General features: G+C 50.5%; 6 protein-coding genes across 9 annotated transcripts; 3 read left to right on the top strand and 3 right to left on the bottom strand.

Moving 5' to 3' along the window:
* The first annotated feature begins 3,244 nt into the window (after positions 1–3,244).
* On the top strand, positions 3,245–65,224 carry MAN1C1 (mannosidase alpha class 1C member 1). The gene is made up of 13 exons (XM_061373620.1): positions 3,245–3,383; positions 4,063–5,025; positions 22,572–22,668; positions 43,775–43,890; positions 46,440–46,520; positions 48,543–48,637; positions 52,380–52,503; positions 54,880–54,973; positions 58,105–58,220; positions 58,409–58,628; positions 60,698–60,870; positions 61,671–61,786; positions 62,393–65,224. Exons 2-13 carry the CDS (start codon positions 4,474–4,476, stop codon positions 62,511–62,513), a joined length of 1,905 nt encoding a protein of 634 aa, XP_061229604.1. The 5' UTR covers positions 3,245–3,383; positions 4,063–4,473; the 3' UTR covers positions 62,514–65,224.
* A 5,230-nt stretch (positions 65,225–70,454) lies between these two features.
* SELENON (selenoprotein N) lies at positions 70,455–84,689 on the top strand. The gene is made up of 12 exons (XM_061373621.1): positions 70,455–70,631; positions 74,858–74,975; positions 75,746–75,876; positions 76,320–76,532; positions 77,030–77,154; positions 77,826–77,963; positions 79,315–79,396; positions 80,366–80,554; positions 81,572–81,677; positions 82,538–82,650; positions 83,333–83,434; positions 84,439–84,689. Exons 1-12 carry the CDS (start codon positions 70,524–70,526, stop codon positions 84,607–84,609), a joined length of 1,596 nt encoding a protein of 531 aa, XP_061229605.1. The 5' UTR covers positions 70,455–70,523; the 3' UTR covers positions 84,610–84,689.
* Positions 84,690–87,065: 2,376 nt separating this feature from the next.
* On the top strand, positions 87,066–97,110 carry MTFR1L (mitochondrial fission regulator 1 like). 4 transcript variants are annotated; one of them, XM_061373624.1, is made up of 7 exons: positions 87,066–87,172; positions 87,266–87,366; positions 88,054–88,158; positions 88,774–88,883; positions 89,689–89,900; positions 92,856–93,168; positions 96,074–97,110. In XM_061373624.1, the coding sequence occupies exons 2-7, from the start codon at positions 87,352–87,354 to the stop codon at positions 96,180–96,182; spliced, it is 864 nt and encodes a 287-aa protein (XP_061229608.1). In that variant the 5' UTR covers positions 87,066–87,172; positions 87,266–87,351; the 3' UTR covers positions 96,183–97,110. The 4 variants fall into 4 exon arrangements, with proteins under 4 accessions (XP_061229608.1, XP_061229609.1, XP_061229606.1 ...); XM_061373625.1 differs by having other exon boundaries at positions 96,077–97,110; XM_061373622.1 differs by lacking the exon at positions 87,266–87,366 and having other exon boundaries at positions 87,131–87,172.
* A 1,243-nt stretch (positions 97,111–98,353) lies between these two features.
* Positions 98,354–100,605, bottom strand: LOC133223204 (uncharacterized). The gene is made up of 2 exons (XM_061373704.1): positions 100,449–100,605; positions 98,354–99,234 (listed from the first exon to the last, which is right to left on the bottom strand). Exons 1-2 carry the CDS (start codon positions 100,486–100,488, stop codon positions 98,393–98,395), a joined length of 882 nt encoding a protein of 293 aa, XP_061229688.1. The 5' UTR covers positions 100,489–100,605; the 3' UTR covers positions 98,354–98,392.
* Positions 100,606–101,957: 1,352 nt separating this feature from the next.
* On the bottom strand, positions 101,958–105,309 carry PAQR7 (progestin and adipoQ receptor family member 7). Its single transcript, XM_061373627.1, has 2 exons — positions 105,270–105,309; positions 101,958–103,299 (listed from the first exon to the last, which is right to left on the bottom strand). The coding sequence occupies exon 2, from the start codon at positions 103,255–103,257 to the stop codon at positions 102,217–102,219; it is 1,041 nt and encodes a 346-aa protein (XP_061229611.1). The 5' UTR covers positions 103,258–103,299; positions 105,270–105,309; the 3' UTR covers positions 101,958–102,216.
* A 1,994-nt stretch (positions 105,310–107,303) lies between these two features.
* On the bottom strand, positions 107,304–111,463 carry STMN1 (stathmin 1). The gene is made up of 5 exons (XM_061373628.1): positions 111,384–111,463; positions 110,058–110,128; positions 109,144–109,316; positions 108,149–108,340; positions 107,304–107,810 (listed from the first exon to the last, which is right to left on the bottom strand). Exons 2-5 carry the CDS (start codon positions 110,068–110,070, stop codon positions 107,742–107,744), a joined length of 447 nt encoding a protein of 148 aa, XP_061229612.1. The 5' UTR covers positions 110,071–110,128; positions 111,384–111,463; the 3' UTR covers positions 107,304–107,741.
* Positions 111,464–116,448: the final 4,985 nt, after the last annotated feature.

Genomic DNA, 116,448 nt, shown 5'->3' on the forward strand with positions numbered 1-116,448 from the left:
CATAATGTATCAGCCGGTTTAAATGTATGGATTTACCCTTCTCTGATCACAACCAGATAAAACAAGGATCACAGCAGTGGGCCTGACAGCCTACACACATCTAAGCCTTTAAATGGTCATTAGACCTTGCTGCTTGCAGGGGAGGAAGAGCCTCCTTGGGGCTGCACAGAGCGGGAGGATGCCTTGGAAGCTCTGTCCTCCCCACACACGGGTGGGAGCACCCATCCCACATTGTGCAAGCCTGCAGGGACCCGGCAGCTCCTCAGATCAGGCTTCAGGAAGCAGAGCAGCAGAGGAGGCTCCGTGCTGCCAGGAAGCATCAGAAACCCCTTAACGGTGTGCGGAAAGCTGGCACCTTGTTCTGTCAACTGCCGAGCTTGTTCTCTTAGAGCTAAAGGATCCTTTCCTTTCCAAAGCTGGCAGTTTCGCCCGGTTCTGCTGTCACTGTCTACACTTTGTAGTAGCTATCAACAAAGTTTAGGTGTCTGGTTTACATGCTGAGCCTGCCCTGGTTTACAATGCAGTTCAATGTACTATCCCTTTCTTTATGCTTCCGTGAGACGAAGCGGGGTGGTTGGGTTTGGGTTTGAGTTTTCTTTCCTTCTGCAAAGCCAACTCTGTTAACTCTGAAACTGGGCCAGTAACAAAGAGGCTTCCCTCCATCTGCCTGCTCCATCCTTTCCCTGCCCTGATGCCTAAAAACCACAGCTTTCAATGGTTCTGAGAGTCAGTGAGGGCTTTCTGGCTACCATTGGAGCGCTGCTCGAGCGCCAGGAGACATCCCAGCCACTGCTGCAGCCTCAACAGGACCATTTCCTACTGTGAGAGGGGGAAAAATACAGCCTATTTTCAAAGATAGGCTGGAGGCTTGAGCGTAATTATCTTGCCAATCTCTTTTGCCTTCAGTATTATCTATCACCCTGTAGTTTCCTTCCTCCCAGAAAAGCAGATATTAAATTCTACTTTTCTTATGGCCATAAAAGTAATTTTCTCCAAATTATTTCTTCCAGTCCTGCTAAAAACAAGACTGATAATGCAGCAGGACCCCCATCCTCCCAGTAATTACACTCTGGCTCCTCACTCCTTCAATACCCATTTCTCAATTTATTTGGCTTCTGTCTGGAACTGCAGCCACACGCAGAGACGGGGCTCTCTGTCTTCTTATTACACAGACGAAATCGCTTCAAAAATGTAATTAAACATTTACCTTGAAGACAATGCTTTGTCTTCTTTAAGAAGCATGGTATCTTAATTTAACCTCATTTAGAAAACCTTGCTTTTCTAAGCTCCTACCTTCAAGACATTATGCTAAACACCAAGCAAAACAAAAAGAGTTCTTCATTTAACCTAATTAAAAGATAAGCCTTCAACTTTTCCATCAGTGCTGTGTGAAACAAAGAGCTTGGCACAGTCTTTCGGTTTGATCCAAACTGTCTATTTTATTATCCCTCTGCTTCGTTCTCAGCTGTCAATTTTATTATCCTCCTTGATGCCCACAAATCCTCTTAGAAAGCAGCATTCCCCAACCTTTTCAGTCCTGGGCCCATCTGTGAGAAGATCAAGGGACCGCTATCGCAACAGCGGAGGTTTTAGGTTTGGGGGGGTTTAATTGGGTTTTGGTGTTTTCTTTATGAGGCTGATACAAAACGGAGCTTGAGGTCCCCCTGGGGAAGAGGAGGGCTAAGGAGGGTGAAGGATTATTACATTGAGGCCAAGGCGATAGGGGATGGAACAAGGGATGAGGTCTGCTGCTGGTCCCTGGGGACCACTGTTAAACACCCAAGGCAGGGCAGCAGTGAAAGCGCTCCCAGGGCACCAGCGCTCCCAGTGATGGAAGCGGCAGCTGACTGTCGGGGTTCAGGACACATCATCACTGATCCTCAAACAGCTCCAAGTGAGGAGCTCCCTGACCCAGCAATCAGATCCGGCATTCCATCCCCGAGGTGATCCTTACAAAGGAGCACACTAAAGCACAGCGACTCAAGGAGCAGATGACTTCTTTCCTCGCAGCTCCAGCTCCTCACCAGCCTACCAAATGTTCTCTTATAGCTCTTATAGTTTAGTCACATCAGTGGCTGCAGCTCTAACTGCTACCAACCCTAATACTAACCCTAACCCTCAGCCTCATGCTCACGGCACCCAGACCCACCTCTAGTGACCTCCTCCACTCACCCAGCTCTGACCAGTTTCAGTTGCCTTTGGGTGTCCTTTTTTCTCTTCCCTCCTAAGATTTTGGTGGTGTTTGGGGGCTTTTGTGGGTTTTTTTAACATTTACAATCAGAAGTCCTTTGGTTCACCATCTTCCCCTCCAGTACAGCACACCTCAGAGGGAGACTGTCACATTTGGTTACGGCTTGTATGGCACATTGAAGATTAAGGTGTGTGATGAGGCTTTAAGCACTTGGGATCTAGGTGTGCCTCATGGCAGCTGGCTGCGGGCTCGTAAACCCCCAACAGGGCAGTTTTGTGTGCAGAAAGCCCATTCCCAAGCCATTTCCGGGCCCTCTCTGAGGCTCCCGCTCCTCACCTCATGTCAGGCCCCTATGGCCCCCTATGGCCCCCTATGGCCCCCTATGGCCCCCTATGGCCCCCTATGGCCCCCTATGGCCCCCTATGGCCCCCTATGGCCCCCTATGGCCCCCTATGGACACACCACCCCGGTACCCCGAGGGCTCTGACCCTCCGGCTCACGCTGGGCCCCGCGAACGCTCACAGCGAGCGACGAGAGGCAAGGACAGGACCCGCACCTGCGGCCCCGCGCCCCCCGCCCCTGTTTGAAGCCGCCGGACGCCCCCTCCGCCAATGGCAGCGGGACAAGGCGCCCCCGCAGCCAATGGAAGTCCTGCTGGAGGGAAGGGGCGGTGCGGGCGCGCCCCCGGCTGGAGCCGGGCAGCTGTGGTAAACAAGAGGGCGGGTCTCCCGCTTCTCTGGCGTTCAGAGAAGCCAATGGGCGAGCGGCTCGTCCGCCAGACAGCCAATAGCAAGCGAGGGCGGGGCGCGGCTCTGGCGCGAGCGTCACGGCGGGCATCACCCTGTCCACTGATTGGCTGGCGGCGCCCCCGCCACCTCCCCCGCGCGGCCGTTGGCAGGGGGCGTGGCGCGGCGAGGGGCGTGGCCGGGGCGGTGCTGCCGGCGCTGTCGCAGTGAGCGGCGGGTGCGGGCGGGCAGCGGGGCGCTGCGGCGAGGGAAGGCGGGGCGGGAGCCGAGCGGCTCCGTGCGTGCGGGGCTTTCCGGCGGTGCTGCATGGGCAGAGCGGGAGCCGTGCCCCGGGAGCGCGCAGCGCCGCCAGCATCGTCCTCTGGGGTTAGCGGGCACCCGCGGGGCGCGGGCAGCGCTGAGGTGTTACCGCTGCGGGACCCGGAGCGGCTGGGGCTTGCCGGCGGGTGAGTAACGGGGTGGGAGAGCATCGGGAGGGGGGTTTGGCGGCGCCTTCGGGGTCGTGCCCGCCCGGGCGAGCAGGGCTGGGCTGGGGCAGCGCTTTCGGACGCGCCCGGCTGTTTGAGCGTGGTCCCGCGCGCGTTCCTGGTCCGAAAGTTAAGCTCTGTCTCCTCCAGTGCTCATAAGGAAGGGATTGGAGGGGGGGACAGAGGCAGTGGAGAACTCTTTACAGCGAGGCAGAGGATTGGGAGAAGGGGGGAATTTGCCGGGATTTGTTTAGCAAAACCAAAATCCGTTGAATTTTTTTCCTCAAGAAACTTACCCCGAGCCCAGCTTTCTCGTGGCTTGTTATGAGCCGCCCGTCTCCAGCCCCTGACAGCCTGGAGAGCGGCGGAGGGGAGCCCCGCGTTCCCCTCGCTCTGGCCCCTCCGGGGGTTTCCTCGCCGGGTGCGGATCCTCCTCCCGGCTGCCCCTCCACAGGAGACCGGAGCCCTGGGGACGGTGCAGCGCTGGGAGCCGCTTGCAGGCTGCGGACTTGGTGGCAGGTCCGGATATAGGGAAGCCGGGCAGGAGGGTGGGTGAGCGGCTGGGGAGGCAGCAGCTCCTCCGGGACAGAGGCTTACACCGCCGGCTGCATCCGTCCTGGTGCTGAATGAACGCGCTCTTCTCTCCCCCGCCTCGCAGGGATGCTGCAGCATGAACCCACCGCTTAGAGAGCAGCGATCGCGCCGCCTCGGCACCGCTCCCTGAGCCAGCCCGACAGCAGCGTCCGGCGCGGAGCCTGCACGGGGACTGACGCCGGGAGCCGCTCCGCCGCCCGGCTCCGGCGGGATGCGCTCGCCGCCGCCTTCATGCCGGCAGGAGGGACTCTGAGCCGCCGCTCCGCGCCCTGCGAGCCCCTCGGGCAGGGACCCCGGGCAGCGGCGGGGCTCCGGACGGGAGCCGTGCACGCATCGCCCGCCGGCGGCCCCCGGTGAAGGCGCCCGCTGCAGCCGGCACTGAGAGGGGGGCACCCCTGAGCCTTTCGTCGCCGAGACAAGCGGCGCATCCCGGGGTGGCGGCGGGTCCCACCCGGCGGTCGCGATCCGGTGCCCCATGGTGCTGCTGCGGAAGCTGCCGGGCATGCCGGGGTGGCCAACGGCGCTGGGGCTGCGGCTGCCGCAGAAGTTCCTGTTCCTGCTCTTCCTCTCGGGCCTGCTCACGCTGTGCTTCGGAGCCCTCTTCCTCCTGCCCGATTCCTCCCGCTTCAAGCGCCTCTTCTTGCCCCGCCGCGCCACCGCCTCCACCTCCTCTTCTTCCTCCGCCTCCTCCTCCTCCGCCGCTGCCTCCTCCTCCACCCGCGACACCGACCTGCCCCGCAGCCCGCCCGCCGCCGCCGAGCCCCGCCACGCCAGCCCCGCCGCGCCGCGCCGCCTGCGGGAGAAGCTGCGCTCCGCCGCCCGCCCCGCGCCCCGCTCCCGACCGCAGGTGCAAGGCGACGGCGACGGCCGAGCCGAGCCCGCCACCGGCGCTGCCCCCGCGCGGGACACGCGAGCCCCGTTCCGCTTCGACTACGAGCGGTTCCGCCGCAGCCTCCGGCACCCGGTGCGGGGCAGGCGGCCCGGCGAGGACCCCGAGACCCGCGCCCGCAGGATGAAGATAAAGGAGGTGAGGAGCAACCGCGGCATCTCCGTTCTCCTCGCACCCCCCCCCTCGCTTCCCCAGCCGTGCCCCCACTTCCCACACGTCCCCTTTGCGCCCCTTTTCCCAAGGAAGGTGGTGGGAACTGGGGAGGGTCTTTTTCCGATGGGTGTCCCACAGCATCTCCTCGCTGGAAAGGAAAGGCCAGGACAGGCTGTGACCTGAATTTAAAGGGATGGAATTAGGCAAAGGGAAATCTCATCTTGGTTATTAGGGTAAAAAACCATGCTTGGTGGGAGGTGTCTGGGGTTGTGCAAGTGGCCGCCCTGGTGTCTTGTGTAAACCTGTCTGAGCTGCTCTCTGATGAACGTTGTGCTGGTCCATGGGGACGGCGGGATGGGATGTGCCCCTATGGCTGTCCCATAACCCGCTCCAGTGCTTGCTCTGGATGGAGCTGTCCTCGGGCTTGTAACCCACTAACAACAACCCTCCGAGCCCAGGGAATGTCACCAGCAGGGAGGCACAGGGGTGATGGCGGGGACAGGCTGGCCTGGTGCCTACAGCTTGTGCATAAAAGCCTGGCACAAGCAATGCAGAGCAATCTGTGACCCAGTTAACTGAGAGCTATAGATTCTGTGTAGTATTTGATTGTGTTTGTCGTATCTTTTGCTATGATGGATAACCAGCTTGGAGGGAATTCTGGTCTAGAAAGAGCTGCCAGTAAGTAAAATGCATGGATGTAATTAAGCAGAGTATAATATTCCTGGGTTTGCTCTCTCGTAGAGGTGTAGGCATTCACCAGAGTTGCTGCCCCAGGTTGAACAGAGAAGGAAGTCACAGGTAACATGCCGAGGGCTTTCATCCACCATACCCTGCATTCTAAAACCAGGGGCTTTTTAAAGCTCCCCTCCTGGTATCTCTGACCGTCATGAAAACAAAGGCTGCTCCGCTGGTAAAATCCAGCTTCTCTGCCAAACAGACCAGACACAACACACCCGAGGTGCTGGCTTTCTGCATGATCCCAAGCAGGATTGAGCCACCCTGTCCTTCTGCATCTTGGCAGCAGGGTATTCAGAATATTCCAGTCCCCATCCCTCATGTGCTTGGAGTTGTGCAGCGTGTGCTTGAATGTGCTGCATATTCCCACTGTCAAGGTATGGTGGGGTAGCACAGCACACCCATGTATAACCCAGCTTCTACTCTGGGCAAACAAATCGAATTGGAAATCACAGTTCTGAAAGCTAGCGGCACACAGTGCTTTAGTTGTAGTTAATTAGTTTTGAAATATAGGATTATTCCAAGTTGTATGGATTCAGCCCCATCTGTTTATAACAGCCATAATCAGTGCCGGGGAGCAGAGTTAGATTTTTTCAAGGATGAGAATCCATAAGTACTGGGTTTATGCTGACAGCTAATTACTCTTCAAACAGAGCCCTTATTCCTTAAAAGTGCCTCTGCTTCTATTTATGCAGAGCAAGAGAGAAACAAGCACCGTGCTGAGATAGGAGCCTGCATGCGCACAAGGGACGCAAGGTGCAGCCTGTGGGAGGGATAAGGTATGTTCTTTCTTCATGACTCAAAAAGACATGAAGAGAACAAACCAAGAGAGGTTGGAAGACAAACACTGTATAAAAAGAAACAGATGGATAGAAGAAAAACCACCAAGGAAGAAATAAGTCGTGATACAGCATTTGGGCTTAGCAGAGATTCTTCACGTGATGCGAGAGACGCCACCAGGGGCAGGCAGTGGGTTTGCTGCTGTTGGAAGGTGGTGTGTGCAGTAGCTTTTCTCTTCTAGAGCTCTAAGCCCTCGACTTTGATAGAATGTGTTCCAGACTGGCCTGGTACTTAAAGCTTTGCGTTCCCCACCTGCTCTCCTTTAGCCCATTCTTGCAGGTCAGCACCTCTGTAACAGGGAAGATGGATAGGGTTAGGATTTGTTTCCCTCCGTCTGTCTGCCAGAGCCTAGATGAAAGCCAGGAGAAAGAACTGGTGCAGGATCAAAGACTAGGGCTGATGTGCAACCTGGAGGCTTGGATCTTTCTATCTTCTGAGAGGACCCTTCCATCTGAGCAGGCGTCTGCTCTTTCCCACCCAGCCTCTAAGCTGTTTGATGCTTCAGCCAAAGAAGAGGATGTATCATTAGTTTCTTGGCTGTTATGTGTGGAAAGGGTTGGCTAATGTCCTGTTAGACATTTTCTGCTTAGAAGACAGTGCTGCCCAGAGTGGGAAACCCACCACTGTGGTGTCTCCCACTTTACTGCTGCCTGGGAACACTCTGAGCAGTGCTGGGGCATCAGAGCTGTGTGCAGATGGGTCTGGCTGAGGGGTATCTGCCTCACTGGCCATGTGCTTTGACTGCTGTGTTTCCTACTAATGCAGCAAGGAAGAGAGGTGAATTAGGAGGTTGAAATGACTCCTAGAAGCCTGTTACAAGAAGTAAGTGCTGCACTGAGCTGAGCTGTTGTGTGCATGCAGGTATACTGGTTTGCGCTGGTGGCTGACTTCACAGAGTGGCTGACCGCTTAGGTTTGACTTAAAACAATTCCAGAGTCAATGAGCAGTTCTTTTCCTGAGAAGGAAAGAAGAGATGCCCTGTACTGCACAGGCTGCTCACTGCAAAAGGTCATTGGTCACCTGGAGAATTGCCTGGGATGTGCTGCTCCGTGTTCCTGTGGGCAGCCGAGTATCGGCGGCATGCTGACCTTTCAAAGAAAGCTGCAGTGAAACCAGATGACAATCTCCCTATGCTGCAGGTTGGGAAATGTAAAAGGGCCTGGGATTATTCATCCCTTAAAGTGACCTCAGACATGTTTCAGTTGTGCAGTTGATCAGTCAGGCTTGGCTTTGGGAATAGCTGTTGTTTTACACATGCCAAATGGTAATCACTGATGCTCAAGAAAGGATAAAAAGAGAAGGGAAGCGGCTGCAGAAACGCCACAGTGGGATTCCAGAGTTATTTGCTCTCAACAATTTCCAGCTCAGATTGGCTCAGTGAAAAGTCACAATGATTTCCCCTCCAAGTGCCACTGCTCAGAGCTGGGAAAATCCATGTGGTTTCTGCCTTTTGCATCATAATCACTAAAAAAGGTGTTGCTCTTGGAGCTGAGCTGACAGCTTTGCTGATGCTGGGCAAAGCAGAACAGAGTGCTCCGTGCTGTTGCTGTGTTGGCTTCATGGGTCTCACAGGTAGGGAAGTGGTGGGGAGAGAGAGCAGCACTTCCCTGAAGTATTTTTACACCAGCTCTGTTAATGCCACCCGGTGCTTAAGGACAACGGCTGTGACAGGCTGGACCAGAAAGTGTTCATCAGTGGAATTAAGCTTGCGATCTGTCTTCTGGTCATGGGATGATGTGGAGGATGGGAACAGTGAAAGAGATTTACTTTTTTTTTTCTTTCCCTCTTTGGGTGCAAAAAGCAAGTTTCCTTTCCTGGTGTCTCAGAATACCCAATTCCTGATGGTGTCCTTTGTCCCTTTCAAATAAGGGAATATGTCAAATTCAGGCAGGCTTTTAGTCCTCTGCTGGGATAGTAACCTTGGGTTTGACACATGCATTCATTTCCTCCAGACTACTAACACTGAAGCCTATTCATTTTACAATATGGTTCTCTTCATCCTGGCTTTTCTCCTGTCTCCACCTTCCTCTCCCTCTCCTTGCTGTCTCCTGGCCTCTTTTAACACAGCTCTAAAGATGGATTAGCTTTTGAAAACCAGGCCCCAAGGGGAAGAAGTCCATCAGAGGCTGTGCACGCAGCTACCCTGCATCACTCTCCTGTTAAGATTAGCAGCTCCTGGTAAGGTAGATCAGTCTTTCAAACACAAACATATCGACAGTTTGTCACGGAAAGATAATTGGGAAGAAGCAGGAATGTTATCAGGAGCTCAGCTTTTCCGGACAGTTTCTTGGGGCTGACTGCTGCTCCCATTGTGGGGTTTCACAGCCCTGAGCATCCATCCGGGAACATGCTCCTGGTCTTGGGAAACTCTGCTTGTTCTCCTGAGCCTGAGATGCTGCCCTGGTGGGAGAAGTGCCTGGTGGAGTGGGGCTTAGAACAGCTCTCCGGTGAGTTACAAGGGGCCTGTTCGCACACCCTGTGAATCCCATTATTGGTTGTCCTGAGCCATTTCATACCTGAAGCCAGCAGGAGAAAGATTTCAGACCTCTCCCTTCCCCTGCCCTGTGCTACTTGTGTTCCTGGAGATAAAGCCTTTTCGGTCCGTAATCTGGGGATGAGCAGTACTGCAAGCAAATGATGCAGTCCCCCAGTGGCTTCCATCTGTGATTAACACCACAGCACCTCCCCATGCACACCTTTCTCACTGAGATCCATGGAAAACTTTTCTCTGAGAGCATTTCTCTGCACTTCGAGCCCTGGGTGCCTCCAGGCTTGCTGCAATTTTCCTTTGCTCCCTCTTCCTTCTCATGCATTTATTTACTGAACCTTCGCAAAAGGGTTTTCTATACTGCACATCCCTCAGGCTGTGCATCCAGTGTGGGTTTTGCTTCCCCACCAACAAAGTTTAGACCTCGCCTGTCTGAGACTCTTTTGGCTGTAGAGGATGCAGGTAGTGGATGAAAAAACTTATCTGTCCTATCAGCATGATGCACAAGTATAGACAATAGTTCCCATGCTGTGATCGGTGCTGCAGTGCTGTTTGCCTTAGAGGTGCCAATGGCACCTTAGTGCATTTTGGAGTACTGTGAAGACGTTTGTTCTTACCTACAGAATGCAGCAGGAAAGGACTTGTTCCACAACAGCCGAGTTTGGTGCAAGGCTGGTTTATAAACTGACACTTCTAGACAAATGCAGTGTTCACCACACAACGAACTGGCTGGAGTGTGGACCTCTCCGGGCAGGTTCCAGGTAATGCCTGACTGCGTGTGCTGGCTGTGAGGAAACGGGTGTCCAGGACACACACGTGTTGTGCAGAAGGATTTACACCTTGTGAATGCATACAGGCTCTTTGAAAGTTCTCAGCTCTAAAGACAAGGGGTTTGGGCAGCAGGGCTGGAGCCTGGGTACCATCCCATACCCTGGGGGGCAAGACCAGATGTGGCTGTGTCTGAAACAGGGGGTGCATGGGGTGAGGTGCCCCATTGCTAGGACCAGTACTAGTATGGGCCAAGCTTCCCATCACCCCTTCAGGCATCAGGCTGAGGATTGTGTATGTGCACTTATGCAAATATTTACTACAAAGCAGTCGCCTGGGTTAAGATTCCGTCTTTCCAGCCAAAATATTTATAGACTACTGATTAACTTTTTAATCAACAATTAAATCTGCCCCTTAATGGAGAAAGATTTTTGCGTCCAGTGTTGTTTCCTTTGGATCTGTATGCAGGGCTTTACCAGATGATGTTAATCAGTCATTTTTGGTTTACTCTATCAGCCTGTTATTGTTTAGCTTGTTTATCATCTTGTTTTGATGTTTTTCAGTACTTAAAGCAATTCAGATTTTAGATGGGAGACAGAGGGGGAAAGGGGAACGTATCTTGGATCAGTCTGTCCTTGGGTTCTGAATATGAGACTTAGATGAAGCTGCCAGAAGGGGAAGGAAGGAAACAGCATTCAGCTCATTGGTGGGAAGAGGGAATCATGTACTTGGAGCATTCTAATTTTTAAACATTCCCCAAAAAAGTACTTTTCCGTGAATGCTGTGGCTGGATTTGGCATGAGGAATGAGCACACTCCATGATTGCTGTCTGTACTGCGTATCCCCGTGGTGCTTCAGGTCATCATCCTATGACACAGTGTTCTGGAAGAGCTCCAGAGAGGCTGTCACCAGCAGTGGTGTCAGTGAGCCGTGCTTAATGGGAGTGGATTGTGCGTGATGGACCCAAACCACTGCAGAACACAGAGCACAGTGGGAACACTGAAGGACTGGGTAATAAACATCCTCTGCTGATGGCATAGGGATGTTACTTGTTTATACTCATATTAGAGGGGGCAGAGCACCTACTGTTAATCAGAACAGGACACTTGGTCCCAGGTTCTGTTCCTGATGGCATATTCATCGAGTCGCTCTATGGATCCAATGGATACAGGGGTTTTTTATCCCTAATCCAGCAAACTGATACATGGCAAAACTGTTTCAGGTACTTGAGCATTCCCTGGGAGTACACTGGAGTGTAAGTAATGGCTAGAGGTTGTACTCAACCAAAGTGACTTCAGTGCTTCCCTTTTGCATCTGCTTATCTTGACAGCGAAGACGCAGAGTCCCTTGTGTGTATGTCTGCTGTGTACTAGAATCAAAGGCGAGATCTCAGCGGTGTTTGAAAAGGGAAGGTGTGAGGTGTGCTCCTAAGACTGACTTCTTCCCTCAGCAGAAAGGTAATGGAGCCTGGCTCTCTAGCAATAGGACTCCTGTTGTGACTTTCCCCTTCCTTGTGTCTGTAGTTCCTTCTGCGTCGCCCATCCCTGCCCAGTGGCGTCTTGCTCCTCCCAGTGTCTATGTGAGCCAGAGGTGATGCTCCAGCTCCAGGTGCTGGTACCCGCAGCAGGCTGTCCTGCTCCCCTGCCTTCCGTGGGGCACCCTGTGGGTCCTGGGGGCTGTTTGCCCTGAACTTCATTGTGTTTGTGACCTTTACCCTCTGTCAAACCCCATCAGAGATTTCCAGCTCAGGGGTTACTGAGGAGGACAGGCGGGAGACAGCGGAGCAGAAAACAGTTCTCAGGCTTCTCTGAGCTAATTGTTGTTATGGTCCTGATTGAGTGGGAGCCAGGAGCTCATTAGTTCTAATCTGACTTCCAACAATTCTATGGCATGGCCATAGAACTGTTGTTACATTTCTCTCCTGGTTTATTAGTAGGTAGAGCGATATCCTAAGGGGAAGGCTGCAGAGAATAATAAATGCAAGAGATTAAGAAATCCTGCAGCATCTCATCGTGCCAACAGCACTTGCACAGGATGATGATATACAATGAAGTTATACATTCAGTACATCCTAGAGGATGTCTCTTCTCCGAGAGCTGGTACTTGCTTCAGAGGATGTCTGACACAGCTCCCACTGATTTATGGAGCTGGATGGCTCTGAGAGGCTGTGCTGAGAACTGGAGCTGCGTTAGTAACGTCCGAGCAAGCCGTGCTTAAACCAGGCTGCTTGCTCTAATTGTGTTAACATGATTTCCCTGGGCACTAAAGAAAGTGCATAACCATGTTCCTTTCAAAGTAACGAAGGTAATTATAATGTAATCACATTTCATCTGTCCTGAAACCCTCGTGCTGTCTGGGTTAGCCAGCCCAGCTCATGAATAACAGAATTCCAATGGAAATGGGTTGTTTATGGCTCTTCCTCCATCCGAGCCTCTATTTTAATCTGGAGCTATCGAGGAAGGAGACATGTTTATGTTGGTAGCTCAGCATTGTGCCGGATGAACCCAAACCAACCCTTGGCCAACTCCTGGTGCTGTTTTGACTTTCTTGAAGGCCTTGCTGCAGTACTGAGACCACATCAGGGTTCCTGCCATAGTAGTGTTTGATTATCTTATCTGTCAGACGTCTGTTCTGCGTGTCAGTGGCCCTCCAACACGCAGAAGGTTGTTGCTGGTGGGTGTGGATCTCCTCACTCTCATCGGTGGCTGCACAGGGCAATAGTTCCAGAGATGGAGCTTCAGCGGCAGCTGGGGTAGGGTGATGCAGTGGGCGGTTGTCTCCTCTTCTGGTCTGTCATTTCTGGATTTCAAAGACTTAAATAAGCATTTGAGTGGAATATTAGGGTGAAATTTGGTAACTGAAACAGTGGGACCTTGTTCCGCAGGTCTCGAAGCACAGTCAGAGCAGTACTGTGGGAGCCATTTCTGCGTTGACAGGGACATCGAGTTTCTGACCTGGGAGGTGCCTTCTGTCTCTTAATTTTGATGAATCCTTATAGTTCTTATCTTTAGTTTATTACCCACATCCCTGAACTTGTCATTCCTTGCTTTATTCTTTCAGTAGTTCATTAATCACTGTTGTATGATGACTGTCTAGTGCAGTGCTGGAGTGAGGCCAGGCACTGGTCCCTCCCGTGATGGGAGGTCAGGCTAAATGAAAGCGAGCCCTTTTCCTCCTGCAGCTCAATTCCAACGTTGTTCCAACATCCACTCCACCAGCCTCGGTTATATTAAAGATCCACTATCTGCAGCCTGATTTGTATGATTTATTGCTGCCTGTGGGACTCTTGGAAGAGTTTGTCAGCCTCCAGCTAATAAATTTGTTACTGTGGTCCAAGAATTTCTTGTAACACTTCTGTAAGGTGACAACTCTGACTTGAGGCTCTAGGAAGGCTGTGAGCAAGATTTCTGTGTCTGTTATTAGCTATTGCCTTTGAATTATTGGACTAATCTCTGCTGTCTCCTCAATGCTTGCGAATTGCTCTGTCCCTCTCTTCAGAAGTTCACATCACCAGTAACTTGAAGCAGGAGAGGAGGCAGAGGACAGCGATGCTCTGGTCTGTGCCTCGGAGCAAAGTCTGCAAAGACAGATGGGGAGCAGGTGAACCAGCAAGAAAGCATTAAACTAAACTCATCCTCCCACATCTCTCCTGTTGAGCCATCCAAGTGCGCGATAAAGCACGAGGTGTGCTGCCAGTCCTTGACTCCCCTCTTTTTGGCCTGTTCCAGCATTTGGATGGAGACAAAGGCAGTTTTCAAACATGTTGAAAAAGAAATAATAATGTCCCCACACTCCCCCCCCTCCCTGCAGTCTGTCCGTTTTGGGTTAGTTATCACTACAGCTTCCTTTAGAGCATCCCCTTGGGCGCTGGCTTTCCAGAAATGAGAATCCTGTGCAGATGGTGTCTTTAGGGAAGGAGAAAATCACTTACCTTGTCATAATGCAGGTCTGGAAAACCAGTCCTGCTTAGTGTTTGTGTTTCATCTACCTTCCCTTTTAGTGTGGGGGTATGATAGTGAGGAGCTGATGTGTTCTGGCCTGGGTGTTTAATTGATGGATGTGCGTAACTGACCTGGAATGCTGGTTGCTTTTAAAGCGAATTTGTAGTCTGTGTGCAATTAGGGATTCACTGTGAAAACTGTGCTCTACATGCTTGAAGGGACGTAGTCGAAATGTAAGAGCCCTAAGGCAGCCTGTGGGTATGTCATGGTGCCCAAAATCTTGAGAGCTGGGGGAATTTCCTGCCTGATTTATGCTGCAGGCGCTAAGCTCAGGAGGGGGACTGGAGGTGACATTTGAAGAAGCACAGGTACGAGGTAAGTCATTGTTTCCAGTTTCTTTCCTCAAAGCATCCTGGAATGAAACAGGAGTCGCTAAGAAAAGCCATTGCCAGAGTGTCCAACCTAGAGGTGACTTGAGAACCCCTACTGATGGTGTCATGCACAGTGTGTTGCTCACTGTCAGGGTCCTCCTGCCATCCGCTGTGTTTGCAGCCTGGCTGTAGCTGTGGAGTTGTGTGTTTCACAGACATCTCCTATGCAACTTCGCTAGCAAAAGTGCTCTTGGGAGGTGAACCACTGCACTAGGGTGTAAGGGTGATGATCTGTGACATAGCAGTAGTGTTGGGGAAGATACTTGCTTGAGATGCCTCTTTGTGCATGGAAGTCTCTGTAGACACATTTGGGTATATGGTACCTGCGCTTCCAAAGTGGAGCACATACAGTAATTTCTGAAACTAGCATCACATAAAGTATAGCACAGAGTGATGGAGTTCATGGTATATGTTAACACTTTTATGGATCTGATATTCTAATATTAGAATATTATTATTTAGTATTCCAGTATTTTACAAAAAGAAATTTGTTTCCCATCTCCTGTTGTTACTTGAGCACATTCTGATGCCTTCTACTTCGAAATTGCTTTGAAGTGCTGCAGACACATCCTCACAACTTAAATTTCCAGGTTTGAAATCTGCATGCACGGAAGCAGTAAATGAGAGCTAAGGTCAAATTCTGCAGAGAATCAGCCCCCCCTTAAGGACCTTAAATTGCTTTCCTGATTTCTTAATACTCACAGATGTTGCTGAAATCACTACTTTTGCCTTTGCTCTGTTGTAATAACAAGGGAGATGGGAATGATTCTTGTGCTCATCTCTCTGGAAGTGTCCTCTCCAAGTTTTGATCTTTCCTGTATGTCACTATTCCCTTTCTGTATGTTTGCTGGCACGACATCTTCACCAGCTGTAGTTAGATTTGCTATTTGACAGTGACCCAAATGGTTTTTGCAGGATGCTGAATTACCTTTTGAGTGTCCATCTATGACAGAAACCACCTCTCAAGTTTGACAGAGTCTTAACAAGGTGTGATGGGTTCAAACTGAAACGGGAAGCTCAGGTTAGATATAAAGAAGTTCTTCAGTGTGAGGGTGCTGAGATGCTGGAATGGGTTGCTCAAAGACATGAGAAATGCTCCATCCCTGGCAGTGTTCAAGGCCAGGTTTGGATGAGCCTTGGGCAGCATGGTCTAATGTGAGGGTTGGAATTGGATGATCTTAAGGTCCTTTCCAACCCAAACCATCCTGTGATAAGAAGAATCTCCATGGGTTTATTGCTGCTCTGTTGTACAGCATCAGCTCAGCCATGCTCTGGGATATTGTATGTTTGATCAGTCCCAGAGGCTGACAGCGTTGGGGTGGCCGAGAACACAAATCCCTTTGCTTTCTATTACAACTTCCCACAAGCTCTCATTCTGGGAAGCGAAGGAGATGAGGCTCCAGCTCTGCTCGTCACTCCACTAAATCACCCCGTGCCTTGGTCTAGACTTGCAGATTCGCTCCCAGACCCGCTGCCATCCTCTTGCAGGCTGGCATCTCATTAGGAAACTAACTGCAAAATCAACTGCTCTTGCTGACATGTTTCCTGATTTAGATGCAGCTGGATCCAGCTGGGTCTTAATGCCTCAGACAGCCCTATCAAAGGATTATTATTTTTTCCCCTCTTGACACAGTTAAATCTAGTTGCATTAGGAATTTAATTAGGAGTTAGTTTAATTGTGTTTTGAGCTGTTCTTTCTCCCATTCAGCTTCCCTAGCAGGGGCTGTGAGTCAGGAAGACTCTTGGGTTCTATTTCTGTCCTTGTCACTAACACTGGCGACCTTGGACTCTCTGCTGGGTTTCTTCGGTTCCCCCAGTGTTCAGGCTTCTGGTCCTGCTTTTCTCCTGGCTGTGGTGGGAGGGAGGGATGCTTCCCCCTGCACCTCTGAGCTCTGTTTCATGCTGCTGCACCCGCTGCCTGGGAGCAGAACCTGGAACTCTCCTTTATTGCAGCACACTGTGGCTGTCTGATGGAAGGTGATTTCTCCTGACTTCATACAGAATTCCCCTTTGCTGGAGACCAGTTTTCTGTGCCATGGTCTGCTGTGTCTTTGGCTGTTGTGCAGGAGGGAGTGAGCCGATGTGATGAAAACCACCCGTGCAAGTTGGGAAACAAGCTGCCGAGGCTTTGCCAGACGCAGCTGAAGCAAAGCCCCACTCACCCGCTGCTTGAATTGCTCGGTTATATTTGCTTACAGATGAAGCGACGGGTAGCAAGTAATTGCCAGTGTCTGTCGCCCATCTAACACGGAACAATCAGCTGCTGTATCTGCAGGCAGTTGGCTGCCACGCTTTGAAATTTGGGGTTAGGATCTGTTGCAGGAGCTGGAGCCCATGGGAGGAGCTGTGTGCTTGGGCTATGGAACACCAGCCTTTATCTCGTGCTTAAGGAACAAGCGAGTACAACAGTGGCAAAGGGAGCTGTCAGAGAGCAGAGGCTTTCCTGAGCTTTGAGCATCATTCCAAAGGGTGTATGTGCAGGAATTTGCTTTGGAGGAGGTGGGTTTGCAACAGGAACCAGTCCTGTGTTATCTGGGGGCTGATCAACCTCCTGCCCTGGTACAGCGTGTGTAATCCCAGTGTCCCCCTGCACACATCACCTCTTACACCTAAGGGTGTATGAGAAGGGTCAGGAATGGGAAGCAGAAAGGAAATACCCCTCCTGTTGGAGTCAATGAGATTGTCTCCACCTGGCTTTGCTGTTGGGTACAAACAGCCTCAGGTTTCCTGTGCAGTCATCCCTTTACCATCAGCTCAATCAATGTGATCATGTTGGATGGACACTGACATGAGGCTCTCAGGAGTTACCAGTTGTGTGAAAGCCATGGTTGAAAACATCTGCTGTTCACTTTGGTTTATTCCAAGGCAGAAGCTAACATGGATGCTGTAAACCAGCATGTCTCTAAATTGCTCAAGTTCCTGTTGGGATCTATTGGATTTACTGTAATCTTTAATTATAAAAGGTAATTACTTCCAAATGGATTATCAGTGTTGGTGTCCGTTCCCCTGGGTTGCTTGGTAACGTCTCTCATGTGCTCAAGCACTGTGTTTTGTGAGGAACAGGCTCGGAAACTCGGCAGGGAAAAGCCGGTGAGTGGATTTTAATGTTGCCTAAATGGAACCTTTCCATCACCTGGAGTTAACACGCAGCCTTTTTGTTCTTATTTTGCTGTTATGTAAAAGCTTTTCTAAGCCCAATGTCCCAAAGAAGTGTCCTGAGAAGTTATTCAGCTTCGTATTGAATTCTAGTATTGTGTAACATTCTGCCATGCTGCCTGTATGGAGATGTGTATATATATATCTCCATATGATAACGTCGAAGCAGCAGCAGATAATAAACATGGTGCTGTTCCATTACCTTTCCCACAGTCAATCCTGAATTATACACATTTATGCAAGTCTGATTAGAAAACAATACCATCCATCATTCCCAATAGAAATGGCTCATCCTGATGTGTTCAGGCAGACTTTTACTGTCTGCAAGACTGACAGTTGGTTCCTCTTTTTCTCTGCATCTGGCAAATCATTTTTATACAGCTGGGGAAAATGGCATTATATTGCAGGTTAAAACTCCAGCCTAGACAAGGGCTATTTTGGGGTAGCAGGATGGTTAGAGATGGGAAAGAACAGGTCCTAAAATTGAGAGTAATGACAAGTCATCTTCCTCCTGCTGAGAAAGGAAGAGAAACCTTTCTGGTAATTTGAGGTGGGAAAAAACAAGTAAGAAATGCAATTGGGAAAGAAATACTTAAAATTACACCCACCACCCCTTTTTACTTGGAAAAAAACCCCAAACCACCACCAACAAACTCACAGCCCCCCTGGGAATTTCTATGCTAGCCTAATGGTTTAATATTTGAAGGGGAGTTGAAGAAACGAGATTAAAGAGCCACAAAAGTGGTTACCTTGTGAAAATAATGGCTTTGTGCAATGTTCCTTGGAAGTACATGGAAAGGGCTGGTTGGTTGCTGTATTTAGACTGCATCTTTTAAGCATTTGTGAATTATCCCAGCCGAGATGGACAAAGCTAATCAAAGAGCTGTGTGGGAATGCTCCAAGACTGAGACCTTCCTGCCAACAAAAGGAGGGTGAGTGAGAAAGGGGGGGATTTGGTCTTTTCCCTCCTCATCTCTCTGTGTTTTGCAGGTACAGGACACCAGGGACTGTGAGTGGTTCAGTTATTACGTGTTAAAGAACATCACATTTGCACAGCTCTTCAGGGTGAAAACGCTTCCTTGGTCAAGTTCTTATCCTGAGCCCTGGTTCTTCACCAGCTGGATCACAGGACTTGCTATGTGCCTTTTGGGGCTGAACTCTTCCCAACTGCCTTTCCATTGGAGTCTGATTTTAACATGACCTCCAGTTCCCTGAAAATCAGGGAAGATGCTTTTATTTCCTGGGCCTGGAGTGGTGACTTCCAGTGTGTGATTTGGCATATTTGATCCCAGAAAACATAAGGATTCTTTCTAAGACAGGTCATCAGCAAATGGAAATAGGGGAATGGGTGAAGCTGTGGTAGCAGCGTAGGTGCTGCTGTGGTGTGCTCATTAGGATGGAGAGGTTTGGGGTGTCAGTGGAAAGCATTAAATACTTGTGTGATTTCCTGCAGTCTATGAAGGAACACAAGCATTTAGTGTTTGGCCCAATATTTTAAAGGAGAGTGCTTGTAAAGCTGATTTCCAAATGACAGTATTTCCATAGATGGAAAAGAAAAGCACTGGAAGCAGTTTTAACCTTGTTCTACACTGGGTTTGTGCAACCTGAATGCTGCAGTGTCAGGACCCTGCTAAGATGCAGTTGAAGACCCTGAAGCAGCAAAGAGCTTGGTGCAGGACCCTGCCCTCAGTACCTGGCTCCGCATGGCTGCAGGCTGCAGCCCCTGTGACATACCTGGGGGCTTGTGAGTGATGTCTCTATTGGGCTTGGCTGGAGCAAAGCACAAGAGAAGGTAATGGCCTGAATGATCAAAGTGGCAGAATTCAGTTTAGCTCCTTGCAGTTGATTTAACAGGTAATCATCTGGCCGGGAGCTGAAACTTCTGAAGGTAAAAACTCCCTCTCAGGTTATAGAAAAGAGCCAACCTGACAAGTTCCATTATAAATTTGGCAGTCTCTGCTATAGATCAGCTGAAAGCCAGGGTGAGTCGAGTCTCAGGGCCAGCTAGATGATTGTCTATCAGATGGCACACTGGTAAGAACAAAATCTAAAATTATGGCTCTATTTCCATAATTTTGGTGGTTCTGGTGTCATTTTTCAGATCTAAACTGGCATAATGCTAATGCTGATGTATTGTGATCTGTCATGACGAGAACGACATAAAATACTCGCTTCCAACGTTGGCATCTCATCGCAAAGCTGACTTGAGCACCTCGCTGTGCAGTTTTGCACCTCTCAGATCCATCCCCTTCTCTTTCAGCCCGGCATTCGGAACCTCTGTCAAAGCTTCTGAAAGCTCCATCTCAGTCCTGCATGCAGGATATAAATGTGGAGTCCCCACTTTTAGAAACTTGATGAATCTCTGTAGTGGTTTGGAAGTGGAACTGCTAAATTTGGATTGAAAAGACAGCTGCAGAAAGCCAGAATGGGCAGAATGGTGCAGATGCTTTTGGCTTCTGAACTTTTCCCGTTGCTGCTTTTGGACCCATCATTAGAGGGAGGAAAGCTTAATCTCGGGAAATGGAAGGGTACCACATTATGCATCCTGCCTCCCAAACACAGAGGGTTTAAAAGCAGTGAGCAAAATCCTGCTCACGTATAGGAAAGCTGTCAGTTTGGTGAGGCAGAGACTCATCCATCCTCTGCCTGATGATCAGCTCAGGGCAGAACAGAGAAAAGGGGAGTTTTAGACACTGCAGCCAGCACAGCCCAGGAAATCGTTTTGTAGTGGAACTTTTGCAGCACTGTGACAAATGCAGCTTACATGCTTCAATAGGCAAAGAATAAATGTATTAATTCAAAGCACAAGAAACAGTAATGGCCTAAATGATGAAAGTGACAATGAGTCACTCCAGGGACTCTGCAGCAGCCTCACGCAGCTCCTCCCTGTGCCAGGAGACAGCAGGAGAGGAAGGAATTGCCCTGGTAGGATCTAAGGGGCTGTTGGAGAGAAACCTGGGGTAGTTTTTTGCCCGTGATGGAGGTGCCAGTGAGCTGGTCGCAGAGAGCCAGGAATGGGGCAGAGGGGCCTGCATCTGGTGCAGGCTCTGCAGAAGGAGCTTCAGCCCTGCTGGGATGGAGCAGTTAAAGTTGAGGGAAGGACATGAATTTCGTACTCAGCTTAAAATGAGGCTGATTCAGAATTACAACATGAGTTTCGTGCAGCAGAACAGAGCCATTTCCACATCCTGTCCATGTCCAGGCTGTCTGTGTGCCAGAAGGGTGGGTCCTCCTTCCTCAGCTCTGATACAGAAGAGAAGTGAAGCAAATAGATTGCCTAGCTGTTTCCTGCCTGGGGCACGAGCCCCATCACTCACTGTCATTGTAGGAACACCATCTTCCCAGCAGTAAGCTTCAGGATCAAGCTCTGAGACATGCAAGCATCAGTACCATCAGAGGGAGCGCAGAGTTCTCGCAGGGATGCCCTGTTAGCTTAATGAAGAATGAGAACTTCCCACTTACAATAATGCTGCCACAAAACCCCCCCAAAGATCTGTTGAAACTCAGGTCAGATGATGGAGGTGTGTTTGATGGATTCCATGGAGGTTTCTCCCTGCCTCACCATGGTTTAGTTTCTCGGGAGCAGAGCGCTCCAAGGGACTGATTCATCCGCGCTGGCTGTGTTTGCCCAACATTCTTTCTCTTGGTGGTGCCGCAGTCCGAACGTTACCAATCAATTCAGCAAATGTTTATCCTCATCCGCAGGAGCAGCTCTGTGAAACTTGGCTTTGGAAGGCTGATGCTTGAAAAGGGGGGGGGGCTCTCAGTGTGTGTGCTAATGAAGGAGGTTGCCAGAGGCTTGCAGTGTTGGGTGTGTGAAGCACTCAGCCGAAGGGAAGGACAATAAGAGCCGAAATGATGCTGGTAATTTCAGACCGAAGAAGCCTACGTATTCTGGTGCTGAAATAGAGCAGTAAATGCTGTTGCAGGGGCACTCTGTAGAGGAATGATTTGTCTTAAACTGTCATTTTCTCTCAAATGTCTTGTTTGAGTGAAGCGTGTTCGAAGTCTCTTCTCTCTGTTGGATGGCAGTGGAGAGTATTGTTAATGCTCGGAAGCAGCCTTCTTCCCCTTTGTTAGCTTTCTGCCAGGGAGTGAATCAAAGAAGGGGCAGGTCACTGTGGCTGCTCGGAGTCAGGCTGTGGGAATTGTAAAGGGCAGCTTTCTTTAAGGCTCTCCTTAGAAGCTGGCAATCCCAAGCCCTCCCGCTGAGCACAGGGTACTTGGAGGTTTAGGTTTTCCTACCAGCTGGAGCCAAAGGGGCAGGAGGACAGAAAAAGCTGTGCTGGGCTCTGGGGCTGTGTGTGTTGGAACCTGTACAAGGACACTGCCTTGCGGTCCTCAGGCAGAGGTCAATGGGCTGAGCCCGGGCAGGACAGTTCAGATGTCCCAAAAGGAATTGTTGGAGTTGGAATAGGTTTCTTAAAAATCACCCAGCCCACTCACTTAAGAAAGTTTCATAGGAAGGTACCAAAATGTCCTGGGTCTCCCCTTTCTCCTTTATGAACGGATTCAGTTAATTCATAGAAAACTTTGGTGCAATCCTTAAACAAGACCGATTTCTCCTTTGCTCACCACTGTATTTAGTGCATCGTGTTCCTTCATGGTGCTGCTTTGCTGAAGTCCTGCGTGTGGCTGCTGCAAGGCGGGCACCTGGGGAGTGCTTTTGCAGTTTGATCAAGTTTTATTTGTGCTAGGATAACGAAATGGGAAAACCAAGGAGGGAACATCCCTGTAATCGGGGATGCCTCAGCTTTGGCCTTAGGTTTTTAGCCCATTTTAATCCCCATCCTGTGTAAACTGCTGGAGGTGGCCCTGCCTTGGCAGGGGGGTTGGAGTTGATGATCTCCAGAGGTCCCTTCCAACCCCAGTGCTTCTGTGATTCAGAAATACTGATACTCCATGGAAAAGATCAGGAATTACGAGAGGGAGGCATCTTCCCATTGTGCTGGGAATTGGGGTAGTGCAGGACTGAGCCGGTCCCAAGTTCTGCCCAGGATGAGTCTGAGACTCCAGCAAACCACTGAGTGATCACTGTGATCAGTGTTCGGTGCTAACTGAGGTTTTATACTGAGTTGGTCGTTGGGTTCAGCAGTGAATGGGAACCCCCTGCTCCTTCCCAGGAAGCTCGCAGTTCTTTTAAGCACTTCCACTGGATTTTTGTCTTTGCAGATGATGAAATTCGCTTGGGATAACTACAAACTCTATGCACTTGGGAAGAACGAGCTGCGACCGCTGACCAAGAACGGCCACATCGGGAACATGTTTGGTGAGTCCTGGAGCAGGCTGGGTGCAGTTGCATTGGGGTTTTTGGAGGTCACACGTCCATGTCCGTTCCTGTCTCTGCAGTGCACTGAGGTACCTGTGGTGGCCATTGGTCTCTTTCCTCTTTCCTTTTTTATGACACTTCCAATACAACTCCTAGGGGTTACCTGCCCACATCCCATTGCTGTTGTTCCTACAGACATCCCTCAATGCCCAGCCTGTATCACCTCTGTGTACAGACCTAGCACCAAACATGTCTGAGAGCAGTGCTAAAACCAACCAGTGTCTTTGTTAAAGCATGAAGTCAGTCCAAACCTGACAATGCTGCTGTTTCTCTAATCTCATAGACATCAGGACATGACCAAACTGAGCATTTTCTCTCCTGTTGCTCCACTGTTGAGCAAGATGTGAATCTCATGAAATATTGAACATGAGAATCAATAGTAAAGGTTCTTTATACCATGTGCTTACTGAGCTGTATAGTTGTACTCTTTAGCAGATTACCTTTCACTGTATGAGACACTTGCATCATTTCAGTGCCTGTTCCAGTCGGATACTTGTTGACCTTGGGGGATATAAATTGCCTCTTTCCTCATTTGCACTCAGAGCTTTTCCCTGCTCTGCTCACTCTGCCCTACCTTGCAGCTTTGGGGAGCTGCAAAGGTACATGTGGGAATGAATGTTTGCAGGTGGAAATAGCATCCCAGGTCTTCTAGAATGGCCAAAACCTTGAGGAGCAGCAGTCTGGTTTGGCCCCTGGACTGCAAGGGCGGGTGGCCCTGCTGGAGATGCCAGAGGAAGGGCTGGCTTTTAGTTTAGCCACAGCACAGAGAGAAACCTTGGTGCTCTGCTTGTGCCATCACCACCAAGTCCTTTTGTTGTCCCAGGTGAGGCACTTGGCTCTTTAGTTCCTGCAGAAGTACCAGGAGCGTTAAGTCCCATCTGGTTGTCCAGTGCTGTGCGTTGCGTGGAAGCCACGTTGCCAGTTGCTGAGGTATCTGGAGTTCTGGACATGGACCTTGTACTGCCAGCACAGGCTGTGTGTGACCAGCCCCTGCTCCGGTCCTGCCTCACTTGGTCAGGAGCAGTGGTTTGGGTTGGTTTGTCCTTTGCCTTCCCCTTTCACCCCCCCAGGAGCAGCCAGGTTTCTTACTTGTGAATTAGCATTCACTTCAGCAGGAGTTAAGCATTTTGTGGCTTTTCCATTCTGGCAAACTTGTCAAAATTCCTCAAGGAACGTGCTATAAACAGGCAAAAGCATTGAAAGCTTTTAAATGCATTTATCATGCTAAAACAATTGGCAGTACTTCCGCTTGTTTGCAGCGCGCGGGTGAACACTCTCAAGGAAAATGCTTCGGAGCACAAGGATTTGCAGACAGTTGCAGAAAAGAAGCTATGTGGTACATTTCAGACTCCTGATAGGCTTTTCCTCCTTGTAACTGTGGCTGGGAAAGAATGGGAGCATCGGGCAATCAATTGCTGCAGCCCTGTCCCTCTTGTCTTCAGAGACTTCTAGAAATGAGGACAAGGCACTGCTCACCTTCTTCATTGTTGCCTCTTCCCCCTCCTGTCACATCGTGCATCTTTGATTCCACACTCTGGATGTAATGGAGGCAAATCGGGTGCTCTCTGGGCTGGAGGTGTCAATATTAAGCAGAGATTTCTCTGCAGCTGCTTCCATGTGGGAGGGAAGGAACTTTTCGCTGTGTTTGTGTGCACGAGAAGCAGTTGAGTTCTTGAAGGGTGATGCGTTTTCCTGTTGTGGATGCGATGCTCCCTTGGAGCCCAGCCTGGGGGAAGAGGGGAGATGGTCTTTATCTAATATTCTCTCTAATCGAAGTAGAAATACAAAGTAAACACTCACCTTCTGCTCCTTCATAGCATTCTGCTGCTCTTAACAGCCCCGAGCCAGCATCCCTCCCCTACATCTGCCCAGATGGCAGGAAAATCACAGGCAGAAACCTCTCGTATCTCCACCCTAGTTCATCTCCTTTCTCCTCTGCCTTGGAAGGCAGCAGCTCACATCTGAGAGGGTATCTGTGCACTTTCCATGCTGCTTCATAGCCAGAGATCAGAGCTGCCCCCTACCCACTACTGCCCACTACTCCCACTCACTCAGACTTCAATCTGGTGACTTGGTCTTAACTTCCCCACTTGTGAGTGGTGCCCTACAGGCGCTATTGCTAAGGCATCAATTTCATCAAGGTTCCCCCATGTTCTGATGTAGCTTATTTGTACAGAAGTCTTCTGATTGCTGTAATTTATAATCATTGCAACCTGAAAGCTCTTTCATTAAACCCACTAGCTGTGGTTCTTTGATAAGCATTATTCATTCATCTGTGATGCTTGGGATAAGATGCCCCATGCTAAACATCCCGTTCCATGCCCTCCAGTGGGGTAAACATGTTTTATACTTGCAGCCGTTTCAGATGTGTGATGATTTCCCTGGAAATTATGCCATGGAAACGGGCAGAGCACACTACTAGGGTGGAAGGATGATCTCTGTTAGTATAAAACCTGCACCACAAGATTCCAGTAGGAATGGCTGCACGACTGTGGGGTTTTCAGGGTGATCTGCAGCATTTCTCTCCACGCTGCAGCATGCTCAAGGAAGACCTGCATAGTATCTGGCCACTGTTAGAATCAGGCCCAAAACATGCTTGTATAAAGAAAAACGGCATAGCTGGGCTGTGGGTAAGGGTGAAGGCTGGAGATGCACAGGCATGGATTCTGCTCCCGGTTATTTTACCCTTCCTATCCCAGCATCTCACCATTGCTGTCTTTGGTGCTGTGAGCATTAAGATCATAGAATGGTTTGAGTTGGAAAGTGCCTTAAGATCACCCAGTTCCAGCCCCCTGCCATGGACAGGGACATCTCACACTAGACTATGTTGAATTCCTTGGAGTGAGGCTGCTGGAGAGATGCTTGTGATGCTCTTGTCCCTGTGGTACCCAGCATTAGGTGGCTGTATTCTCATCTGCCTGCTCCCTGCGCCTGTCAGAGCCACTAATTTTTCTGACAAAATGGTTTTAAACTCCTGTTAGCTTTACAGAGTTTCTCTGGCTATGGGAGAGTGAGCTGGCATCTATTTCCGCTCGTGCATCAACTGAATTGTCAGCTACATTTGGATTGCAGTCTTTTAACAATGATAAGGTAAGAAGCCTGATTTTCAGATATCTCTTGAAGTGTGCAGTGCTGGCAGCAGAAGAATCCTGCTTTGACTTTTAACCTGAGCCAATTTGCTCCGAAATCAGTGACAGCAAGTAAATATGGAACCTTGCTGTGCCGTTAGTCATTTTCACCACTGAACTACACATTAGTGTATTAATGTTCGTTTAAAAATAGCAATCCTTAACTAGGTTCCCCCCCCTTTTTCCCCTCTTTCCACTTGAAATCATACTTAAAATTATGCCATTGCTTTTCTCAGCATATGCTGAATTTGTGCATCGCTGTGAGGCTCTGTAGCTTTATCTGATGGTGAATCCATGTCGCAACCGTCGCATCTAGGACGCAGCCAGGTCACAAGACCTGGGTGGCAAAGACCTGAGAGCAGCTGGATCTAAAAGATGGAACGTGTTTCGGCTGCATCCTGATGTTGTGCCACGTTTGATTGCGTGGTGACCCAGGGCTATCTGCGCAGGATGGATAACAGTTCCTGGAAAAGTGTTTGTGTGCTGGGCTCAGACCTTGGCCTGAGCTGTCCTGACAGTTTGTTTTGCACACAAGAGGTCATTGGGCTCGGTTGCCTGGAAATACTTTGCTATTTTGGCTCTCCAGGATAGAGAAAGGGTTTGAAGCGCTGGGGAAGAAAAGCAGTGTCCACGTGGGTATGTCCAGGGAGGCCTCTAGAACGTACCAAGGTGATCCTGGCGTTCAGAAACCTTCAGGTGTTTTTTCCCTGGCAAATGCAGTGCGATCCCACCGCACTTCCCCTGCACTGTGATGCTCTGGATGGAGATCCAAGTGGCATCTCCCTGCAGGACCTGGCACACCAAGCTCCTTTCAGCAGGTAGAGAGCTCTTTGCCAGCCACTCCAGTGCTGGACCCAGTTGGACACAAAAGGCTTTGCATCCCAGGGTTAGTCCCTCCAAGCAGCCAGTTCTGCCTCTTGAGCCAAGCCTTTTCCAAATAGCTGCTTCCTTCATTGATGGTTTAGCTCAGAAGCCATGAAGCAGGCAGGGAATGTGCCCACCTCGATTAGAAGCAACAGGAGTTGGTGTATGAATATTTAACATGGGAAACGTAATTGCATGAAAATATTAATTTAGCCATATCCTCCCTACCAGAACAGAAATGGTAACCTCCAATTGTGCCATCATTTGGTGCAACTTTTCTGCCCTGCCTGTGAGGCTCTTTCCCTGTGATCACAAAATTACAAACCCCTGGAGTGTCCTTTTATGTGATTCAAATAATAATAACAATAATCCTAATTGCTCTCTGAATTTGTATGCTGAATTATTCCTGCTGCACATGACACTGGATGGTTGGCTCCATGGGCTCTTTAAAGAGAAAAACGTATTGCAAGGAAGGTGTTGCCAAAGCCCTGTTGCTCCTGACTTCATCATCCTTCTTTCTATGCATAATGTTAGCCAGTTGATTCTTACTTTCAGGAAGGGCATTTTGAGTTGATGTTGGCTTTTACTGTCACTGAAATCTGCAGCAGCAAACTTATTTCCTGTCAGCAGGAAGCAGTGAATCAGGATATCCTCCAAATACCAAACTGTTGGAGATTGGTTGCATATGAATCATGTTAGAGCTGACATTTATGCCTGTCATGTGTTTCTTTTCCCTGCTTACTACCTGCCAAAGATCACTCCTTCCAGACACGAGGTTGTCATACATCCTGCGGGAGATGCGTTCCACTCTGCTCTCACCTTGGGTCATGCTGAGAATGGTGGCTTCCTTCAGATGTACTGTTTCAAACATGAGCTCAAACATGAGGGCTCTACTGAGCCCTAAACCCGTGTAGAGATTTAAGCTTATTACAGTGGCTCAGGTTGTAACTTGTCAGCTTGAAACAGTCATTTAAAGAGTTTAAACAGAAAAAAAAAAAACCATTAATGTCTCATATAGTGGTCTAGGGCCTTCTTCAGACACTTCTGCTTGAGCTGGACCTGCTCAGCTCTGTTGTGGCAGCAGTTCTTGACAAAAATCATGTATTTGAACCCAATAGATTCATCTCCCCTCAGCTGAGATGAGAAAACATCTTAGAAACAGAAACAAACTCGAGAAACCCCATGGAGAGCAACCTTGGCTCAGAAGCAAAGAGCAGCCGCGTGCTCCAGTGTCCTGTTGTGTTCAGCCCTTCACGTATGAGGGGAGCTGCATGGAGTGGACAGCAAGGGTTTGGTCTGAGCCTGCCTTTAGCAGGAGGCCAGGCAAGCTTCACGTTGTCTCAGGGTAAAGCCATTAATCATCCCAGGCTTCCTTACGAGTCTCATGAACTTTCCATTGACCCTGAACAGAGTTTTGAGTTTAATGAGGCCTTACAGTAGGAGAATGTCTTGGGATGTGTCAGAACTACTTTGCACAGCGAAATGGAGGAGAAGGAAACAAGAAGATTTAGGAAAACAGCCCTTAAAGCAGCAAACAAAAGCAAAAAAGGAAGGAAATTGTGTGGAGATGGTATGATCAGAGAGCGTTCTTTGGGGCCCCTTTGAAAGATGCTGCGGAGCAGAACATAGAGTGGCGTGGAGGAAGCAAGCCACGTGTGCACAGTGGATGGGTTCAGGCTGTAACTATCTCTCTTTAAGGGAACTTCTCTTTAAGCTTTTCCCATCTTTCTGTTTAATCACCCCGTTATGGATGTTGTTTGTGCCTCATTCTGGACCCTGATTATGCGGAAATAATTGTCTAATCTTCAGAGATATCGAGCGTGTGATTAAAAGGCAGCTGCGAGTGGGAGTACTTGGACTGCTCACCGCTTCCTCGCTGGATTACAGAGGCGTTGGTGGCAGCTCCACGGCGAAAGCCGAGTTGGAGCTTTGGCTCTTCCAACTGGCTTCATCCAACATCTTCCCGGCACCCGCTGTGTCAGCTTGGTGGTAACACAGCCCGTAGGGAGCTGGATGCCACGCTTGGAGCTCCTGACTCCACACAAACCCCTGCTTTGGTCAGAATGTGTCTTTCGGGAATGCTGAGGGCTCTTTGTCTTCCAGCCACCGTTTGCAGTCAGATGCTTTCCATAGTGTCTGCTGCAGGCACGAGCCCACCTGCAAGATGTGCGCTATGTAAAAGAGCAGAGCAAGAGCAGAGTATTTTCAAATGTGCTTTTCGCTCTGCATTTTTATGTTGGGAATATCTTGAGGCTTCTGGGTTTCATATCTGTATCCCTCTGTATTTAGCTTTGCCGTGTTTATTCAGAGGAGATGGGTGGCTATAAACCGTGTTAGCAAAAAAACCCCACTGATCTTCTGTGGTTTTAATTCATTCCTTTTCCACTCTTGAAACTTCCGAAGAGCTGAGGCAGGTTCAGAGCTTGCTTTGCTGTGTTCAAGTTCACATTTAGAACATATCTACTTTATCAGGGAGCTGTTGGAGCGGGTCCGGAGGAAGCCACAGAGATGCTGCGAGGGCTGGAGCAGCTCTGCTCTGGAGCCAGGCTGAGAGAGCTGGGCTGGGGCAGCCTGGAGAAGAGAAGGCTCCTGAAGGGGAGACCTTAGAGCAGCTCCAGTGCCTAAAGGGGCTGCAGGAAACCTGGAGAGGGGCTTGGGACAAGGGATGTAGGGACAGGCCAAGGGGAATGGCTTGAACCTGCCCGAGGGGAGACTGAGCTGAGCTCTTAGGCAGAAGCTCTTCCCTGTGAGGGTGCTGAGGCGCTGGCACAGGGTGCCCAGAGAAGCTGTGGCTGCCCCATCCCTGGCAGTGCTCAAGGCCAGGTTGGACACAGGGGCTTGGAGCAAGCTGCTCCAGTGGAAGGGGTCCCTGCCCGTGGCAGGGGTTGGAGCTGGAGGAGCTTTAAGGTCCCTTCCAACACAAGCTGTGTTGGATCTCTCTTTATGCTACTGCTGAAGTTTCTTGCCTCATTCATTATGTATCTCATTAGATATTCATCTGGATTACTGCTAGATTCTGACATTCTTCTGTTCACCCTTAGGAGGTCACATCTCAAATGGCTCCTGCTCCAGAACTTTCTTTTCTAGAATTTCTCCAGGTACTTGTTTCCAAATTGTTTTTTTTCATAGATATCTACTGCCTTCTGTGATGGGCAGTCTCTTATCTCACTTGATCGGTAGGTTTAACATCATCCTCTAGGATGCCAACTTCCAGGTTTGTCACGGGTTTCAAGGTTGGGTTTATGTGTTCAGAATGTTGTGGAAGGCATTTGTCGTTTGAAGACCTTTATACCTTTAAAACATACCCCCTTTCAGCCTCCCGGGATTGTTTTGTTGCTAGAGAGAATTGTTTGGAAGCTCAAGAAAATCCCTTTAGCCTTTGCTGGAGGCATCAGTGTGAAGAAGAGGGAGGATTTTTTTTGGACTTACTAAAATTGTTCATCCTTCTTCTGATGTATTATTCTCAAACAATCTGCTGCACCCTAAGCCACCCTGTGATGCAGCTCCCAAAGGGAAACCAGGAGAAGAAACCCAGTGCAGGGAAAAGAAGGTATTTCAGGTCCAAGTTCTAAAGGCAGAGGTTATTTCCATACCAGTCTCAGTATACCGATAACTTCCTCACTCTAGTACAAACATGAGGTTAAGAACACCTGAGTTATGCCTCTTTCTTGCCCTATTATTGGGGGTATCATTGCTTCACAGAGCTGAAGGATGGGAAAGCACATAGAGTGTGGAAACAGTGTGTTCCAGCATCACGGCATTCCTGGTGATGGTGTTCGCAGCAGCCTTGGTTTGTCTGCCTGTCATCTTCATTTCCAAACTCAAATCTGTGCTGTCTTCCGCAAGCAAGGGCAGGTAATTCGGGAACAAAGAAAGTGAGGATCGAGAGAGCTTTCACTGAGGCCTTCTTCAGGCATCTGGAAGTGGAAGTTGCCTTCAGGCATTAGAATTAACACCTTTTGACTAGGCTAGAACATTCCTTCTCTCTTGGCAGGCTGCATCCTGGTTGCTGTGGGAACCGGCATTTTTAATTTCCTGACTTCTGTGTACATCCAAAATTGTAACTGTGATGTGCTCTGTCACTGAGGTAGCTCTGGGGCTTTGCAGGGAATAGAGCCATCAGAAAGCATTTGACATAGCACTTCCTGCCCTCGGAATCACTTTGGTGCGTCTCAGGAGGGGCATCTTCGTGTGGCTTTTTTGGGGACCTGCAATTCGTATCAGCTTGATGAGTAATCACAGAATAAAATAGGAACAGTGAGAGGTTGTTTAATCCTTCCCTTCTTCAGCTATCCCTAAGCTACCCCGTGTTGGAAAGTCATCACAGGCATTCTGCTTCAGTGCTCTCCAGTTTTAAAGCTTGCACTGGTGTCTGACCTCCCTCTCCTGGGGGAAGTTAAGCTGTGACTGCTTGGCCTCCCCTGTGTTGTGCAGGATTTGCCATCCTCTGCTTTGCAGCATCTCTCTGCTTCTTTGCAAAACAATGCCAAATTCCCTTCAGTCTTCCCCCCTCAAGGCTGAGCAACCCCAGACCTTTCCAGCTTTAACTGCAGGTCACGTTCAGTGGCCTTCTTCTCATTGCTGTTGCTCCCCAATGATGTCTCCAAATGAGCCAGATGTTTCTTGGTGGAGTCTATGCCCTGGCCGAGGCTCTGCTGGTGCAGTGGAGCCCATGAGCCCTTCCATGACCCTTTATCCATCCTGGGATGGGGTTTGCTCCAGTTTGCACCATTACTACGTTGTTGGTTGGAGCTGCAGTTGTGATCTGCTGATGCCTCAACATCGTTTGCTGGAGCAAACCATGTATTCTTTATGCTTCATGGTTCGTTGTTCTTCCCTCAGGGTGAAACACATTGTGTGTCCTTATTGGATTGCATCCTGGTTATTTCAGACTATTTTCCCAATTTGCTGAGCTTATGTTGATACCCAATCCTGTCAAGCAACATGCTGGAGAGCATTTGGAGTCTTTCAGCCAGGGTCTTGTTGACAGGACTTCAGCAGTATGGGAGAGAAAAGGAAGAAGATGGACAGATGGTTTCAAGTGGTGGAGTTACCATGGCTTGATGTGTTCCTGCTCATCAGCTGAGACATGGTAATGGGCCACTGGCCCTCTGCATTCACAAGTAACATGTATTTAGATTCTGTCATCGTTGATTATTAGGAATCTTAGCTCAGCTCATGTGCATGAACTTGAGTGCTTAGCAGGGTATGGGTTGATAGCAGGTGTCCAGGCCCAGAACCTCCCATTCTGTTGCATACTAAACACATAATTAATCCCATTGACTTTATTTTGAGGTTCCTCTATGTTTGAATTCTGTCCTCACGCTTGGGCTCGTGTTAAGGACCAGGTCATTTCTGAGAATGTTCTGTGAGAGGTGATGTTTGCTTGTCTGGACTACAGATAAACCCACATCAGGGGTGAGCAGTTTTAGAACCCAAAGTAGAACACACTGTCTGTTCTGCAAAGCCCTTCCAGCACTATCTTATCTGCTGATGGAAGTCTGCTGTCTGGAGATACAAGCTGCATCTCCCTCTTGGGCTGTCTTAACACACCTGCCACAGCCACTTTTTGGGAAGAGAGTTTAGAAGATAGAAGAGCACCTTCTTCCTGCTTATTATAACAAAGTGTCTCTCCTTGGAATTCTAAGATGAATGAGCAGTCTCTGCTCATTAACTGCTGCCTGGGTCTGCTGGAGCCCATGGATAATAATTGCAGGTAGGATGTGTGTGTTTGTTTTAACAGGCCTGTTGGGACTCCTCGCGTTAAACGATGCAAGTCCTTAAGGAGCTATGTGAAGTAACAATAAATAGTATATAATCAGATTACCTTTATCAGTTAAAATGAATTGCAGGCATCCAGAAGGGGAGAGACCAGCAGTGGTTTGCCCCACCAGTACTGCTGCTTCTGTCTTCTGCTTAACCTTCTTGAACTGTTCCTCCATGATTACTCCTCGCTTGCCGAATTACCTGTATTTGCCAGCAGCAATTTCCTCCACTTCACTGGCATCTGAGCCCTGTTGCCCAAAAAAGTGCTCCCTTCCCGAAGGAGCATTTGAATGATTATTGCTTTCAATTTTCTGCTGCGCTCTCTGGAGCCAGCAGAGTCTGCCTGCAGTAGAATGTGTGTCATGGGTTGGGTACTGTGGAGAGTGGATTTGCAGTATCGCTCCTTTATCGGGGATTGTGCTCCCGAGGCTCAGTCAAACTGCTTCCCCCTCTGTGACACTTTCAAGTAGGAACAGTTTGATTTGAGCTCCAGGAGGTCTGGAGCCACGCAGTGATGGGACAGTGCCTGTTGTTACAGGATTGCTAAATGATGAAAGATGGTTGGAGAAACTGGGGAGAAGAGGATTAAACTGGGGAGCTGCTGCCAAGCATTAAACGCTTAAGACTCAGTCAGCAATATGTGCTTATTGTCTGTCTTCTCTCCCCTTCTACTGAAGGAAGTAACTATCTGAAGGGCTGTTACTGTGACAAGCAATTCATTTTTCTGCTGAACACCTTCCTTTTTCTTTCCCCAGTGTGCAATAAGAGTATTGCTAACCTGTTCCCACCAGCCTGATCTCCACAGACACATTCTGCTTTACCACGTTCCTAAATGAGCATGAGCTTTCTCTTTCTATCTCTCCCCCATCACTTGTTCAGGGGAGAGCTGCCAGTGCTCGTTCAGTTTGAATGATAGACTTAATTCTTCAGGGGAAATTGATATTTGAAAACCATGAGCGGTTTGTAATCCAAAAAAGCTGTTTCTTCCCCAGCTGGAACACATTCTGTATTAAATTTGATCATAGCAACCTAAAAGGCAACACTTCAAGATGCTTCTCTGTGATGCCAGATTCACCTAGGGACTGTGCAGCACATCTGCTGACACCCGTTGCTTGGTGCAGCTGGAACCCTGAGTCATTATCACTCCCTGTGAACTGGCTCCTGCTGACAAGGAAGAACAGATTGAGCTGTCTTGTGGGCCAGACGTTTGGGCCATCTCCCTAATGCCAGTCTTCAAAATCTCTTGCCTTTAGGTGGGAGATGCATCATCCTTGCTTGGCAGATGGCTCTTTCAAGGTGGTGTTACCTCTGCACAGTCTGATGTACCACAGGCTCTGCTTCTTCCCAGCCACATGCTCCAGTATTAGCAGCTCTCCTGTTTCTAAGCAACTTTTCAGGGAATGATCAGCACTTTGGTCTTTCCTTAGTTGGAGCAAGTGTGATAGTATCCACCTTGGAGTGTATAGGACTAGGTTTTGAGTGGATTTAGGTATAAAATCACAGAATAGTTTGGGTTGGAAAGGACCTTACGATCATCCAGTTTCAACCCCCCTGCCATGGGCAGGGACACCTCACACTAAACCAGGTCACCCAAGGCTCTGTCCAACCTGGCCTTGAACACTGCCAGGGATGGAGCATTCACAGCTTCCCTGGGCAACCCATTCCAGTGCCTCACCACCCTTACAGTAAAGAACTTCTTCCTTATAGCCAATCTAAACTTCCCCTGTTTCAGTTTGAACCCATCACCCCTTGTCCTATCACTACAGTCCCTAATGAAGAGTCCCTCCCCAGCATCCCTATAGCCCCCTTCAGATACTGGAAGCTGCTCTGAGGTCTCCACGTAGCTTCTCTTCTCCAGGCTGAACAGCCCCAACTTTCTCAGCCTATGAAGCTCACAGAGTGACAATAATAACTTCAGCATTATGTTGAGTGATGCCCTGCAGTAGATGCACAAAATATTTCTTCCCAAACTACAGGAAAATCAGCATCTTGGGATCAGATGATTGATAGCTGAAGAGATCAGAGCCAGCTGGTAGCCTGCAAGGCAGGGCCATGGTTCTGTCAGCCACCAGAGCTAAACCTGTAAGGAATCACGATATGGCAGGGATCAGAGGTGGCATGTCAGCATCAAGGAAACAAGGCTGGTCAGCACGATCCACCGTGTCTGCTGCCCCTGCTGCAGGGCAGGACAAGCAGCAGGGAGAGGCAGGCTCTGAAGGCAAGCAGCCTGGTGAGCTGCAGCCTGGCAGTGCCCATGTGTTGCCTTTGCCTGGAGGCTCCCTATGGTGGGTTCTGCTTTTCTGCATCCTCACCCCCTGCTCTGCACATCAGGGGTGAGGATGGTTGGGGGATAACCTTTCAACCAATATCTGCAGAGAAGGGTGAGGGAGATTAACGTGAAGGAGACAGAAAACAACCTTGGGTATGAAGTGTTCTGTGATGGAGTCCCTGAAGGACAGGTACAGGGGTTTCTTTGGAAAGGAAATTAAAATGAGGTTGCTCAAAAGCTAATGGATTATATTTTTTTTGTAGTCTGCAGCAGAATGTGGTGATAAAAAAAAACCAACATAGATCTTTTGTAATTGGGCTACTTTTTGTCCCCTTTATCTCTCCACTGCTACCTTGTTACTCAGATGCAATTTGTTGAGTTTGCCTTACATAAAGGGAATACAGTTACTCTGTGTTACAACTATCAGGTTCAGGGACAAAAACCTCAGTAACTAAGAGGCAGTGGCAAGGCTGTAACTCAGCTCTGGTGGAACTGGCTTTGCAGGCATCATCTGCAGTACATAGGTGCTGTTCACAGGCAGCTGAAGGACTGGGTTATAATGAGGCACTTGTAAAGACGTAGTTCTTTGCTCCTGAACAGGCCCATAACCTGTTTCCTAGTTCCATTTGGGGTTTCTGTTTGTGTCAGATGAATAAATAGCACCAGCCGCATCCTAGAGGTCACTGGAAGCCAGCTTGATTCTCTGTGGAATGTGAGCAGGTTGGTTTTCTGCTTGAGAGTATCATCTGGAACCAGAGCATCCCTCCGGGCGCTGATGCCTCATGGGAGGTTCCTGTGCTTGAGGGCAGTTAACGACAGGACAGGTTAAAAGTCAGCTGGTGGGATTGGTTTTGTGTGGGGGGAGATGAGCAGGTCCTGCAGGGTGCTTATGAGCAGAGGCAGAAACAGGAGCTGAGACGATGGTGGATAAACTCAAGTGATGAAGGCAGATGATGAGAGAGCAGCGGACTGGGGGACAGGCCAGCAGATAAGGGACACCTCCCTTAGTGTCAGAGGGGCAGCGTGTGCCTCACTGTTGACTCCTGTTTCTTGTCTTGCTGCGCTGGAACTGAGTAGAACAGACTTTGGTCAGCGGATGCAGCACTTCTCCAATGTGGATTTGTAAATCTCTTCATTCCTGCAACCACCACGTTACCTTTATCTGGACTCTTTCCTCTTGGAGATAAATGCATCCTGTTATTTTGCTGGGAAAAGAAACTTAAGGCCCAGAGCAGGAAGGGAGCTCTGGCCTAAACCTGGCTCCTGTCTAAGGAGCTCAGGATGCCAACTCCTTGTGCTGCCTGATGCAGAGCACTCCGCAGCGAGCATGGGCAAACCTCTGCTGCAAAGGGAATTGTGCAAGAAGCTGGGCAGTGGTTTTCAGTTTCCCAGTGCCAAGGTGAGGAACTGGACAGAGTGCCACCACCGGAGCATCTGGTGATGTGATCCCAGCCGGCTCCCAGGCTTCTCGCACAAAGCTCTGGATAAACGTCAGGTTCAGCCTCATCTCCGAGCGCTGTCAATGAGGAAAAGGGAGCAAAGGAACAGAACAGCAGCGCTCAGAGGGGGTCGCTTTCCAAAGTCCTGTTTTAACAAGGCACTGATTCTGATCAAAGCCAGTCCCAGCCTTTGAAGCCGTCGCTGCCAGCATAACCAGAAGAAGGGACCGCAGTGTTTTCGGTTCTTGTTCTGCCCTGCGTCGCCCGCACCCCAAGAGGTGAAGATAAACAACGGTAACGACTGGAGTCCTTTGTGCTTTAGCAGTTACCAAGTGCTTCGTGTTTCGTAGGAACTGCATCCTCATTTTTATTCCAAACAAGATTTCAGCTCTAATTTCTGTTTTGACAAATCCGACCTGACATCAGAGCAGTGGGAGTCAAGACCTTTCATTTTTGATCTAGGTTTACATTGCGCTGATCTAAATTCCTCCCCCTTTCACTCCTGCCTTTCAATTGTAAACTTGGTTATTAAAGTTTGCAGAAAAAGCTATTGGAAACTCTCTGCTCTGTAGCATATAAACAGGCCCGCTCTATGCAAGATTAAGTATGATAGCTTCCTAATGACTTGTGCTGTTCGTTTGAAGCATTGGCACAGTGCGTTACTGTACAGACTTGTTAAATGGCTTTGTTGAAAATGAAGGATTTGGTTTCTGCTCGCTGAGGAACTTCATAAAGGCTCATTTGCCAAATGGCAGGGCCAGGCCCCCTGGGTCTTAGTCTCCATGACATCCGAGATGACATTGCTTAACCTCTTTGCTCTAGTGCTTTGCCACTGCCTGCTGAATACTTGTGCTGGTGAGGTTAGGTTGGGCTTCCATCCATCTCTGTGGCAGAGAACTCAGCATCAGGTGAAGCAACAGCAGGGCTATGGGACTCTCTAAATGCAGGTGATATGGCACAAAGTAGGATTTTATTTGAGCTAAATCCTCCCATCAGGGAGATGTGTTGAAAAGCTAGTGAAGATGCTTGGGAGTCATAGAATAGTTCAGGTTGGAAAGGACCTTAAGATCATCCAGTTCCAACCCCCTGCCATGGGCAGGGGCACCTCACACTAAACCAGGTCACCCAAGGCTCTGTCCAACCTGGCCTTGAGCACAGCCAGGGATGGAGCATTCACAGCTTCCTTGGGCAACCCATTCCAGTGCCTCAGCACCCTAACAGGAAAGAATTTCTTCCTTATATCCAATCTAAACTTCCCCTGTTTCAGTTTTAACCCATCACCCCTTGTCCTATCACTACAGTCCCTAATGAAGAGTCCCTCCCCAGCACCCCTGTAGCCCCCCTTCAGACACTGGAAGCTGCTCTGAGGAATCCTGGCACTGCATCCAGTGTAGCACAGGCAGTGCCTGTAGGCACACGCTCAGTCCATCGTTACTCCTTGCACCTAGCGGCTGTTAAAAGGCATTTCTCCTTCCTGATAGAGAAAGCTATTAAAGACCCCACTCTCAGCTACCCATTGCTGAAGCATCGCTTCTGCGGCCTTTTTAAAGACTCTCAAGGGGCAGACTTGCAGCTGGGAGCCCTTCAAGTCTCATTTCTGGCCTCTGATACTCCCAGTTGGCTATTTTGGGAAGGAGGGAGTGATGGAAGGCGACTTTCTCTGTCCCTCCCATCACAGCTGCTCCACTTGGTGTGGAAATTCCAACGTTTGCTAAGCTATGGAGGCTGAATAGGTCCTGGGGTTGGGCCCCTTGTTTAGCCATTGGGAGAAGCAGTTGCAGGTCTCTGTGCTACGTCTGGGAGCAAAAGGACTTGAACAGGTAGATCCTCAGCCTGTAGAATCATAGAATAGTTAGGGTTGGAAAGGACCTCAAGATCATCAAGCTCCAACCATAAAGGGTAGGTACCATAAAGGGCAGAAGGAAGAGCAAGGTCTTGATAACTGTATGCGCTGGTGCAGGGAGCATGGCACAGGGGTGTTCTGGAGTGGAATGCAAGCTGCTGGACTGGCTGCCCCCTCTCTTTGGGCCTGTTCTTCTGCATCCTACTTAATACAACCCCTCTTGAGGTAGGTCCGAGGTAAATGAGTCGTGCTTTGTTATCAGTGAGTCATTCTCTTGCCTGACTATTGTCTCTTCTCTTGTCAGTGACTCACTGACACCTCATTAGAGCAGCCTACAGACCCCAAGCCCTGTTCCCACTGGAAGGAGTGTGATGGGGCTTGCTTTGGACTGTATCAGCTGAGGGGATGGCATGAGGCTGCAAGGTGGATGGGTTTCCTCTGTGATGGGTAGCAGTTTGGCAGCTGGAACTGATAAGAGCAGGAGAAGACAGACCATTTTCTGAGCACAGCAAAAACCACAGTTTATCTCCTGGTGCCACTGAAAAGATCCTGGATGCTCTTGCAAGTGCTCTGCAGTCTCTTTGGGTTTCATTTTTCTTTCTTCATTGCCCGGTTCTCTTCCTCTTTCCTGATTTCCGTGCTTCCCTTCAGTCCCTGCTCACTCCTCAGTCACGTAATAAAGCGTACCCAGGACTGTGCAGCTCAGCTTGCTCCTGCCTGCCCGCAGGGTGCAGAGGAGGCAGAGGTCCTTGCAAGCTGAAGGTCTTGACCTTGGCTGCAAGGAGCCATAGGAAAAGTTTCTCTGACATAAACTGTCTCCTGTTGTGTGCAGCTCCCACAGAGACTGATGGAGAAAGTGCTAAACCCAGGCTGATGTCACAGTCTCCTGATTAAAGGCAGTTCTTCAGGGTGAAGACTTTGTCTTTTGCTCTGCAGATCATCTTCCTAAAGAATGTGATCCTGTCCTTTGGGCCCTTTCTAATGGAGGGGCTCAGCTGTTCTATGGGAGCAATGCCTGGATCAATGTTCTAGCCTGATACAACATGTGGGCACCCCTTGCTATGGGCGGAAGCCTGGCTTGTAAACGTGAGCAGATGCAAAGTGCTCACATCAGCTGAATTTACATGGGCTCAGGAAAGCTTCAAGTCGAATGTAAACTCGTATTGCTTGCCTGAGCATCAAGCATGCAGTTTCTGTTGCATACGTGATGCTGGTGGGTTTGATTGGCCTGTTTCTGCTTAAATTGCTGGGTTTGCTTTGCAGATAATGGGGAGCTAAAAGGAAGTTCACAAATGCAGCAGCAGTTGTGATCGTTCCAGGGTTGTATTTAGTCCCTGCTTGGTGCTTTGCAAGTGCTTTTCAAGTCAATTAGCCCTTACATGTTAGGCAGGAGGTAGGGCAGGTATTCTCCACCTTTGATCAGCCCTTATGGCCTCCCTTTAAACTATATGCTGAGAAGAAAGCTGTTCCCTTTTCTGCTCCAGGCACAGGCCTGTGGGATGCTGGAGGAGAGCAGGGCTGTGCTTGACGTGCAGAGGGGCCCTATGTGCTACGCAGAGGTTCTCCACTCACCTCACATGGAGGCTTTCACCCTTGACAATCCTTGCTCAGGTTGGGAGCAGCACCTCAAACCTGTCACTTCATAGCCAGCCTTCATCTGTGTTCTTCAGAGATAGCACTACCATTAATTCCCATAAAGACCACCCTGAGACTGAGTTGCTTGCATGGTCTTGCTCCTCCAGACAAGCATTAAAGCCCATTCCCACTGAGGCTGTGAGGAATGGGGTGTGTTCAGTGCCACCTCCTCCCCATGGAGTGCCCCATTCAGCACCTTTCACAGGCAGCAGTTAATGGGATGTTTGTTGGTGGTTTCTGTGGCAGCGCTCACATTGGATGCTCATTGCTCTGGGTGGGTGGGAGTGGGAACAGAGCAGCCTTGTTGCCAACGTGGATGTCTCCATTCTTCTCATGCTCAAAAGAGCAAACGCACATGGGGCTTGGACGGGGTGGTACAGGACCTCCTTCAGCTCAAGAAGAGATGAACCTTTGTATTGCTACCACGAGCTGCTGCTTCTGGTGCTCTGCTGCTCCCTCAGGGCTGGAACTGCAGGCCCTGCTGCTTGCTGCCACCAGAGCTGCCATGAAGTCCTCCAGTTAGAGATGCCCCTGTGTTGTGCCTGAGGTCCCAGTTCTTCCCACCATTCCCAGTGCAAGGTTCCTCCTTCTATTCAGGATGGTCCTGGGCTCTCACTGGGCGGTGTAGGAGCTGGTGTGGATTCCAGACCTCTGTCCTTCCCTTTTGGGCAGTGATGAAGTGACCTTGCCTCTCCTAATTGAGGTGTATCTCCACCCCAAGAAGCCAGTTTTGCAGCAGGATCATAGCACACAGGGCCTTAGATCTGTGGGGACAGGTAGAATCTCAGGCACGGAATCCTGCTTCAGTCATTGCTACCATTTCTGGGTACTTCCAGAAGGGTTTCTTTTGGGAATTTCATGGTTTCTACATTAAAACTCCCTCAGAGAGAGTACAATGAGGCTGAAACCAGTAACGTAGAGTGGGGAGTGTCAGCAGCAGCCAAGAGTGACAGAGTGGGGTTTGACTCCGTTTCCTTCTGAAGCTGCTTCCCCTTTGATTATATCCCTCACATTACAACGTGCAGATCTGGAAAGGTAATTGTTTTCTAATGTCTCTCAAAATAAGCAGCATGTCAAGCAAGTATCACCACCACCTTTATAAGTGGTGCCTGTACATTGTGATAAACCACATATAGCACCATCTTTTGACAGCTGAGTGTAATCAGAGCCATTGGACATTGTATCACGAGCTCTGTCCTGATGTGATGGAGCAAAGTCTGAGCAGGAAGATGCTCCTATAGTGAAGAATTAACGTGCCAGTGTGCACAGGGGAGTCAGGATGCTTCCTCTGCATCCCTTGTCCTGGCAGGTACCAGGGTCCTGGTGCCCAGTTTGCTCTCTGCGTGGTTGTGGAGGTTGTTCCCTGTCATTCCCATGACGGCTGAAGCTGCCGTGGTGGCTCTCGCTATTGCGATGGACGCTGTTGGGTGCAGGAAGAAGGCAGCCATGCAGTTTGCAGTTGCTTCAAAGCTGGTGCAGAAGGAAGGGAACATCAACAAGAGCCTTGTACCGAGCACACAGCCTGCGGTTCTTCACATGCCCGCTGTTCAGGGGGTGTTTAAACAACCCAGCAGGGAAGCAGGCTTTGCCTTCCAGTGTCAAACACAGGGGAGGGAAGCTAAGCAACTCCAAGCCGTGCTTTAGTGAGCATGTTCCTCATCCCCAGTGCACTTCATGTATTTAATGGACTTACTTGCTAAAAACATACGAGGCTTCCTCAATTCAAGCAATATTTTTCACTCCAGTTAATCATCCCAGAAACTTGTCCGCCTCTTTGCTCCCTTTGAGCAAATCCAACTTTTCTCCTTGTCTCTCTGCAGATGATGAAAGGCTTCGTGGATTAGATCATGAAATGCAATCGAGCCTGTTGGTGTTGCTCGCAGTGATGGGCTGTGCTCAGGTGGCATTGCCTTTCCTTCTCCTTTGAAACCGTTCTGCCTGCGTTGCTGCGAGCTGGTGTCTCTCCCTGCTAATAGGAATGTGCATAAAGCTCACATAATCGTTAATATTGAAGAATCATTAAGGTTGATAAAAGCAGCTCTGGCCTCGATTATGTTGTTCTTCATGGTCACTGCTTGTGGAAAACATGATATACAAGCATCAGCTCAGTTGCCTTTTAGAACCCACCAGTTGATCTAGTGGCTGTTTGACTCCATCTATTGCACACTCGGAGATAGCTCCAGTTAGATGCTCATTTTACAAGCCTGCAGGAATAAATGGATTTCTAGAGGCTGTCTCTGCTGCCCTCATCCTTTTCCCACAGCCCCTGTTTCTGATGCAGACAGCGTCCGAAAGGCAGCAATCTGTAGCTGAGCACTAAAGTCTAGGTTGGCTTTTTATTAAAGCAATGATGTGCTGACTGGCTGAAAAGTGTCAAAACTGCAGTCTTGTAACATCAACAAAGTAAGGCAGGTTGCCTTCCTCATGGGGAGGAGTGCTGAAAGCAAAACGGAGCCCTGCAGGAAACCAGTGCATCTGAGCACTTCTGCTGTGGGAAAAGCATCCACAGTTGCTTTTTTCCCTTAATAAGGAAAGACCAAAGTCCGAAGGTTCGTGACTTGACTCGCCTTTGCCTTCCTCTCCCCTCTGCAGTAGCTCCTCAACAGTGCATCCGGATGGGTTTTCCCTCTCAAGCAGGACTGGAATTGGAGTAACACGGAAGGTGTTATAGGAGTGAGCATGCAGTAAAAGGCTGGGAAAGCTGGGGGAACTTGGGGTAGTGTTCTAAAGTGAGCAGAGGGAACTGGCCTGCAGCAAATACAGACATGTCCCAGGAAACCCCCTGGGCACGAGCGGTGTGTGTGAGGCTTTGTGCTTACAGAGGGAAGGGAGATGATGGGGACAGAGCCCGTTCAAGAAATGAAACCTGAACCTCATCCAAGTGATTTCCAAGAGACTCAGCTCTGGCTGTCAGGGGGTGGTAGGAACGGGGCTGCAAAGGAGCTGTGTGTGTGTGGGCCCGCACGTGCAGCCTGTCACAGCAACACAGAGGCAGCTTCACGCTGTGGCCCTGGTGCGTTACATGTGCGGAGGGATGACTGATGATGATTCCAAACTGGGATCCTCCACGTGAGCATTAGTGCTTGCAGAGTTACCCAGGAAGACGATGGCCTTTGTAATTAAAGCACAGAGGGGTTTGAGGCACAGTGTGCTTCCCTACCCTTTGCTTTCTTGTGCTAGGAGTAATTCTAGGGAATGCTAACAGAGATAAAACTAGCACTGAGATGTTCCAGACCCAGGGTTGTCAACATGTCTCATTTAACCTCAACTGCTACAAGACTGACTGCCTCCACAGCCAGTGTAGTTTTCTTGGCATGCCATGCCATGCCACGTCATTCAGTCTCACTGGAAGTTCTCCTGCAGCCCGTCTGTGTAAGACAATGCTTGGCATGCAGTTGTTTTGCATCGATGGTCCAAGTCCTTGGTTGGCATTTGCTTCATCTGCATGTGTCCCATTGCCATCTGCTGGAGGCTGGTGAGTGTGCTCCTAGGGACTGTTGTGCCAGGAGCTGCCCCTGAGGCCACCCACTCCCTGCTGAAGATGCAGTGAGGTTAGCTCCTGCTCTGTGCTGCTGGTGAGGCTGTGTTCTGTGATGCGCTGGTAACCCTGGGTCATGGCATGAGCCTCCGATAGCAAACACCACATCAGGACAGAATGACCAAAGTCCTGTCTTGGGTGCTCTTGCACAATAAAAGCACCAGTTCTCTTACCTATGCTCATAACCGGGTTAGAAAGAGGCTGAACTGGGGTTTACAGCTGAACAAAGAGTAGGGGTGGGATTGCTGAACCGCTTTGGTGTAGACAAGACTGGGAAGTGAGGCCAAGGCATGCAGCATGCCCGGTGGCTTCAAGTGTGGACCCCGAGCTCCTCCTCAGGGGTATTCTTTCAGGAGGGCCTTGGAAACTGGGCCTCTCCAAAGCAGCCTGTTTTGGATAGCAGAGCTCACTGGCCCTGGTAGCCACAGCCAGTCTGGACCCCATCCAGACATCCCCACTATTGGGACTGGGAGCTGCTGCCTGTCCCAGCTTCTGCACATTGATGCAGAGCTAAAGAAGACTGCATGGATGGGGCTTCATCACGCTGTTCTGTTTGCAATGCAGGAGGCCTTCGAGGAGCTACAGTGATAGATGCCTTAGATACTCTGTACATCATGGAACTCGAGGAGGAATTCCAAGAAGCAAAGAAGTGGGTGGAGAAGAGCTTTGACTTGAACGTGGTGAGTCAGTTCCTGGGAGTGCCTGTCTGTGTCACCAAGATTCCCTGTATTTGGTCACTTCTGATCACAGCGTTCTCAGAACCATTTGGGGAGGGGAACTGTGGAGTCTGGGGGGGAAGAAACCACTGTCATGATTGTTCTGCCTATACAGGGCTTCCAGCCAGGGGCCATCAGATCAGGCTCCCAGTGTCTACCTGGAAATGAGATTCGCGGTTTAGTGTTTCTTGTGTTTTGGTCTGGGTTACAAAGGCAGCTGTAGTTACTAGGTATGCCAAGAAGTTTATTCATCAAAGAACAAGTTCTGTTTCATCTCCGTTAAATGTCTGCTTGTAGTAAGACAAGTTTTCCTTTTGCATTCTATAGATTAAGATGGAAAACGCTGATCTCATTGACCGGGTGCTTTGTTGGTATGTCAGTGCTGTGTGCACAGCAGTGTATCACAGTATCACAGTATGTTAGAGATTGGAAGGGACCTCAAAAGCTCATCCAGTCCAATCCCCCTGCCGGAGCAGGAACACCTAGATAAGGTTACACAGGAACGTGTCCAGGCGGGTTTGGAATGTCTCCAGAGAAGGAGACTCCACAACCTCCCTGGGCAGCCTGTTCCAGTGTTCTGTCACCCTCACTGAGAAGAAGTTTCTTCTCAAGTTTAAGTGGAACCTCTTGTGTTCCAGTTTGTACCCATTGCCCCTTGTCCTGTCATTGTTTGCCACTGAGAAGAGCCTGGCTCCATCCTCGTGACACTCCCCCTTTATATATTTATATGCACTAATAAGGTCACCCCTCAATCTCCTCTTCTCCAAACTATAGAGACCCAGCTCCCTCAGTCTTTCCTCATAAGGGAGATGCTCCACTCCCTTAATCAGTGTGCAGTGTCTCCACAGGTGTCCACACTCCACAAGTGTCTGCACTTGGAGCACTGTCTGCAGTTCATGTCTTCAGCATAAGACGGACATGGAGCTGTTGGAGCAAGTGCCTGGATTTGGAAGGAAGAAGGCCATCGCTCCCTGGGTCCCTGTCCGAGCCACTTCCCAGAGCTAGTGTTAGAGCTGCTGGGCCTCTGGGTGCAGCACCCTGCTGTCAGATGAAGGATGCTGTCCTTTATCTCCCTTTGTGGATGGGGCCCCTTGCCACAGCTCTGACTGTTGTCTCCAAGCCAGATCTCCTAGTTCTCATGGGAGAGCTGATGGGACCTTGTCAGGGGCATATGGAGAATGTTAAAACCAGAGCACAGTTTAAACTTTGAGGTTTTTAATGCCGGCCCTGTTGTCTGTTGTGCAAAATGGTTCTCCCCATTGAAACAATGCATGCAGCTGCTTCATAGAGAAGCATCATTTGGGAGGGCACGACTGACATTCATGTATTCATAAAAGGAAGACCACATCTGATAAATGTGGTGAATGCTCTCAGTACGTTACTGAATCAATAAACAATGACAAAATCAACCGGGAGATAATTTATCTGGATTTCATAAAAGCTTTTAATCTTGGCCTGCAGAATAGATTGATCTGCAAAGACAAGAGTGAATGCTGGGGATTGATCGGGGGAGTCAGGCAGCACAGCAGAGGGGGAGAGGAGGGAAATTAGTTAAAGGTTGGCTCTGTACAAGGAGCACTGACAGTCCAGAAATGGGGCTCTGGTTGAACCTGGGTGCCGTGATGGCTCGTGTGGTTTTAGTCATCATCTGAAGGAAGCACTTGCACTGCTCTGTAACCTGCAGGGGTTTGGAAGGGGCAGGCTGGTGCAGAGGTGTGGGTGCCTCTTTGTTGCTGTGTTGGTGGAAGATCTCTCTGAGTTTTGGCTCTATACACGTGAGGGTAGGAATCTTTTATCATGCAGATTCAAGAGCCAGGAGCACCTTGTTTTTGACAGTATGTTTTGCATGCAGTCATTTTGACATTGGCTGCTCATCAGCTGAGTAGGTAGAGCAAAACGTGTTCCAGGTGAGCGTGTTGTGGAGTGATGCAGGGAAGCGTGGCCACGTGCATCTGCTGCGTGTGGTGGTGGCACATGGGCACCATGCAGGTTGTCTCTGTCAGCGTGCCTAGCACAGGCTCCCTGCAGGCTGCGGTCCTCTCTCAGCCTGCAGATGGGCGAGTTCTTGAGTGACAGAAAGTACCTGCCAAAAGCAGGCAGTGCATCAGGTCTGTCTGGTGCCGTGCCCTCTTCACAGGGAAATGCAGGAAGTCATTTCCCCTTATGGCTGCACAATTTTCCCTTTATATGAAACATTTCAACAGGCAGATTTTTGCCCTGAACTGACTGACAGCTTTCTGCAAGGCATAGCCCAAGTCAGGGTTGAATGGATGGACAATGCACCTGCTCTGATTGACATACTGTCAGCTGGGGATGAGTAGACAGTTTGGGGGTTTCTCCTCCCTTCAAGCTATTTGTAGAGCAAATAAAGTGCTGTGAGATCTCAGACAAAAAGCTGTGTTTCACTGTCGGTGAGGACTGGGAGACTTCAAGTACCTGCCTGCAGTCTGTTTCCCTTAGCTGCCATTTGTGTGTGCAGACTTTGCAGTCACGTCTATCATTATGTATTTCAGAACGGAGAAGCATCCTTGTTCGAGGTGAACATCCGCTATGTGGGAGGACTGTTGGCCATATACTACTTAACTGGAGAAGAGGTTGGTTTCTGCAGCTCTGCATGTCGCACACAGTCACCAGTAATGAACTGAGAGGGTTCTCCAGCAGCTCTTCTCTGAGCATCAGATGATCCCTCCATGAGAACAGGCCAAACCTGTCGTTTTTCTCAATATCAATATGCCACTAATGTTCTTTTAATTAAGTCTCACATAATTACCTTGCACACACTGTGCATGGCTCATTGGCAAATCTGTTCTCCTGTGGGCAATTCCAGCAAGACCCGTTTTCAGCTGGGTACAGTGTTCCCTGGTGATGAAGTGCCATTTGCAGTCATCATTGTCTTTGTCCTTGTCCCTTTGTATTCTAAACATAGGCAAGATTTCATCAAGCATCATTCCAGATTCTGCCTCAGACTAAGGAGGGCAACTGCTTAGTGGCCACTGCCCCAAACTCCTAAGACAAAGTGCCCTGGGCTGCAGGGAAGCACTAACAGAGTGCTGCAGCAACGCACCATGTTCCCTTGCCCAGCAGCTGTGAGTGTCACAGGCCCATCATAGGGAAGCTGCCCTGCAGCAGATGCTCCCATTCTGGCTAGAGCAGGAGGCTCTCACTTCCATTTCCCTTCTTTCTCTCCAGCCTGCAGAGGCCAGGGCTTAATGCCATAATCTGTTTTATAATGTGCCTGGCCTGCAATTCCACAACTGGCTGTAGGGAGATGAAGAGATTATTCCTTTGCTCTGGAAGTCTTAGGCAAGCAGAAACTCTGATTCAAGGGGGAGTTTTGGGAGTGAAGGAACTGGAAGACTGGCTCTTAAATGAGAGCTTAGCTCCCATGCCAAGCAGTGACCATGGCTGGGTGTTGTCCACCTTAATAGGATGGGATGGCTCATCACTGATCCGTGGAATCACAGGAGCAGCGCAATTACTTTCGTTGCATTTTAAATGAGTTCCAGGAATGACTTCTTTCCATGATATCCCTCTAGGGAAAACTCTCACAGACTCCAGTGCCCCAGCCCAGGCCTTGTCTTGGTCACAACTTCAACAGAGCAAAAAGAAACAGCATTAAAGCACAGAACTCCAGCAGTGACCTCTTGAGATGCAGTCAGCAGTGATGCTCAGCAGCCAGGGCAGTGCCTGGCGTATTCCCACTCAGGGTCACCACACTGAAAGGCAAAACTCGTGTCCCACTCTCTTGCTTTCCCTTCTGACAACCAAACCCCTGTCTCCTTGGGAGCGGATCAGAGGTCTGCAGCCCCACAGGAGAGCTCGGATTTCCTCAGTGCTGTATTTTTAGAGCAATAAATTCCTGCTTTCTGTGCACTCCTGTGGCAGCTCGGGCTGATGGTGGGGGGGGGCTTTATCTCCTGAGTCACTTACAGGCTTCCCTTGATCAGAACTAATCTCTGGAGCAGAGATTGGTGCTTGTGTCAGTTTGTCCCAAAGTAATTGTGTGGTGCCTTTGTGCTGCAAACCGCCATAAGCTAGAACTTGATTTGGAAGCCCAAAACCGAGGCATCACAAATGGAAAAGGAGCAGCTCAGCCACGAAACCATGAATCCTTCCTGGAAAAGAGTTGCAAGCGAAAGATTGTTGGAAACCATGTTTTTTCCAACAGGAGATGACACAAGTGTTGTAAATCTAACAACGCTGCACCCTAGAAAGACATCTTTGGATGCCAATTCAGTCATTTCACCTCCCTGTGTCCTCCTTGGGAAAAGGGTGGAATTTGGCCCCAAAGAGTCCTCTTTGGATGAGTTCAGCTCCCAGAGATCTGCTGCTGGCACTGGGGTGTTCTGAGCTCTGCAGCTCTGACTGCACTCATCCAGGCTGAGGGTTTGGCAGGGGATGGGCCTGCTCTAGGGGAGGTTTTTAGATGACGTTCAGGTAGATACCAGGGTTCAGCAAGAGTTCTGGTTCGGGTCTGGCGTGCAGTGGAGCGAGGGCAGCAGCGTACCTGGAACAGCAGGCGGAGGTTGCTATAATGGTGTATTGGAAGGAAGCCGGTGTGAGTGGTGTTCACAAGCAGCCCATCAGATACCGATCCTCTCTTCTTCTTTTAACAGGTCTTCAAGAGCAAAGCTTTGGAACTGGGAGAGAAACTTCTGCCGGCTTTTAACACCCCCACGGGGATCCCGCGCGGCGTCATCAATTTGGGCAGGCAAGGCTCACGTCCCTCCCAGCGCATCACTGTGGTTGTGGGTGTTTGTAAGAGGCCAGGATTCAGGCAGGAACAGCAGCAGCTCCTGAGGTGCCCCCCTCTAGTGCTTTGCCAACTCAAACCCCAGAGGTGCCTTGGCAGGGATTGCAGGGGACTCAAGTTAAACCCAGCTGTGTTTCAGTAACCTGGGGCTCTCTGCAGTTCCCTCCTCTACCTCTTGGCAGGGCTCCCTGCTGCAATAGCAGTTTCCTCACCCTCACCTGCTTCGGAAGGTGATGTGTAGCCTGCACCTAGCATGCACATAGCTCAGTATCTTTGCAGAGCGCCCAACAAGATGAGTGTGAATTTGTCCGTGTTTGGAAACCTTGGGAAAGGAACTGGCTGGGCCTGGCTGACAGGTTTGGTGCTAGAAAGGGGGGCACTGTACACATCCTCCAGTTGCTGCCAGCACTCAGCCGTTCTCCTTCACTTGGAGCCAGCACGTTTCATGTCAGGTAGGTGGTGTCGTGCTGGAGGGCAGCTTTGGATCAGATCCCTTGCTGAAGGTCTCTGAGCAGAGGCACATGAGGCAGCCGGAGCGCCAGCCTCTCCTTTGTGCCAGCAGACAGTGTTCCCTGCCAGTGAGGGCTCATGGGCTCCTTTTGATGCCTCCACACAAATCCCCCTGGGCAAAAGCTGCAGCTGAAACAGAGGCAGTTGGAAACGGGGGTTAACAGAAGCCTTTCATCCTCACCTCTTGCAAAACCCCAAGCAGGAGCCGTGAGAATCATTCCTCATCTCTTAGCCCAGCTCTCCTGTTCCATTCATGTCTCTGTGCAGTGCAAGACTTTCAGGTGTGTGGCTCAAGCTGCTCCATTGCTCAGGTACCACTGACACCCTTCAGTTGTCTCATCTGCACGTGAGCCTGGTGAAAAACAGAGCCACCATGACCACTTCAATTGTGGCTTTTACAGAAGAGACTTTCTGCTTCCCCTGTGGCTGATGAGGGCTCTGTGGCACAGAGAAACCTTTCACAGAAATGCCAAACCTCCCCTGCCCTTCCTGGAGACAATTGGAACAGGCTCTGCCTGCCTGGGCATTCCCAGCATGTTTTGCTGATGACCTTGACTAAGAGCAAAGCAAAGCAGTGCTGAGCCCGCAGTCAGAACCCATGTTTCAGGGCCATGAAAGTGCTCTGAAGGCTCAGAGGATCAATTGCTCGGGAGCAAGGATGAAGTAGCCTGACTATTTCTACTGACTGCTACTACTAAATCTGTAGTCTGAGTGCTGCAGGTACATGATGAACAGCCAGAGGCTGTGTACCCAAAGGGGCAGGGGGTTCCTCAGTGTGAGAGTGCCTGTGGAGGTGGGAGCAGAGGAGGTGGTGCTGTGCACACACACTGACCCCAATGTCAGGGCGAAACCAAAGCCCAGAAGGAATTTTCTCCCTCCAGTTCTGTTTTCACAAGGATGTGCTAATTCCAGAGAGACCTCATAGAATCATAGAATAGTTAGGGTTGGAAAGGACCTTAAGATCATCGAGTTCCAACCCCCTGCCATGGGCAGGGACACCTTGCTCTAAACCATATCTCCCAAGGCTTCATCCAACCTGGCCTTGAACACTGCCAGGGATGGAGCATTCACAGCCTCCCTGGGCAACCCATTCCAGTGCCTCAGCACCCTCACAGGAAAGAATTTCCTCCTTATATCCAATCTAAACTTCCCCTGTTTCAGTTTTAACCCATTACCCCTTGTCCTACCACTACAGTCCCTAATGAAGAGTCCCTCCCCAGCATCCCTATATGCCCCCTTCAGATACTGGAAGCTGCTCTGAGGTCTCCACGCAGCTTCTCTTCTCCAGGCTGAACAGCCCCAACTTTCTCAGCCTGGCTCCATACAGGAGCTGCTCCAGCCCCTGAGCATCCTCACGGCCTCCTCTGGACTTGTTCCAACAGCTCCATGTCCTTTTTATGTTGAGGACACCAGAACTGCACACAATGCTCCAGGTGAGCTGTTGTCTTACATTAGCCCATCCTTGGTTAAGTGATCATGGAGGCAGAATGTAACTGCTTACAAATACCCAAAGGGTAGGGGATAGAGGTTGGAGAGAAATTATTTATGGTGGGTATGATTAAAAGCAATGCGAAGTGACTGGGAGGAACTGGGAATGAGTAAGTGGGACAAATCTCCCTGCCAAAGACCGTGAGACCTTAATGTACTTCCAGTGAAGAAGAGCAGGATAACTAACCCAAGTGAGACAACTTCATGGGAGCTTATAGAGTAGGTACCTGAACTGTAATAGGGAATTGTCCAATGCATGGGATTTTTCTAATGCAATTAGGCCCCCTGGAAATGGAGAATGATCTACAAGAAGCGCTATTATGATACATGCAGATCTCTCGTACAGAGAGAGAGGATACTCTGAGGGGGGAAGCCTTGCAGCATGTGTAGGTTTTGGTGGTGTCGGCCTGGGGGGGGTGTTAAGAATGACATCCAGAGATTTGAAACAAACAGAAGCTGGCATTATGTCAATTCCTACACGGGTTTTGAGGCCCCAAGTACCCCAACCCCCCAGCTCTTCCCAGAGCTAACTGCCTTTATCTCTTCCTATCACATCACACCACCTTTTCCTCTTGTGTCGCCTTTCCGCTGATGCGCTTCCCTGTGGCCTCCTGTTTTCGCACAGGCTCTGTATCATCTCACACAGGCTTGTTTTCCATCCTGCTGCTCCAACTGCCACGCTCTCTGCCAGGTCCTGGAGTACAGGGTTTCCCCAAGCTGCTGCTCCGTGCTCCCTTCCTATGTGTTGCTGCACTGTGATTGCTCTCCCGATGCCTCCCGTTCTGGGTCCGTGATCCCTGCTTTCCTTCCCTTAAACCCTTTACACCTCCAGATTTTAGTTCATCATCCTCTCCTGGTCTCTCTCTTGATTTGGCTTTGGGTCTCTGTGAAGGAAGGAGAGGATACAACCGCGTTCAGCAGCTTCCAGGTCCTGCCTGTCTGACCCGGCTCAGAAGACAGCTTCTGTTTGTTAGATGGTGTTTGTTAGATTGTCCCTTCAGGGCAGTAAATAAAGGAAAAGTAATTGACTCCTTTAGATAGAACATGGTGGAATGGTTTCACACCCCCAGCGGCTGCCAGGTTGTGGCCAATGTGATATTAAAGCCAGCATCAGGCTGGGCAGGCTGAAGGCTGCACGGGGAGGTTTGTGCCATAGGCGCTCTGTGTTCTGGGTTTCAGCTGCACACTGTGTTTTCAAATGAAAAGCTGGTGCTGCAGCCTCCTGACATTTCCCAGGAAGGCTGATGCTTGGCAGTGAGTGAGCAATTGGAAACAGTGTGAACATATTGCTGATCTAATGGCTTTTTTTGTCTGGAGGCGAAATAAACAGCTCTGGACCTGAAATGGTTTTCCATAGATCACATGAAGGGGAAGTTTTTCCCCCCCCCTCAGAAAGACCATTAGTTTTGGCCTCCTGTAAGCAGCAGAAACCCTTTTCCTTCACCCAGACACTTTTCAGGCGCCATCTAGTGCTACCCTCCCCATCACTGGAAACCTGTTCCCTCATCAGTGTCAGCTGCAAACAGAGATGTGAAAATCAAACCCCTTCACTTCCCAGTCCTAAAACTGTGTGTCTGTCCTTCCCATGGCCCCTGTTGGGACGTGGTGCACGCTGCAGGCACATAGCAAAGGCAGGGTCTGTGCTGGGGGGACCTCAGGCTGGTTGTCTTGGCAGTGAAGGTTCTGTTTCCTCTCCCTGCAGCGGCATGAGTTGGAGCTGGGGCTGGGCATCTGCTGGAAGCAGCATCTTGGCAGAGTTTGGTACCTTGCACTTGGAATTCCTGCACCTCTCGGAGCTCTCTGGCAACCCCGTGTTTGCAGAAAAGGCAAGTACTTCCCAACTTGGGCTTTAGTGAATTGGTCTCTTTATAGTGCTGTGTCTGTGCTGGAGCAGAGCAGCACTGTGGTCTGCCTGCAGCAGGTGACATGGCAGCAATGTGTTCCTTTTCCCCAGTACCAGTAGAGCTCACCAGAGGAGAAAGCTTCCAGAGTGGGACATTCATTCAGAAACCTGTCTCCAGGCCTCAGAGCATCTCTGAGAAGGAGGCAGTGGGCTCCTGTTGGAGATCCTGGCACACCAAGAGGCCTTGGAAGGCAGCTGCCCCAGTGCCTCCTTTGGCTGTTTCCATTTGCCGCATCCCCTTTGCCTGCCTCTCCATCACTCGCAGCCCCTGAGGAGACAGAGATGTCTTTTTCAGTGTCTGTTGTGTGAAGTTGTAGCAAAAACTCCCTCAGACAAGGACACAGCCCAAATGAAACCATCTGTTGGATGAACAGATGAGAGAGGCTGTGAGGATAATTGTTAATTCTGATATCCTAATAGTAGTGCCTTGTACTTGCAGACCTCTTCACTCTAACTAGGCATTAAATGTACGCTCCAGCCAGCAAGAGTTCTGCTGAGGTTTCTTGTGTAGGCAAGGCCTGACAGTTGACATATTGGATTCCTTTTGTGGAACTTGTAACTGAAAATCTATTAATATTATACATTACCTTGAGCTTTTTTTTCCACAAGTGATCTTGTAGTGCATGTGAGAGCGACTTAATAAATATGCTGCTGGATACCAGCAAGCCATTGACTTGTGCTGCACGTCCCTGAGGAGCCAGCTTCGAGGGAGACAAACTGTTCCAGTTAGAATCCAAATGCCCCCATGAGCCCAAAGGAAAGGGGGCCTGTCCAGAGTGGGGTGAAAACAGGCAGTGGTTCTAGGAATGCCAATAAAAAGCTCAAAATGTGACTTGTGTAGGAAATGGCCAGTGCAGATCTGTCAGTTGTGAAACAAGAAGGGAATGTGAAGAAGAGACAGGAAGAAAGAGAAGTGTATGGAAAGCAGTAAGGGTGAGGTAAGCAAGAGGAATGTCACAGAGGGGTGAGCAGGAGAGGAAAGCAGAGGGTGAGGGAAAGCTGGAGCAAGAGGGAACTCTGTAGGGGAAATAAAAAAGGACTGGTGGTTTGAAATACAGGAGACAGGCTGAAGATCCCTGAGGACAGTGATAATGACAGACTGCTCAGAGGAAGGGGGGAGCTGAGGAAAGACCAGTAAAGGAAACAGTGATATGGAAAGAAAACGTGTGCGAATGTAAGGAAGGGTCGGTGAAGAAGATGAGCACTGGAATCACAAGGGTGAGAAGATGCTCTGTTAAAAACTAGACCTGGATCCATGTTCTAGAGCCAAACTGTGGCATTTTGAGCCAGGGTCAAGCCTTTGTCCCCAGGCTCATAAGCCCAGGGATGGGTAAGGGCAGAACCTTTCCACTGGAGCCTGCTGAGCAGAGTGTGCCTGGTGTGTGCTGCAGGCTGTGTCCTCACCTTCCTGCTGCCAGCCTCTGAGCGAACACAGAGGATGGTGTGGGCTCCATCAGCCCATCCCCTGGGAAGCTGCTTGAGAGGAGCAGATTAACTCATTAACTTGCAGCTTGGGACTGGTGTGAGTTTAGCAGGAGTAAAGTCCATCTGTGTCTTCTATTCAAACATGTCATTACTGTGCCACGCTGCTGAACTCCAGTGAATGCTCTGCAGCACGAGGACTTACTTGGAAGCACCAGCTTAAGTCTGCAGCCAGCTTTTAGTGTACACATTCTCTAATTTGATAAAAGGTTTAGAGTGTATTAGCTGCTCTATAGATTATAATAGAATATTTATGCTGCATACCATTTAACTTTGTCCCTTATGGGCAAGGCCTATTGGAGTTAATGGGGGTGAAGCCAAGGGAGGTTTTACAGCTGTTCTGTTGTATTAAAGAACCTGTCTGTTGTTGAAATTAAAAGCCCAAATTTATCATGTTAAGCGACCACATGGTGAATTCAAGTACTATGTGAGTCACTCATCCCTGCCACTGCTTTCCTTTGGATCAAAGGAAAAAATCATATACCTTTCCACCCAGATCCCAAATCCTCAGGACTGCTTCTGCAGCATGGTTAGCGAGCTGTTCCCACTGCTTGCTGAACTGAACTGGGCCTTGCAGGGTTTGTAGGATCATCTCTAAAACCCCACAGAGCTGGACAAAGCTTGTGCTGAGGAGCCAAAGCTGCTTCTCCATTGCAGAGCCTTGTCACAGGGCTCTGCCTGTGTGAGGACTCGCAGGCTGCTGTGTGTGCTCAGCAGGGCCCAGCACTGTGGAGCTGCAGAGCTCTCAGTGACACTGCAGGACCATTGGCTTCGTCAGCAGAGAAGTAACAGAGCTCTTGTCTCTCATCTCTCCTAGGTGATGAACATCCGCAAGGTCCTGAACAGAGTTGAGAAGCCACAGGGTCTTTATCCCAACTTCCTCAGCCCGGTGACAGGGAACTGGGTGCAGCGTAGGTATCACTGCGTTCAGAGTCATGCCGGGAGCATTTCAGTCTTTGCATTGCTCTTTAGGAAGCAATAGTAACTGTCAGAGCAGCACGCCAAGAAAATGTCTTGTCAGGCAGCCTGTTATACATGTGATTAGATAACACAGCCCCATTTGTAAGATGCAATATAGTAATTGTACACTTACTCCATCAGGCTTGTTTCTGCCTGAGTGTCTCACCTCCAGAAAGAATTAGGGCCTTTCTTGCATGGGGGAGGATAATGGTACATGGTTCATCACACAGATGTTAGAAAGCAGCACATCTCTTTAAGAGCTCATCCTGCAGGCATCACATAGGCCTGCCTGGGAGTTGCATGTGTGGCTGTGAGCAGAAGCACAGTAAGATTTCCTTCCTGAGTGTGCTGCAGCAAGTAAGGAATCACCAGGACAGGCAGAGGGCTTATGGAGCCACATCTCCCGAGGATCTAGGGATGCATCCTCCTGTATGCATCTGTGTACCTCTTACCATGGTACCTCTGCGTGGTGCAGTTTGGTACAAGGGTACAAGGATGCATTCTCTCTCGTTGGGAACTCAGCAGTGGCCAGCAGTGAAGACATAGGCATTGAATAGCTGCTGCTCTGATATGAAAGAGGAGTGATAACTAGGAAGGGACTTGAAAAGAGCAAGGAAATGATAGAAGCAGTGTAACCAGGGGAAGGTTATTTACTTCCCTGCTCTACCCACACAGCCCCTTCCTTACCCAGAAAAGAGACTGTACCTCTCTTTTTGTGCCACCGAAGGGCAGAAGCTTGCCTTCTGGTAGGCACATGAAAGGCTACTTCTGCTGCTGTGCCCCACATCTCTGACCTCTCTGTTGGGGTTGGTTGGTTGGTTTGTTTGCTGGCTTTCCTGTTGCTCTGTCAAAGGAAGGAAAAGTGTTGGGTTTTTTTTGCAGAAGCTCTTTTTAACCTGTCCCTGGGTTATGTTTATCTTGTTGAAGCAGTTTTCTTCGAGTTATTGCATTACCTGGGGTTCCCCTGTCTCTTGCACTGTTTGCTCTCCTCCAGCCCTTCCTAACTACTGTGCTAATGGTTCTGATTGTAGCTGACAGGCAGTTGCATGAGACAGAGTGGGAGCTCTAACCCTGGCCTTTCACTGTCACAGCAGCACCTCTAATGGTAATTGACAGGGCTTGGCTTGAAAGGTGTCCCAACAAAGCATCTGAATGGCTCCAGTTGTCCCATTAAACCAGAGCTGTCCTTTGGTGCCATGAGGGAAGAAAATAGGCTTCTGTGTTTGTCCCATTCATTGATGTTCAAAGTTATCCAGTCCCTTTGTAAGCAGTTCAGCTGCTCCTCCGCACTGGTCTCTGCAGAGTTGCTGCAGTATGTTCCGCTTGGAAAGCAAATCTCCCGCACCCTGAGGTACCATTTTCCATGGGTTATTCCCAGCTGGCAGCCACACTGCACATTCTACCAGACACAGCATTAGTTCTGCCTATTCGTGGGTGCTGAGAGCTCTCCTAGAGCCCCACGTCATGAGGGCAGCTCATGGGGCAGGCTGTTGCAGCAGTGGTTCATAATAGAGCCTTGTGGTCTGAATCAGCCTCTTCTGCATGTCCAGTGGTGAGAAAGAGATTAGGACCGAAGCAGGGAGGCAGCTGCAGCCTGTCACAGAGATGTCCCCTGTAGGTGCCAGGCTCTCATTTTCTCTCTTGTCATTAAAGCTCTTTGCAGGAAGGCGTTTTTTCTTGGAATTGCTGTGATTTTCTTAAAAGGTGTATCTTTGACCTGCCTGAATGAGCACATCTTGCAATGAAGAGGCAGTGCTGCGCCTCTCCCGAATGCAGCCCTTACCTGGAGAGAACTAAAGCACAGTCCCCTGATGAAATCAAGAACTTGATTATGCAGTGCCTTGGAGGCAAATGCTGGCAAAGCTGGTGCCATATGGAAAACAATTATGTCCCAGAGCTCCTGCTTTGGTGCTTTTATGAATGACACGCTCAGGATCACAGAGCTGCTCTGTAAAGACAGGCTGTGCAGCCTGTGTTTGCAAATAGTCTGTCCTCTGTTTTGTTGAAGTCATGCATCTAATCTCGTTGTTTTGCTTTGGATTATTCCTGGATCGTTGGGCACACTGTATCAGCAATATTTGCTCTTCAGGTCAGGATGTCATGGCTGTTGAGCTCTTCTTTTGGTAGGATTTAGCATTTAGAATAAGTCTCAGGATGTTATAAATGTACAGAGATAGGGAAAATACAAATCTGACCAGCTAACTCCAAACCCTCCTGCATATGCTTCATTGGCAATGAGGATGCACACCAAGAGGTGGACGCTGTTCCTTTAGCAGGGATGGTTCAGTCCAGGGTCTTGCTCTTCTAAAAAGGGGCGAACTTGGCTGTTTGGAAGAATGGATGCTGCCTTTCCCCCTGTGGTACAGTTTACAGATACACAGCAGCCAGCCTTTCACCCAGGCAGGATCCTGCTGCTGCCATCCCCATTTCACAGTGCAATTCTTCAGCATCCTCCTGTAAGGTCACAGCTCTGTGTGCTCGGAGCCGATTGCCTTGAAAATCTCTGCAGAAGGAAATATTCAGTGCACATCCTTGGACCTGACTTTATCATTTTAATACGCCAACAGCCCCAGCCTTCCCCAGGGCACTGAGTCCCACCATGAGCCAGGAATACAAATGGCATGATGGAGAGGTCCCTACAGCAGCCCCTTGCTGGCAGCTCTGTGTGATCCAGCATGCTTTTTCGCTTTCCTGAGGCAGGGAGGCAGCACCCAGTGGCTTCATATAAGAGATCTATCAATACCTGCCATTGCTTTTGATTTATGAGGCTGGGATTTATGATGATTGCTTCATAAATAGGAAGCATCTTCAAGTTGCAGTATAAATAAGTTGCAAAGCAAGACCTCTGCATAGTTTTGGTAAGGGATACTGATGCGTTGTAAAATGACAGAACATTTTTCTTCTGATTGCACTTTCCACCTTTCTTGCTTTTTGAAAAAGAAATGCAAGCTCTCCCCAGGAAACTGGAAAGAAGACAGAGAGAACAAGGGCATTAAACAAGACATGGTTGTTTGTTCTTTGTAAAGCAACTGCTCATTGTATATTGTGAAGCTGAAGTTCTCTTCTGGCTTTCCCACTACAGACCACGTCTCCATTGGGGGGCTTGGGGACAGCTTTTATGAATATCTCATCAAATCTTGGCTGATGTCGGACAAGAAAGACTCTGAAGCTAAAAAGATGTATGATGATGCACTAGAGGTAAGGAGCAAATTGCTGCTCTGTATTTTGGGGGAGGAGGACATTGGTCGTCAGAACGTTTCAGCAAAAAATATCCCAGATCTTTGTGTTTCTATGGTATTTACTCCACTTCTTTCCACTAAGTAAATACTTAGTAAGTGACTTACTGCCCACAATGTATCTTAACATCCTGATTTTCATCCCTTCAGGCAATAGAAAAGCATTTGGTCAAAAAGTCAGCTGGAGGATTGACCTACATCGCTGAGTGGAGGGGTGGTGTCTTGGATCACAAAATGGGCCACCTGGCTTGTTTCTCTGGGGGCATGATAGCCCTTGGAGCTGAGCACGCTGGAGAAGAGAGGAAGCAACATTACATGGATCTCGCTGCAGAGATAACAAGCACATGTCATGAGTCTTATGCACGCTCAGGTAAATCTGTGGACTGCCTGGAAAGTATTAGTGAGGGGTCACCTACAGCCTTAGGAAGCTGAGCTTTGGTGTGGCAGAGGTTTGCATCCCTGTGTGTGATTTTCACTTGTCTTTTCTGGGCTATCTAGAAGAGAAAGCAATCTGGTTTACAGCTGGAGCAGAGGGACAGGCAGATGGGAGCTCCTGTGGCAGAGCTGGGAAAATAACCCATAGCTTAGTCCCACCTCCGAGTCACAGAACTGGCTTTCTCCCAGCTAGACTATAGTTTGAGTCTTATCTTTTCACATCCCTTCGCAGACAAAAATGGGAGCTTAACAGATTAATTGCAAAGCATCCCACTCGATGGAGCAGAGCAGCTGAGAAGCCCAGCAGCAGAGTGTGGGAGACCTGCAGCTGCGGGTAGGAACACAACAAATGAAGTCTCTCCTGCTGTTGAAGAGAGCCTGGCTAAATCTTGATGTTTCCCAAGGCCTAGAAAATGAGTTTCACCACTCAGTGTGCTTATCAGGGAGGGCTTTGGGTGAGCAGTGACGTGATGAATGAGAGTCTGGGTTATTCTGTGCCTGCAGGGCTTTCAGCAAGAGGGGCTTGCATTGGACATCACTCCTTCCTTTGTAGGCATCTCTGTAGCTCTTCTGAGACTGCAGGCAGCGAAGCAGCACTCTGCTTTCTGGGACCTTGTCAAGCACAGGTCTGTCTACTCAAACTGTTCCCAAAGGTTGTTTCACACCTTCACCACATCAGCAAGCCCATACTGGGAGCCAGTGTCCAGCACGTTTGCCCAATAAACTTAAAGCTAACCTGAAATGTTCACAAATAACTCTCTTTTTCCCCCCAGTGCTTCCAGAACTAAACCAAGTCACCCAAACTAATAACCCTCTGGTTGTGAGTGCCTGGAGCCAGTTTTCACCTTCAGCAATACCCATCAGCATAGAAAGGATGGTAGCAACCTGCCCGCACTGGTGACAGTGCTGTCACTTCAGCAAGCTCATTGATTTACAGAGAATGCCTGTGCATGTCACCCTGGCTCTCAGCAGATGGCCCAGCACTGTTAGATCCCCATGCCCCAGGGAAGGAGTGCAACACAGCTGGAGAAAGAAAATGACTCCCTGAAACACAGCCACACATGGGAACAGCAAGAGAAACCTTGTGGCATGATCACAGTCATAGAGTCACAGATTGGTTTGGATTAGAAAGGATCTTAAGATCATCAAGTTCCAGCTCCCAGCTTTGGGAAGGGATGCATCACAGCAGACCATGTCGCCCAAGGCTCCGACCAGCCTGTCCCTGAACACTGCCAGGGATGGAGCATTTACTGCTTCTTAGGGCAGCCTGTGCCAGGGTCTCACCACCCTCACAATCAACCTCTGTGCTCAGTTTGCCTGGTTTTTGAAAGGGAGAGCATTCATTTTGGAAGTAGGGATCAGAGTGCTAGCCAGTGCTTGCAAGAGATTGAGATTCTCATGTAAGGGAAACTCCAAAAGACCCAGGTACTCTGAATGTGTTACTTATAAAGCCCCAGGGAAATCGATGAAGCCTTCCCCATCATCCTGATGTCTTCCTTCTCAAAGAGGCTGCTTGTGGACCAGAGGAAAGGCAGAAGAAGTGATTGCAGGTCCCAGGTACCACTTCTTACATCCTCCTTGCTGCAGTGCAGGTGGAACAGCTCAGTCTGGTGGACAGATAATTGTGAGGCAATTCATAGGAGCAAATACCAGCCCAGCAAAAGTGCCAGGCCATGGGGCAGATTTGTGCCTGCCCTCTGCATGCTCAAATCTGCTCCAAGTTTGTGGGTTTTTCCACCCTCAGAAACACTTCATCCTCACCTGGATATTACCCACATACCCCAGCATGAGCAACGCCTGGAGCAGCAGTGGGCACAGCTTGTGCACTCTGTGGAGCTGCCCCTGTTTTGACATCAGTATGAGGTTGATCTGATAGACAAGCACGACTGCTCTGCTCTCGCAAGCCTTAAGGACACGTTGGCAGCCTGAGCAATATAAAAGCACGTGGAGAGTGTGTTTCCTTCTGCTCAGAATGATTATTGCATGTGTGTGATTGTTGTCTAGATACCAAACTGGGCCCTGAAGCCTTTCGCTTTGATGCTGGAACTGAAGCCATGGCAACCAGACTCAGCGAGCGCTACTACATCCTGCGGCCGGAGGTGGTGGAAAGCTACATGTACATGTGGCGGCTGACACACGATCCCAAGTACAGGCAGTGGGGCTGGGAGGTTGTGAAGGTACGGTTGGAATACCGCTTCCAGGCTGCTGGATTCTTACACAGCTCTTTCCTTTGGAGAGACAAGAGCAGACTCTCAGTCGTGTTGGGCACTAAGACACATCAGCCGTGGGGCAGGAATGCACAAAACAGCTCGATGTAGTGTGGTGTCTGTTGATCATTGTGAGTGTTTGCCTTTTGGGCTACACTAAAAACAGTCAGAACAGTGGAGGTTTATGGAGAGGAGTGTTGCAGACAGCAAAACCTGCTATTAATGAAACAGCCCTCTGCACAAAGGAGTCAATGTTCCATCTGCAGTGTCTAGGCTGCTCAGAACCATGGGTTTGTAATAGGCCAGGGAAAAGCAGGAAACCTGCCTTTGCCCTGGGTCTTGTCTTCTACCCACAAAGATGTCCCAGCCAGAAAGCCCCTCACCTCTTTCTAGCTCATGCAATAGCCTGTTAGCCCCTGCCCACATCCTGGCAGGAGCTGCATTTCAGTGGCACAACTGTCATTTGTCTTCTTGCTGGGAAAGAGCCTCCACAAGCAGCGAGTTACCACTTGAGATCTGGTTGTGCTATTTCTGTAACATCAAGGTCAATGAATCAACTAACTTAGGTGGTTGATGTTTCTCTTGCTATTTCATTAGAACCAGCTTTATTTCCAGAGCCTGGAGTAATCACCACACTCTTAGTGAGAGACAGAGCCTACTGTAATCCTGGAATTTGATTTGTAAAGCTGACTTGTAACAGACCTGATGATGATTAATGAGTTACTGCCCCATGCTGTTGTGTGTTACTGAGATTTCTTTTCCTTTCGCAGGCCCTGGAAAAGCATTGTAGAGTAGAAGCTGGTTTCTCTGGCATCCGAGATGTTTATACCACAACCCCGACCCATGACAACATGCAACAGAGTTTTTTCCTTGCAGAGACTCTGAAGTAAGTCCAGTGTCACAGAGGCCTTTCAGAGTAGCATAATTCCTGCAGCAGCAACACTCTTGTCTGCTTTATTAGGCTCTAATAATAAGGGGGAAGTCTTATTCTCTGTGGGGAAAACTGGGCAAGGCTGTGGGTGCTGCAAAGCTTTGGTAGTTTCCTCCTGTAGAACTATTGCTGTCATTGGCACTCTCAAGGTTTTTGCTGATGGGGGGGATTTAAAGGACTCTTCCTGTGATTTTAAGCTGCTCTAAGTGGGAGGCTCTGACTGCTGAGCTCCCTTGCATTTAGCTAAGAGACAGCCTGTCTCCTCTGCCAGGTTGATGCCCTGTATACAGAGGAGACGTGACTGTGGCCTGAATTTGCTGCCCCTTGGTGCAGAGCTGCCTTTCACAGGTAGCATGAGCTAATGTTGTTGCTGATCACAGATGCCCTTCCCGTTGTGCCACAGTTGTACCAGGGCTGGGAGTTTCAAGCAGGAGAGTGAGGCAGGGAGTGGGGGAATGCATCACCATAAACCATGGCCAGCCCTATCACAGTCCTGCTGCCAGTGCTTGTGTGTGCCTGGAGTCCCATTTGGGTTTCCTTCCATCTCCCTCCCGGCTCCAGGTACCTCTATCTTCTGTTCTGTGAAGATGACGTGCTGTCTCTGGACGACTGGGTGTTCAACACAGAGGCTCACCCCCTGCCAGTCAACCACACGAACTTTAAAGCCAGCGTGCAGCAGTGAGGCCACTGCCCAGGCCCTGCTGCTGCAGCCTCCTTGTGTTTCGGCTTTTCCTTTCCATTAAAGGAATTTGCATTGTTCCTGAAATGGTATTTTGGGGAATAGTCCAATTCCGGACAGTATTGTATGGGGAAGATGAAACCATGATGTAAGCACCTTCTTTTCCTCTGTGAGGAGCTCTATTAGCCTGATACTGAGATGTTTATTCTGGGCCATATTGTACACAGTTCATAGACATTCCTTTATACAGAGAATTTATATGAAATCCACTGACTTTGCTTTATAGTGGCCAAAGGACTGGAAGTTTGCCATAAAATAGACTTCACACACACACACATCCTCCTTTCATTTCTCAGTTTCATTTTTGCCTTTTATATACTCATGGATTGATCACCTTTCTAATGAACAGTTGCCAATATATGGTGCTTCCTAGGCACTTAGGAATGGCAGGACAGGAGCATGAGGAAGGGGAGATGCCCTTTATGTGAGAGAGCAGGTGGAGTGCATGGAGCTCTGCCCAGGGATAGATGAGCTAACTGTGAGCTTATGGGTTAGGATTAAAGAGAAGACATACAACTGACATTATAATGGGTGTCTGCTGTAGGCCACCTGACCAGAAAGAGCTCACTGATCAGTAAGACAAGGAACCTGATTACACAGGACATGGAAACAGTTGAAATACCAAATGTCACCTCTGTCTCAGTCTTTACTAGCAAGACTTGTCTTCAGGAATCACAGGTTCCATAGACCACGGGGAAAGGCTGCAGCAAAGATGTACCTTTGGTGGAAGAGGATCAGATCATGGAATCCTTAAGCCAACTGTACATAGATAAGTCCATGGGCCTTGGGAATGCACCCACAAGTGCTGAGAGAGCTGGCAGATGTCACTGTCTCAATAATCTTTGATTGACCGTGGCAACTGGGAGAAGTGCCCAAAGACTGAAGTAAAGCAAATGTTCCTCCTGTCAACAGGAAGGGCAAAGAGGGGGACCCAGAGAGCCATGAGCTCACGAGGCTCACCTCAGTCCCTGGGAAGGCAACGTTATCCTGGAAACCATTTCCAGGCACAGGAACAACCAACAGTTCCTCAGGAGTAGCCAGCAGAGCTTCACCAAGGGGAGTCAGGTTTAGCCAACTTGCTACACTTCTATGCTGAAATGACTGGCCTGGTAGATAAGGGCAGAGCAGCAGATAGAGTCTTCCTGGACACTGTCAAAGGAGATCATCATAGACAAGCTGTTGATCTATAGGCTGAGCAGCCAGAGAGGTGGGTTGAAAACTGGCTGATGGTTGGGCATTGGTGATCAGTGGCACAAAGTCTATTAGAGGCCAGTAGCTAGCAGAGTATCACAGGGATTGATACTGGTCCAGTCCTGGTTAACATATTCATTAATGATCTGAATAATGAGGCAGAGTGTACCCTCAGCATGTTTGATGATGACAAAACTAGGAGGGGTGGCTGATAGACCAGAGGGTCGTGCTGCCATCCAGAGGGACCTCAACAGGCTGGAGAAATGGGCTGGTAAGAACCTCATGAAGTGCAGCAAGCAGAAGGGCAAAGTCCTGTACCTGGGAAGGAACAAGCCCATGCTCCAGCATGTGCTAGAAAGCATCTTGGCAGAAAAGGACCTGGGAGTCTTGTGGACACCAGGTTGACCATGAGCCAGCAATGGGCTCTTACTGCAAAGAAGGCCAGTGGTATCCTGGGCTGCATTAGCCCCAAAGCATTGCCAGCAGGGCAAGGGAAGTGGTCCTTCTCTGCTCAGCACTTGGTGAGCCCACAGCTGGAGTGCTGTGTCCAGGTCTGGGCTCCTCAGTACAAGACAGACATGGACATAGTGCAGTGAGTGCAACAAAGGACCACAACAATCATTAAGGGACTGGAACATCTCTCCTATGAGGAGAAGCTGAGAGCTGGGACAGTTTACCCTGCAGAAGGCTCAGGGGGAATCTTTTATATATACATACATTAGGAGGGAGGGTGCAAAGAGGATGGAGCCAGGCTCTTCCCAGTGGTGCCCAGTGACAGGACCGGCACAAACTGAAACACAGGAGAGTCCTGAACATCAGGAAACACTTCTTGTCCTGTGCTGGTGACTGAGCACTGCATAGGCTGCCCAGGGGGCTCTGGGTGGCCGTGCTTGAGCAAGGGGTTGAACCAGATGCCCCAGAGGCTCCTGCCAACCTCACCCATCCTGTGATTCTGTGGTGTCAAAGCTGTAACTAAATCAAACGCTGTCTGCAGAGTTCTTGATTCTAACGTGTTTTTGTATACTTTTTCTGTGCTCTTAAAACACATTTCCCACACGTGGCATCTCATTTCACTGCCCTTCATCGGTTTTGTGTTTTTCTACTTTTCATTTGGAACTAAATGTTATGAGTCACTTGTAATAATTTCACTGCTGTAATAGTCAAATCTGTGAAACAGAATAAAGTCTTGTAACATAAAAAGCATGTTTGGGTTGATCCTCTGTAAAGCCATCTGCCAGAGACCTGCTACATCATGCTTGGAATAACTAGGTGACAATACTCCTTGATTTCAAGAGTATTTCACAATAGATGTTGATTTCCAGAGTCCTGTAGCCAGTGTGTGTGGACAGCAATTCCCATCTGCACCAGCTCTCTTACACTGCTTCTTGCCCATCTGATAGGGGTTAGCAGAAGCTCTACTAAATGTCTCATTTTTCTAGCACAAATAAATAATCCCCAGCCAAGTTTGCGCTTCTGTGTGCATTGTTTCTGGGATTAAGTAACACAAGGAAAGGGAAGGAAAAAGCCCGAAGCCAGGTTGTTCCATGCCTCAGGCCCTGAGCGTCCTCCGAGGGGGATGAGTGTGCAGGAATGCTCACACACAGCTCCTGCTCCAGCCATGAGTACCTGCTTCATGCATCTTGCAACCAGGGCTGGATCTGGGATCTGGAAGCTGCATCCTCCCTCCCAGCAGCCGTTCCTTTGGTCACTGCAAAGCTGCACGGCCCTTGGTGAAGGGTTCTGCGCCTTCTCTTGCTAACTGCTTCATCCAGCAACGTGGGAAGAGAAAGCTGCTTTGAGCAAGCTGGGAAAACAAAAGATGTGTTTCTGTATTCATGCCTGTGTAATTCCCCAAGAGAAATACAGTTGTTGGATGGGGACTTAGCATTATCCCAGGGATAAAGCTGCTGGCTGGTAAGCTTGGCCTAGAGGAATGGGTTTTGGTAAATAAACATCTTGGGAGTGAGTTATCAGAGAGATTTGGATACCAGGAAGCTGGTTTAGCTCAGAGGGGTTTTATAATGGATTAAGGGAATTCCATAAATAAAAATGTCCTGCTCTTGGAGCAACTCAAAGCTCTTTGCCTGGCAAAATGTAAATCCCCAAAATAAATAGCATGGTTCTACTTTCCTTTAGAAATAGATCCTTGGTATTATATTAAAACCCTGCTCTTGTTTTCTCTTCCACACAAGTGAGCAAGCAGGGTATTCGTAAAGTCCCATCCACACACTGCTGGAGGAGGGCTGCTGCTTCCTGCACCTCAGTGCCTGCATCACGAACAGGGAGGGGGTTGAGCTGCCTGGTGATGTAAATCTTCCTGATAAATTTGCTCACCAAGACACTTGTATGGAGCTTAGCACCAGCCACAGCAACAGCTTTGTGTTGCAAACAGCCATGCTTGGAAATTGCTGCTCTCCCATACCACAGTCCTGCAACTATTTCTGCCTGTGTTCACAGATACCCACAGTTAAAGCCCTGAGGCCAGCGGATTAATCGCAGGCACCAAGTTAAGCATGCATGTGTTTAGCAGGAATAAAGATTCATCCCAAGGATCAGCTTTGTTCCAAGGACTGGCGCTGATCCACAACTGGGATTTTCTGTCCTATGACAACGCAAGTAACGGGGATGTTTCCCCCACTGGTGTGTTGAAAAGCTCATGCTCTTGCCTTGCTCCTCTGCACACTCAAGCCTTGGCTGGATGCTCTTGCTGAAGCAGAGCCCTCAGCTCTGGGAGCTCTGTGTGTGGAAGCAGGTTCTGGGATGTCCCCTCTCAGCTTAGAATCATAGAATCATAGAATGGTTTGGGTTGGAAAGGACCTTGAGATCATCAAGTTCCAACCCCCCTGCCATGGGCCCGGACACCTCGCATTAAACCATATTACCCAAGGCCTTGTCCAACCTGGCCTTGAACACCACCAGGGATGGAGCATTCACAGCCTCCCTGGGCAACCCATTCCAGTGCCTCACCACCCTCACAGGGAAGAATTTCCTCCTTATATCCAATCTAAACTTCCCCTGTTTAAGTTTGAACCCGTTACCCCTTGTCCTATCACTACAGTCCCTAATGAAGAGTCCCTGCCATGTGTCCTCCTGCTCGGTGGGGTGGTGGGACGTCTGCATCCAGATGGACGATGCACATCTTTGTCTTCAGACTTGGAGTAGATAAAGAAATGGGGTGTTATGTTGAACCAGAGCTTTGGTTTTAAATGTCTAATGGAAAGGACCTGGGAAGGGATGTCTGAGCTGCTTTCCTGCCTTTCAGTCTCAGGCATGTGGGGCACCAATGGGAATTCTGCTCTTAATTTACAGTGGGGTTTTTCTACTTTGGAGTTACCCTACCAGGAAATGCGATGGGCCTACATGATTTCCCGTTTCCCCTGTTACACTCACATTCAGAAGCAGTGGTTCTCATGTTAAGTTTCACCATCAGAACATGTGGCCTTATTTATGTCGGGAGGAATTTCTTGTAAATGATGTTTTAATGAGAAAGCTGCATCAGTCACAGAGATGAAAGCTCCTACTGCTCGTAGAACGCCTTAGCTGTTGTCACCGCCCATACAAGGAGGGGAGACAAAACCATGCAGAAAACAAATGCATCTTTTTGTAAGCCACACTTCATTTTTACAGCGTTATTCAATTCCCTTGGAAGGCTTTCCGTGCAATTGGTTATTGAATTCAAAAGCCTGGCAGCCGTGGGATTTTTCCACATACGTTTTGATCTGCTCTATTTATCTGATTGTTCCACATGTGATGCACCGAGCGCTGGCTCCCAGTGGCAGCACTTTCAAAGTGTCAGCAGTTACTTCTGATCACGTTTGGGTCTTTGGCTTCATTCCCTGGGGAGCCTCAAGCAGGTACTGTGCTGTAATTAGGAATCGTCTCAATAAACCACCCCTGCATTGTAATTGCTTTTGTTTAGTGAGAGCCGGTGAGCGTCAGAACCACAAGTGACCCACCAGGTTGGATTGCTTCCAATTGGAATAAGGAAAGGCCAAAGGGGAGTTAGAAGTTCAGGCCCATGGGAAGTGGGCAGGCATTGGCTCTTGCTCTTCAACTAAATGGTCTACTTTGAAATGTCTCAATCAAACTGCATTTCATTCTGCAGCCTTTGCTGGCCATTCTTTCCCAGGATGAACTGCATCTTTGCCATGGCTGTGAAGCCTGGCACAGTGCATCCGGAGCAAGATTCAAGCTCCTATTCTGCAGTAAACACACCTCTCATTTTCTTGTTCCCTTCAAAAAGCCCATGTGAAAGCAGACTTGAATACTCCTTTTTCCTTACTTTTCCCAGAGGTAACCCAGGTTTGGCTCAGTCTGATTGGGATTTGCTTCCTCCAGGGGGGGAAAGGGGAGATCTGTTTCCAGGTGCTTTCTCAATCTGTGCACAGAGTTCACATTTTAATGCCATCTTCCATTACACCATGATGGCTCTGACTTTCAAACTGGCTGTGGTTTCAGGCCATCAATTTAAACAGCTCCTCTGCTCTGGAATGTGGAGTTACTGCATGGACTTTCCATACGGAAAACCCATCCCACTGCTGCAGAAAAAAGTCAGTCCAAGTTTTTCATCCCTGCTATGGATCTCTCAGTATCTTTCCTACCTTCAGCCAGGCTCTTTCCCTGCTGGCAAAGGGGAAATCTGGGATAGTTCTTCCAGCTGGGTGCATTTTCTTGGTTCTTTCTCTACCACAAGGATTTCCTTTGATATAGGTGTGACTGAATGGGCCCCATGGCAGATGTCTGGGTACTTAAAATGCTTCATGAGCACTGTAACCCATCATCTCAGGAACCAGCAGTGTAGAGCCAGGAGCTGCTGCATTCATTCTCTTTTGAGGAGAGTTAGTTCCCAGTGGATGCCCTGAAGTACTTCACCTTGTGTCTTTCCCTCTTTTTCCTAGCAAATAATTCATCCATTTGTCATCTTTATATGGTCGCTGGTGACACTGGAAATGATTCAGATGTAAAACGAGCCCCTCTGCTTCTCGTCTAAATGATATCATCTTGGCTCTGCCAGCCATCCTCTCAGGTCTCCTTCTTCATACAGGTGTCTGCAGGCTTGGTCAACTCATCTCACCTCTTGCTCTCACTCCAGACACACAAGCGCATTTATCCTGTTTGAAAGCTATCTCATCCTGTTACATTTTGTGCTCTAAAGGTACTTGCTAGGTTATTTGAGGTAAGCAGCAGCTCTCCACACCTCGCTGCTCAATCTAATGAGTCCGGCAAGTTTTAAAGCACATCTGCTTAAAGTGCTTTGAGTGCTTAACCCATTCACACCCATCTCCGCTGCCAGACACTGTTTCAATGCTCTGCTAATTCAGTTCTTCCCATCTCCTCCCCATGGCTCAAGCACCAGTACTCTGATGGATGGGGCGGTGGAGGGCAAAGAGCAGTGGCAGTTTCATGAACGTTTTCTTCCGTGGTGGAGCTGGCAGAAGGAACCTTCTCCTTCCTCCATGGGCTGTGCAGATGTATGACACTGACCTGAGTTACAAATAACCCCGGGTTTATGCTGTTGCTGGGCTCCCCAGTCTGGTCCATTGTGTTGCACCATCACTGCAGGAGAAACACCAGGGGCTGTGTGAGGATCTATGGTGGGGAAAGGAACAATGCCCAAGGAGAAGGCTGTACCCAAGCCCTGTTCCCTTCGGTCTGGCTTGCTGGCAAGATCCCCCCACCCTCCAGCCTGCTCTCCCTAATGGTAGCATCCTCTTCCCGCTTGCTTGATGCAGCTGCCACAGCCCTCTTTATGGCTTGGTCATGCTCCCCTCATCTCCAACCAGAACGCTCTTTAAACCTAAAACAAAACTGATTAGGCAGGCTTAGGAAACAGCCAAAGCTTCAAAGGATTAACCGCTACGGCTTCCTGCTACCCTTGGAGAGATCAAACACTGGATGCTGTTAGCCCTACAGCAGCAGCAAATGGTACTAAATCTGCCGCAGCAATCAGGGGATTTCCGTGGCGGAGCAGGCTTGCAGGAGGAGCGAGGGCTGAGCTGTGAGATTACAACGACTAACCTGGATCCTTGGCCAAGCCAGCGCTCGGGGGCAGCGAGGCAACCGTGCAGAAGAACCTGGAAGGCACAAAGAGCATGGGGAGGGTGGAAAAGTTCAGGTTGGGGTGTTGTAAAGGACAGGAGAAATGGTTCAAATTGTGGGGTGATGGCAGCAGTGGCTCAGAACTTGGGGATCACAATGTGGCGGCAGGAGGATGGGGCTTGGGCATGGCTGTAGATGGGTATCATTGCCTCATGGGGGCAACATCCAACCCAGCCCGACTGCCATCCCTATCCCTGCCATCCCTATCCCTGCCATCCATCCCCTCTCGGGCTAAACCCCAGTGAAATCACTGCAAGTGAAACCACCCATACCGGGAAGGGTATCCAGCTGTGAGCCGAAACCGGCTGCAAGAGCAGGATACGGCTTTTCGGGGGGGGGGAAATGCTGACTTAAGGACCGAAGATGAATTTGCTCATCCATGGGGGCAGGACACAGCCCTCTCCCATGGATAATTAAAAGCAAACCCCACTGAAAGCGATGGGGCTGCTGCACAGGCCGCGGATGCAGAGGGAAATTTAAGGCCAAAACGCGTTTTTTCCGCACCGCACGAAAGCCCCCGCGGGGCCGGGGGCGGGGAAAGGGGCCCCGCGGGGCGGACGCAGGCCCCGGACCCCTCCTCGCCAGGCGCTGCCCGCCTGACGCCTCCCTCGGCCGGGCGGCCATGGTGGCGGGGCGGCGGTGGCGGCGCTGAGCAGCGCGGCCATGGCGGGTCCCGGCGCGGCCCATCCGCGCCTGGCGCTGGCTCTCGCCGCTCTGGCGGCGCTGGTCGCCGTCAAGTACTACCGGGACGCTGAGGCAGCCCGGCAGCAGGTACCGGGCAGGGCGGGGAGGGCGGTGCTGAGGCCGCGCGGCCTCTCACGGAGGGAGGGAAGGAAGGAGGGAGGGAAGGGTTGTGAGGGAGGGAGGGTTGAAATGGCGGGCGCCGCGGCCGCGGGGTCCCCGGCCTTGAGGAGGGGGCTGCAGGGCCGAGGGGAGCACCGCACCCGTGAGGGAGTAGTGGGCAAAGGGGCTTCATGTGGCCACCGGTTGAGTGGCATCGGTGGCCACTGGCTGTGAGGTAGCAGGGCTGAGGTGACCGCACGGAGGGTGCCGGGGGTTGAGGGGACCACCACACACAGTGGCCACTGGCGCTGAGGTGGCTGTGGCCTGGTTCAGGTCACCGCCAGGTATTGGTGGCCACTGAGGTGGAGGTGGCCATGGGGACCGAGGTGACTGCCACTGGGCTGAGATGGCCACTGAGGTGGAGGTGGCCATGGGGACTGAGGTGGCTGCCACTGGGCTGAGATGGCCACTGAGGTGGAGGTGGCTATGGGGACTGAGGTGACTGCCACTGGGCTGAGATGGCCACTGGCCACTGGGCGAGGTGGCCATGGGGACGAGGTGGAGGTGGCCATGGGGACCGAGGTGACTGCCACTGGGCTGAGATGGCCACTGAGGTGGAGGTGGCCATGGGGACTGAGGTGGCTGCCACTGGGCTGAGGTGACCACAGAAGGGTGGTGGTTGCCACTGATTTGTGGTAGCCACAGGGCACTGGTGGCTTCAACCCTGCAGTGGTCACAGGGACTGTGGTGGCCAGCACCAGGCACCAGCAGTGCCTGCTCCTGCCAGGAAAAGGAGGAAGAGCAGGAGCTTCACACCTCCTCTCACCAGGTCCTTCCTGCCTGCCTTGTTCCCTGGAAAAGGCCCCAAACTCTCAGGTGTTTGTGGGGTTTTTCTCGCTAGAAATGTACGTTTTGTGTGCCCTGATGGATGCTGGGTTTGGTTGGAATTCCTGTAACTCAAATGGCTGCTGTGTGCTTTGAAGAGGGCATGGCTCTGTTGGAGATCCTGCTTTGGCATCCTCTAAAGAGGTTTGTAGGAAAGAGCAGACTTCTTGATATTTCTGTGGTGAAAAGAGAAGTGTTTTTAAAGGAGGCCTCTTCCCTTTGTCTCTTCTTGCACTGCAGGAGGGGGAGAATGGCTCAAACCAGGTAAATAGAAGAGTTTGTTTTGGGTCCGGAGGTCCTGGCTGGGAGGACCCAGCCCTGCCTCTGGCCAGCTCTCCGGGAGGTTTTTGTGTTGCAGAGCACAGGCAGCAGGCTGTGAGTGGGGGCTGCTGGAGGGAACAAAACCTGAACAGAGGAAGGGGATGATTTGTCCTTTGTTTTCCTTAAAACACGCATCCTGTCGCTTCCATAGGGATGTTTATGTAACTACACAAGGCACAGGCAGGTGGGGGAAGAAAACTGTGAAAAACCCCAACTCTCTTCCCCTGCAGAAGCTCGGTTTTACTCCTCTGGCACAAACAGGGAAACTTTTTATTTCTTACAATCCCAGTTTAGAAAGAAAAAAGAGAAAATCCACAAGCTCTGGAGCACTTTCTTTGATGTGGGTGTTATCAGAAAGCAAAAGGCCAAGCCCTGACATCTCACTCCCCTTTTAAGCCCAGCTTTCATCATCCCTTTGGACTGGTGCATGCTCTGGGAAGCCGTTGTTCCTCCCTGGCTGGGGTCTCCCAGGCCAGCTGGATGCTCCCAGGGTGCCAGTGGGTCAGGCTGTTGGAGCAAGTCTGGAGTTGGGCCACAAGGATAAGGGGGCTGGAGCATCTCCTGTGTGGAGACAGGCTGAGAACACTGGGGCTGTTCAGCCTGGAGAAGAGGAGCTGCGTGGAGACCGCAAAGCAGCTTCCAGTGTCTGAAGGGGGGAACAAGGATGCTGAAGAGGGGCTCTTCATTAGGGACTGCAGTGATAGAACAAGGGGTGATGGGTTCAAACTGAAACAGGGGAAGTTCAGGTTAGATATAAGGAAGAACTTCTTTACTGTGAGGGTGCTGAGCCGCTGACACAGGGTGTCCAGAGAAGCTGTGGCTGCCCCATCCCTGGCAGTGTTCAGGGCCAGGTTGGACACAGGGGCTTGGAGTAACATGGTCTAGTGTGAGGCATGCCTGCCTCTGCAGGGGGTTAGAACTGGATGATCTTCAGTCCTTTCCAACCCAAACCATTCCATGATAATTATCTGATGGTTCTGCAGCTGGTGGGGGTTTATTGCTTCACCTGTGTGAAAGTGCAGGCTGAGGGGATGAGAAAGTGCTTTCAGTGCTTGCTTAAAAACTGATCTTTGGATGCTAACATCCAACACCCAAGCATCCATGTTGTCCTTCACATCCTGCTGCTTTAGACGCAGTCAGAGATGTTCTTCTCTGTGTGTGGGGTGTGACTGGTTCTTTTTCTGCTTTCAGCCCTGTTAAGCACTGATCACGACTTTTTCCTACAGCAGCAGGCAGTCTAACCAGCTACAAACTTTGTTGCTCATTTGTCTCCCATCCCTTGAGGTCCCTGTCTGTGAAGTGCAAAAAGAAGAGAGACTAAAAGATTCATCAGCAGGAAGTGGCTGATGTGCTGTAGAGATGACTGGGAAATGGAACATCTTTTCAGAGCTCAGTACACATCCAGGACAGGCTCCCCTGCAGAGGAGAAGCCATCACGCTCCAGGCGTGCTTCCCTGCTCCAGGAGCCCACTCTCAGGCGAGCAATCACATGGGCCCTTGTGAGGTTAATGCATTCCGTGCTGTGCACAAGCTCACTCAAGAGGTTAGAGGGATACTGAAACCTGGCCCAAGGCTCCATGACATGACCCTGGCGCCTGGCTGTTGGGGAAGTTGCTCAGGAAAATGTTATCCATTTACAGGGGTGGGCATCCCTGTTCATTTGAAGAGCAAAGGCATATTTTCTGGCCCCAGAAACATGAACAGCCCAGAGAGAGGATTGTTCCTGTATGTAGAGAATCCTTCATTCCTTTTTTTCAGCTGTATAGTTCCTGCACGCTCCCCTCCTTGTCTGTGCACAGCCATGTCTGCTTCCAGATCTCTGCTTTTTATTCCAGGGTCTTTATTTCTGTTTGTCTCAGTCCTGAATGTGCCCTGGAAGGCTCTTAAGTGCTTTTGTTGCTTCAGTTGACAGGAGCAAAGCCTTCCAGGCTGCATTAGTGCTGCTTCAGGCTGGCAGGCAACAGATGGAGAATAAACTAGTTCAGGAGCTCTGGGGATGGTGGTGGTGCTGCAGGCAATAGAGAATAAACACCGTTAAACAGCAGAATACAGAGTATTTATCCTGCAGCTTTAGGCTTTTACAGGGGTGGCAGGGGAAGCGGTCCCAAATGATGGGTCACAGGGGATGCGCTGCAGGCTGTCTGCCAATGATGTGGCTTGTCTGACTTGCTCTATGTCTCTCTCTTCCTCTCACAAACATGGAGCTCTCTTATTCTGCCTGTAACTTGTCCCTTTCCCTTCAGTGCTGAATGCTGCAGGATAGAAATGACCAGAAGCATCTAGAGCCTTTCTGGAGCTGCTCCAGGGGAGACATTGCATTTTAGTGGTGTTTTCCACTGGATGAGCTCCTGGTGGACTTTGAAAAGAGAGAAACTGAGGCACAGTGTGGCTGGGGTCTTGCAGAAGGTTCTGGAGAAGCCCATGGGATGTGTGGCTCCCCAGTGTATGTCTGACTGATTAGGCAGGAGACAAAATGCTCCATCCAGTCCTGCAGCTGGAATTTTGGAGGGGAGACTTGAGCAGAGAATTGTTTGTGTGCCAGGAGAGGTGTGGCATGGAGCTCTGCACGGGTGTAAGTGGCTCGATTCATTTCCTTTGTGGTTTTGTGATGTAGACAGTCACAGCTTTGCCTTTGTTTCACTGCACATCACTTAATCACAGAATCACCATCTCCAGGTGCTCTCAATAGCTGCAGGTTTAGCACTGTCTGGAAAAAGTTGGCTTTTTTTTCTGACAAAAGACTTTGAGGCTGACTATGAGCAAACGATTCAGTTGGAATTACTTAGCCAGATGTAGTTTTAATATGCTCATGCCAGCAGTTCCTGGACACCAATCCCTATTGTAAATAGCACAAAATCCTGCCAAGGGGCGTTAATCTTTTGATTTAATGGCTGTGTTTGTGTGCTGGAAAGAATTTAAATTAACTCTGAAGCTGAGAGGAGCACGGGTGAATTTCTGCAGGAGGCTCGAATGAAATCTCACTCACTTCTTGCTTCTTCCTGAACTAGGAGCTGGCGCTGAAGTCTTTGGGAAGTGAGGGGATGTTTCTCTTTTCTTCTCTGGACACAAACAATGATCTGTACCTCAGTCCCGAAGAGTTCAAGCCAATAGCTGAGAAGCTGACAGGTAGGTATCTGTCTGCCTGCAGAGCTCCCTCTGCACAGTCCAAGTAAAAGCCATGGGTAATGCACTGAACTGGTTTTATTCATGTCTTTATTTTTTCAGAGCACTGTTTTGAGTCTTATTTACATGAAGAGGGGCTGCTGAGCTTTACAAGGGTCTGAAAAGGCTTAAGCACTAGACATATATCACTTCCACAAAGTAGAGGGTTTGTAAGACAAAAGTTCCCATTGCTGGGCTAGCAAAGCACAGAAGTTACTTTGTCTAGAGCTTAAAGGGGATTTGGGGTGGGTGAATGCAACAGATACAGCTCAGCCCAGGCAAGGCCAAAGCTTAGTTAAGTGGCAGTGCTTCATTCATACCCTGGCTGAGGTGTCTCTTCCAGATAGCAGTTTGTGAGTGATCCCGTATGGAGGCTCTGTCAGCCTGTATCTTGGTGGTGCCACACAAGAAACAGTGCGATGATTATAGTGTACAGTGCATTCCCAATACAGTTGTTTGCTTGTGCTGTAATTCACTGGGTAAAGCATGTGTTTTGACCCTCCAAGGTGAAGTGAGGCTGTTCAGCCAAACTATGGGGTTTAGAGAGTTGTCTGCTGAAAGGAGAGCTCTGCTTCAGCTGGTTCCTGGGGTGTGTCTGAGTTCTGCTGCTGGATGAAGAGCTGGGAGACTCCCAGTACTCCTGGATTTGCCAGGATAAATGTGTAATCACTTCACAATTGTTCAAAAGGGGAGGGAAGGGAAACAGCTGCCTAAATTTCTGTTCCTTTGTCTAGGGGTTGCTCCCGTCTCAGAATTTGAAGAGGAGGAGACATCTGATACAAGCGGGGAGACATTGTCCATCGTGGCTAAATTCCAGCCTTTGGTCATGGAAACGATGACGAAGAGCAAAGACGGTTTCTTGGGAGTAGGTGTCATGCAGGATGTATATGGCCACAAATTCTGGTATAAACACATGCAAAGGGCTGGTAACATCACCAGCAATAAGTGCTGGCATGGTAGGGTGGGGACATAGTCTTGCTCAAGGCCATGGGATTTGCTTTGATGAGCAAACTCGCAGCTTTCTGCAGCAGTTCATTGTTCTCAGCACACTCGGTATCACTGTGCCCCAGTTTATGCACCCTTCCTGGGAAGCTTGAAGCAGCAGTATGTGCTACGTTCCCCTCTCCCACTTCCTATTACTGACATGGTTAAAAATTGACAGAACTATTTGGTAGTAGTTGGGGTGGTAAAAAGAATTTAAACCATTAGAATTCTTTTTCCCCTTCTCCAAAGCCTCCGTACATCCATGAGCATGACTGCAGGATTGAAGAAGCTGGTCGAGGCTCTGACAGTGTCTTCTGTTCACAGATTTCTCATGTTGCCCTCTCTGGGCTGAGGAACTGGACTGCCCCAGCAGCCCCTATGAGCGTGTTGCTTGCCAGGCAGTTTAAAGCCTTTCTTCCTCCAAAGAATAAACTGGATCTCGGGGATCCATGGTGGATAATTCCTAGTGAATTGAACATCTTCACTGGGTATCTTCCCAACAACAGATTTTACCCTCCGCCTCCCAAGGGCAAAGAGGTGAGATATGATACTCAGTTTCTATATACCTGAGAAGTAGTTTGTGTAAATGTTCTGCCTTGTAGCCCAGATGAATCCCAAGAATCCCTGGAGGGACAAGGCTACTGCATTCTGTCTCCCTGGATTTTTAAAGGGAGCAAAAAAGCTGCAGCTTGCAGCCAGGAAGACTGTCTCCTAAATTGGAGGTAAAACTGAGAGCAGGCAAAAGCTCTGGGTATTTGTCAGGGCCAAATGAGGCTGATTTGAGTAACTCGGGCTGGGATGATGGAAACTTGGAAACAATGGGAAGAGCATAAAAAGCATGGAAATGGATTAATTCTAAACCCAGTCTCTTGCTTTAGCTCCTTGTTTTGTGATGAGGTAGGTCTCTGAGCTGATTTTTATAGCATAGCAGTTCTCTTGCCTTCCTGATCTGGTGGGGAGCTACTTTGGAGCTGCAGCTGGCCTGTGGTGAAGGAACTGTTCTCATTTTCGCTCTCTTACGTTTCACTCTCTAGATCATCATCCACAAGCTTCTGAGCATGTTCCACCCACGCCCCTTTGTGAAAACCCGCTTTGCTCCGCAGGGAGCTGTGGCCTGCATCCAAGCCATCAGCACCTTCTACTACACCATCGCCTTCAGGTGAGGCCATGGCCTGAGGTTAGAGGAAAGCTTCTGAATCTGTTCTGTATCTCAAGGGAACAGAAAAGGCTGCTGTGAGCCTGTAGCAGAGAGTGTGTGTGTCACTGCATGTTGTGTTCCCCAGCAAGACCAGATGTGTCCTGGCTGGGAGAGAAGCAAAGCAGCTCAAGGAAGAGGGTGGTTCACAACCAGCTCTTGCCAATGTGTGATGCTTTGCTGATGCCCATGCTCCCAGAGCCCCTGGTGGGGCAGGGACTGTTGCCCAGATGTAGGACATTGCCCTTGGTTTGGAGCTATCCCTGACTGAAAGGAGAGAGTCTGATTAGACTTCTTTTCCTGGGAGTGTTACACACAGCTTTTACTTGCCTGATCAAGCTGGAAGGGAGGCTGAAGGGGTCTTAGGCTGTTCCGTGTTTTAAGGAATAATAACATAATTCATCCTTCCTGGATGGACACTATTGCCCAGTTCCAAAAGGCATCAGTAGTGGAGATGATTGTGACCCCAGGGATCTGCTCCAGTGTTTTATCACTGTGTGACATGAAAAGCTTTTTGAACTGAACCTCTCTGCCCCAATTTAGCTTCATAATTCCTGGTGCCTGGAGATAACTTTTTGCTGCTGTCATCTTCTGTCCTCCCGGCACTGCAGCTCATGGCTCCCTTCTCATTTCAGGATCCACGCCGAGTTCCAGCTGAATGAGCCACCACACTTCCCCTTCTGGTTTTCCCCAGGCCAGTTCACAGGTCACATCATCCTCTCCAAGGATTCTTCCCATGTCCGAGAATTTAAGCTCTTTGTCCCTAACAACAGGTACAGCTGTTTCTCTTTCTGGGTGCTGAACAGACTTGAGGCTTGTATAAACGAGGCCCAGTGGAACACAGGGGCTCTGGGATCCTTTCCTGTGTAGGGCTTGGGGCTGTGCATGGGGAAAGGCTGATGGGTTCTCTTTATGTGAAGGTATAAGTGCAGCAGCAGCCCTGTCCCTTGTGGTATGTGGGCATCCTGGCCTGTGCAAGGCAGGCTGAGCTTTGGGCAGCCTAGTTCTACAGTTTGCTTATCTGCTTTCCCCACTCATCCTTCACTGCTAGTGGTCATCACAGTCATCATGTCCTGTCCTCATCCTTGTGTGTCTTGATGTCCTCCATCATGCCTCCACTGCCCTAGAGATGGGCAGCATCCTCTTTGTTAGCAGCACTGCTCCCCTTGACCAGCAGTTTCCAACTGGGACAGGGACTCCTGCAATTGTCACATACCTGTGGTGACAATGTGGCTGCAGAAGGCTCCTTGGGTGTCTGTGATGGATGAGCTCACGTTTTTCAGCCAAGTTCCTGGAAAATCTGAGTGAATTGAGCTCTGCTGTTGCTTGTAAACCTGGCAAATGCATCTCTACCGGTCGCTGAGGATCCCTGACCCATTTCAGGGTCTGATTCAATCACCAGTAACTGTCCCTTGGTACTTGGAGAATGGGGAGGGATGGGTAGGGTGTGGGCAGCAGCCCCTGGCAATCCCAGTGCCTGGCTTAAAGCACTGAAATCAAGCAAAGGCTGATGCTCTTAGTTCAGCATATTTTTTGCCTGGTGTTTTACAGGTTGAGGTTTTGTGTGCAGAGCTTTGCACTAGCTCATTCCTGCTGTCTGGCAAGTAGCTGGAAGTGTTTCAGGGGAAAGAAGCTTCAAATCTCTTTACCCATGACATCTGGAGTGAAAATTCTATTATAACATTACCCTGGCGACTCAACCCCTATGGCTCTGTCAGCACATTTCTTACAGCAAGCAGACACTTGCATCTCTGCCAGCAACTTCTTACAAAAGCCTTTTGCTTCCAGAAAAACCCCACCACTTTTAAAAGTTCCGCAGGCTCAGAATGTGCAAGTTGAGTGCTGTGAAGGAAGGGGCAGCAAAGTCACCTCTTCCCTGTACTTTGGCAGTACTTAAAACGTGTGAGCGTGTTTGCCCAGAGCATTGAGTGGGTGCCTGGACCCTGATCCTGGGCTCCAGTGTTGCTGGTCTTGTGCAAGGAACAGTGATCTCCAAGGAGGCAGGGCCTCTGGGCTTTAATGCTGACCCTGCAAGAGGAGCATTGGATGCTGTCATCTGTTTGGGGTTTGCCATACACAGCCTTATCCTTGGGTGACTCTGAACATCCCTGGTTCACCTTGCAGGTCTCTGAATGTTGATATGGAGTGGCTGTATGGAGCAAGTGAAAGCAGCAACATGGAGGTGGATATTGGATACCTGCCTCAGGTCTGTAGACACTCAGTCCTCCATACACATGCAGCAGCTCAGCAGGGATTTATGCTGCCATGGCCATGAGCTGTATGACCTCAGCTGTCCCTGTTCTTCAGAGCTTTCTCGAGCATATTTCAATCTAATTGTATAATCTCTGTTGATCTGTGTATGTCCTCTGCAGCTCTGTGGCTCCCTATTACCAGTTGTTGTGACACTGTAGTTTTCCCTTTGTGTGGGTTGAATCCTGCACTCCCGAAGACCTGTGCCACTTCCCAGCTTTACAGAGTTGTCTGAGATGAGGATCTGAACCCAGGCCCCGAGCCCAGAGGGGTGTACAAACAACAGCGTGTCTGAATTTAGAAACTGCATGAGGTTATTCCTCTATTTTGTGGTAATCCCAGCTCTTGTGACAGGAAACATGAGTCAGGATTTTAAATGCCTGAATTTAACAGTCCCATTTGGTCTTAAACTAGATCGATGCTTCTTTTTAATTGCCAAGAGCTGAGAAAACAGACTTGCAAAATCATTTGAGCTGTCCCAGAACGGGGAACTGGGGGAAGCTCCTGAACAGCTTTTGTATTGCCCCCTCTCGTGGTTAGCCACGAGCTGGGTAAGAGCTGTGCAGGAGATATGAGCAAGAACTTCAAACCAGCCCTGTGGAGCTCTGATTTGAAGGACCTGGTGTCCCACTGTCAGAAGCCTCCACTGGGAAGGTGGGAACACGGAGTGAGCAAGTCTCATGCAGTTGCCATCTAAAGAGCACAGTCAGACAGTAACAGAAGGAAATGAAGTTGCTTTCCTGCTGTTCCCCACTAAAACACATCTGCAACTGGTAAAGTGCAGCTCCAATAGACAACAGATGGAGCTGTATCTTCATTGGAAGCTGCACAGTCGTATTTTGCCTATTCATCCTGTCCTGGAATACAGATAAACCAGAAGTGGAATGTCTGCAATGTCCAGCTTTGCTTCTTTGTTCTCCTCCAGATGGAGCTTGAATCAACTGGACCTTCCATCCCCTCTGTGATCCATGATGAGAATGGAAATGTGATTGACAGCAGGGATCCCTCAGGGGAGCCCATCCAGTTTGTGTTTGAAGAGATAACCTGGCAGCAGGAAATACCCTGGGAAGAGGCAGCCCAGAAACTGGAAGTGGCCATGTATCCATTTAAGAAGGTGAGGAAGAGGGATCGGACTCTTCCTTGCATGTTTATTTGGGGCAGGTTGTCTTCACTGGGATGTCCAGTCACCTCGAGGACCAGCAGAAACCAGAGGCCACAGCCTGATCAGCATTTAGCATAGTGTGGGGGTCTCCTCCCAGTCACTGTGTGTGTGACTGGATGGACTTCCAGTTTCCAGATGAGTACAGCATCTCTAAAAGGCCGTTTTTGGTTGCACAGCAGCACAGGCAGGAGCAAAGCCTGATGTCATGTGTCTCAGGCTTGTAAATGTGGGCTCATCCTTCCTTCCTGTTATCACCAGCTGCCAATGTGATTTCTGAGAGAGGCAGCTTACAAATGCTTTTCCTCTGGCATTACTTCTGCCACGTTGAGCTACCTTTGGACCAAGCTTTCCTTATCAGCAGCAAACACACAATCTGCCTGTGCCTCTGCATCCCACAGTGAGACACAAATTGATAGCATTGGGTGACCCAAACTATTTAACATGCCAGTAGCCTGTGGAGCAGATGGCTACTGCCTGTCACTGCTTCCTTGGCTGAAGGGATGCGTTTCAATGGCTGCCTCCTTGTGCCTGAGCTTACAAATGTCCCTTTGAGCTGCCAAGATGTTAATAAAGTTCCCTTCATTTGAGTGATTGGAATAATCTCTGTGCAGGCTCCCTCACAGCCAGATTTTAGGCCTTTTCAGTAAGGTTTTGTAACAAATACCTCAAGGCCACATTTCCCAGGCTGCTGAGGGGAGTTTGCAGCCAGTCAGCTCACAGCTGTGCAGATGCTCTCTGCAGTGGGTGAAGATGGGGCTCTGCAGGTCCTGGTAACAGCCCACACACTCTGAGGGCCTTGCTGTAATCTCAGCAGAGGATGAAGTTGTCCTGGGGGACACCACCACAGTTGTCATTTGCTTTAATCTGCAGAATCTACTGCAGGTTCAACTGTGTACTTCACCTGTGGTTCCTTCAGACCCTGCTTGTATCTGAGATGGGCTGTTCTGTGTCTTGTTTCTTTGCCTCCAGGTCTCCTATCTTCCCTTCACACAAGCTTTTGAGAGAGCAAAAGCAGAAAAGAAGTTGGTGCACTCGATCCTGCTGTGGGGTGCCCTGGACGACCAGTCCTGCTGAGGTGAGGACATTCCCAGTGTGGCTGGAGGAATGATGTGCCTCATTCAGGCTCTGAGGAGAGCTCGGGGTCAGAGAGCTGGTCACGAGCCAGCAGTAAACATTGTGCTACTCGTTTTGGCTCTGAAGATGCTGAATAGAAAAGGCTGGAAGTGGGGAATTATTGATCAGATCTTAAGGCCCCAGTGGCAGGATGAGATCTATTTATGACAAGCCCTAGATGAACTCACCAGTTCAGGTGCCTTTCTCAAGGTGAATGCATGGGTCTGGTCTTTCTCCTTTCTCTTTCCCTCTCAGTCTGCTTGGTTAGAGGCAGCATCTGCAGGGTGAAAGGGATTCTGCTCTTTGCTGTGTCCCTGGCACCTGCACAGGAGACACCAGAGCCAGATGTGGGCTTGCAATTGTCCTTATGCATCACTGATCACCCCCTGCACCTGAGGGCATGCCACACTGGGCAGAGTAATGGGTGCGACAGGGCTGGGTGCCTTTAGTCCTATCTGCCTTAAAACCTCTCCTGCATGTGTGGGCTCTGCTCAGCATGAACAGCACAAGGCACTTGGTTTGGATCCACAGGGCCTAATGCATTTTCTAAATGCACCACACCAGTCACCTCTATGGCAGGCATGTCCTGGTCCTTGTTGCCTTGCAAGTGGCTGGAGTGAGGCCTCTCTGCCAGCAGCACATGTGGGATACAATCAGCTTTGGAAGTCTGTCACTCAAGGAGAAAAAATCCAATGTGCTGGGTTGGGGGGAGCCTGAGCCAGCTGCGACAGCAGCCAGAGCTCTGGCATCGTGGTGGCATTAAACATGGCACCAGCCAGCTGAGGAAACACAGCAAACCATTGTCTGCTTCTCCTGGGCCAGGTTCAGGGCGAACTCTCCGGGAGACCGTCCTGGAAAGTTCGCCCATCCTCACCCTGTTGAATGAGAGCTTCATCAGCAGCTGGTCACTGGTGAAGGAGCTGGAAGAGCTGCAGGTCAGTGTCACATCCACCTTCAGTGCAGCTGGTGCTGGTGAATGCAGATGGTGCCTGGCACAAGGGGGGAGCTCATGCCTGTGCCGGGGGGGGGTGTGTGTGGGGTGTGTGTTCATTTCCAAGCCCTCCCTGTCCTAGTGATCGCAGGGGGCAAGCAAGCACCAGATGGAGGCAGGTTAAGCACATGGCACAAGGACTTCTCTGTCATGGTGCCAGTTTTAAAAGCTAAACCAAATGCTTCACTGTGAAATAGTTCTGCCCAAAGCTATTTGTGCCATCAACAGACTGACTTCTCTATAACCCAGGGAGCAACCAAATACTGTCTGAACCCAGAGTCTTCCCATTGCACCTTTCCCCACTTGTGACCCTGTCTCTGGGCCTGTGCTGTCAGCTGGGATCAGTCATAGAGCTGGAGACTCCGGGGAAATGCTTGGATCAGACTCTTGGTGTGCCTGGGAACTGCCAGTGATGGGTGATTTTGTTGTTTGGGGAGAATCTACAGCTGAAATACGTGAGAGGGAGACTGACTGGAAGAGTATCATAAAGCAGATGGTGCAAAAAGAACCAGTTATAAAGCAGCTCTTTGGTCCTTCCCTTCCTCCTGTGTTCAATGTACTCCTCCCGCACTGTTCTGCTAGTTTTTGTGTATGCAAACATATTTCTTTGGGCTCTCTCCTTACAGAACAACAGAGAAAATGAGTTCTACAGCAAGCTGGCTGACCTGCACCTGGAGAAATACAACTTCCCCGTTGAGATGATCATCTGCCTCCCTAATGGCACGGTGGTATGTTGGTTACTCCTGCAGCTGAGCTTGGCTCTTCCCATTAGAGCATGCTCTCTTCAGGGTTGTCTGCAGACCCTGGAATGAGTGTCCACTCCTGCAGCCATTCCCTGGCTCCTTGAGCCTTGCTGGGGCCATAGTCCCTCCCAATGCTGTGCTCTCAGGGATGCTGTGGCAGACAGACAGCAACTCTGTGAAAAAACCTGGAAGCGTCTCTTTATACAGAGACAGAACAATAGCAGCTCAGGTGGGGGAACAGTCAGACTTGAAACAAATGTCTGCCTGTGCTTCCTCACTGTCCCTGGTGGAAGTCAGTGACTCTTGGGAAGCCACTGTAGCTTTTTCCTGCACCTCCTGTTCCTTCTGCTGGTGCTCTGCAGAAAACCTCTCCTCATCAGCACCTTCTAGCACATTTCTCTCTCTTCATTCCCCAGTTTGTCATAGCCATTAACAAGTCCACACTCTTCAGCTCTGCTGTGCTCCCCAGCAGCACCCCCCTTGAGTTGGAAGAACAACAGCAGTTCCTGACACTTGACAGTGCAGTGCTGTGTGTGTCAGCAGCTGGGCTGTCTGCAGTGGAGGATCTTGCCACGGCTAATCTGATCATGCCCACATTTGCCAGGTATTAGCTTGTGACACAGGCAGTGACATCCTGCACTCGAAGCTCTTGGGCTGTGCTGCACTCATGGCTGGGCTGGCATCTCCCAGTCCTTACTTAGAGCCAGGTTCTACTCCTGCCTGATTTGTCCCAAATCACCTTCATCTTCTTAACCTAAGTGAGGGGTCAGCACTCTTGGTTGGGGAAAGAAACAGACCATTGTCTTTCCCACATTGTAATCTGACTGTAAAATGCAAACCCTGAAGCCTGGATGCTGAATAAGCATTTGCAAAGTATTAGAGATTCTTTAAGAGTTGTTCCAGTCTTGTCACATCCTGGCTAGAGGCCAAGACAGTGGATAGGGAGTTGTTCTGGCCCTTAAATTCTTCTCATCTGTTTTGTTTCCCAGATTCACCATATTAATGCAAACTACTTCCTGGACATTACTTCTATGAAGCCTGAAGATGTTGAAAGCAGCATCTTTAGTTTCTCAACCAATTTTGAAGACCCTTCAACTGCAACTTACCTCCAGTTCCTGAAGGAAGGACTGCAAAGAGCAAAGCCATACTTGCAGACCTAAAACCAAAGGCACCTGAATGCCCCACAGAGATGGACAAAGACTTCAGAGATCTACTTTGACTACAGAAATTCTTCCTTGTCTTTATGCCAGACATTGATGCTAAGATGGAGACCCAGGGCTGGGGCTTTGCTCTTGATGTTAGCTTGAGGCAGTTCAAGTGATACCAGTTTACATAATCTGCCCTTCTGAGGTCAGGCAAACTGTGACAGGAGTGAGAACACTTGAATCTGTAACCGTTCTTGGTGCATACTCCTTGGTTTGCCACCCACCCTCATGTTTTTCCAGCTCCTGTTCAGACTTGGAGGTGAAAGTCATGTACCAGCTCTACCACACGTCACCCAGAAGGCCTTGACCTCAGGACTGGACTGTGTTGGATCCTGGAGAGCAGCATTACTGTTAGACCCAGCCCTTGTGGTGTGATGGTGCAGAACCCAGCGCAGGTGGGAAGCTCCCTCCTGGTAGCCAATGCCCTCCACACACACCTCGTGTCACGTACCAGCTCTCCATGGCAGCATTTATGGACAGCAGTGGCCACCAGTGCATGATGGACTGTGCTGATCATGGGTAGATGTAAACGCAGGTGGAGCTGGAGCACACGGCTCTGGCCTCCTCCCAGCACTGTGTGCGGTGGTGGGAGAGTGGTCTTCTTTATGCATCCAAGGGTTGGATGAGGTTGGCACAGTAGACCGGAGACCATGGCCTTAGAAGTACGGTGCAGCTCAGAGGCATGGGTTCATCAGGGACTGGAGCAATAGGACAGGGGGCGATGGGTTTAAACTAAAACAGGGAAGGTTCAGGTTAGATGTAAGAAAGTTCTTTACTGTGAGGGTGGTGAGGCACTGGCACAGGCTGCCCAAAGAAGTGGTGAATGCTCCATCCCTGGCAGTGTTCAAGGCCAGTCTGAGCAGAGCCTTGGGTGACCTGGTTTAGTGTGAGGTGTCCCTGCCCATGGCAGGGGGTTGGAACTGGGTGATCATAAGGTCCTTTCCAACCCAACCCATTCTGTGGTTCTGTGATTAACAGGGATTAGTGGTCAGAGTCCTGCGGGATGTGCATTCCAGGCTGTGGGACACGGCAGTGAGCAGTGCCCAGCCCCACTCCCAGCCCCTAGCTTTGGGAGCTTTGCTCGGAGGGCATTGGTTTCATGCTCTGTCCATGTTTGATTTGAGCTTGCAAGCCCCACTGAAGAGAAACCATGACATTCCCTTCAGGAACTGCCCCAAGAGCATTAACTGGCCCAGAACTGAGCAGTTCTAAAAGCCAGCAGCACTCATGGAAATTCCAGGAGTTTGCCAGAGAAATGCCTTGGACAGTGCCATTTTCACTTACCTGTAACCACCCTGAGCAGTTGCTCCTACTCTGTACCAATGCCTTCTACAGAGTGAGCATAATCTGGACAAGGAAGGGTTAAATGAAACAGGTTTCAAAGCCTGTTCCTGTAGAGGTGAGGAGACAAAAGCATCTTCGGTAGATGGCTGCAAACAGCCATGGCTGGGGATGCTTTTTCTGCTTTCTTGAAGCACAGTTTTGTTGGACCAAGTCACGGGGGGAGGGAAACCTTTGGGTGTTTTTTGGGTGGCTTTTTATGGTTTTCTTATTCTGGGAGGAGCCCAGGGGTGAGGATCTGCCACCCTGCCCCAGCCCTCCCGGCTGTACACGGGGCTGAGGTCAACCTCCAGGCTGAGCCAGTGTAGCTTCACTAATTGCTCCAGTAGGATGAATTCCCCCTGGGCTGTTTCTCAGTATCGGCATTCTAACTATGCATTACCTCTGCACTTTTACCCACTCCAAGGGCTGCAGTACCGGCAGCCTGGGACCGGGCAGCATTGTTGACTGCAGACAGTGCCACAGCCCCCGGGCAGCATTTGAGACCGAGCTCCTGTTGACTGCTGGCCTCGTCCCCTAAGGGAACTCTGGCCCAAAGGAGCGAGTGCCTGTGCCCCCCCCGGCCCGGCGTCCATGGGCCCTCCTGGCTGCTGCAGAGCTGCTCCCGAGGTCTGCTTGCTGCCCGTTTCCCGAGCCCCTCGAAGCCGCGTCTGGCGCTTGTTGTCGGGGAACGGAGGCTCTGCTCCGTCTGTGTGCAGGAGGGGATGGAGGGAGCAGCGGCTGCACAGCCCGGGATGGTTCCTGTCGGGGCTTGGCAAACCGGGGGCTACGGCGGCTCCGAAGGGCGAGGGGAGCCCGGGCAGGAGCCGCTGACCAGCTCCGAGCTTCCTGTCTCTGTAACCCGAGTGCGTGTTCCGGTGGTACCGGCCGAGGAGCCCCTGCCCCTGCTGTGCTGGGTGACGCTCTGGCCTGAAACCCGCGGCGGGGCCAGGGCCGATGTTTGCCGGCCAGGGGCGGTGGGAGCGGCCGGGTCGGTGCCGGTCGGGCGCGGCTGTAGCTGCTGTCACACGTTAAACCCGTCCCACGAGCTCGGCCTCCGCAGTCCAGTCCTTGCTCCGCCGGAGGGGGGGGGGGCGCCGGTCCCGCCTCGGGGCCCGGTGCATGCGCGGGCGGTGGCGGAAGTGTGAGGGGTGGGTTCTGCTTCCGGGTGATGGCGGCGGAGGGGCCGGGAGCGCAGGTACCGGAGGGAGGGAGGGAGGGAGCGGGGCGGGCTCCGTCCCCGGGGTGAGGGGGGGGGCACGGCCCGCAGCGAGTCCCTTGTGTGTTGCAGTGAGACCCGGTGGGAGCGGGGTAAGATGAGCCCGGCCCGCAGCAGCCAGCGCTGAGCCCGCCCCGCGGCCGCCGCCAGCGCCGGAGATGGCAGCGGAGTCCGTAAGTGAAGGGCGGGCGCGGTTTGCGCAGCTCCAGCAGTGAGGGGCCTCGGTGGTGAACCGAGCGCTGGAGCCGGGTTGGAGCCCGGTTTGTCTCCGTGCGGAGCCTTGTGCTGCACCGTCACCCTGGCACGGGGAACTTCACCACCCGAACCCGGTGCAGCAGAACCCGCAGGTCGCTCTGTCTGAAAACACCCCTCAAGGCTGTGCCCATGGGCCCCGGCTGGGAGAGGCATTGAGCAGACTCGTCACTTTGCTGTCAACAGCCACCCAACAGTGCTGCTGCTGTTAAGGAGCATGTGGAAGTGAGGGTGTCCCTTTCAATAAGCCTCTTTCCTAAGTTCGTTTGGCCCCTGGGCCCCTCCCGTGACGCTGGGTTTCTCTTCCGATCCCTTTTCGTTTGCTGTTTGGTGTCTGTAACTGACTGCTTTTAGTTGTCAGTTCTGGGATGCTCCTCCCGTGTTTAACTTGCCCCTTAGGAACTGCCTGGCTCTCACTTGTGTTCAGCTGAAACAGAGTTTTGTGGAATAAAGATCATGGTTGTTACCAAGTTCCCAATTCAGATCATCACTGAACAAATAAGAGAGCAGAGCCCCGAGCTCGTTTTACAGGACAGTTTCCAATTTGACAAGATCTCAATAAGGAGAAGTGAATTCAAACATTAATTCTATCACATGGGTTCTTATAGACGATCCCCATCTGGCAGAACAAACCCCATGGCTCAGCACGCAGCGTTGTCAGGAGAATCGGGTCAAACCTCCCTTTAAAGCCCTGTCCCAGAGCAACCTTTGAGGTAAGAACTCATCAGGGATGTGGTGGTCTGGACACGGCACTGTCGTGTGGTGCTGCTCGTGCCTGTAGAGCTGCAGGATCTTGAATGCTCAGATTCCTTAATTTCTTTCTAAATCTCTTCTTGTGAAGTGGTTGTTGGCAGCAGAAGGTGCCTGCTCAAGTGCTGTCTGCAGACTGGGTTAGCAAGCTGCAGGAGACACAAGTATTGAGCTGCTGAACCAGAGCTTTGTTGTGTGACCTCCAGCAGCCACGTGCCCTCTGGGCCTGTGCTGCAAAACAGAAAGGGGTTTCTGGAAGCACGTCACTGTTTGAGCTCAAGGGCAGCGCTGGGACTTGTAGAGGCACGGTGTTGCACATGGGCCTTGGCAGCGTGCTCAGCTGGATCAAGTGTCCCTTCGCTGCCTTGCAGCTCAGGCTTGGAGAGCACGGTAACATACCACACACCCAGGAGCCAACAGATGATGTCTGCCTCAGCCAAATGGTGTTGCTGTCACACATCAACACATGCAGCTGCCAGCCTGGACAGAGGAGAGGCTCTGACAACCAGTGCAGCACATCTGGGGTGGCTTTAGGAAACAGGGTCACCATCTTCTTCATGTAACTTCCTTCTTTTTAGGTTCTACCTAATGTCTCGGAGCTCTATTTAAATGATGTCCCTCCAGTCCCCACCTTGGCAGACATTGTGTGGATAGCAGCAGATGATGAGGAAACATACGCCAGAGTCAGGTTGGGTTCCTCTTTGTGTCTGCTGGTCCTTACTTCTATATGGTGGGTTATTTCTCACAGCATAGGTCTGACATTGATTAAATGACTGCAACTTCCATCCCTCTCAAGGTCTGATGTGGTGCCTGTTGAAAGACGTTTTCCCAATGGTGGAGATGGAGAAAAACCAAATTGGACAAAGGATGCTGGGAGGAATTCCTGTAGGCAGTGCTAGGAGCCTGTGTCATGCCATGTCTTACCTACTGGTAGAGCTGCATAGAGCAGCCCCCTTAATCTATGTTAGCTTCTGGTTAGAAAGTTGGTAACTTTCTGGTTAGAAAATTGAAGAGTTTAGTTCTCCTGGGATTGAAATGTTCTGGCCCCAGGAGTTTGGTTCTGGTCAAGTGAACTTTTGTACTTAAAGCAGGGCAATAGTAACAGGTATCTTGTGAAAGACAAACAGACTTTGAAGTCAGAGGTAAAGTTAATCAGTAAGTGATGTTCTCTCGTGCAGCCAGCACGCTGCCTGGCATGAAAACACAGCTACCAGGAGAGAACTGACTTGAAACTGTGTGAGCATGCCCCAACTTTTGTCCCTGTATCCTCCCAGCAGATCTTGTGTCATGGTTTCTGTATTCCTTATAATTTCCTATGGTTTCACATTGCTTGTAACGCAGAGAGCACATACAGTGGCACATAGAGCACAGTGGCACAGTAATTCATTGTGTTGAAGTCTTCTGCTGTCCTGAGGTGGAGGCAGAGCTTTGCCACATTGTTGTCATGGAGGGATCTGGACCTTGTAAGTGATCAATGGGGTTTTGTCCTGTAGAAGCGACACTCGCCCGCTGAAGCACAAGTGGAAGCCGAGTCCCTTCACTGTTATACAGCGAAATGCTTCAGTCCCCAACCTGAGGAAGCAGGAGGAGAAGCTGCTCGCCTTGAAGAAACCTGGTTTACCAGCACTGAGCCGAACAACAGAGCTCCAGGATGAGCTGAGTCACCTTCGGAGTCAGATAGCTAAAATAGTCGCTGCGGAATCAGGTAGGAACATCATGCACTTTGGTTTGTTGAATGAGAAGGGCTGACTTAGTGAACCATGTTATTTCCCCATGCTGACCAGACTTGCATCCAGCAGAGCTGTGGATTCTGGTGGTGGGATGCCACCTTTGGTGTCAGCTCTCCGCTGGTTCTGTGTTTAGATGTTTGCATCTGTTTCATTGGAAGATTCTAGCTTGTTTTGTGAGATAGAACAATTGTTGCTTTGTGACTGCATTTGCTGTGGAGGCCAAGGCATCTTGAGTACCTCAATTCATGAAAACATTTGGTTTATTCTTGCCATTCCAGCACCAAGCTGGCCATGAGCAGGAGGGTTATGTCTTGATATGGGTACGAGGGAGATGTCAGTGTTTGTTTCTGGTGTGAAAGTGGGAGTGCCATTTCTGTGGCAGAGAAGTGTTTGGGGAAAAGCTGGTTTATTTAGAGCTGAGCTGGTTGATGTATTTCTTTCAGTAAAACTGTGTGCAGTTAAAAGCCATGTTTTAGCCATAAAGCTGGCTGTGAAGAAAGGCTTTTTACTTCTTTTCCTTTCATGGTTTTTCCTCTATACTCAGCTCTGAAAATACAGTGATATTTGGTAAGATCCACATCCAAGTGGTTCTACAGGTCTTTGCTTTTACAGTGGCCGGTCCAGAGTATGGAAACTAGAATGAGATAAACACCTTGGTATCCATTTATGAAGTATTCAGAGGCAGAGATGTTGCTCTCCCCACTCAAAAACTACTGAACAGTTTTGCAAACTAAAGGAATTTAGTCCTCCTTGAGAACAGTTTTTCCAAAGAGCTGCATTTCTTCCCTGCAGAGCACTCATGCCAATAACCAAGGCAGCAGCTGTGTTGTTGCTTCCCAGAGGAGGAGCTCCTCTAATTCTTCCCATTGCTTAAAAAACCCCAAAGAAACAAAAGAACAACCCAACAACAACAAACAGGGATTTTGCCACGCTTGAAATGATACCAGGCAGGTGAATTCCTGTTTCTGGTGGGTAATAGTGGCTGATGAAACCTTGCTTATCGTCCATCTGAAAGCAAGTGATGTTTTTAATTCCCAGATGGCTGCTTTGCACTGTGCAGCGTGCAGAGACCAAACCTCTGGTGGTTGCCTGATGGTTGGAGCCCAATCTACAGCTTGCAGCTTTAATGACAGCTTATATTTAACCCAGCTATCCGCGACCCCTCAGTGCATTTGAACAGGAAATAGAGTTGTGGTGTTTGATTTAGTTAAAACGCTGCTTTCTACGTGGCAGATTCGGATTGGGGCTTTGTTCACTTTGGTCAATAGACTCCAAGAATCTACTTGACATCAGTAATGTAAATGCTTAGGCCACCACACGACAACCCATGGGATGCATTTAGTTGTGGTGCAGAGTTGTAGATGAGATGAGGTGCTTCTGATGATCTTCATCGCACTTTTGTAGTTGTTGTATGCACACATGGAGAGCACCATCTCCTTGTGCTGGTGTTTCTCATCATCTTTGCTCCTCTCACAGGACACTGGATCCTGACACACCACTTGCCTCCACTGGCACAGTGGCACATGAGATTGAGGCCACTCTGAGCATGAGGGAGATGCATTACCCTCAGCTCTGCAGGGAGCAAGCATAAGACAAGGCATCACAGATGTCCCTTGCAGACAGGCTGCATGTGTTCTCTTTCTTTATGCAAGATCAGAGGAACAGCTGAATTGGAATAAAGAACAGGGGAAATTCTGTGTTTTCCTTCTGAGTGTTGTGTCAGCCTCTACACTTGCTGTGTGCTAGAAAAGTCAGTTTTAATTCAAGGAGAGTAATAATGAGGGAAATTTGAGATCCAGATGGGAGAAAAATGATTTAATCATTTAATACCTTTCTCTCTCCCTCTTCACTCAGCAGTGGGGCTGGCTGTTACCAGCTGGCATTTGAGACAGTTCCTATTGACTTCATGTCCTTTAAGTCAGTAACAGGGAGCTGTGATGTAGAGCCCTGCTGTGTCTTGTAATCTGATGAAGGAGATAACTGTTTAGCAGACTTATTTTGGAAAGATTGATGTCAAAGAAGAAATACTGTGCAATCTGCTTTGTTATATACTGTTACAGAAACCCCTGCACTGGAAATTGATAACTATCTACAGGTTTGCTCTGAGGCCAAGGGCATTAGTGCTTTAAGGTGCAGTTTGTTTTCAGTACAGGAAGGGTCTTTCACAGAGATGTACACTAAATGCATTTCTGAGGGTTTGGTTGTTTTCCCTTAATGTTTTACACTGGAAATACTGAACTCGTTTTCACTTAGCACTTGGAATTTACACAGCTGTTGATCCCTCCACTGTGTTTTAAAGTGTGAGCAAATCAATCCTGTCTTCCCTGCAAAACCAGGGGGATACTATTCTCATTGCACAGATGGTGATGGAAAGCAAAACAGGTCAAAATGCCTGCAGTGACCGAGTGAATCACTGTGACTGTCTAGTGTAAAATGCTGGAGGTCCTGAACCAGCTCTGCATTCTCACCAGGTGGGATGGTTATGGGGGGAAGGAGTGTGAAAGGAACAGCAAGGCTAGAAGTTCTCATGGTGCTGAAGAAAAGCAGGAGAAAAGTTAAAAGCAACTGAGACCTGCGTTCTGCTGCAGGCTCCCGCTGGGACCCGGAGCAGCAGCTCCATCTCTGTTCCTTACCTGTAAAACCATTACGAATTAGCATGGCCTGGCAGCAGGGATGGGGTGCAGTGGGGGAACTGGAGGAGTGATCTGCTGGTGGGCATGACAGGAATAGAGATACATGAGGGGGGTGGTGAGATGAAAGGTACTGGAGGTCTTGCGTTGGAATGTGATGGTGTAGGAAGCAGAGTCGGCATGGAGGGGATCAGAGAATAGGATGACTTTGTTCTCTCATATCTTGGCTGATGATGCCTCTTGGTTTGTGTTTTGTTTGTTGTGAGTTGATCTATTCACCTGTATTGTTTTCTCTTTCAGCTTCTGCTTCATTCACACCAGATTTGCTGTCTCCAGGAAGTTCAAATGCGTCTTCTCCTTTACCTTGTTTCGGACCCTCTTTCCAGTCTACAACCTCCTTTGTCATTAGTGACATCACGGAGGAGGAGGCAGAGCTGGAGAGCCCCGAGCTCCCGTCCGTGTCCCTGCTCTGCTCCACAGCCTCCGAGTGCTACAAAGCAGAGCCAAAGGATCCCGATGAGGAGGATTCTGTGTCTCTGTCCAAGGCCAGCAGTTTCGCAGACATGATGGGCATCCTCAAAGACATTCATAGGATGAAACAAAGCAAAGACTTGTAAGTGCTTCCTGAACACCCATGATTTTATCTTCTTTCCTTTTCTTCCTGCCTGTCCAATCACTTCAGAGGCTGGATGCTGCATTCCCTGCTCCTTGGTGCTGCTCTGTGAGTCACAGTGGGGAAATTCTTCTTTATAGCAGAATGTGGTAGCGTGTATCTGGGTTTGGGGATCTTTAATGGTGGCTTTATCTGCCTGGATAGAAAGCAGTGGAGGGGAACCTGCACCAATGAGCACAATGTTTGCCTGTTCCAGCTTGTTTACCTACACTAAAGGAGGCCCATGTGGATCAGCAGCCTGCTTTGCTTGCAGTGCTTCCAGGGTCTGGTGCTTACAGCATCCTGGAGGCCTGGTTAGCTTCCCTGGAAGCTCAGCAGCTTTTTATCACATACAGGAATTAACACATGGAGCTTCTCAGCTTTTGATCTGGCCCAGCTTTGAGCTTTGGGCAGGGTTTTGCTTGTCTCATGATGATGCAAGGTTCTGCCCAGCTGATAGAACAGCTTTCACATCAGCTCTGCTGCTTTTGCTTTAGTGTGAGATCACAGTGAGGAAGTTCAGTTCCATTTTCCAGCCTGAATCCAACCATTAGGTCGTGTCACGTTTCTGCATTGTGTGATGCCAGGATTTCTTTGCTTAATTCAGTTCAAAAGAAATTAAATTCTCAGCACTGAAATAAAATGATGTAGTCAAAGGAGGGAAATGTGTTCAGCTTTCCTAGGTGTTAAAGATTACTTGAAGCTCGAACACTCACTCACTTTATATAAATGCCTGTAGTCTCTCCTGGGGGTGAGTAGGACTCATGGACCACAGATGTGTTGCTCCTCTTCCTTCTCCCTGTCTGTTGCAAAGCAGTGCTTTGGTCATCCAAAAATGACTTTGAATTCTTAGGCAAAGAGAGAGAGAGAATCTCAAGCAAAATCCTGATGTGGGGGGGTCAGGGGCTAGGGTGATGTTTCACCTTTGCTGTGAGCCTGTAACCACCATTCTAACGGGCATCCCTGGGCTCTGGGAACTCGAGGAGCTTGCAGATGCTTCATGCTGTGCCATGGAATGGTTTCAGTTTAAACGTGTGTACCTCTAGGGCTGAGATGCTCAGGGAACAACGTGATTCTCAGTGTTGCAGTTAGTGCAGCCCGTGTGTCAGCCTGCTCTGGAGGCAGACTTTGCGGGTGAGAAAACTGCTGCTGTCTGTGCCAGGTGAACAGGGAAGTGTGCGTTATTCAGGGGCAAAACCCCCCTTGCACAGATCCAGATCATGGTGGGGAAAGACATTTCTTACCTGTGGGCAGGGAGGTGATGGGGGGAGGCTGATAAAAGCAGCCCGTGGGTGACAGGGAACATTGTGGTATAATGGGTCACAGTTTTACTTTAATTTCCTCAACAGAGTGCATGAAAACTAATAATGGTGGAGTGTCTGCCTTTGCTGTTACCCAGGGGGAGCAGCTGTGTGGATGAGTGGGAGGCTTGTGCTTGAAGAAAGGCTTCAGCAGCAGGGTTGATGCTTTTTAGCATCACAGGACATGGGGGAGAGCAACGAGTTAGGTCTGGGGGATACCTGGGGGAGGAGGAAGCAGCCAGATCCCTCCTCGTTGGGCACAGAGGGGACAAAAGGGTCCTTCTCCTCTTGTGACAGACCAGTGAGCCTGAGCTGGGTCATGCTGCTGCAGCTGCCTTAGGAACACCTCAACACAAGAGTTGGAGACTGTTCCTGCTGGAGCAGAACTTGTCCCCTCAGCTGCTTCTCCACCTCAGCCTCTAACTTGCTTCCTGCATGCAACAGTGACATTTTGTTGCTTAAGGAAAGCTGACAAATCACAGGTAGCTGGAAAATTACCTTAAATAAATCCTAAATCCCTGATGTTCATCACTTGATGAGCATTAATTCCTAGACCCCATTCCCTGGAGCTGATGCTGAGGTGTGAGCAGCCCTGTGCTCACTCTGTGATGTGCAGTTCTGCTCATGTAGCACTTGTAGCACTTAAAGGGTGTGTGATGCTTTTAAGTAGGTGAAAGTACCAAATGATACTTAATGAGATAAGTACACAGGCTTCCCTGATGCTCCTATTTAGGTACTTAAACACAACCCTGGAAGCTTCAGGAATGAGTGAGAAGCATTTGCAGAACTGTGCATGTTTCACATCTTTCAGCATCTTGTTGAAAGAAGCAAGATGCTTTGGTAACAGAACACTACAGGAAAACACGTATAGTAGCTAAGCAAAGGGAAATGTGCACCAGTTCTCCTTTAAAATACATGTAAATACCCATCTTTAATTAGGAGAGCACCTAGCCATTGTGTAGCAAAATTCCTGAAAAAGAAAAAATCCTTCCAGGACTTTACCTCCACCACCACTTGCAGATTCCTGTTGAGGATATGTTGCTGTGAATAATTAATGAAGTTCTATTTCATTTACTTGTTATTAACACAGTTGAATAAAAATTATAAAGAGTTTCAGTGCTGAGCTTTTGATCCACAGAATGAGCTCCAGGTTTTCTAAGGTGACTGCTTTTAAGTTTGAAATGCTTTTTGGGTCTCCTCCGCTTGGACAAAAGCTAACGTAGAATGGTTTGGGTTGGAAAGGACCTTATGAGCATCCAGTTCCAACCCCCTGCCACTGGCAGGGATGCCTCACACTAGACCATGTCTCCCAAGGCTCTCTGCAGCCTGGCCTTGAGCACTGCCAGGGATGGGGCAGCCACAGCTTCTCTGGGCACCCTGTGCCAGTGCCTCAGCACCCTCACAGGGAAGAGCTTCTGCCTGAGATCTAACCTGAACCTTCCCCAGTTTCAGTTTAAACCCATGACAAAGGCTGCAGAAAGATACTTTAAGACTCTCAAGCCAGAGCTGTAAAGCATCGGGCTGGCACTTCTCTTGGCTGACACGTTGTGCTTTTGTCTTCCAAGCAGAAACCGAATGTCGCTGAAGGAGGAGGACCCGGCGGTTCTCATTGCAGAAGTTCTGAGAAGAAAATTTGCCCTCAAGGATGAAGATCTGGCCCTGAAGGAGAAGTGATGCTCCTGGCATTAAACTCTGCAAGCGTTACTGCTCCCACAGTGTTTTCCACAGTAGCTGCCTTCCTAAGGATGGAGCCTTTTGCCTCTTTTGTCAATGAGAAATGGTTTCTGCACTGGACCCTGACTTAGGAAAGACCCTTTGGATTTGGTGTGTTTTCCATGTATTATTACATTTAAGACAAACCTTTTTAAGAAGATGGAAATTCTTTTCCACCTGTATTTTGATGTTGATTATTGCTGAGGATCTTCTAGAGTGAAACACGTGCTGCTGGATGATGTTCTTCCCACCTACAGTTTTCCTTAGGTTCACATTAAGCATTAGCTTGTACCGGCCTCGTCCCAGTGTGACCAGTTACCATTTCCAGTATAAAGGAATGGCAAAGAGCCCGTTCTGTCGCTTGTCCTGAGCATGGTACAGAGCTACTGAGAATAAGCTACCCAGCGCTTCCAGGCCTTCAGTGTTTAGGAGGTGGTTAAATGACAGCAGCAGAAGTTGTCCTCCGGGTACCTGTGTCTGCCCCATGGCAGGATGAACCCATGGGCAGTGATCAAATCAGCCGGTCCCACCGAAGGGCCACGGGGTGGTTTTAGGCTGCCCTGGGTATTTCCAAGTAAGTTACCCCACAACTGCATGACAGAATGGCCTTCATTTCTTGCCAGTAAGTCAATGTTTCATTACTAGTCCTTGTATTCAGATAATGTACTTTATTTAGCACTCAGAAGGTCTATTTATTGCTAAGAACCAAGCACCCGCCACAAGAGCTGTCACTGAGGAAGGGGACGAAGGAGCTTGGCATTGCCTGTGGCTACACTTCTCACTGACTGAAGAGCTTTCCTTCAGCTACACCTCTGCAGTGTTCTCATGGCTGTATTTAAAGGATGTTGGGTTTTTTTCCTTTATATAAAATGGAGCCTTAATAAGACAATGGCTGTCCTTGCTATTGTTATGCACGTGTCCAAACATGTCATGTCAGTGGGGGCGTTTGTATCTTGGGCAGGCTGGGGAGTGACAGTTCAGCTGCTGTGGCCCAGGCCCTGGCTGGTGGTGCTGGAGATGAGCACACTCAGATGCCAAAGCCTTTGTTAATGCACCAGCCCTCAGCCCTGGAACAATTAACTCCTCATCCCCACCTTAAAAGCAAAAGAGGCCTGTACCTCCTCTGGCCAGCGGGAGCAGGGGTAGCAGGTAAGACTTCATTGGCTTCTTAGGGAGCTGATACAGCTCCTACCCCTCAGATGGGGCCAAGAGCCAGCGGATGATGTGACCCTTCTCCCTGTCCCAGTATAAGGATTTGATGGCAATACACCTGCCCGTGGATAAGATGGACCTGTAACAAAGAGTTCCTGGTTCCTAGGAGCCTGCTGCATGTGCAGACTGGATATACAAGTGTATCAGCACAATTCACTTCTGAGCTATGGCACAACTCTAGTTTGCTCTATTGTACATTGTAATTATTGTACATTAATCTGGCCCAATGGGAGAGTGAAGCTGTCTCAAAAGGTGCCATTTGCAGTGGTAAAGGAGGACATACCTGACATTTAAAAAGAAAGAACAAAAGGTGGCTGCTGCTGCCGCCAGGGCAGGCTGTTCTGCAGCCTGATGGTGCTCACAAATGGACTCTGCTGCTCATGACCCCGGGGTTTTGGAGCAGCTGGTCTCTGCATTTTAAAAGAGATAACATCTAAGGTAGCCCATCCAAAAGCAGGGGCTTATGTTGAACATGCAGCATACAGGATGTGCATACAGGACATTCCACTGCTGTTACTGAGACTGGCAACTGCCACAAGCAGTTACACCAGCACAGACCCATTGTATTGCCCAAGCACTCACTGCTCCCCACAGCAACAGCTGGAGGGCAGCCCCACTGCACCGAGCTGCATCCCACCTGCACAGGAGCAACCAGCCCCGCATTGGGACTGTTCACTCTAATGCACCGTGACAATTCCTCCTCTTTGCCACAGCTTCACTTTGAAACTTGCCTCAGGCACCTGGGCTGTAACCAGGAGTCAAACACTCAAACCATTGCACATAGAGTGATTCAAAGCTCTACCTTTATTAAAGCATAATCTCGGTGCACAGAGAGGTCCTGCCTGATGCACGGGGCTGCTGCCGCTGCTGCCTACCACACATAGAGAAGCAGCGGGTGCACCTCCCCAGTGCTCACAAAACGCTTTCCAGAGGCTGCCCAACCCGTTCGAGGGCTCGGGTCAGTGCTTGATCACTCTGCCCCCCTCCGAATCCTGCGTGAACAGCAGCTCATAGCCCAGCTCCGGCTCCTGCTCCCCTTCGCTCCAGCTCCATCCTGCAGCACTGCTGGAACAGCCCTTGGAGGGAGAGCAGGGCAGCTGCCTGCATGGAGATGGGACCTCCCAGTGAGCGATCACCCTGTTCCCTTCCGAGTCCTGGGTGAAGAGCTCCCTGCGGGGACTGTCCCATCCTGCCTCAGCTGAAGCAGCACCCGCGTTCTGGCTGCGCTCTCGCAGGGGCCACGCTCTACCTGGTCCCTGTGGAGACAGATGAAAGCCAGGAGCCTCGGTCCTGCTGCTCATGACAGCGGGGTTTCTGTTCTCAGTGAAATCACTTAAAGCATTAACACTGCTCCCTTGCTGTGGTTTCTTATTCTGCTCTGCACCAAGTCTCCAGTGGAAGTCAAGTCCTGCCTTTGCCTCCTCAGGGGGTTCCAGGCCCTCTGGTTTGCATCCCCTGCTGCTGCTGGATGAAGCTGCTTCTCCAGCCACCAACTGGGCTTTGTGTGTGTGAGGGATGAGCTGGGTGCCCTCTGAACCGCGTGCGGGGCTGGAGCACCAGCGACCCTCTCCTACCCCACTGGAGACCTCCACCTGTGGCTCTGTGAGAGGATCTGCACAACACTGGGCTGTAACCGGTGCTGTCCCCTCCTTGCCTCGGAAGGGTGGTTGGTGTTGGGCTCCCTCCATCCGCGGCAAAGCCAAGATCTTCACAGGGGAGGCAGCCATAGAAATACCTTTTCCTTTCCAGTCCTTATGCGGGATGGAAGGATGCGGCCTGCAGTTTTCTTTGTCTGTTTCATCTGAAAACAAGAAGGAATCAGGTAAAATCCGAGCTGGCGCACACACTGCTCAGAGCCAGTCGTTACCATTCCTTGGTGCTCAGCTCAGGAGGCTGGGCTGGTGCTGCCACCACCTCCCTGTGGGCTGCTGCAGGTGAACGGCAGCCTCAGCCACTGGAGGAGCTGGAGTCGGCCACCTTCCCCACGGTGGGATGCTCCAGGCCCTCCCCTCTGCATGCAGGCAGCTCCCTCCTGACATCCCCTTCAGAAGCCGCAGCTCAGGCGTTACCAGAACAGCCCCAAAACACAGAACTCCACAGTGAAACTCTGACAGCTTTTGCTGCCTGATGAAGGTACCAAGTCCCATGTTTCCTTCTGAAACCCTTCCATATGAAGTCTAATACAGTATATCTGTCAAGATACACTGTATAAATACTGATAAATCTCTCAGTATAAGTGAGGTCATTCCCACTTCAGGACAAGCCAAAAGAACAATGAGCAAAAAAAACCCCACAACGAAGAGAACCACTCCTACAGACCAGGCAGGAGCTTGTGATGAAGCCAAAGGCACACAGTGAGTAAGTAAATGCACTGGACTGAGGGAATCCAACAAAAAAGGGGAGAGGAAAGCACACAACACGTTCAGAAGGAGCAGGGATATTCCCGTTCCCCTGCAATTCCTTCACTGGTTCAGCCAGGATTAAACACTGCTCTTCAGAAAAGGCTTTGTCCACCCCTTCATAAACCCTTTCCTCACTCACCTCCAGCTGCAGCGTTCTTCCAAGGGCACTTAACCAGCAGTTTAGGGCTGCTGTTGTTTGGAACAAACCTGGCATGAACCCCACCTCAGCCCAAGCTGGAGCATCCTTCACGTGATGCCATCAGGAACCCAGAAGGGAACGCTTTCACCTGGATACATGTCAGTGCTGGGCTTCAATCAACCTTCCCAACGCTCCAATGAGAACTCCGGTGTTGGGAGCCAAGCCTGGGGCTGTCCTTAGCGCTGAGGCTGCTCCCCAGTGAAGCCTGGCTGTGACTGCTCTCACCTACGCTTTAACCTAACACTGGAAAAGGTGCCTGCATTCATCTCAACCATCGCAATAAAACCCTCTGGGGAATGCAACCCTTTAACCTTTGCTGTCCTTGCCACAAAATGCACTTTGATGCCCAGCCAAGCTGCCGAGGGCACAGCGCAGAGGGATTCCCACTACAGCCCAAGGGGCACACACAGGTACCTGTTCTGCTGAAGAAGGACGAGATCCTGGTCTGCTTCATGTGCGGCCGAGAGTCTCTGCTCTGTGTGGAAGCAGCGGAGCAGCATCTCCTTCCCAGGACCCGCAGAGGTGCTGCGGGGTTGGCTCCGAGGGGCTGAGTGAGCAAAGGACCAGGTGAACGCGCGCTGTTGGAACCAGCTCCTCCTCTCCTCCAGCGCTGCGGCGCAATTCCCACCTTTGCTAAACGCTTCAGCTCTTCCTGCGGGAAGGGGCCCGTGGGGTCACCTCGCCCAAGCCCCAGGAGGCTCACGGAGCAGGGTGCTCAGTATCACGGCCACAGCCCGTTCAAGCAGGACGCTCAGCACCGCGGCCGCAGCCCGTTCAAGCAGGATGCTCAGCACCGCAGTCTTAGCCCGCTCCCACCGCGCTCCGCCGCCCGCACCGCGCCCGCACCCCCCGACCGGCCTCTCCCTCCAGGACCCGGTGCCCCCCGTCGGGCCGGGCCGGGCCGCACCTGCTCCCCGCCGCGCTTCAGCCCGCCCGTGTCCAGCCACACATCGCAGCCCCCAGCCGGGGCGGCCGCACCGCTCCCGCGCTTCATGCCCGAGCCCCCAGCGTCCCTGCGCGGGACCGCCCCCTGCTCCCGCCACCGCGCACGCTCGTCTTGGACACTGACCAATCAGAGCAGCGGGGTGGGATGAGCGGCAGGTGGAGCCCCGCCCACCCCCGGCCGTGCCCTATAAAAAGCGGAGGCGGGCCCGGGCTCAGCTGAGGTACCGGGCGTTCGGCCCGCTCTTTACAGGGCCCTGGGGGCACGGGAGCTCCGTACAACGCCCAGAGCCGTAGAAAGGGGCCTGAACCGGTGACAAATAAACCCGCTCCCTTGTCTGTGGCCTGCTCCTGTGGGCAGGATCCCACCACTGCCAACAGCAGCAATGGAGGCATCTCCTCACCTTTTGCTTTGGCATCAGTGCACCGCTGTGACAGGGCGGCAGCGCCAAGGTTATTGCATTCATAAGATTATATAGATATAAAATATGCCATATCTAGCATAAGATTATTGTATTTATAAAAAGGACATGGAGCTGTTGGAACAAATCCAGAGGAGGCCACGAGGATGCTCAGGGGCTGGGGCACCTCCTGTATGGAGCCAGGCTGAGAAAGTTGGGGCTGTTCAGCCTGGAGAAGAGAAGCTGCTTGGAGACCTCAGAGCAGCTTCCAGTGTCTGAAGGGGGCTACAAGGATACTGGGGATGGACTCTTCATTAGGGACTGTAGTGACAGGACAAGGGGTAACAGGTTCAAACTGAAACAGGGGAAGTTTAGATTGGATATAAGGAAGAGGTTCTTTACTGTAAGGGTGGTGAGGCACTGGAATGGGTTGCCCAGGGAAGCTGTGAATGCTCCATCCCTGGCAGTGTTCAAGGCCAGGTTGGACAGAGCCTTGGGTGACCTGGTTTAGTGTGAGGTGTCCCTGCCCATGGCAGGGCGTTGGAACTGGATGATCTTAAGGTCCTTTCCAACCCAAACCATTCTATGATTCCAGCTGTTTATTCAGATGTGAATTAAAGCAGGGACCATTGTAAGTGCAAGCTGGAGTTAATTCTGAATTACAACATAAAACGCAGCTCTTACTTTGCTCTTTCCCTCCCTACAGAGAGCACTGCTGAGCAACAGCTCACAAAAGCGCTTCATTCCTCTTCTCTAAGTCTGCGCCCGGATTCGTGCCAGCATCATCTGGCTCCAGAGCAACCGGTCAGGTGAGCTCAACCACTTCTCCTTCAGAGCTCTTACTCTTCTTTGAAGCTCAGCTTGTTCTTCACCTTCCGGGCCATGTAAGCAGCCGTGAGGACAGAGCAGGTCACAGTGAAGAGGCACAGGGCAGAGAAATTATGTGCCAAATCGCCCTGAAGAGTGGAATAGATCTGGCGCCTGGACTCGTAGTCCAGCACCACCGCCTCGATCTGTGCCAGCGTGCATAGCACCAGGAACACATGGAAGATCTGATGGCTCTGCCCGAAGAAGTGGCATTTCCCAGGGAGCCACTTCTCGGGGTAAGGGTGTGAGAAGAAGAAGGCTCCGATCAGGAAGAAGAGCACTTGGCACTTGTGGTAGAGCAGGGCCGGGTCATCGCGCTCGGAGCGCGGCGTGGTGCAGATGCGGTGAGCCACAGGGCTGATGTCCAGCATGTAGGCCAGGCCAGAGGGCAGCTCCTGGCAGAGCCGGCTCAGGAGGCGAGTGGACTGGTGGTACCGGTACTTAGCGTAGCAGGAGCCGGTGCAGGACAGCCACGCTAACAGGGCTGCTGCTGGCATGTAGAACCCCTTGATCTTCTCGTGCCAGCTCGGCTCGATGGCATAGTAGTAGTGCACCAGAGCGCTGCCGTACTGGTAGATGGCAACCCCCACATAGTCCATGAAGAAGAAGCTGTAGTGCCAGAACTCAGATTTGGCCTGCAGAAGGTGAGCGAGGCTGCTGAACATCAGGTAGGTGATGGATGCCACGATGATGATGAAGAGGGGCTGGGCATGCAGGTCCTGCCCAAAATCCACTCGCTGAGAGAGCTGCTGGAACCGCAGCAGCAGGATCAGCGCTGCCACCAGATGTGTCCAGACATTGATGGCTTCATTGTGCTGCTGGAAGAGCGTTGAGAAGTAATAGCGCCAGGTCTGCTGCACGGGCCGGTAGCCGGTGTGGATGTAGGGCTTCCAGAAGACCTTTGGCACCTCAGAACTGCTGACAGTGGAGGGAGAGAGGGGGGCCAGCAGCTGAGGGATCTGCCGCACGTTAATGAAGAGCCGGCTCAGCCTTTCGGTGACCACCGTTGCCATGATGCAGCTGAACAGGGGGGTTCCAGCCACACAAAGCGACCTCTGGGATGGGAAAGAAAGAGCTTTGCTTTGGGGTTTAAAAGTGACTTTACAGCAAATAAAACCAAACCAAGCAGGGGCTCTTTGAGTACTTTGGGGTTTTCCCCCCTGAGATAACATAAACTCCTGAGTGACTGGAGAACAGCCTCATCAGAGCTGAAATAGAACTGCATTACCCAAAATAGTGACAGGAAGGAGACTAAAGGGAGATTTAGGAACCCCTGGAGTGCCCCATGCTGCACAGACAGTTGGTCTGCAGGAGCACCGAGGTAGAGGACACGAGTATGGGGTTAACTGACAGTGTTCAACACACCAGGATGCACTAGTTCTTAGCTCACCCCTTCCCAGCACCTTGCCAAACAACCCAAACCTCCTAAACAATCCTCCTGCTCCTGCATTTCCCCTTTGGTTTGCAGCATCTGCCTTTAGAAAGAACAAGCCATGTTCCCACACAGCATTGGGACATCCTGCTCCGCTTCATGAGAACATAATATGTTCTCATTTGAGAACATAAATACCCAATGGCAGTAACAGATCTAACTTCTGTGTTTGCAGTTCTGGCCCCCTTTTTGCAGCTCCTGCTTTTCCAGGCAGCTTTGCACAAAACCAACACAGTTTGAGTGAGCTCATCCGGTTGCATCACCGAGATCCAGCAGCATCATCTGTGTGAGCCAGCGCTTCCATATCTGCCATTTGGAAGCTGCTGCCCTTATCAAGACAAGGACAGCCCCACTGGCTTGCTCTGCCTTTTCATGGCAGCCTTCAAAACACACTGAACAGAACGTGCTTGAAATGGGCTTCTACCCTCCCTCCTATCTACCTGCTCTTGCTCAGGCAGGTTCTGAAGCCCAACTCCCATCCAGCCCTGGTGCTGATTTACACCTCATCTCCTGGCAAGTGCAGTCATTCTGGGGACAGCTCAGACAGGAAAAGCTCTGAGGCTCGGGAACAGGAGGAGGTGGGGATGGGACTGTTTATTGTTAAGATCTCTGCAATTTCCTCACCAAAACAGAGTGGATCCATGGGTAACTTGAGCCTGCCTGAGGCTGCTGCGTGGCTTCCCTCCTCTCTACTCTTTACCCAGGTTAAAGAGGCCCCGAGCCTGGCCTGGGCCAGCACCTCCCAGAGAGCAGTCCCGACCTTCCCTTGGCCTCCTAAACCCTCTTGTACCACCACGACATGAAGAGGCTGCAGTGAAAACCTGACTTCATCAACCTCTTCTGAACTCACAGCCTCAAGTCCTGCCGGGGAGATGCAGGACAAAGCAGAACTCCCCGGGGTGAGCTGTGCTGAGCACGATTCAAGGGGCAGTTTGAACTGAGAGCTGCTCTGTGCCAGGGCTGCCTCTGCCCAGCACATCCGGGTGCAGGGCTCAGCTCCAGACCACGGCACAGCCACCAGAATACAAATGCCTGGCTCTGCTCAGGGAGATGCTGCAGCAGGGGGGGGAAGCTGCATTCCAGGCAGCTGAGCACAAGGCAGGAAAAGGAGCGGTATTTACCTCAGGTCCTCCAGAACTTGTTGGAGCAGGAGTCGATTTGCAAAGCTCTCCCAAGCTATGAAGCCTTGGGCAATGCTCGGTTACAAACAGAGCACATCCTCTGCGGGGCTGGAAATCATTAATCTGCCTTGTACGCTGATTTACCACCTCCTCAGACTTACGAGATGTCAATAACGTCGCCTCAAACGCCTGTTATTCCCTACAGAGCATTTCCTGTCTCAAGCAGCATCCACCCATCCCACTGGATCCTCCCTTTACGGACACAGCCTCAGCCGCGGCGCTCGCAGCCGCTCTCCCCTGCGCGCACATCCCTACCCATCCCGTTCTCCTCAGCTACGATCGTGCCTTCACCTTCACCGCAGCGGCCGTGCCCGGGCAGCGCCTCCCGGGGTGGGCAGGGATCGGTCCCGCTCTCGGGGCCCTCCCCTCCCGTTCCCCCCCTCGCCCCCGCCAAGCTTGGGACCCCCCCAACCTGCTGCGTGCTCCGCTCCGCTCCCGCCGCTGCGCACCGCGACCCGCAGCGCCTCCGCCCCCTGCGCCCGCCCCGTCCCGCCCCTGCCCCGGCTGCGCGCCCCCCTCATCCCTGCCCGCGCCCGTTCGGGGCTCTCCATCCTCTCTGCTTCGCTCCAGCGCCGCTTTTCCTGCCGGAGACACCGGTCCCGCTGTACCCGAGCAGCCGCTGGTTCCTCCCCTCCCCTTTTCCCTTCTCAGATCACTGCGTCCTTTCACTGTTTGCTCCCCCCAAATCTCATTCCCACCCCCCAAAACTTCCATTGCCCCACAGCAGCTCCGAGTATTTGTAAAACCAAGCTCAGACCCTGGCCATAAAGCTCCAGTTAAGCGTCACACAGGCAGCCACACAGAGGACTACGCCAGGGGAACAGAAGGCCCGGAGCTGAGATGTGACAGCTTTGGCAAGTCAGAAACTCACTCTCAATGTCTCTGTGCTTAACAAGCATTTGGGCTTTGGCAGTGCCATCACCCTCCTCCTCCAGCCCTTGAACAGACAGGAGGAACCCCACACACAGTATTGGGATTCTCGTTCTTTTCTCAACAAGTGAAGGAATGTATTAATAATGACCTGAGGGTTTTGTCATTGCTAATTATGCCTGATCTTGTACATGGCATCTGACCCAGTACTCACAGCTCCATTATGCAGCACTAGATCTTCAGCCTCTTTGGGAAGCACACTATGGAGCAGGTTCAAGCTTTTGCCTCAAAGGTCAGCTCTGTATTCCCTGGCCCTCACTTCTGCACATGGAGCCTGGCCCACAGCCCCATGCTCTCAGCTTACACAAGACTGACACGTGCCATTAAGAGCCCTAAACCTGCCCTATACCTCTGCTGCAGAGGGGTGGCTGCTCCCAGGGGGTGAAAGTACAGGATCAGAACACTCTGAAACTCCTTCAGGGAAAGGATCCAATCAGGGCTGCCTGTGCCTGGCTTATCTCAATTCTTCTTTCATTCAAACAGAGCAATATCAGCTTTTGGTTAAGCACAACTCTTATGCAATCAAGGGTAGCAAGTGTGATACATAAAAGCTCTCAAAACTGAGATTCCTTCTTTAGCAGGCCCCATAAGACAGGGCAAGCAGTCCAGGATGCATTAGCCCCTTAAAGAAAACAAGAATGTCACTTGGGCAGTGCAGGATGCTCCATGTCTGGAGCCATCCTGCAGCCAAGCCTTGAGATCGGGAGTGCAAATGGAGGAAGACAGCTGCTCACCAAGAGCAGTGCCACCAGTGTCTGACACCCAAGGCTTCCCTGCTCCAAGGGAACACACACACTGCAGCACAGCACTTCAGATCAGAAGCTTTACACTGAAGTTCCGTGGCTGTTCATACCCCAACTGCAGCCTTGCCTTCCCCCCAGAGGAGCATGAGCCCCTACAGAAGGGAAGGGTTTGGGGTGTTCTCAAGGCAGCTGTACCCTACACCAACTTCGTACCCAACCCACCGAAAAAGCACCTTTCCTCAGAGCACAGGTGCACTCATACCCATTCCTTACACACAGGAGTTAATCTCCATCCCAGGGCCCAACGCACTGACCCAAGGCATCTGGCACACACCAAAACAACTCTTGGCCACAGCACCATTGTCACTGGGGCAGGTGGAGGATCCCAGCACAGAACAGGTTCCTGCCTTCCATGCTCTGACAGGGCAGGATGCGGGACACAAGTCACCATTGAATAGAACAAGCCATCTTCTAGCAACCCTCATCAAAAGCAGGCTCAGATCAGTCATGTGGCAACAAGGACTCGTTTGTTGAAGCATCAGCACCCAAAGGGAGGTGGCTCTGAACTCCTTTGCACAAAAACACACAACAGCTGACGCCTGCTGAGGTGTCCAAACAAAGCTCTGATTGTAGGATTAAGACAATGGGAGTGCTCTAGGAAAGGCAGCAGCATGGCCGGGGATGTGAGAACCCTTCCACCCATCACTGGGAGCCTGCTGCCCACCTCAGCCAACCCATTTGGTTTCTCAGGTCATTGCCAGAAGTCATTCTCATAACAGCACTGTGCAGCTTTATTTAGTCACTCAGTTACAGCAGTATTTTAGCAGACTGGGACAGAGTCAGATTTTTGAAGTGTAACATATTTAGCATGGAACAGTATATTTTACTTATTCCTTTCACAAACGTCTTACAGAGCTGATACAGTACTAGCCATCAACCCAGCAACAAGCGCGCTGGAGTAGAAAAGGATGCAACAAGAAGATAGCTACACTGGAAAGACAACACTTTAGAAAAAGTGAAACATGGACCGTCTCTCCTCTAGCCCCCAAGCAAAGTGTACAGTTTGGATCTAATTTTACAGCTCTACATCAGTTTCTAGAAACTTAAAGAAAAAGAAAACAGAACCGAAACAAAACCAAAGAGAAAACCACTGGCCAGTACAGTCTTTGGATATTTAGAGGAGGGGGAGAGAGTCAGTTTCCAGAATGAAGTCAGTCGGTTTCAGCCTCACCAGGGTCTTTGCCTTCTTTGTTCTTTCTAACCTCTTCAATATGCTTGTCCTGCAAGACAACAGCAAGGAAGCAGTTAGCTGACGGGCAGGCTCCAGCTTGCTTCCCACATGGGTTACTGACACCTGCTCCAGGATGAAGCATGTAAGAAAGCAGGGAGATGCTGCTCCAACTCCATCCATTCCCTCTCCCCCAAGAGGAGGATTTCTGCAGTCTTCTGCAGATTTAGCCTTTCAGTATGAGACCAGCACAGAACCACCGCGTTGTATGTCTACAAATTCATAGCACCCCCCTCACTTGGCCATTTACTTGGCTTTATTTAAGCAGGATTTGAAGTAGGAAGCATGGATAAACTCACTCCCAAAGGGGAACTGGGACTCCACACCCACCTTCTCCCTCAAGCGCTCCAGTTTAGCGGCCATTTGTGCCTCACGGTTTTCTTTGTTTGCTTCCATTTTGTGGGTCAGCTTCTCCTCTGCCATTTTGCTGAAGTTGTTGTTCTCCTCAATGGCTTTCTGCAGCACCTCCTTCTCGTGCTCCCGCTTCTCAGCCAGCTGCTTCAGGACTTCTGCTTCATGAGACTAATGAAACAGAGGAGGGGTGCTTTGACCATGAGAGAGGAACCACGCAGGCAGCTACAGCTGCGCTGCTCACAGCTCCAAGGAGGAAGGATTTGCTGCTGGTTTACAACAGCACAACTTTGATACAGGACCAAGCTCCCCAGTGCTCCCCTACCCACAGAACCCGTATTTCACCATCACAACCTCCCACAAGACTTCCGTTTCTGTTGTTAACACACAGGTTTTGTTAAATGGGGTTTTTTGGAGGGGAAAAAACTTATTCAAGTATTAACACTGATGGATCTTTCCTAGAAGGCTCTCACTTCTCATAACAGTGAATCTGTGGTTCGGGTCATACAGGAGGCGCTTCCATTCGTAAGCCTCTGCATATTCAAGAGCTCCAAGCTACATCTCAACAGCAAGATCCTGCACCAAGTTCGACACTGCATTCACACACCTTCTCACTGCACATTCACCACTATGTCTTCTAGGAGGAAATGGATCTTACGATGTCAAAGACCAGGAAACACTTCATCCTGAAAGCACAACCCCTCTCAACTACACATTTTCTCTCCCAGTTTTTCAAGTGACCACTCAAGACCACTTTGGGAACAAAGCTGGAGCTTTGCAGACCATAACAAAAGTTCCCAAAAGCCTCAAGAGACTCCAAAGTAGTTCAATGAATACTCCATTTACCATAATACAAATTGAGAATCACTTGTCCCACGCACGCCATTAATAGTAATTTAAAAAGTCAAACAAGGAAGCAAAACAACTCGCCCAGACTGCTTGAGCAGAGCTCACTTAGGCTGATTCAAGTTTACCTTACGCCTCTCTTCTGCTGCTTCCAATTTCTTCTGGATCTCCTCCAATGACACATCCTTCTTCTTTGGGGGAGAAAGAGGGAATTCTGGAACGGCTTCTTTTGAGCGGGGACTGAGTATCAGCTCAAATGCCTGCCCAGAGGCACGCTTTTCCAGTTCCTTCACTTGAATATCTAGGAACATGGGGGGGGGGACACACAACAAAGAAACAGAACAATGTTTTAAGCTAGGAACTGAAGTAACGCGAACAACAGCCTCCAAATACTCAGCACTCAGCACCAACAAAGCCCACTTGAGGAAGCAGTTAGAATGGGAGCCAATGCTCTAATTTTAAGCAGCATCATCACCATCCAAAACCACAGCAGGCAATTGTCTGCAGTTTTTCATTGCACATTTACACTATCCAAGCACCTGGCATTTGATTTTAGCCTTTAATATCCAGGGCCATGAAAACAAGATTATCCCCATTGCCAAGGAAAATTCACCCGTTCTCCAATGACAAGTTTAAGGAGGTTTCAAGGTGTCTGCCTAAAGACCTGACACCAGGTTTCAAAGAACCATGCAAGCCAGCCTCCTCTCTTCAAACACCTCTGAGGAGATACAGCAGGCCCTGGCATGATGTCAGCTGTACCAGCACACCAGCTTTGATCACCAAGATGATCGTCAGCTCTGTTCACAGAGCAGATGGCATGCAGCTGAGCTGAAGCCCATCTGCTACCAGCCTCCTCCAAGAGGGCTTTCGTTATGCTGTCACAAGCACCCAGTTCCAACAGCTTCTCCCAAGCAGCCTCGAGATGGGTGAAAACCCCCGTGACAACGCTTGATTTTACTAGATTGGATTTTCCAAATCATTTGTGAGGAAACTGGGAGGAAAAAAAAACACATCAGAGTATTTAGCACATAATATCACATACCAGAAGTAGCCATGACCAAGAAAATACGAGTCCAGAAACCAGCTCTGCAAGAACGCCAATCAGCTGGAGTCCTAGACAACAAAGAAAGATGCTTTTGAATAGCAAGTACATGAATTTCACCTGCCTCCTAATAAAAATGGTTGAGCACAATCAAACAAAAGACAGTTAATGCAGTCAGCAATTCCAGCCTTGGAGGATGATGTACATGAACAGCAGCAATGTTCCCCATTATGGGTGCTGCAGGATCTATGTGTATGGCTGCAGATGGGTGGTTTCAGTCCCCGTTTGCTCCACCGTGATTAAGAACCGCAAACAAAGGCTCCCATCGGACCGCTCATTCAGCAGCGGCCGCGCCACGGTGTTGCGCAGGGCGGGTGCCCGGCAGGGCGGCACAGCCGCGCCGAGCTCCTTTACACCCGCGTTGGTCCGAGCCACTGGAGCGGGTCGGGAGCGCGCACACGGACGCGAGAACAGTGCCACAACGCGCGTTAACCCCGCGAAGGATGCTTTGGTCCCAGCCGCCGCCGAGGCGCGGCCCCGCGCCGTGTGCGCGCTCCCGGCGCCGCCCGGCCTCCCAACGGCGACGCCCCCCGCTCCGCCTCGCAGCCAATGGGAGCCGAGCCCAAGGCCCCGCCCGCGCCTTCCCAACCGCACCGAATTCAAACCGCCGGGGAGGCAGAGCGCGCGCGCGCGCGATCCCGCGGGGGGCTAGAGGGAGGGCGGGGCCAACGGCAACATCCGGGCACCTGCCGCCCCCCGCCGCAGGTGCGGGCCCCACGCCCCACCCCAGAGCGAGGGGAACGGGGAGAGACTGGGGCCGCGAGCCGGGGCCCCCGCACCACCCCTCGCTAAGCGGGACTCAGCTGCGGGAACCCGAGCGCGGCAGCGTCGGGGCGCCCCGCCCGGGCGCCGCCCCTTCCCCACTAACAATGGCGGGGTCCTGTAAGCGAGGGGAGGGGGCGCCGCCGCCGCGAGCAGGGCGTCGCCCGCTCCCGGGACAAAAGACCCCGCGCTCGGCGCCGCGAGCGGCGCCCCCCGCCCATTGTCTCCCTTCCCTTTGTTCCCGCGACTCCCGCCATCAGAACGGACAAAAAGCGGCGGACGCAGCGCCCCTTCCCCAGGCGCCCTCAAACGACTGCGGCCCCCGCTGCGGTCTCCTTCCTCCTGCCCCCCATCCTTAGACCCCCTCCACTGCGGCACCGCCACCCGCTCCCTCGGAGCGCCCCGGGCTCCGTGCGGCATCGCCCCCGCTCTGCCGGCACCGAGGGGCCGCGGAAGCCCCGCTCCGCTCGCGGGGTCCCGGTGCCGCCACCGCCACGCACCCACCTGCCCGCGCCGCCGCTCCGGCCGCACTCCGCTCCCGCCCGCCGCGCCGCGCACAAAAGCGCCAAACAATGGCACGTGACCCGCCCCGCCCCGCTGCCATTGGCCGAGCGCGGCGGCACGTGCCGCCCGACGGGGGACTGGCGGGGGAGAAAGGGGAGGGGGAGGGGGCCGGCGGCGAGGAGCGAGGTGGGGGGTGCGCGCCCACTCCCCGCCGCCCGGTGCATGCCGGGAAGTGTAGTCCCGCGCTCTCGGGGGCGGGGGGAGTGCGGGGTTCGGGGGGGGCAGAGACCCCCGGACCTGCGGGTCCCACGCGGGGGGTGCGGGCTCCCGCGGCGGTGTCCGTCCCCCTCCCGCTCCCCCCGTGCTCGACGGCTCCAGGACTCCCTTTGTCTGCTCCGCTGCGGAGCCAGGAGCGGCCCCAGCGCGGCCGCGGTCCCCCTTGGCCGCCCGCCCCGTCGGGGGCACGGGGCTGGGCGCTGAGCTCGGAGCCCTCGGTCCCGTCACGGGCAGCGCTGCTCGGGGGCAGCGCGATCACCGCGTGCCTCCGGTCCCCGCCGGGTCGCGGCCGGTGCAGACCAGCCCTAAAGCGGGTCCGCGGCGCTGGTGGTGCGGCCGCCCCATGGCCCCTGCAGTGCGTTCTGGGGACGTGGCCGTCCCCTGTGGGGTGACAGCAGGGAGTCAAAGCACATCTGCAACACCCGTGTCCGTGTGGGTTCCATGGCATGCACGTAACGGCCCTGTAAAGATGCTCCATCCTTGCCCCATGGGCTGCACTGTGAGCATTCCCCTTTCCAAGATAAAGCTATTGCCAAGCGCAGGGAAGTGGTTCTCATGCAAATGTGCTTTTAATGAACCGGCTGCGTTTGTGCATGCTCCATACAAATGACCTGGGCACAATCCCCACGGTAGCCTCGTGCTCCAGCCACTTGAGTTACACGAGAGTCAACGTGCACAAAGGCAGATGGCCAGAGGACAGCACGCACGTTCTGCTGCAACACAAGCCCAAAACAACAGCATCCCTACCCTCAGGGCTGAAGAAAGGACTTTTCCAAAGGCCCCACCCTTGTGCGCACCCTTAAAAACGAGGATTTTGCACCAAAAAAAGATAAAATACAAAAACCCCACCTTGCATGCGGGTAATATTGTGACAGAACCGCACAAAGCTTTCAAAACAGAGATTATTTTAAACACTTGCCCTGTTTTTCAGTGATCTGATGTCTATTTCCATGGAAACCACATCCAGCCACCGAGCTGCTAGAACTGGGGAGAGTTTTCTGCTGGAGCGCCTTGCTGGGCATGGGAAGAGCCATTTTCCAGCAGCGTGTTAGAGCCTTTCCATGTGCCTGAAGGGGTTTCAGTGTCCAAATGCTGTGGCTGCTTGGCCCTTCAGGTCATGCCTGGTGCCGTCACAGGGCTCCTGGCTCAATAGCAGCGGTGGGTGCGCAGACAGCACACACACAACACGTGTTTTTAAGTGAAACATCTTGAATGCTTGGATTACATTGCATGAAATGCTGCTGGAAGACAAAGCAGCCAAAAGAGCGTGCCATCAGCCTCTGTTTTACTTGATTGTTGATTAATTGTCGTCTGTGTAGATCAACAGTGTGTTGGATGCTTTAATATTAATGCTTTTTAGTCAAATCAGTGAGCTTATCCTAGGATGAGCTCAGCATTTCCCAGAGGAAACAAGGCTTCCTGGGCTCAGGGCTTTCTGTTTGGTACCTGTGTGACTGCCTCCAGTCAGCCTGAGAGGTGATGATGAAACATCATTTGCCACCACTGAGGAAGGGATGCAGGCTGAGATAAAACCAGGAATCCCGCAGGGGCTGTTCTCCGTGATTTCCATCTTATTTCCTGGGCTTCTCACGGGGAAAGAAAGAAAGGAAAAAAGGACCTGAATGTAACTTACGTTCCTTTGCAGATCGGCTTTAAAGCCAAACCCATTCCTTTCAGATAAGAACTCTCTGATGTAAAAGGCAACCTGGTTTATTGATGAGAGGCACGGAGCTGGGGTCTGTTCTCAGCTCTGGCGTTTTCCATGCTGAGCCTCTTCAGCAACCCCTTTCCAACACCTGCCACGGCTGTTCCCAACTTCAACCCAAACCATTGAGCACTATTGGGGTACAAAGAGAAACAAGGGCTCCTGGCAGCTGGGGAGGCACGGGGGCGATCTCGGGTTTGGCTTCGTTGCAAGAGCAGTTTTATTTTGGGAGCGTTTCATCAAACCCATTTCTCTCTGTGGAATTTATTTTTGTCTGATCTCGAGCAGAACGGGGAATATGAAAAGCTTTTATTTCATTTGCATTTGATTTGTGTTCATCGACACATCTACCGCAGCTCTAAACAGACTCCAGCAGCGTGTGCCTGTGGCAGGTTTTTAACCTACTGAATCCCTTATTGCCAATAAAAGCTTTTCGCTGTAATTCCAGGTTTCCCAAAGGAAAAGAGGAGGCAGCAGCAGAAGTTCCCTCCATCGTGTCACTATTTAGCCCCAAAACAGTGTTTGAGATGGAAGACACCATTTCAAGCCCAACTCCAGCCACATCAGCCAGATGAAATTCTGCATCTTGAGGATAACAAAGGACCACAGCAGAACCTGCTACAGATATTCCCAGAATAGAAAGAGCCAAAGGCTCCATAAATTAGGAATGTGTCCTACCCTGAGGATGGATCCGAGCCAGGGATAACAGCACCCACTTAAATCATTGCCCTGTGCAACCCAAGTCATGCCACAGCTCAGGGGGTGCTCAGGCCCCCTTGGTCCCACACACTGTGCTCTCAGTGGAACAGGTCCATCACAGCCCCGTCAGAACACTCCCTGTACGTGTGAATTTAGGACGTGACACGCTCAGATTTAGCATCGAGATTAAAGCGTTTCCTCTCTGTGCTTCTCAAAACATCCCACGAGGAGTCTGACATAACCAGGAGACAACTCAGCCCACAGCAGCTTTGTTAACCCGCAAAAATATTCCATCTCCAATGAGAAAATGTGCTTTCTGAGCATCAAATTGCCACCCTCAAGCGCTGGTGCTGGAAGGGCTGACAGCTGTTTGCTCATCAGAGAGTATTTTGAAGCACTTTGGTAAGTAATATTAGCAAATATCTGCTAAGATTGGCAACAGGCATTGTATTAGCAAAGTTCATCCTAAAACCAGCAACCCAATACAGCGTTTGACCCGAGTCAACCAGCAACCCAATACAGCGTTTGACCCGAGTCAATAAATAACCTGCTAGTGGAGATAGTCATTCAAAAGAAACCTGTTCTTGGCAGCAGAAGGATGTTTCCTTTTATCCATGTTTCCTTTTATCCATGTTTCCTTTTATCCGTGTTTCCCAGTCTTTGCATTATCATTCAGGCAAGTGTTTCCCACCCCGCAGCCTCCCCCTCTCCATGCCGGCTGTTCCCATGTGCTGCAGCCCGAGAGGCCTCCCAAGGTATCAGTGGCTCCAGAGGTCTCACAGTACCACAGTATCACAGTATGTTAGAGATTGGAAGGGACCTCAAAAGCTCATCCAGTCCAATCCCCCTGTCGGAGCAGGAACACCTAGATAAGGTTACACAGGAACGTGTCCAGGCGGGTTTTGAATGTCTCCAGAGAAGGAGACTCCACAACCTCCCTGGGCAGCCTGTTCCAGTGTTCCGTCACCCTCACTGAGAAGTTTCTTCTCAAGTTTAAGTGGAACCTCTTGTGTTCCAGTTTGCACCCATTGCCCCTTGTCCTGTCATTGTTTGCCACTGAGAAGAGCCTGGCTCCATCCTCGTGACACTCCCCCTTTATATATTTATATACACTAATAAGGTCACCCCTCAATCTCCTCCAAACTATAGAGACCCAGCTCCCTCAGTCTTTCCTCATAAGGGAGATGCTCCACTCCCTTCATCATCTCAGTTGTCCTGCGCTGGACTCTCTCCAGCAGGTCCCTGTCCTTCTTAAACTGAGGGGCCCAGAACTGACCTCCTGGTTCAATCCAAACACAGGCAAGGAACCCATAGAACTCAATAAGAAAATGAGACTTTTGGGGAGACTTTTGGTTTCCCAAAGGTAAGAACTGTTTAAGGGAATTGCTGTTTACTGGAGGTATTTAGGTGGATGTTGTGTTTATGCTGGGAAACACCGTGAAGGAAATGTTCCCTTCGGAACAAATTTACACTTGCCAATGAGCTGTTGGAAATGATTTAATTGTTTTCAATCAGAGCTATGAAAACATAAATTAACAGCTTCAATACTGGGGCAATGTAACCCTGAAGCGTCACACGCGTGAGCACCTTCATCCTGGCCACACCAGGATGCTGGAGGAGATCTGGGTTGTACCCAGCCTGGCAAAGGAACAGCACAATTCCCTTCCCAGCCTGCTGGGAGATCTGCTGGCATGTTTTTCATTCTTTGTTTCCTAGGAAAGCGATGGAACGACTTGTGTATCTCCGAGGAGCTTTCTCCCCCAGCTCTTAGGCTTGGGAGGCAGTCTCTGTCCCTGCAATAAACATGGATAAGAGCTCAGTGACATGAATTCCACACATTTCTTGAGAACAGATGGCTGGGGAGAGGCAAGAGCGAGGAAAAGGCTTTCAGCACAAGCCCAACTATTATTAGAGCCCAAAGACTTCACACCAGCGGGAGCTGTCACAGCCGCTCCCAGGAGCGGGTGCAGTTTCCTCCATGGCACCAGCAGATCCTCCAGGACACCCATGTGCGGTTGGGCTCTCCCGGCACCCCTGTCCCGTATCCATGCGGATGCTGGCTCCCACCTCTGCTACGCCCAGAAGCACCCAGTGAAAGACCCTGAGGCCTCCTCACATTGCTCCCCCTTTTTTGCCTCGCCCCATTTCTCTGCATCCTTGCTGCTTCTCCCTTTCTGCTCCCGACAGGAGCTCACAGATTTGCATTTCCCATATGGAGCACCAGGAGCTCTGCTATTCACGGCAGCCCATAAACAACTCCGCTGAGGGCTCAAAAATAACTCAGATGCACAGAGCTGCACCCCCCCAGTGCTAGTGAGGGGCTGGGAGAAAGCACGAGGAAAGGGGTTATGGGTTGGGGTGGGTTTGTTGCGTGGGAGCCGAGAG

Source organism: Neopsephotus bourkii, unplaced genomic scaffold (genome assembly GCF_033783945.1).
Source record: "Neopsephotus bourkii isolate Nb327-2 ecotype Australia unplaced genomic scaffold, CSIRO-AGI_Nbou_v1 NB_1632, whole genome shotgun sequence".
Classification (NCBI taxonomy): domain Eukaryota; kingdom Metazoa; phylum Chordata; class Aves; order Psittaciformes; family Psittacidae; genus Neopsephotus; species Neopsephotus bourkii.

Bases quoted from the DNA above. Each gene is read 5' to 3' on its own strand.
- MAN1C1 (XM_061373620.1), top strand. From the start codon at position 4,474: ATGGTGCTGCTGCGGAAGCTGCCGGGCATGCCGGGGTGGCCAACGGCG. The intron at 46,521-48,542 runs GTTGGTTTCTGC...TTCTTTTAACAG, and splicing joins ACTACTTAACTGGAGAAGAG to GTCTTCAAGAGCAAAGCTTT. The intron at 58,629-60,697 runs GTAAATCTGTGG...ATTGTTGTCTAG, and splicing joins TGAGTCTTATGCACGCTCAG to ATACCAAACTGGGCCCTGAA.
- MTFR1L (XM_061373622.1), top strand. From the start codon at position 87,146: ATGGCGGCGGAGGGGCCGGGAGCGCAG. The intron at 87,173-88,053 runs GTACCGGAGGGA...GGGTTCTTATAG, and splicing joins CGGAGGGGCCGGGAGCGCAG to ACGATCCCCATCTGGCAGAA. The intron at 89,901-92,855 runs GTAGGAACATCA...TTTCTCTTTCAG, and splicing joins AATAGTCGCTGCGGAATCAG to CTTCTGCTTCATTCACACCA.
- LOC133223204 (XM_061373704.1), bottom strand. From the start codon at position 100,488: ATGAAGCAGACCAGGATCTCGTCCTTCTTCAGCAGAACAG. The intron at 99,235-100,448 runs GTACCTGTGTGT...TCTTGTTTTCAG, and splicing joins GTCCTTCTTCAGCAGAACAG to ATGAAACAGACAAAGAAAAC.
- PAQR7 (XM_061373627.1), bottom strand. From the start codon at position 103,257: ATGGCAACGGTGGTCACCGAAAGGCTGAGCCGGCTCTTCATTAACGTG.
- STMN1 (XM_061373628.1), bottom strand. The intron at 108,341-109,143 runs GTAAACTTGAAT...CTGTTTCATTAG, and splicing joins CAGCAGAAGAGAGGCGTAAG to TCTCATGAAGCAGAAGTCCT. The intron at 107,811-108,148 runs GTGGGTGTGGAG...GTTGTCTTGCAG, and splicing joins TGGAGCGCTTGAGGGAGAAG to GACAAGCATATTGAAGAGGT.